Source organism: Nipponia nippon, unplaced genomic scaffold (assembly GCF_047370975.1).
Source record: "Nipponia nippon isolate SJK-2023a ecotype South Korea unplaced genomic scaffold, ASM4737097v1 scaffold_11, whole genome shotgun sequence".
Classification (NCBI taxonomy): Eukaryota; Metazoa; Chordata; class Aves; order Pelecaniformes; family Threskiornithidae; genus Nipponia; species Nipponia nippon.
Genome location: NW_028262302.1, coordinates 29,116,586 through 29,232,265, shown reverse-complemented (window position 1 = coordinate 29,232,265; position 115,680 = coordinate 29,116,586). Strand labels below are relative to the sequence as shown.

The 115,680-nt window shown below is 46.2% G+C and overlaps 4 protein-coding genes across 12 annotated transcripts; 1 reads left to right on the top strand and 3 right to left on the bottom strand.

Annotated features, from left to right (window-relative positions):
- Positions 1 to 891: 891 nt before the first annotated feature.
- L2HGDH (L-2-hydroxyglutarate dehydrogenase) lies at positions 892 to 17,416 on the bottom strand. Of its 3 annotated transcripts, none has more exons than XR_015702134.1 (11): positions 17,302 to 17,416; positions 17,003 to 17,118; positions 14,987 to 15,138; positions 11,962 to 12,093; positions 9,616 to 9,778; positions 9,043 to 9,077; positions 7,337 to 7,504; positions 5,288 to 5,445; positions 3,893 to 4,024; positions 2,283 to 2,939; positions 892 to 1,186 (listed from the first exon to the last, which is right to left on the bottom strand). XR_015702134.1 is itself a non-coding variant. In XM_087746897.1 (10 exons), the coding sequence occupies exons 1-10, from the start codon at positions 17,397 to 17,399 to the stop codon at positions 2,744 to 2,746; spliced, it is 1,350 nt and encodes a 449-aa protein (XP_087603023.1). In that variant the 5' UTR covers positions 17,400 to 17,416; the 3' UTR covers positions 892 to 2,743. The 3 variants fall into 3 exon arrangements, 1 of the variants encoding a protein (XP_087603023.1); XR_015702135.1 differs by having other exon boundaries at positions 2,465 to 2,939; XM_087746897.1 differs by having other exon boundaries at positions 892 to 2,939.
- On the top strand, positions 17,416 to 21,622 carry DMAC2L (distal membrane arm assembly component 2 like). Of its 3 annotated transcripts, XM_087746899.1 has the most exons (6): positions 17,454 to 17,517; positions 17,732 to 17,844; positions 17,949 to 18,041; positions 19,370 to 19,578; positions 20,438 to 20,609; positions 21,488 to 21,622. In XM_087746899.1, the coding sequence occupies exons 2-6, from the start codon at positions 17,738 to 17,740 to the stop codon at positions 21,600 to 21,602; spliced, it is 696 nt and encodes a 231-aa protein (XP_087603025.1). In that variant the 5' UTR covers positions 17,454 to 17,517; positions 17,732 to 17,737; the 3' UTR covers positions 21,603 to 21,622. The 3 variants fall into 3 exon arrangements, with proteins under 3 accessions (XP_087603027.1, XP_087603025.1, XP_087603026.1); XM_087746901.1 differs by lacking the exon at positions 17,949 to 18,041 and having other exon boundaries at positions 17,416 to 17,459; XM_087746900.1 differs by lacking the exon at positions 17,949 to 18,041 and having other exon boundaries at positions 17,468 to 17,517.
- Positions 21,623 to 22,964: 1,342 nt separating this feature from the next.
- Positions 22,965 to 41,173, bottom strand: CDKL1 (cyclin dependent kinase like 1). The gene is made up of 9 exons (XM_087746898.1): positions 40,935 to 41,173; positions 34,819 to 34,940; positions 32,423 to 32,495; positions 30,038 to 30,128; positions 29,085 to 29,285; positions 26,372 to 26,454; positions 25,786 to 25,842; positions 24,985 to 25,140; positions 22,965 to 24,042 (listed from the first exon to the last, which is right to left on the bottom strand). Exons 1-9 carry the CDS (start codon positions 41,100 to 41,102, stop codon positions 23,935 to 23,937), a joined length of 1,059 nt encoding a protein of 352 aa, XP_087603024.1. The 5' UTR covers positions 41,103 to 41,173; the 3' UTR covers positions 22,965 to 23,934.
- Positions 41,174 to 42,265: 1,092 nt separating this feature from the next.
- On the bottom strand, positions 42,266 to 114,812 carry MAP4K5 (mitogen-activated protein kinase kinase kinase kinase 5). 5 transcript variants are annotated; one of them, XM_087746892.1, is made up of 33 exons: positions 114,633 to 114,735; positions 114,138 to 114,313; positions 92,101 to 92,158; positions 78,525 to 78,615; positions 77,279 to 77,343; positions 76,045 to 76,100; positions 74,795 to 74,842; positions 74,658 to 74,700; positions 73,172 to 73,244; positions 72,110 to 72,241; positions 71,497 to 71,559; positions 70,104 to 70,185; positions 69,348 to 69,464; positions 68,910 to 68,988; positions 67,811 to 67,869; positions 66,708 to 66,772; positions 63,853 to 63,897; positions 63,098 to 63,140; positions 62,434 to 62,644; positions 61,573 to 61,670; positions 61,430 to 61,471; positions 60,703 to 60,787; positions 60,533 to 60,612; positions 56,102 to 56,162; positions 54,927 to 55,041; positions 54,733 to 54,791; positions 53,279 to 53,382; positions 52,708 to 52,885; positions 51,620 to 51,688; positions 50,811 to 50,903; positions 48,861 to 48,931; positions 48,051 to 48,106; positions 42,266 to 45,558 (listed from the first exon to the last, which is right to left on the bottom strand). In XM_087746892.1, the coding sequence occupies exons 2-33, from the start codon at positions 114,243 to 114,245 to the stop codon at positions 45,471 to 45,473; spliced, it is 2,637 nt and encodes an 878-aa protein (XP_087603018.1). In that variant the 5' UTR covers positions 114,246 to 114,313; positions 114,633 to 114,735; the 3' UTR covers positions 42,266 to 45,470. The 5 variants fall into 5 exon arrangements, with proteins under 5 accessions (XP_087603018.1, XP_087603021.1, XP_087603022.1 ...); XM_087746895.1 differs by lacking the exon at positions 92,101 to 92,158 and having other exon boundaries at positions 114,138 to 114,372; positions 114,633 to 114,812; XM_087746896.1 differs by lacking the exon at positions 92,101 to 92,158 and having other exon boundaries at positions 114,633 to 114,812.
- Positions 114,813 to 115,680: the final 868 nt, after the last annotated feature.

Below are 115,680 nucleotides of genomic sequence, written 5' to 3'. Positions count from 1 at the left end.
TCCTTCAGGATGCGACATTCCTCTGCTCTCCAGCCAGCCTGAACCGCCCCGAGGTGTGGCGGCGGTGACCGGACACAGGGAAGTGCCCTGAAGGAGCTCGTTTTCCCACGAGCAGCCATCCAGTAAGCCGTGACATGCGGCGCTACATCATTCCTTTGCAGCGTTTTGAAAAAGATCCAATATGCCGTACTCTTCCCAGAGTTTAGGGCTGACCTTACGGGACGCTTTGAGGGAATAAACTGTGTTTGTCCAAAACTGTCCTAATGCATTTCTTCAGAATTTCAGGAATTACCATTCCACATGCCGTTACAGGTCCAGATCAGGCTTCGCACTAGTTCTGTCCACTGCACGCATACCTGTGCGAGAAAAAGCTGCGAAGTGGGATAAGCGTAGATAAAACACAGGTACTTTAGGAAGACAAGTTTGGTCATGTGTCCTCCCCCCTAAGTAAAGTAATTCCTATTATATAGAGCTATATGCTGCCTAACTCAGAATTAGCAAATAGCAGTGAAACTTTTCCGTGAGTCAGGAGAAATACACAGACCTTCCAGCAATTAAAAACCACCACGCTATTTTAATCATCATAGAGAAAGGCACAGTTATTAAGCCATCCAAGTGCATCAGACCCTTTCAGAAAATACACATTTCCACGCTTCGTGGCAACAAGATTTACGTATGAAACGCCATTGCTGTAATTCTCTGAAGTGATTCCTTTAAAAAAGGTTTATAACTTTAAAAATATAAATATTTCACAGAATGCTACATAAAGATTCATCATTTAAAAGCTTCAGTTAAACTCTGCCCCAAAGTAATCACTTCCCGAGAATAAAAAGCACAGCAGGCCGCACAGTTAAATGTGCTGACTTCAGATTCAGCAGAGCAGATGACTGCTTTACATTTTAATGCTCTTTATTCTGTTAATACATGTTAGGGCCACACCTCGTGTGGGAGGAAGTTGCTTTTGCAATCCTTTTGTAGTATTTACTGTTGACAGGCAACAAGTGGGGAGTGAAGATACGATTGTTCCATTGTGAAGATCGAACTTACACAGCCGCACGGCATTTTAGCGTTTGGAACATCTGAGTCTCTGTCTAGTGTTATTGCGGCTAAGAATAACGACGACAGGTTTTCTTCGAAGAGCTAATTATTTGAATTTCCAGGTTGCCCTTATATGGGAGTCACTTTTCTGGTAAAATAGATGTCACCAGGGAAAAAAGAAAAAGAATAAAAAAAGACAGGTTAAGCCCTTTCTCTCTCAAAAGTGGCTCAGCTCTGTACAGTAAAACCATCAGCTAGCACACCTGACCTCCTGTGCCAACACACTCCCTCACGCATGTCAGAGGAGTACAGAAAGTAACTTTGAAAAAAAAGAAGAGTATGGCAAATTGCCTGGTAGCAAACTACCCACAATTACCTGTATTACCCAACATCCTGTGAACATCTGCTTTAAAAGTATTCTCAAGTACTTTGTCCCTGGGGCCACATAATTCTTTTTTGTAGCAATTATGCAGAACACACCAAGAGACTCGGTTAGCTTGGTACCAAGCTTGTTTAACATCTCTCTCTAGTTTAAAGCACGTTCTCCGCACAGACTCCCTTCCAGGTGCACCTTTGATAAAACTTCAAATATCAGTAAGGGTTGAGAGGAGGACCCAGCACTTTCTAAGCCGTGTGGGAAACGCAGCCTTCCTGACTGGTTGCTGCTTGGGCTCCAAGGGAAGCAGCGTGCGGCATGACTCAATTGGGACAGGTTTCTGTAGCTTCCCTCCCTTCGCATTTGCTTTTACAAAGACCATTTCCACTGGATTGCTCAACATGCCGCACAGAGATAAGCTCCTTTTGCATTACCAGGATTCAAAGGAAAAGAAAACCAAAACCCACAACCACTGAAGTAGTTTCTGATCGGCGCTGACTTCCCAGATTTAATTTAAATGAAAAATGACTGTTCATGTATACATTTTCATTTCAGCTCTATAAGAAAAAAATAGAGACAGCTATCAGCGTATCTGAATTGCGTATCTAAATTGACTTGGATTTGGTAATCCCTTGTTAGGCTTATTTTTTTCTGAAATACTCTACACTCATGTAGAAGGCTCTGAATATTGTTTTCAGTCTCTGATAAAGCCCTTAATTCCGTATCAGCAGAACCCTTAAGCAGGGCTTATCCTTCTATCTCCATTACTTTAATGTAAGCTAGGGGACTGTAGGCTCCAATTTAAACGGAGCCGGAGAGAAAGCACACAGAGAGCCACCCCGTGCTTGTGGTTTTTCAGAGGACTGACCTCTTCTCCAGAGCGCGAGGAGGAGGCAATGTTTAGACCAGAGGCGTGGGAAGTCCGCGCGAGCAAGCCCGCCGCAGAGGCTCTTCCCGCTCCACCTCACGGCCCACTGCGGTCCCGGGAGACCCTCACGTTGTGCCTGGCACCAGCCCTTCCACAGGCTCCTCCTGCTCAGGGGAACAAACCTTTACTGCGAACGGGGCTCTTTGCTTCTTTCTTGCAGATGGCTGTCCCGCACCACATCCCACCAGGCACCGTAACTCCTTTATTCGCGAGGCTGAGAAGTTGTGGGCTGGCAAACATTTCAAATGCTGGTTTTGCACTGCACAGCTATACCAGCGCTGGTCTTGCAAGCAACACGTTGCCTGTTTTATCTTAGTCATTAAAGGCTGCAGAGTTCATTCAACGCAGACAAGCTGCTACACACACACGAGGGGTAAAACCGCACTACACCCGTCATTCATTCACAATTCAAATCTTCGCTTCACTTCATCTGCAATCATTTTTGCGATGGCAAGGGAGGAGGTAGCAGCAGGAGAAGGGGCATTTCTGACATGAAGAATTCTGCTTCCGATATCTCCGCTGCCTCCATCGAATACAAAGTCATCTACCAAATTTCCGTCACTGTCCAATGCTTGAGCTCTCACTCCAGAGGGACCCCTGCAAAATAAAGGAGGAGCTCACCATTAGAAGGAAAACGTTTTCTGAAGTCAGAAAATCAATTCTGTTCTGCCCTTGTGAAGGCACCCAGGGAAACAGTAAGGAAGGCAGACTGTGGAGTCAAAGCCCAGTCAGGCTTTTGGGGGAGCACAGGGAAGTGAACACTCGTGAGGCAGAGCGGGAGGTGTCTCGCAGTCGTTCCCGTAAAACAAGGGCAGGTAGCCAAGCAGAGGGGCAGGTAGCCAAGCAGAGGATCTTCTTTCCTGGTTGTGAAGTTACTCTCCTCCCCCCCCCCCCCCCCCAAACATGCCCCATCTTTTCAAAACGGAAACCCTTTGTTTTGAAATAGCCTTGTCAAACATGAATTTCATGCCAACGGTATACTGCCTGAGCTGGATAACTCCCTTTTACCATGCTCGAGCTTTTCATATTCTGGATTTTCTCCCCGCAAATGTCTGGACAGTTAAACCCACCTCCATGTACTTAAATGCCTCATCTTTCCTGACAAGTCTCTCCAGTTCCTTAGCGTTTCTAAACTCCTTTGAATTAGCTTCTCTCTCCACACAGTAAGAAGCTGAATACAATTTTAGTGAGACAATTAAACTAAGTCAATATTCACTCGGTAGCAACTCACAGTCTGGCTTCCCCTCTGGATTTCATTAGTGTTTTGCTTTCTTTGTGAACTCGGATTATGTTCAGGCTACTGAATGTGTCACCAGGATAAAGAAACCTTTTCTTTTTAGTGAATATGTCACAACTGTGAATTTCAGCCTATGGAGAGTGAAGAAAGTCACACAAATATTCATCAAACTTGCCTATATGCAAGGAAACACAATATAAAATGCCTTGGTAGCATATTGTGGTGGAGGAAGGGAGTGTGCTAATGCTACCTTTGTTACTGTTACAAATGATTTAACAAGCCACTGGGTGTTACTAACAGAAGTTTTCTTTACCTGAGTACATCATTGATGGTGACCTCAGGGATGAACTTCTGCAGTTGCTTCACCTGCGCGCTAAGGAAGCACGCTCTGTACATTTCGCTCAGTCCGTAGGACAAGTTTCTCAGCACGAGCTTCCATAACCCGCTGCAGAGAGAAAAAAAGAACTGCAGTAAGAACACATCTTCCATCATAAATGCAGCCATGTCAAACTAACGCTGCCTAAGAAGGCCGCAAATGCAACCGCATGGGGCAAAAGTTCCCATCCCCAACATCAGTAATCCAAGCGTGCTTTCCGCTTGAGAAATATTATGTTCGTCCTTCCCTGCTTCAGCCAACCTTGTTTACAGAGCTGTGTAACGTTGCATTTACATTCTTTCTCTGAGAATTAACTCTGAACTCCAGTCCTTCCTATGTCCAGGATTTTTCTCTGGCCCAGTCAAAGGGCAAGAGACTGAAAACCCGCATGCGCAAGGGCAGACAGACATGCCGCTTGAGACTTTTTTCCACAGTCATTCTGAAAAGATCCGTCACACTCCTAAAACCCTCAGCTTTCAGTCAACGGATCTTGCTGTGTCTTTGCAAACCTTGTTTGCTTGCTTTGCTTTCCTCAGGTCTTCCAGTACAGAAGCCTATAGGTAATGATCAAGATGCTTTCAAATCTTTACTTTAATAAACTGCATGAAGTTGAGGTGTTTGCCAGAAAGCTATTTTCCCGTTCCCTGACCTGTTTTTCAGTCTCTCCTTGGATCCTCCCCAATATTTTCACATTCTTTTTCAAGTCTAATTCCTAAAATTGAGCACTTGGTAATGGTCTGTCCAGCCCCTCATAGAGAAGCAAGATTTCTCTCGACTTCTACAGATCCGCTGTTCATTTGTGTTTGCAATTTTAGCAATGATTCCCAATTCCTCTGACACGCTTTCTACGACAGCTTCCCAGCCTGCGTTCGTGGCCCTTAACGTATTTCCTTGCACTTGGACATTTTTAAATGTATATTGATGTCTTATAAAGTTTCACAGGGCAATTCAGACCACTCTGTGTCCTCTCTTCCAAGCATCCTCTGCAGGTATTTTAATCACACTGTCTAGGCTGATTAAAATCTTACACTGCCTGGGACTAAAACCAGCCCTGGAAGAGCTCCGCTAGTAGCAACACGGCTCACCAGTGCCTTCCGATGAGCAGCCACATTCCCAGACCAGCTGAGACATGTCTTGGTAGTTTATGAAAATTCAAATATTAGATCACACGAAGTCAAGTGTTTTGGAGAAGTCCACCCTTATCAGCACAACTGTCTTTAAACACAGCAAAAACTTGGCAAAAGCAGGCTTTTTGACAAGAACTAGCTTCCATGACAGAACTAGCTGACATTGAAATAACTGCGTTCAGCAGACAAAAAGACAAGATATTACCTGTACATTACAGCATCTAAAAAGTCTCCAGTGCTGAAGTCAAACAATTTGTAGCCCTCTCGCTTAAAGGCCAGCACTGCATTAGGACCAAGCCAAACGCTGCCATCCATTCTTGGTGTGAAATGAAATCCCAGAAAAGGGAACCGAGGGTTGGGAACCTAAAGCGGGATACAACCGTTATTACAGCTGTTACAAACCAGGTCAGAGAAACAGCCGTGCAACCGCTCAAGTCACCAAACTCATCCAGGAAAGATGGAAAACACTTGCGAGGAGGAAAGTACAGACATTTACAGTTCATTGTGTGAGAGACTGAATAAACCAAACCGAAACACAGCAAAGGAGTTGTCCTCCCAATAAATGGAAATAACTATTCTTAAATAAAATAACTATTCTTAAATGAAAAAAGGAAGTAAATTTGCCATTTTATTTCCAATCTGTACAACAAAAGTGGAGCAATACGACCATACAACTGGCTCCTGCGCTGTTTTTTCTGCTTGTTAATTGTGCAGTTGCAGCACGTGAATAATTTAAAGCACTGAAGAAGAGAGCGGGGCCAAGACAGACTGCACCTCAGGTAAAAGCAAAACAAACAACAGGAAAAAAAAGTACGCATGGTTTCTCAGGATATAAATCAACCCACAACAAAACCAACGACGCACTAATGCTATTCACCAGTAGTAATTATACTGCAATAAAACAGGTTATAAAATATTAGGAAAACCTCACCATTCCTGTATTGCTCAAAACAACATGCAGTTAGCAAGCCTGATTAACGCTAATAATAAGTATCTGCAGTGTCTTTTTTGTTTGCGAATGGAATACAGTCTAATTGTGTGCGAAGGCTGCAACAGAAATAAGCTGTCTATATGCACACACAAGCATTAAACAAGCACAGAGCTGGCACTTCGAGATCTTCAGCTGTTTAGAAAAGGTGACTACAGAGGTGACTCTTATAGTCTGAAAATAAGCAAGCGTTGGGTATTTCTCAAAACCCAGTGTTGTTATGACTAGGAATTGCTTCAAGATGCGTTCCTTTCCTGTACTCAGCGCACTGTTTTTCCTGTTAAAAATATGCTTTTAATACTTTCAAAGCTTAGTGCAACCACTCCACAAACTACATTACATTTCTGGTAGTATATCACTGAGAATCATGCAATTTTCTAATCTTATTACCACATTTGGCCATAACAAAAATTCTCCAAGAGTACAGGCTGTCCTCACACAGCCGTGAAATGAGGCTGAAAGGTACCCTCCCACCCCAGCCAGTTCCTCCCTCCCATCCCAAGACAGGATCCTGAATCGTTCCCAGGTGAGAAGCGGTCAGACCGACATCCAGAGCCCAGGGTTCCACAGCTTCCCCAGGGCGACCTGCTCCAGCGTTTAGCAGGCAAATCGAAGCTCATATTCAGAAGGGTGGTATTTCAACGTACTGTGTGAATTAACTACCATCCTGCCCCAGGAATTCTCTCTTCTTGCTTGCTGTCGTCGCTTTCTGTACGGAATTGCTCCTCTTCATCACGCTATTTGTCTATATTAGATGGTAGAAAGCTTGTTCTTTTCCTCCCATGTCTATTTTTTGTCATACAAAGTAAAGCTAATTCAAAGATGAGGTTGGGAGGCAAATATCTAAATCCGAGCTTTGGGTATTAGCACACAAGATGAAACCCTACGTCTAAGTCAGTTATTATTTACTGTTGCCCCTCGCTGACTTCTGAATCCCGCCTACAGATTTATTTTATAACATGATGAAAGAAGCCAGGCTTTTGTGGCCATGTGGCTATCATGCTAAATGTTTCATTCTTTCCCTATTAAAAAAACAAGAACAAATAAAAAAAAAGACTCGCAATAATTTCCCACGTGGTACTTCTACCTGTTCCTCAAGAATTAGCCAAAACAAGCTGTCCTCTCAGAAAGCAACTGAATGTAGGTCCACATGTTGTGCATCGCTGTCTGGAGTCTAACAGAAACAACCACGTAATACTGCCCTTATTTCTGTAGCTTCAGCAGCTCTTAGAGTACACTGTGAAAGACAAACAAGAGAGTACGTACCGGATAAATATTTCCTTTAACCATATAGCACTTTTCTGGTTTTAGCACCAAATAATCGCCACGGAAGGGCACAATACGAGGTTCAGGGCTGCAGCCACTGATCTCGGACAGGCGGTCTGAGTAAAGTCCTGCACAGGTCACAATGTGCCGACAGTAGATTTCCTCACCCTGTGGGGAAAAAAAAACCAAACCAAACCAAAACACACAAAAATTCAACGTATCTACTAAAACCCACCCATCACCTACAAGCCTTGGAAAAAAATGAGTCAAGAGCAGCAGAAAGAAAACCAACCATATTTTCAAGAGGAGGCAGAAACATTTAATTGTTTCATTTAATTCTTTATAATATTCTCCTTTATTCCCTGGAGGAGAACTACCCTAACAAGGCAATTCATTGGGCAGGTAGGACTGGAAGAATCTTTATAGAAAAGGGGCAAGGAAGGGAAGAAAAAGCCAGAATAAAAAAGGAAACGTGTCATCAATTCTCAGACCACGTCCAGGTTCAATTCCCAGAACGCAGAGCCTCGTGCCTTACACGAGCACGCTTACCGTACAGGGCAGAGGCCCAGCGCTTCAGCGTCAAAGGCTCTGCTCCGCCAGCAAACCAAACCTCTCCCCCGGCACTCCCTCGCCGCCGCATCCTACAGAGCCCTGACGCCAGGCCAGCCCGCAGCTCCCGGGCCGGGTCTGCATGGCCAGCGGGTGCGCGATAGGTGGGGCAGCCAAGGAACCGCAAGACGTTCGGTGAAATACGGCTGTTACCAGATTTCACCCCACGCGCCAGGAGCGGTCACGCTACTGAACCGTAGGTTATCCAGAAAGCTACACAAGTTCATAGCACACAGTTACGGAGAGCTGTTAAATATCTAAACACCTTACCATCTAAACAAAATCGCAAACTATTATCCATCTAGCTAGCTAGCTCACAGTATTTGTTTTCAAATGCTATGGGGTTTTTCTCCAACTAAACATGTTTCCATAAAAATAATAAAATAATTTTTAAAATATCAGTATTTGGTGAGAGCATCTGACAGATTTTGGAAGCTACTCTTTAATGGAAGAGCAGGAACAGAACAAGAAAACAGCAGCACTAACTTTAAAAACTATTGGGGGGGGGGTGAGGTTGGTTTTTTTTGTTTGTCTTCCCCCTCCCCCCCCCCAAAGAAGAGCCCAGATCTTCTCTCCTGGAGATAAAGAGGTTACAACTACATTTCCTGTGCAGCATTAACTGACTTGCACCTATTTTACTAAATTAGCTTGTGGCTTTCTGATGATAAAACGATTCTAAATGCCTCCTTATCACTTTTATAGATGCTGAAGACCAAAAGCAAACATGAAAATAGGTGTTTCTCACCAAATGAATGTCATAAAAGGAGTCCTTGGAAACAACAAGCATAAGAACGTGCAAATAAAGAAGATGGTTGTCTGTATATGTCCCTTATAAGTCAGGCAGTAGAAAGAGAAAGTTATACTTCCATTATTATTCCCAGTACACAGTAAAATCTGAACACGCTCATATGCTTTGTCAAGAATTGATTGCAGTTGCTTTATAAAAGCAGTCCTAGATGACAGTGATCATGTTACTGAACAGCAGCTTTTAAACTTTTCTTAGAGAGCTGATTAATCCACCAGGACTCAACAAAAATTCTGAAGAAAAGGAGGAATAGCTTCCTGTTAAGCAATTTAATCTTCAACTTAGTTCTTACCTTTGAGTTCCTAACAATGACTGGGTATTTCAGCCCTGCAACAGAATTAGACAAGAGGAGGAATTAATGGAACATGTAACAGAAAACTGACTGAACAAGCAACTTGTCACGATTAAGGGTTCTTCCACTGGAAGATCTCCAAGCTATGGAGCAACTACTGTGAACATAACTGATATTGCTGGACATAACTGTATTTATGAATTAATAGCAGGGGGGGTTATTCTTCCATATGTGTACCAGCACCGATCCAACCCCCCTTCCAGGATAAACAAAAAGCACTATCACAAGAATACACATGCAATATTCAGCTAAATCTGATTTTCATAGGAGAGAATGACCTACTTCCTCTCTTTTACTGTGATTTTCTTGCATCGGCATTAAATGTTTCAGCTGAAGGGTGACCTGCCTGAGGAAAAAAAGTGAGCTTGCTCCATACTCTAACGTAATTTTGCCTTTTGTCTCTTCCCTATGAGACAGAAAGGTTCAGAAACGTCATTTCAGTTAAAGCAAATGTGTTTTGAACAAAATCTGCGGCAGGACTGGAGTAAATGGAGGGCAAAAAACCTGCCTTACCGTCTTCACTTTCTGAAGAACTTTCTTTAGCCATTTCCATGTTTGTAACTTCAAAATCAGTCAAGATCGTCCCGCCTGCTTCCTGGAAGTCTTCGGCATAGGACTGGGCCACTTGTTTATAATTCACAATGCCGGTATATGGCGAATCAAGGGCCATCAGACCCTGGAAGAGCATTAAGACACAGCAGGACAGTGAAGGCTGTATGTGGACTGTGGTCTTCAATGCAGCGAATATTTCATCTGGAATCGTGTGCATTGCCACTGAGAAGGGAGTACCGCTGTCTCCCCATCCCCGCCTGCTTGTTCCTACTCTCTCCGTGTGCCAGCTCCAGTGTTCGTGTTTGCTGACAACTAATATGGCGAAAACTACTTACGGTGGATTAAGTAAGCATAAACAAGTCTTCTTGACAGAGCGCTTAATGATAAAACAGGTTACCTAACCTTGGCTTCAGCTAATATATACTTGTTTTTCACCACACACTATGCAATTCCACCTTCAAACGGTCACTTGGGAGTTTTATCTGGTGCACGGCTGCTGCCAATGCCTCCTGCGAGGCTACAAGAGATCATCTCAACACCTCCTGCATTGCACATCACAGCGAAAAGTCTCTTCTGAATTAGACAACAGCCTATACTTCTCCTAGCAGAAAGCAAGGTTCAAGTCCAGTGTGTAGCTAGAATTTTTAATGTTTCCCAGAGATGTTTTACTATCTTTATACCAAAAAGGCTGTTTCTCACATAATTTTTATCATGCTAGATGGCATCACACTATTTTCCTAGTTTCAGCTATAAAAGAAGGATAGTAGGACTGCTTTATCTCAGAGGGATGCTGCAAGTGTAACTACACTAAAAGAATGTCACCCACTCCGATATTGCAAGAGCAGGGGCCGTTTACATGCCCAAGACAAGCAGAATGGTTGGTAAAACTGTATCTTACACAAAACTTCCCTCTCCACTTGATATATAGCGCAACGTTTTATGACACCACTCAAGTTCCCCTTGCTTACAAGGAAAGGACTCAGCTCAGGAAACCAAAGCAAATGAAGTAAAACCCATCTGAATCTACTCATTTGCAGAAGTAAATGCTCAGCTGGATCTTGAACATGCAAAGAATGCTTTAAGGAGCAGATATAAAATGTTTACAAGAAAAAAAGATTCCTCTCCAGAACATTTTTGCCTGTACCTACAACCACTCACGAGCAGTCAGTCATGCAGCTACACCAACAGCAAGCTGCCAGATGAAACGGTATGGGGAATTGACGTCCAGGTTTTCCTCTCACTCAAAGATACACTAAACACCAACAAACCTGTATTCCATAAACTACCCACGTTTCTCCTGCTGTGAAAATAAACACAGTGCTACCTACGTGCTACCTACGTGCTAGCTAACAATCACATGTGTAGGAAGCAACTGGATTGAAATTGGCTCGATCCAAATCCACGCTTACAGACGGGAAGGAATTTTCATTGCTGCACTATCAAGCTTTACTGTAAGTTAAATAATTTTAGTGGGAAGGAGCAGAATCACCTCGGCATAAACTCAGATATAGCAGCTCTAACCTGGGCAAAGGAGAATCTGCCTAGCAACCACAAAAGCACACAAGTAAGCACCTGCAAGGAGGAGGGGAAAAAAATTAAATAGAAAAAAAAAATAAAAATCAATCACTCCTTGTCATTGGTGGGACAACTGGTTTTTGTTCCTGAGCGCATACATCAGGGAGGGCACCTCTGTGTAAAGCTGGGAAAAGAATGAAGTCTGAACAACTCGTAGGCTCTGTCCATTTGCCTATCGAGTCCTGCACAGGGACTAAGGGACTAGAGAGTCTCCTACTTTGACTCAAATAATTCTGATTCCTTTTGTAGGCAGCAAGTGAAACGGATTACCTGCTCTCTAATTTGTGAACGCGGCCCTTACGAAACAGCCAGCACATCGTTTGCAACTAGTGCAGCAGCAGCTCTTCATGACTTCAGCACACGGAGAACTGAGGAACTATGAACTGACGAGCAAGAGAACGAGAACGGGCGGGCAGGAGAAACCTCAGGTGAAAGTACGCGTCACCAAGGAAGATTCTGCAGGCTCACCTTACGTTGTGCTGGACCTGGTCTGAGGTGTATGTAATGCAAATGCATACGAAGGACTGGGCTTAGCTAAAATGTTCCAGAAATAAATGGATACTTTTTTTTTTTTTTGGCAATTATATTTCTTCTGGGTTTTCAGGCTCTTTTCAACTTGTCACCCATGCAAATTACCTCAAGGCCAGAAACATATTTGTGTTAAATTAAAAAATAATGTCACTTGAGAAACAGAGGTCTTATACGCCAAATAAAAATAAGCAAATCCCTTACCCTGCAGAAGGGTTCTTTTGCTTGTATTTCTTTTGCTCCAATCAGTTTCAGCCCTCGGACGTTGTTCTGCAGCCCTCTTTCGTATAGAGCTTTGAGTCTTGGAATTTCATCTTGTTCAACGGCTACAATTAGCTTCAGAAAAAGATAACAAGGCACACCAGTGAGCAAAATATACAAAGCCAGTTCAGGTTTGGCATCAAGCCCAAGCTAACAAGCAAGCAATAGTGAAAAAGTGAACAGTGAAATATAATTCAAGGGGGGAAAAATGTGGTTTGTGCCATTAGTTGCACAGGATTCTATACATTCTGGAGGAGAGAAGGCTGGGGGAGGCCTTATAGCAGCCTTCCAGTACCTGGAGGGGGCCTACAGGAAAGCTGGAGAGGGACTTTTTACAAGGGCACGTAGTGACAGGACAAGGGGTAACGGCTTTAAACGGAAAGAGGGGAGATTTAGATTAGATCTAAGGAAGAAATTCTTCACCACGAGGGTGGTGAGGCCCTGGCACAGGTTGCCCGGCGAAGCTGTGGATGCCCCCTCCCTGGCAGCGCTCAAGGCCAGGCTGGATGGGGCTTTGGGCAGCCTGGCCTGGTGGAAGGTGTCCCTGCCCGTGGGACATGGAGGCTGGAACCAGATGAGCTTTAAGGTCCCCTCCAACCCAAGCCATTCTGTGACTCTATGAAATACCTATTATTACTGAGAAAGCACTAATAAATTAAAGAAAGTGAAAAGCAAACGTTAAACTGTAGTTTAAGTTACTATCAATGGATAATATTTGCTAAAAGTACCATAAGACTACAAATCTGGACGTGAGAGAATATGATTTTAAAGAGCCACTAGGACGCTTCCAAAAATAAAACTGCACTTAACCCAAGATGTACAAATCTCAGTCTCGATAAGAGAATAAGAACATGTTCTGACGTGTCATCTAAACTGAATTGTACCAGCTTCCCTTCATTTAACCACGTAGTGAGGTCATAACAAGAGATTTATGCAGACTACAAATTATCTGTGCCAGGTTTGCACAGACCATACTACTTCCAGGCCTAGCTCAGGTCTGGCAACACAGGCACCTTGGCATTGAGAAGGCACTAAGTTCTCCAAGTCTGGGGCTGCCTCATGTAAAACCAGCTGCAAAGCCTCAACGTCATCTTCCCTGGAATAACAGAAGGGAAGATGGCGCAGAAGTACACAAATTCAGTGCCAGCAAAGGACCAACGATGCTGCTGGGTCAGGGCTAGCCCAGCCCAAGCCCAAATCGACTCCTACAGAGCCCATCACCCGTCTTGGGGCTTTGAGTTGAGAGCAGGCTTGTAACTGCAGGTGAATTGCTGCACAAATCCACAGTGCCATCTTGTGACCAGCGCTACAGCGCAGGGAGCACAGCCGGAGCACAGCCGGGCCAGGGCAACCACCACCCGCATTGATGCAGGGTCCATCCACGCTGCCACATTCAGGGGATCTCTGCCCTGCACCCCAGAGCTGGGAGAGATCTGCACCCAGCTCTCAGTGGGTGCTGAGCGAGGAGGCCTCGAAGCGACGCTTGTCACATCAGAGAGGGTCTGCAGCGCACTTTTAAGGGAAAGGCTCATGTTATCCAAGACGTTTATGAGCAGCCTGGAAAGGGGCAGGGAGGCGATAAAGTCAGATGGTGGTTTAGAGTGACTCAAGGTGGTTCAGACAAGAGCTGACTGTAAAGAACTGCTGAGGGACCTTCCGAGGTGAACGAGAAACTAACAAAATGGGAGATGAAATTCAATGCTGATAAATGTGAAGCAATGACCGTAGAAGTCTTAGCCTCGCGTACAAAATGATGGAATCCTCGTTCAAAGTTATCACTCAGGACTGAGATCTTGGGGCTAGGACAGACAATCCTGTGGAAACATCAGCTCAATGCCTAGTGACAACAGAAGAGCCCTAAATTGAATGTTAGGAATAACTAGGAAAAGAATACAGGATAACACAGAGAACTCTACGATTTCATTGCGAAAATCCAGAGTCTGACCACACCTCGAAGGCTGTGCACAGATGCCGTCCTCATCTTGTATCAAAGATGCATTAAACCAGAAACGGTTCAGAGAACAAAGACAGGGTGGGGAGAGCCCAGAAAAAGCTTCTCTGAGAGGAGTGACTGAGCAGACTGAGAGTCACCAGCCAGCAGGGACGACTTTGGGGGTGGAGGGGATATAAAATTATGCGCAACTTGGACAGCGTGAGCACAGATCAACTGCTCGCCACCTCTCCCCACACAAGGGTTAGGGGCCGTCAGATGAAGCTTGTAGGAGCCAGGTTCAAAATGACGTAACTCTTCACGCAGTGGGTTGTTGATCTCTGGAACTGCTCGTCAAAGCGTGCTCTGATGCAAAGCTTTGAATTGAAAAGCACTTGGAAGAGAAATCCATTGAGAGTCACTACAGACAAAACAGATCGGGCTCAGAAAATAACCAGAGCTGAAAATAGTTGGAAGCTGGGTGAATTAATAATTTGCTTGTCCTGTTCTCATTCCTTCCTGGGTTTCTGTTTATAGACGCTTCCAGAAACAGGACACAGGGCTGGGCAGACCTGAAGCTGAATCAGTCTTCTGCCCTCAGCATTTCAGGCTCTGTCAGCTGGATGTAACATGGCATAACTGCACAGAGCTGGGTCACATCTGGAGCTGTTTTCAAGTCACCGTGTCTTTTCAGAGCCCGATATGCCAAGAAGCATGGCATGCACATACTGAGAGCCTTTGTGTTCCTTGGAGCTAGTGGCTCGACACGGGTGCCCCTCCTGGCTTCCGCTGTTACCTGGGCTATCTCAGCTCAGCCCCCAGATAAGGAGAATTATTATTTTGGCCCAGAAAAGGAACTGATTTGAGTTACTGGAAAGAAGAACACAAAAAGGCACATTCATCCTGAAGGCAGTAAGTGTTGCAGAAACTCACCTCTTGGGAGAAAGACCACAACCAGGCCTATGCTATACACCGTAACATACATTATACAGTCTCAGTTTCCAAAGGTAAAGTAAGAACACGCAGCAGTTCCTATACCTTCCCACACTGTTTGTATGGTATGCCCTTCTGGTCACAGTACTCGTAGCAGAGGGCTGCACCCTGCACACACAGCTTAGCTTTCAGAGATCCGGGTTTGTAGTAAATTCCACTGTGAATCACACCGCTGTTATGTCCACTCTGGTGATGAGCTAAATAGAAAGAAAAAGGCATTAGTAAAATACACGTTCCCATGATTGGTCCATACCTTAATTACTTCAGCTGTCAGAAGAGCGAGCAATTTGAGGTACTGCCCTCAATCAGCGTTACAACAAGAGATGCTCAAATAAGGTAACTGCGCAGCAAACACAATTCGTCCCTTGGTCTCAAAATGCTAGAAAAATACTGACACAGCAAGACCTAGTTAATAATGAACATCACAGCTTGCAATGTGTTGAATAAACAGGGGAAAGAAAAAAAAGAAAAAAAAAACCACACAAGTTTTTCCTCCAAGAGCCACAACTGCAGGCCAATTAATCAAAATTTTCTACATGTTAAAATTAATTTTAAGAAACTCAATTTTTAAAATGAAAGGCATTCTCAAAGGCCTCATCTAACATAATGCCTGTGCAATCCTCAATTTCTTTGGACGTGCTGGCAGGCCTGGGAGGCTTTTCAAGTATTTGTGAACCAGATTAGGTTGCTATCTCCTCTTTGTAACTAAGTAAAATAGAGGTGAAAAATATAAACATTTTCGTTGAAGTAATTTGGGCAGGTTCTCCCTCTTAACATATTGACTCCCAAAGGTCATTCCTGCTTCGCACTCACACAACTGTTTAAGGACTTCATGTTTGTCCTGTCTTGGGGATAAAAAGCCACTTCATATCACACGTGTAACATCTCAAGAGCAACGTAGAGCCTGGCTGATGGAGCTATTAGAAGCGAGAGCTTGGGCTCACAGGTCTTATTCTGAGTTAGCCACCAACGTGATCCCTTGGGGCTGCTCCTGCCTACCCTGAGTGACTGGGTATCTGCACAAGCACTTGGTGTGAAAAGACTGCTACGATGAACCTGTGCTCGTACTTGAGCGAGCCCGAAAAGCTTTCAAGGAAGCAACAGGGCTCGTTCTTCCTTATTTCAAAGCCAGGACAGATGCCCAAGTGCAGAGTGCCTCAAGATTTCCTGCGTAAGCAAGCAACTCTGGGAGCTGTGCCATTTTACTCCGGCTAACGCTGGGTCGGTAACGAGCAATATCTTCCCAGTTATCCCTGTGTTAGTTCGTTACCTTCGACCTGCCACGCAAATGACAGCACCTTGCAGGGCACGTACAGGGATATCCAGAAACGCGGGGCAAATGACTGTGGTTTACAGTTCTGGCCATTAACAGACAGGTGTAGACTTTGCCCAGCAGCTCCCAGACATTTTTAGGCAGCTCTGCTTCCTGACCTTCCCTCTCCACCCACCAACCATCGCTGTTTGCTGTTCAGTCTCCCCCTCACACCCCACCAAAAAGCCATCCCGGCACCGTTTCTCAGCTCGCCCTCCCTGCCTCCTGCTCCGTGCAGCACTACGCCAGACCTGCCCTCCTCCCTTTGCGATCTGCGCTGCTCCTCACTCCAGTCGTTCACCCTCCTCCTCCTTTTCCCCGACCCCCCTGCTGCTGCTGGAGCCCCAGACCAGTAAGACCTGCCGCTTCCAAACCGTGAAGCGGCAACGTTCAGTCTTTTCTTAACTTGAAGTCCTAACTTGAAGTCCCAGCAGCGAAGCACAGGCTGGTGACAGCTCTGCTTCCCCACTGAAGGACGCGTCCCTGGGCGAAGGGAGAAGGAGATCCCCCACGGGGGCAAAGCCGGCGGCGCCCGGGAACGGAGATGCTCTTCCCGGATGGGGGGAATCCATCGCCCGCTTCAGCGACAGGGGCAGATGCTCTCCCAGGGCTGCTCGCCCACCCGAAAGCAGAGCTTCCCTTCGTGAAACACCGAGGTTTTGGTGAGTGCGTGCTTCAGTGAAGATTTCCGACAGACGGACGCCAGGTAACCCGAACACACGGCCGAGGCAGACACAGCGGCACCGTACCCAGCTCCGTCTCCTTCTCCAGCACGGCGAAGGCGAGTGAGGGGTGCCGCCGGACGAGCTCCCGGGCGGAGGCCAGCCCCACGATTCCCGCGCCCACCACCGCCACGTCGAAAGTGCTGCACGGAGACAGACACGGCCGTGAGCTCGCCCCGGCGGCCGTCCCGGGGGGCAGCCCGCCTCCCGCCCCGACCCCGACGGGAGGGCGACGGCCCGGCCCCGTCCCGCCGCGGCCGCTCTCCCGCCGTGAGGGGAGGGCTGCGGGGGCGCGGGCAGGGCCCGCTCCCGCCCCGCGGCCTCACCTTCGCTGGCGGCGCTGGGCTCGCCACAGCGCCGCGGCCCCGCCGCCGCCGCCCGCCCGCCGCCGGAGCAGCCCCGCTGCCGCCGCCGCCGCCGCCATCTTGGGGGCGGTGATCCCCAGCGGGCCGGGCTCCTCCTCCGCGCCCGCTCCGCGGCGGCGGTGAGGGTCGGGACGGGACGGGTCGGGTCGGGTCGGGTCGAGTCGGCCTCCGCGTACGGTTCGTCTGCTTGGCGCCTTGGGAGGGGACCCCGGGAGGGCGGCGGTGGGGCCTCCCCTCAGGGCGCTGACTCCCCCTGCAGCCGTCGTTCCCGCTGGGCTGACAGACCCGGTTAGGCCTTGCGGGGAAGGCGGGGGCGGGCCGGCCGTCCTGCTGCTCCGGGAGCTGGCGCTGCGAGTGACACCTCCCGCTCCCCTCTCTCCTCTTCTTCAAGAACACGATGCTGTGGGGAAAACTCGGGCAGCCGGTGCGCGGCCTCGGCAAGCTGCTGCCGCCGCCGGGCGCCTGCAGAGGCTTCTGGGGATGGCTGAATGCCGTGTTCAACAAGTAAGAGCGAGCGGGTGTGCACCGGTCGGTTAACGGGGCTCGCTGCAGGCTGCGTGAAGCAGGGAGCTAAGTCCAGGACTGGAGACAACGTCTTCTGTTATCAGCGCTCTTCGCTTCCCCCGGATTGCGTGCGGATGCTTGGCAGGGGTCGTTCCGTACCTGTTCCCCGTTGCAAAGCTGTGGCCTTGCGGAGGAAGGTGTGTGCTCTGCTCCCCTCGCCGCCTGGCCGAGGCACCATGGCCAGGAGGGTTCTCGCCCTAAACGCCGGCCTGCCTTTGCCCCCGGCTGCGTTTAAGCCAGCAGCACAACCATGGCCCCTTTACTTTAGAGCACAAGGCTGGGGAGGAGCGGCTGGGGGAGCTGGGGGGGCTCAGCCTGGAGAAGAGGAGGCTGAGGGGAGCCCTCATCGCTCTCTGCAACTGCCTGAAAGGAGGCTGGAGCCGGGGGGGGTCGGTCTCTTCTCCCCAGGAACAAGCGATGGGACGAGAGGGAACGGCCTCAAGCTGCGCCAGGGCAGGGTTAGGTTGGATATTAGGAAAAAATTCCTCCCGAAAAGGGCTGTCAGGCCCTGGCCCAGGCTGCCCAGGGCAGGGGCTGAGTCCCCATCCCTGGGGGTATTTAAAAGCCGGGGAGATGTGGTGCTGAGGGCCATGGTTTAGTGGTGGCCTTGGCAGTGCTGGGGTAACGGTTGGACTTGATGATCTTAAAGGTCTGTTACAACCTTAACGATTCCATGATTCTACTTATTCCAAAAAGCATCTAACCAACCCATTGTTTACAATGTGATTCAGCCACACAAGGGTTTCACATTTACTTTTAGAAAGATAAAGCCTTTCTCTGTGAAACTCCCTCTGCCCATAACTTTTGCCAGTAGCTAATAGCGTTGCCTTACCTCTTCTAGTTCTGTGGAAAGGGTTGCGTGGTGTAGCTGCTTGCTGTAACGGGGCGGGAAGCTCAGCCAGGCAGGAGTCTTCCACGTCTCCGCTTCTGTCTGCGGCATTGCTCACCAAAGATGTCCTTTAACTGAATGGGTCCAGGGATTTTAACTAATTAATTGCTGAAGTGTCTCTTTTTGAAATATTGTAATTGTTGAGAAGGCGGCTTCAGGAATGACAGACATGTGACAGGCAATGTCCAGTTTTTATATAATCAAAATACGTTTGAGGGATGAATTTGCAATTGTTGTAAAGCCTTACTTTGGGTAGAGAAAGACATTTTTTATCTCTCCTTAGAGACATGGAACGAAACAATCTATTCGAAGGGTTAACACATGCCAAGTCAAATTGCATTTGTATTCTTTCTTTTTTTTACCAAAAGTAACTGCCATTTAAAACAAGTTTAAAAAAACCTTATGCCAGACAATCCAAATAATTATACGCAAACCAATTCCAGTAAATCGTATTCTTACTTTTCTGACATCTTGTCGCACACCCCCCCAAATATTTGTTGTGCAGTATTATTATCGTAAAGCCAATAAATCTGCCGCGTTCCAGAAACCGTGCGAATGCTCTTTCTGTCTTGGCAGAGTGGACTACGAACGCATACAAGCCGTCGGCCCTGACAGGGCAGCTTCAGAATGGCTGTTGCGATGTGGTGCCCTGGTGCGCTACCGAGGCTACCAGAAATGGCAGCAGGACTACAACGGCCTCCCAACGGGGCCCCTGGGGAAATACAAGATAGAGGCAATTAATGCCACGGACTCGTGCATCATGTACAGAGGATTTGACTATTTGGGTAATGTAGACGCAGCTGTGCAAAGATCATACTGATCGGTCTTTGTTCTTCCAGTTGCATCAAAACATGAATAACTGGGTCATTTTCTCATTCCTTAGTAAGACAGAGAGAAATGTTTTGCAATTTTTTTTTTTCTTTTTTTTTTTTTCTCCTTAAAACGGCTCTACAAATATTCAGCAGCACTTAAGATTTTGCTGGAGGTGTGGTGTGGAGCAGAAAGAGATTGGGAACTTCACCAGCCCTTCCCTGAAGTGACAGCCGCACTAAGGAGGCGCGACACAGATTTGCTAGTTCATTGAGTTCATAGTTAAGTCGCTGGCAGCAAAAAGCACTACTTCAAATATTCTTTTTCTTCTAAGCCAAGTGATGTTTTTGGTGTCTGTGAAGTCATAATACAGCCTGTGAAGGCATTTATGATGTCTTCAAAGACAAAAAAAAAGCAGAACGCTCTCAGTTTCTTACAAAATAAAAAAGAGATTGTTTCAGGTCTCCTCTAAATAACAAAAACCAAAATGGGGAACAGACCGTTTTATTTTTTTATTGGCAGGGGACCTTGAATTTCCTGCATTATTATGTTCCTATTTCAGAGTCATTGTTTATCTCCCAGACTTGCAGAGGGTTTTTTTTGTTACTTGCCCACGTCAAAGCTCTTAGAGTCTTACCATAAGGATACAAACCCTGGGGTTTTCATATGTTTGAAGTCCCATAAAGGGGCTTTGGAGCGTCAGCGTGCATCACTGTACAGGGGAGCATGTTGCCGTGTGGTTTTGGAGGTAGCTACTAAATTGGCGAGTGAGAACCTAACGGGCAGGGGTTGTTCCTGGGGTTCTGAAGCGAGTACTCGTTTTGGTTTTTCCAGATGGTCTTGAACACGTTACAGAAATCACACTGCAGAAGTGTATTTACATACAGGACGAGTGCCTGCAGCGGCTCAGCGAGACGAAGAATCTCCAGAAGAGTCTCCTCCAGCTGAAGATCATTTCCTGCGGGAACGTCACAGATAAAGGCATCATTGCGCTTCACAAGCTGACGTACGTGAACTGCCGAGGTCTTCTTGCTCCCTCGCTCTTCCCAGCCCGCGGTTTGGGGGTTGTGTTGACCAAAGGGCTGGAGTCCGAGCGTTCCTGGGCTGCTCCAGACGTGCGCGGGGCTGGGGGGTGGCTGGGCTGGGGACTGACCTGAACGACAGCCCCGGGGGGACCGCACTGCCGCTGCAGGGAACGGTTCTTCAAGCGTGGTTGCAGACGGTGTCGTGGATAGCTCTGAAATGACGCGCGGCTTAACGTACGCGTGTTAGTCAGCCCTTTAAGGCTGGTGCCGGGGAGCTGCCTAGCGCTGAGGCCTGCAGCTGAGAACGCCAGAAGCGTCCGCTGCGGCACGTGAACCCGTAGTCGCGCTGCTGCCTTCAGAGTGGAGCACGGCATCTCCCGCTGCCTCCTGAAGGGACTTGGGCAATGTTGATTGCCGCACAAATGAGAGCAGGACACGTGCTCTCTGCCGACACCACCTCTGCCAGAGCAGTGAATGCGTGCGGCTGCCTTTCACGTTAGCCCACGAGCTGGGTTTTGCTTGAGAAGAAGTCATTAACGACCACCTTGGTTTCTACTCCTGACCCCGCTGCTGCAGTTCCTCTCCAGGGCAGGCTTTGACGGCGTCCTGTAACTTTTATTGCCTTCCTACGCCTCACGCTGCCGCTGTGGGGGGTCCAGGATCTCTTTTTAAGCTGTGTAGAAGGACTGAAATTCCAGTGAGCTAAAAACTTTTAAGCACCCACTTCAGAAAGAACCTTCCATTAGAAGCAGTAACCTTTTGAAATACTCAAAATAACGATGGTAGAGTAATCCTTTGTCTGATTTCTGTGTCAACAGTTAAATAGCAGTTGCTGACTTTTCTTTTTAAATATTTATAGGAACCTTGAATATTTGTATCTGAGTGACCTTCCCGGAATAAGAGAGAAAGAAACTACTGTTCGCATCCTTCAGCAGGCACTGCCAAACCTGGAGCTGGAGCTGGATTTGGAATAAACACAATTGCACAGAATTGAGACGTATTTGATGTCCTAGTATTTATCGTATGTCACATAAATTAAGGTGTAGGCTCTACTGTATTTCCAGGTATGGAGATAAGCCCAGATCTCCCAATCCAGCCTTAAAAGCTGTAGGCAATCTTTTACGCAATTAAGTTTTATTAAGCTTAAACCATATGGTGAATCGGCAACAGAGAAGGCAGGCTTCTGGGCGTAGTCATTTTTTCCTGGTTTTATAGGAAGCTGTCAATACATCAAGTAGAAGTTTTCAAATATTTTATTGCACAGAAATTCTTGTGCAAAGCGACAGCGGGAAGACCGTCAGCGTTGTGGAACAGCAGCGCCGTACGCTTTTATTGCGTGTTACTGATGCCGTGGGAACGAGAGCCGCTCACTCTCCGGGAATCTCTCCCCGCCAGCGGGCGACGATTTCATAAAACAGCTTCTGGGCCTTTTTTCTGTTCTTCGCTCTTTGACTCACGTAGCCCTGGTTTGTTTTAAACGGAGTGATCCGCAGGCAGGCAGCCTAACTGCAGAAACACGGTGCCGAGGAACCGAGCGTCGCTGTGTTCGTGGAGAGGCAGGGTCTCTCAGATACGCCCTCGCGCACGTTTTTGCCGTACCCCGACACGGACTGAATTACTTCTGCGTACCTCTTCACTTGCCTCCATATCACTCCTGCTGAGTAAGAGAACGGTTCCTCCTCAGGAAGAAAATAGCATTTTTAGTCAAATTCCTGGCTTTGGTGGGAGGGGAAAGGCGGTGGGCAGCGACTCCGAGAAAGCCGATTCCATAGTGATGTCTCAGGCGTGGCTGCCTCTGCAGAACCGAGTCTCCGTCCTTGTCCCCAGCTGTCACCTTGTCCTCTGAAGGAGATGACGCCAGGCACCAGAGAGGAGAACCTGCTGCACCAGCTGCATCCTGGGGCTGGTTCTTCTTGGCACCTCCTGGCGCGGAGCGGGCAGGAGCGGTGTCCGGAAGTGAAGTTCCCGCAGCCCGCGCGGCCCAGGGCCGTGTGCGGGCTATCGCCTGCCTACAGACAGCGCGTGCCTTGCGCCGGTGCAGGATGAGATGGCTGGAAGTCCACACGGAAAATACCGGAACACCAAAACTCTCCAGGAAAACCAAAACTACCTACGGACACAACGTACAAGATGAAAATATATTAAATTATAGTATGAAATAAAAGGTAGGCGGGCACAGTCTGTGAGGATATGGCAGCTGTCCCACTGAAATTGCTTTTACTGTTGGTGAACACAGAACAGTACTGGGAAAGGGAAACGTTTTTGCTCTAGGTTTCAAGGAGAAAGGGGCTATTCCTTGCCCAGTAGTAAAACTTCGTACAGGAAAACACATCCAGTAAATTGGAAAAACAAGCTCCATTTATTCAAAATCAACAGTGTTACATCCGGAGATTACACAAAACCCAAGAATCATTCTAATACGTAGGCTTAGGTAGAATTCCCGCCTGTGTCTGGCCCGTGTTATAAATGATATTCATGAATTATTGTTGATAAAAACTTCTGTGACGCTACAGGCAAGCGACTTCACTATTGACAGAAACAGCAAATAAAAACAACCTCGTAAAGCAAGGAAGAAAGAGGCAGGAGAAGCTCTGAAAAGACTAAGGGAACAAGAGGTTCTGTCGTTTCTGTTCCCCTCCTGGAGACGGCGCCTGCTGAGCTTCCATCAAGTCCCAGTCAGTACCAGGACTTTTAAGCCTTTGTGCTCGATAAACGCAGTACGTAGGACGGCTGTACCGCTGCAGCGGTGCTACCGCAGCCGGCTCCTAACCGGCGCCGTCGGGCAGCCTCTCTTCGCAAACACACACACGTCTGTCCTCCGCTCGCACCGGCCACGGGTTTACAGTTCCCTGCGGGACCAGTGCCAGCCCCAGTTAACGCAGAATTGCTGCTCTGACACAGTGGGACTCCAATGTATTTGGCAAGGCTGCGGTTCTTCTGCCAGGTCTGAAATACAGGCGATGGATAGGCAATGGAGTCTTTAAATTCACGCTGTAAACACCGGGTTGCAGTAATCCTGAACCAGTATACCATCACAAACCAGTATACAATCACAAACCAGTAAACAGTCACGAATTAAAGCAAAACAAATGCGTTTTCCTACACAGACCACTGCTCAACGTGAGCCTGGAGCTCGCTCTGTGCATCACTTGCCTTCCATTAGTGACCCAGAGTACGTTACCTTGCAGACCGCTTTTGTAGATGTCCTAAGATGTATTCATTTAGTTTTCCACCACGTAGCCTCCTTTTATAAATTCTAAATGACTTGAACTTTGAACAATAAATAGTTTTTAATCTGCCCTCCGGTTAGATGTTAGGGAAGTGGTAGTCCGATCTCCTGGTTTTGCAGCAGTGCTTCTTGCTGTCCAACGCTGGCAGAACGTTGCCACTGGTTAACTGAGGCAGGAGCTGCAACTGAAGGAAAAGTCACATCGTGTATTTGTTTGAAAGGAGAACAAAGCATGCACTGCATGTTTCAAAAAGGAATGTAAGCTATAGAACTATTCATACTCTACTCCTGCACTTTTCAAACTGAGAGTCATGGATCTGGTGTTCTACAACTGGACTGCAACCAGAACAGCTCGTTAGAGGTATTTCTTCCAGTCACCCAGGGCAAGAAAACTATTACTGTTATACCCTCTGTCATAGACACGGAAGAGGCGAATCAGTTTGATCCAGGAATTTATACGCTGTAGCAGTTCCCCAGCCTTCACCGCCAACTTCCCTGCACGCTACCAGTTCAGCGTTAGAGCTGTCACGGGGAAGGCGGCGGAGAGGAAGAAGGAACCATGGACTGATGCTGGTCCTGGGGCTGGATTCGGAGGCGTGGGCGGGAGGCTGGGAAGACTGAAGCAGCAGGGAGAGACCTGCTTGGCAGCTCCAGCTCCAGAAACTCCCAGCGCGTTGGGTAACGCCTGGAAGCGAGTGAGGGCTCACAGCCCATCGGCAGTTACAAACGGAACTGGGCATTTGTGCCATCTCCATAATTTGGGAATCAAAAGCAGCAAAGAGATCCCAGGGAACTCCAGACTGAACCAGCCACACAAGCCCGTCCAGTTTGTCCAGCTATCCCGCTGTACTCTGTCAGGAGTGCACATTCCTGGATAAACCCGATTTTTCACATCGCCGTGCTACTTATCCCCAGTGCCTCAATGGAGCTGCGCTGCAGAACTCGGTCTGTACCGAGTTACTCTCTAGCCAGGAGGTTCCTTTTCTCCTCGGGCTAAAATTACGACCGGTCAATGCAGCGGCTCTCTCTCACCGTCAGCTGCCAGCGTGAGCCCACCTCCTGGGAGGCAAAGAGAACCAGTCCCCTCCTTAGGCACAGCACATGAAGTCCTACTATGAAAATGTTACCCTTGGCACGTGCTTCCGAGGCAGCCTGGCTGGTTTCCGAGCCGTTTTGTCATGTTCTTTCCCCAGATCCGCTGCCTCCCTAATGCTGTCAAAATAGGGATGCTGCAGCAGCTGCTCACACGTCTGCCTCTCCGCAGGTTCCATACGAAGACAACCCTTGGAAAAGATGAAGTAAAGGATCACACAGAACACTCGTTAAACAGGTCCACGCAATTCCAGCTGCTCCCCGCAGCCAGCGAGTATTCGCACAGACACACGTGTTAATCTTTTATTTTTAATGGATTCTAAGAGCGGCTTTTCAGAGTCAGCATGAAGCTGGCGAAGCAGCTAATACTGAACAACTGCCACAAGGCAGAAACAGAAATTGCAGCTAGAGGGACAGTTACAACTGGATGGTGTAGCAAACCATCAAGCCTCAAAAAACAGTTAAGCCGGTAACTTGCATTTGGAAAGAACAACTTTATTGAACAGGGGAATCCGCTACGGCACGAGCTGTCTGGTTCCAGCGTTTGGCGCAGCCAGCGCTATCCACAGCTGCACCTTCTCTGCGATGTCTCCAGCCTCCCAGTTTCCATTCCCTGCATCTTAGTAAGGGAATAATGTTTTCCACCTCCGTGGTAAAGATGAGTGGATTAGAGAGGAGTGGATTAAAAGTCCTCTCCAAATCCCCTCCAGCTCTGTTTTTCAATCAGTCTCTGATAATTCAGTAGCCAACTCAAACCGTTTAGGAGCTGATAAGCAAAACAGACTGCAGTTGCTAAGGCTCAGTGCAGTGCTCCTCCACCGGCTGTCATTTCTTACCTTCATGAGAGCTAAAGCAGAGTACGAAATATTAGGGAATTTCATTTCCAACGGCTCCTGGAGGGGAAAAAAAAAAAAGTGTATTCATATTAGCAAGACTTTCATTCATCAGGACACAGAGAACCAGCTTTCCATAGCAACGTGCCCTGTACCTCACACAATGCATCGGTCGCTTCACGTGCTTAGAGGGGAGCTGCCTGGCGTTACTGGGGATGGGGAGGCTGGCTGCCGTCCCGCCAGGAGCAGGGAGAAGGGGTGGAGAGTAAGCATTTGTTTGACTGCTTTTACACAGGGCATCAGTTAAAGCGTCAGGAGGGGGGTTCAGCCACCTCCAAATACTAGTCTAGTGCACGTCGGCAAGTAGAGGGCAAAGCTCTTGGGTAGGGAAAAAATTCTGCGCGGCAAAGGGCTGGTCAGGCTGAGCAAGCGAGGCTTTGCCTGCCGTACTTCCAAAGCGGACAGCGCGTGTACTCTGGGTAAAAAGAAGCAGGAACATTTCTCTGTCCGCATCTCCTTAGCGCTGCAGATAGATAGATCGGTGGTTAGCGCCAGGCTCAGGGGAAGCGCGTCTGGAGGGGACTCTTACCACACTCTCCGGGTCTGGAATTCTCACCCCGCTGAAGAACTGGTTGGTGCTGAACACTTGCTGGTGCCTGGGAATAAGATCCCCTTTCACCAAGAATAAAAAAAGCAAAGATTAATTTGCTGTTTTCACAGTGCCTGCACTGAACTAGCTTATATCCTCTAACAAGGCTGACACCATCGGAGAGAGCGTCTAAAGAGACGGAGTACCATCAAGCGAGCCGATGACGTGTTCTTTTGTGAAAACTAACGTCCACCTAGGACATCAGCGATCCCCCAGCCGTGGGACTGCGCTGGATGAGAGGCAGGGCCACGCAGCGCCGGCTGCCCGCACGCACAACCGCCCCGGGCCTCGTGCTGTACATAGCTCCAAGAAATTCAGCTGGTGGGAGCAGTTTTTGGAGCAGGAGTACTCAGCTGCTGTGCCTCTTCTGGGCTCTGAAGTCCTCTGCTGTGCAGCAGAGGGGCTTTTATGAACTGTGGCCACTATAGCCGGGGGCCTGGAAAAATACATCTTCCTATATATCCCCCCCTGCCAAATGCCTGGATCCTGTCACTGCGTGATTTGGGTAACTGCAGACTTGGATTTCCACTAGCAAAAAGACGCCTGGTAGAACAGCAGGAATGAGGTGGGCAAGGCACTAAGTTGCACAAACACGTCTGCTCTGTGCCAGCACCTGTACCTCCACCGCGCGCCGGCCGAACTCGCGATTTGTGTGCCGGTGAGCGGGGGAACGCGTCTCAGATCATAGCTAGAGGGTGCTGTGCAAACACCTACCAGGATCTGAAACTCCAGGCATGCCACAGCACTGAGCTTCAGCCAGGGATCCTTCCCAAAGTGTTAAGCAAGAGCAGGTCAGCAGCTCGCTCCCCTGCTCAGCTCAGAGGCGACGGGCCAGCCCAGGGCTCTGAGGAGTAACTGGCAGGAGCCGCTGTTTGGTTTGGAGGTGGCCGCAGGGCAGCGTGGGCACGCTCTGGTGGTGCGCTGTGTCGGAGGGAGGGCGAGCAGGGCTCTGCTGGCCTGCTCTCCGCACCAGTGCTGTGTTTCAGCATTTTCCAAGGACAAGGGTTCCCAAGAGGCAGCCTGTCTGCAAAAACAGTCGTGTCGTCTCCGACTGCTGGAAGGGGACAGGCTAACCACAAGTGTTCCAGCTTCATTAAAACTTAACTCATATTGGGTGAAATTCTTTTTGTACGCTCCTAGGGATGGTGTATAGAAAAGAGCTGAAATGCAGCACCAACAGGAACGTGCTGTAGCTTTTCCCCACTGCAGCTTCACGGCCCTTTTTTGAAGCTCAGAGCGGCTCAGGACAAGCAAAATGTTAAAATCAAATCCGTAACACAAGAGCCAGTACCACAGGCAAACCACCATAATTACACAGCTTGGCCCAAGGAGCTTCTCTCTAAACACTGCCTCAGCCCATCACCTGGATCAAAAGGGAATTTCTTCTGGCTGATACCCTATCACTAAAAATAAATGATAACTTACCAAACGCTGGCCTAAATGTATTCTGGAGGCTGAAGCAATTGACGTTGAACTATTTTTCTAGCTAAGGAGCTTATCTGTTTAAAGCCGTCAGTCACCTTTATAGTTTTATAAACTACTCAGTAAAAATTACAATTCTCAGTTCATTCCAACAGAGTTCCATTAAAAGTGGGGGTTTGTTCCTTTCCACTCAAGAAATCAGATGTTACCCACCAACATCAAATAGAACCAATGAGACTGGATTAATTGAAGTGTTACATGGATAATGGCTCTTTTATGTAACCTCTTTTCCAAATCCAGAGTGGCTCCTAAAATTCCTTGGTGGATAAAGACAAACAGGTGGAACGGTCAAACTTCAACGTTCGCACTCTCTTTCCCCAGCACACAGCCATCAACAGGCACCTGCAATGTTTGCGAGCCCTCCAAAGCTGTGATGAACTAAAGCCAACTATTCGTTATCTAGAAGCAAGGACCAACAGCTGGTACCAAACCCTGAAAAATACCTGGATCTTTCAAACCTTTATGCAAAACATTCCTGGCCCTTTCTGACACGGGCATCTCATTTTTCTGTCTGTGTGGCGACAGCTGAAAACGTGGAAAGGACGGCAGCAGAGGCAGGTGATTCTCTGCCTCCTGCGGGGCTGGCCCTGTGCTCGCCACACCCCGGTAGTCACTGAGCCACCCCAAAGGGCCAGGAGGGGCATCCGGTGGTCACCTAACACATCCCGCACCTTTCTTAAACTGCCCAGCACCAGACCCAGCTTGCCAGAGGTCACCACTGCTAAAGAGAGTGGAAGAACCGTTTCGGGCGGTTTGCAGGCAATGCTCCTGCCTCTGCAGCCCTGTCCATTGTCAGCCTCTTAGCCGCAGCCTGGCACTGCTGGCTCACACAGGCTGAAACCAACTCCATCCCACGGACCTTTTTCTGAAGAACAGCCACCACCCACGTGGACGCCAACTTCATTTCCCCAAATCCTGCCAGGATGCGAAGCAGCATCTGTTACTCCAACTCCACAATCTCCTACAAGATGTGCCTGTGTAAGTCACGCCAGGAAAACCCAGCTCCCTTTCAAAGACAGTAACACCTCAAATAAAGCCAGCGCCTACCAAAGGCAGAGATCCACTGGGTAAATTCACCTCCTGGTTAATCCCGATTCCCTCCACAGAGGAAACTTCTCCTGGGCAAGCTCTAGCCCTGCCAAAGGCATCGGGAAGACGGGGGCTCGCTTACCCAGGGTTCTGCGGATCAGGTACAGCTGGTCGACGTCGGACTTGCCAGGCCACAGGGGGACCCCGGAGAGCAGCTCTGCGAAGACGCAGCCTATCGCCCACACGTCCACGGGAGGGCCGTACTGGGTGTCTCCCACCAGTAACTCCGGAGAGCGGTACCACCTGGTAGCCACGTAGTCTGTGTAATAATCACTGGGGCCAGCTAGGTGGGGGTCAGGAAGGAGAGAAACAAACGGGAACGTGGGATCAGAACGCTGCAGATGAGCCGCCATCAGTTGTTACACATGTTGGGGCACCTCCTGGGCAGGGAATAGCTACAGAACAGGATGAGTCACTGGCCACTAGCAGAACCCAACTTTGGAAACACTTAAGATTTGGCAAAAATCAAGACCATATTTTTCTCCAGATGAAAATATACAGAGCTCCACAGCAGGGCCCTGCACCAGCCAGTGGTCAGTTCTCAAAGCCCACGTGATTTGTCTGAACGAGAGCTAAAAAAAAACAGATTAGGGGGTTTATTTACAAAGGAAAATGTGAAGCCATCGTTTGCAGAGACAGTGCCTTCTGCCAGAGGGGCTCCTCCTGCCAGGGAACTCCAGCTGTGCCTCCAGCATTACACAAGCAACGGCTGGGCAGCTCCAAGATGCCCACGGCCGACTTCCATCTACCAGCACCAGCACCACCAGCAGTTCAGCTGCACCAGCAGGGAGCTCAGACCCAGTTTGTTTACAGAGGCACTTGGCATCGCGGTGTCTGGGCTAGCTCCCTTTCAGCTGGTTTGGGGATCTCTACCCAGCCTTTAGCAGAGCTTCCCTGTGAAAACACGCCAGCCTTTATACAGAATGCATCAGACAAAGACAACTGAGTCTTTACTGGTGGCTGGAAGCCTGATCCTACACTTCATTTGAGCTTTCATGTGTTAACGATCCGTCTAAGTAGCAAGGCGGCACTCACTCAGTATGCGAGCAAATCCAAAGTCACAAAGTTTGATGACCGCGTGCTTTGTTATCAGGATGTTTTCTGGCTTTACATCTCGGTGGATGCACTGGAAACAGAAAAAAACAAAGTCAGAAGCAAGTATTTAACCTGTCCTTCAGATAAAGAACCTCTTAATTCAGCCACATGCCCCTCGCACATTGTGCCAGGCAATCATTCCTGCTGAAAGGAAGATGAAAGGATTTCTTAGCAGCTAAAGCCAGGTCCTGCTGGGCAGGACAATCACCCCGCCTATACCCCACCTTTGGGATGAGACACTGGGCAGGCTCCCAGCTTCAGCAGCATAGCTCTGCATCACTTGGACAACCCTGAGTCAGCTCCCAGCAGCAGCTGGGAATCTGCTAGCAGGAGGAGCGAGGTTTGCAGAGCAAGGATTGTTAACCTGGCTCTCTGCAAATGCAACTCACTTGACACAGCTGTGTGTAACACCCTCCTACTAAGGGACTTGGTTTTACAAACATGTGGGGAGATCCTAATGAGAGGTGCGTAGGCCCTCTGGGATCAGTTCTTGGACAAAGTCCACGAACTGTATTTACTGATAATCTGATAGAGAAGCAAATGATTTTGCTGGCAAAGCTCACAGATGAGAGGAAGGCTGTGGTTTAGATGTGGGACTTTATCTATCCTTGTAGATGCCAGAGCACGCCTGGTATTCCCTCTGCTCAGCACAGGTGAGACACATCCAGAGTTCTGTGTCCAGCTTTGGGATCCTCAGTAGAAGGAAGATGTGGGCATACTGGAGTGACTCCAGTGAAGGGCCACTGACACGATTAAGGGATTGGGGTATCTGACATCCGAGGAGAGGATGAGGGAGCTGGGACCATCATCCAGCCTGGAGAAGAGAAGGCTCAGGGGGGATCTTACCAATGTGTATAAATACCTGACGGGAAGAAGTAAAGACCACAGAGCCAGGCTTTCCTCAGTGGTGTCCAGTGAAAGGACAAGAGGCAACAGGCACAAATTGAACACACAGGAAATTCCATTTAAACGTAAGCAATTTTTTTTTTTTTTTTTACTGTGAGGGTGGCCAAACACCTGAACAGGTTGCCCAGAGAGTCTGTGGAACCTCCATCCTTGGAGATACTCAAACCCTGACTGGAAAAGTTTCTGAGCAGCCTGGTCTAGCTGACCCAGCCCGAGTGGGAGGGCTGGACTAGATGATCTCGAGAGGTCTCTTCCAACATCAGCAGTTCTCTGATTCTTGAGAAGTCACCTTGCCTGCTGAAGGTTCACAACAATTGAATTTGGGCTTGAGAGTTTCCGCTGATCAAACTAGCAGGGACCTTCATTTCTTCTGCCTGTGTGTGAATCGTGTGCTCTACTGAAACCACCAGGGTCTACCTCACGTTGTCCCTCCCCTACCATCACCTCAGCACAAACACCTCGGACTTTTCCTAGCTAAGCTGGTGGTAAATTATCGTCTGTCCTCCTGAGGACTGAAATGCTGCTTGTTAAACCAGTGTCATGGAGTTCCAAAAAGGGCAGTTCCATGAAACCTCATTACCTGTGACCTACAGCAGGTCAGACTGCAGCATCTCATTGTTCCCTCGGCTTTAAAACTCCATTAAATCTTTCAGATTGAGTGGGGGAACAGAAAAAAAGAAGAAAAACAACAAACCCTGGAAGCAGGACAGACCTACGGCCAAGTTCCTGTGGCTCAACTGGACATAATTCTCCCAGCAAAGACAAAACACCCATTCCAGAGCGATCGCCTGCCTGACTCTTAAATCTCAAATATTGGCAGATAAACAAAAACAAAGACAATTACAGCTAAGTTTGCCTAAAGAACTTCTCCAAAAGGCTCCTTTCCTTCCCTGCTTCTTAAAGTGTCCCCACTGCTTTCTACAAAATATTTGCCATGCACATTTCCCTCCAGAAAGCAGAGGAGGGGTTGTAAAACCGGTTTACTGTGTCTAATTTTTGAAACCTTTTAACTGGTAACATGATTCAATGCCTACGACTGTCATCAGAAGGACTTTCTGGGAAATCAGTAGCAGTTTGCTCTGGTCTCAGCTGATTAGATGTTAAGCCAGTTTTCTAAACATCAGTTCCACTGCACGGCGCAGGGAACATACGAAGATATATTCCCGTTTAGCCCGGAAGCTTGTCTAAGGTCATTTGTGCAAATCGTTCCTTGACAGCAAACGCAAGGGACCTATGTGACAGTAAATGCAACTGTTGCGGGTATACACTAATATTTTAGATATATGTTTCCTGTTGAAAACTGGAAATTTCATCTGGCTTCATCCCATGAAAGCTCTGTAATCAGGAAAATGGCAACAGAATCTCCTTCTCCTCCAGAGCCATGTTACGGCAAGCGTTAGTGCTGTTCAGGGGACTTACATTGTGTTTATGGCAGAAGTTCACGGCTTGGAGGGTCTGCCAGGTTATGCTCTTCACTAGATGCTCCGGCACCCTGTTTTAAAAAAGCACATTTTTATTTTGGCCATTAAAAATAACTTAGCTATTACAGGAAAAAGGAAGAGGAGGCCTTTGAGTGCTAACGTTGTACAGGGATCTCTGAGCAAAACCACCAGGCACCAAGTCAGAAAACTCAAAGAAAAAACACTAGGTGCATTTTCTTGCTATAAATAAGTTACAAGAAATACCTAATAACCCTCAGTTCGTTGATCTTCCACTGCAGGGACCCAGTCAGGCTGGGCTGCTGATGGTGGAGACTGTACCCCTTTGTTTCAGAGCTGAGGCTGAGCTCTGCTGGCACCTCCCTGCAGAAAGCAATGCTCTCCCGCAAGGTTAGCATTCAAGCATCGCAGGAGCATCAAAGGGAACATCAACACCACTTCCAAATCCAGTCAGTGCAACAAGATACAAGGATTTATGGCAGCTATGAGCACGCCAGAGGGTCTGGTACCACTCAGTCACCGCCCGCATGAGGCCTGCCAGCTGGTGACCACACATCAGTGCATGCAAGTCCATGTCAAATCCTGTTTTGTGGCTGTGCTTAGTATCCACGCTTCCTGGCAATGCCTCCTTGCAGGCATTTCTGCCTCTGCAACTGCTCAGGGAGTTGGAGGTGGTGGAGTATCCGTGGTACAGATGCATGCTCTGACTTGCAATGCTGTCATGTCATTGATTGTCCAGAGTAGAGAGGTGACCAAAATGGGACGGGGAAGGATGGTCCCACAAGAGTATAAAGCTCTACTTTGGTTTGCATCTCCTCTCCTTCCCTCCAACGGCTGGCAAACACTTCAGAGAAAGAAAACCTCTGTTAAAGATCCAGCCTCCTCTCCTCTCTTTCGGTTACTGAGGAACAGTTCTTCAACTTCCGTGGCTGTCAGCCAAGGCCTTGTGCTGACACTGCTGCTGCAGTGCTGGAGTCTCCTTGCAGAAACATCCTAGAATGATGAGAGTGCTGCACTGACAGCCTGACAAGGGGATGAGGCTGGTCAAATGACCTGGAAACATGGTGCAAAGAGGCGTGTGCCCACCCATCGTAATCCTGACCACAAAAGACTTGACCATCTGCCATAGCAAAGATCAAAAGCAAAGTATGCAACCAGGCGTTACATGTCCCTTCACACTGGAGTTGTTCTGATGAATAGAAAGCAAATGTGAAGTATTTTCTTCAAAGAGGGTTATCCATCCTCTCTTCAGATTCCAGGTGAACAGGTTCAAACTGGGGTGAAAGCTGCTCACCAGCTCACAAAGCCGTTTGCTATCAGCGTGCTCCATTCTCCTTCTAGAGCTCCACATCAGGGAGAAAGAGAATAACAGGCTCCTGTTTACTCAACCCCCAATTAGTCTCCCGCAGGCAATTCATTTAGCTCCAGGCCTGTAAAATGATTTATGAACTTTTGCTTAGCATGTCCACAGCACCGAGTCACTGTGAATAATTAGGGACAATGTATTTAGTGGGAGTGCCATTTATAATGTGTCAAAAGAACAAACCCTGTCCTGGAGAACGTTCCTTCTGCCCGTGTAGCTCACGCTTTGTGCAAGCGCCTGTTTAAAGAAGAGGGTATCTGACGTGGGAGCTCATGGAGGCTGTGCAGAGAGGTGCAGGCACAGCTCCTGGTAACTCCTGCCAACCAACACACCCCTTAGCGCAGCAGCACGGCTAGAAGTCACTGGTCTGCCATGCAGGTCATCAGTGACATCGTTACGGACTGTATATTTGGGTGCTCAGCGACACTGCCCCGGTGCCCACAGCCTGGGTTTGCACAGCCTCCCACAGTGGTGTGCGACACACCTGGGGAGCAGCAGGGAGGGCGGCATAGAATCACAGAATCACAGAATTGTTTAGGTTGGAAAAGACCCTTAAGATCATCGAGTCCAGCCGTTACCCCAGCACTGCCAAGCCCACCACTAAACCATGGCCCTAAGCACCACATCTCCCTGGCTTTTAAATACCTCCAGGGATGGGGACTCCACCACTGCCCTGCATGCCCCCAGCAGCCCTAACCTCTTCGCAGCGAGACACCACATGCTCCCAGGCCACTCGGGTTTGCCACTGCCGAGCCAGCCAAAATCACCCAAACGCTCAGGCTCAGCGCTCCGGTCTCCTTGGTGAGCAGCACTGTGCAGGAGCGCACCCAGGCTCACACGCAATTCTTGTGGACGTCATTGCTAAACCACAGTAACAGAGCAAGTCCTGGGCACTGGGCTGAGAAACCTCTCCGGTAATTAATGAAATTCCTCTGAAAACTGCAGAGCAGCAACAACATAGACACCCCCTGACTCCTCTGCTCAAAGCTCCCAGTGAGAGACAGGCCACTCACCCCCGGGGGTGCTTGTCCAGCTCGTGGAGAACTGTGTGGTCGCAGTATTCGAAGACGAGATGCAGCTTCCGCTTCCTCCGGAACACTTCCAGCAGGTTCACCAGGTTGGGGTGTTTCAGTTGCTGTAACACACGGTGGATGGACTGGTTAGGTACTGCAGGGGGGAGTGAGGTAAAGGTGGGGGGACTGCTTTTGTCCACAAGGGTCTCAATTCCTTAAGCTGAAACCTTTTATACAAGCACAACACAACGTGAAGAAGCAGCTCAGCTACAGCTCAGCCTGTGGTGTAGTTATTTTAGGAAATGACCGTGGGCCGCAAGTCAGCCTGGCTTCAGTGAATCCCTCTTAGAAAAGATGCTCATAGATAAAGAATTCATCACGGTGCCCACAGCTATTCCGGCAGCGCTTTTCATTGTACGCATCCGGCCCCTGACTGCACCACAATGAAAAGCAGCTCTCCCTGGAGAACAGCTTGGGAAATCACACACGGTAAGAGCCTGTAGCAGGCAAATACACATTTAGGAGAAACCAAGACCTCCTCCGATAAACAGGAGTAAAGGACACGGTCTCAGCTTCACCAGCTTATTGTCAGAATCTGGACGGGTTAATTAGGAGAATTTTTATTGCTGCTTCTTCCTCATCCTCTCAATCCACTTCACGCGCTCGTACCAGGGCTTCCTCTCCTGGGGAGCTCAGACAGCTTCTTACCACACGTGAAGCCTGAGCACAGCAGGGTTATTCGAATGCACCTTGCACGAGGTGAGGCTGGACACCACTGGAGCTTCTCATTTCCTATTCTTTTGCCCACATTTTGGGGGAGGGCCGGGAGAGGGCTTGAGCCAAGGGGCACAACACAGTGTTCAGAAAAGAAAACAAAGAAAAGCCAGACCCAACTCAGGAATGCTATTTCTTTTCAGATGACTCATGGCACCATCCCCTCTGCGTGCAGGGCCCGTATCCACGAGGGCTTTGCCTGACCGAGGCTTTAGAACAAACACATTTCTAAGCAAGGAGGCTGGAAAGGGCATTGCCTAGGAGTTACGCTAACTCCATCTTCTAATGTGCCTCTAAGCCTCCTGGAAAAGCCTGCAAAGGAGAAGGAAGCGGAGAGTCAAGACCAGAGAAAACTGTAAGGGGCCTCAACTGAGGAATGCAGCTGTGTGGGGAAGCAGCCAGTGAACCCCAAGGTGAAGGATCACTGAAATCCAGGACTTGAACCCTGGGGTTAACCAGTGAGCTTGAATAAAGGAGCAGGTCAGTAGAAGACCCCTACCATACCTCATTGCCAGCCCGTCACGAGTGGGAGGGACATGGCAGGGGCCATTTCGGTGCTCCAACGGGCACACTGTGGGCCCCTTTGCAAAATGCAACTTTATTCAAGCATGTCACTGTAAAAGCTCCTTGTAAAGAGAGACCTTCCAGGGAGTCACTGCCTCTGGGGGACATTACACCGAACCCAAACTATACTGAGCCCATCTGCCAACACACAGGGTCCCCGTTAGTGTGCGTTGTGGCTATTCCAGCCCTGCAAACTGGCAGCAAGGAGCTGATCTTTCTAAAGAGCATCTCTCACCACATACGTGTCTTGTTCCTTCAATCCTGCCCACGCCATGTAAACCATCTGCCAGCATCAAAGACCTTCGTACTCGTCTGGATCAAGCTTAGGTTACAACCAAGATCTTCTGACCACCTCCTCAGTCCTGCACGGTGAGTACCTGTACGCCAAGCACCCTCCCTGCCTAGCACAAGGCACCCGACAGTGTCAGCAGGGGCTAACTGTCAGCGTAACCCTCTCTGCCCTGGCCATGTCTCCTGACCTCGTATAACGGACAGATTTTCTCTGCACACCCTCAGTTCCCATGGCAGGGCTGCTAATGAAAAGTATTAAACCACAAAGGAAGAGGCCTGTAACACCTCTCAAGCTTGGTATTTATCTAGTAGCATCTCCATTCTCGTCATTTCCTTATCCACTTTGCAAAAGATGATTAGAAACAGAGAACAGCCTGCAAGACTGCTAAAATCCCAGCAGTGACAGCGATTCTCCCAGGAATTGTGTGCATACCATGCCACCCATCCCGTTAAGCATATCCACATCGAGCAAAGTACCTACTTGCCCTGTGCACATTAGGCAAAGCCCAGTCTACCAGTTCAGACGCCACCACAAAATCCAGACAGCTGCCGTGGCTCTGGTACGGCCCCTTCCCTCACCAGTCAAGCAGCTCCCGCTAGACTGCGCAAAGTGGATCCTTCCCTTTCCATGCACTCGGTGTGTCGGCGTATTATGTTCTGGGAGATCAGCGATAACAGAGATACCTGAGAGCAAGCTGCGCCTCCGGCAACTATGCTGGGTAACAGGCGCCCGACTTCTCTGCTGCTCTTAGCAGACCTGCCTGCCAGCATGGACAAACTGCTGGGCACGGCCGAGGCTGCCAGCGGGAAGGAGGCAGATGAGACAATCTCTGCAGTGCTTAGATTCCACTTTCAGAGACGGGTAAGGACGAAATAACTGCCAACTGACTGTAAAGCAAGAAGAAAGTTAAAATCGACTAAAATCGATTGAGATCTCTGGAAAAGCTCTGGCAGTGGCAGGCTGGTTGTACCAGTCAGCCTTCAGGAGCGACTTTCACAGGAGAGGCCGTGCCCGGCAGTCTGTCCTGGCCATCCTCGCGGGTGCATGGAGCCGGGGCTTCTGGAGAGAGTGAGCTGGGGCTTGGAAGCACGAGGTCTAGCTGAGTCAGGGACGCTGCGAGGGGACACAGCTGTGTGAACAAGCTCTTGCACACACAAGAATGGGTTAACCTGCCCGTGCGAGGCCTGGAGAGGGTCCCCTGGGAGCAGTCCTGCCATGGCATCTCCCCGCCCCTTGCTCACAGCCATTCTCCACGGTCGGGGGCGCTCCAGGCGGTCAGGTTCACTGGGCCAACGTCTCTTGTGCACACAGACGTGCACACAAAGCCACCGTAAATCTGCCAGCGACCCTAACGACGTCCCAGTCTGGCGGCGCGGCGTTTCAGAGGGCAGTTTCTAAGGCTATCAATGCTGCCGGTGGCCAGCTGGTGTGGGATGGGCTTCCCCTCCCTGCCCCCTGCTTGGGTGACAAGGCCACGCGTCGCCTTCTGCGTACAGGCCAGATGTCCTGCATGGGCTTTCCCCCAGAGTTATAAATGCTCCCGTGCTGAGATGATAGCGAGTATTTTCTGTTTTGTATATGAACACAGCCTTGCGTTGCGTTTTTCTCTCATCTTTGCAATGTCAGAGCTAAGAACTGTGCCAGCCTCCACACGAAGGTTGGGGAGACACCACCCTTCTGGAAACAGCAGGCCTGGGGTTTCCACAGCCACGGGTGGGCTTCACACAGAGACTCGCTCTGTTTCCATCTATTGCCAGCCTTTCCTATGGAATCGGGATCACGCAGAGTGTTTCAAGGCTCTGCATACCGCCCCGCTCTCCCATCCCACCTCCCATGGCTCCTGGCCATATAAAGCCCTTTGTCTACAAGGTATTTACTCTGCAGAATAATAATTTATCAGGCCCTACGTTTTTTACTGATGAAACACAACCCCACTACATCTTCGACAAACACTTAGTTCTTGCCTAAGCCAGGAAATACCTCAACAAACAAACAAACTGTTACTATTTACAGAGAAAAAGTTGAAAAGAGAGTCAAGCAGGTCTGCACTTGCTAAAATCAACAGCGCCCTGACACAGACCCCGCCGTGGCTAGCTGCAGTGGTGTCGGCTTTGCACCCCTAAGGGCGATGCTTTTACCACCTGCGTTACAAGTGACTTCTGCAATGATTATTTTCCTTTTCAGATCTTTAATACCCTTTAAATCTTAATGCATCTCCAGCATCGTTTACTAAAATGATACAGCTACATGTCATCTGCGTCAGACAGGAGAAAAACTTAGGCTGCTTCTCCCCAAAATCTAACTGAAAAATAAATGTTTTTTCCCTAGATGATGGCTCTTCTAGGATGGCATCCAGGCTTATTCTGCCTCTTTCTGCAGCGGGGAGAGAATCAGGCTTTCCTATTCCTTTGCCAATAACATTTACAACACTTATTTATACATAAATACTCAATAAAAGACAAGCTGATAGCACAAAAGAGATTTGGGGAAAGGAAGTATCAGAAATACCACAACCTGCTGAAATTTTGCACAGAATTGCAAATCTGAAAGTTATTTGGTTCCCAGCAAGCAAACGAAGGCAGGTTCACGGGAAGGAAGGCTGAGCACAATGAGGCTCGACTGCTGCTACACAAACACCGACAGGCAGCGAAGCCCGTGAACAATAAGAGACCGAGGGACTATGAACTTGGGGAAAGAAGCTTTAAATAAAATGGAACATCTTTCTCTGCAGATTTCTGTAGGGTTTTGCTAACTCCAAAGTCCTAAACCACGGATTGTCTACAAGAATGCGTCGCGTCTGGTCTGAATGGCACGTTTCTTGTAAAAAGGAGTCCTATTGGAAGTCATTATTTTAAAATTTATAATAAGCCAATATGCTGTTAATACGGTTCTTTAATCGGTTCAATGTTTTAAAGCTATGGCTCTTCTGCACGGAAAAGAGAAAGCTGACGATGGGGAGATGATGGAGGTGTATAAAATCATGAGTACCCCGGAGAGAGTGAAAAGGGAGCAACTCTCCCGCTTCTTGTTAACACACAACTGCGGGTGGCGTACGCCATCACCCAGCAGCAAGTTTATAACAAATAAAAGGAAATATTTTTCACACAACGCATTGCTAAAGTCGTGGCACTCACTGCCTCAGGATACTATGGAGACCAAATGGATACACTGGTTCGAAAAGAGATGGGACAAACTCCCAACAGTCTGTGGGTGTCTGCTAAGCATGAAGCACTGGGTACAACCTCTGGCTCGAGAAACTTTGCCCAGAAGCTGTGTGAAAGGAAACCTTATCCCATCCCCTCCCTCTTTCTCCCGGGTTTCTCCTCATTTCTGCATGCTTGATGGACCTGGGGCGCGACTATTCCTATTTTTATCAAGGAAATAAACACAGAGGCTGAATGAGCGACCCGCTTCTATGCGAGGATGAGCTCTCACACAGCAGTCAAGAAAGAACCAGCAAAGACAAGGTGCTGCCGTGGTTCACAGGTGCCGGCTCTGCGGTCGCTTCCACGTGCGAATGCCCCTGAGCCTACGCAGCCCCCGGCACTCGGTGCACGGCTCAGTCCCGCCTGCACATCAGGCTCTGACGGCGTGGATCCCCGGGGCTCGGAAAGGGCGTCTGAAGGAGGAGCTGGGGCAGGTTATAAAGCAGGGAGCCAGGAGAGCTGCGTCCCGTGGCTGTCCCCCACCTTGTGCCGTCTAGGAGCGCTTTTGGCTCACGTGCTTTACACCAGCTCCAGCGGTCCTTGGCTCTGGGGGAACCTCCTGGACGCAGAGGGGGCTGCTGCCAGCCGGCCCGTTACACATGGTGCCAGCCCCCTCTCTAAAGGGCCCAGCCATGACTTTGTTGATGCTCCTCCACCACCAATGCAGGGGGAACCTACAGGCGCCCCGCAGCTTGCTCTTTGCCAGGTCTCAGCTCCCACCTACACCAGCTTTGATGTGTGACAGCCTGTGCTGCGGAGGATCGCCTCCATCCCAAGGCCTGTCCATCCCTGCCCAAAGGGACTTCTTCCACCCGCTCCGGCTTTCTCCCAGGGAAACTGACTGAACCGGTCACTTTTCATACCGCTGCCTCACACCCCATCGCCTCCATTCTCCTCTCCTGACGCCCTGTCTCCCCGCGACGCCCCATCTCCTCGCTTCTCCCCTCACGACACGCCATCTCCCCACGGCTCCCCTCACGCCCCATCTCCTCACGACACCCCGTCTCCTCGCTTCTCCCCTCACGACGCCCCATCTCCTCACGACGCCCGTCTCCTCCCGCCCCTTCCCCTGGCAGCTCCCTCAGGGCTCCCCAGGCTCCCTGCCCGCGGCACCGGGCTCGCCATGGCGGGGCACAGCCCGCCGGCGCCCCACAGCAGCCGGGCCGGGAGGGAGCGGCGCCGGTGGAGCCCACCCGCCCCTGGCGCCCCCGAGGCGGCGGGCGGAGGGCGGGGAGCGGAGAGCCAGCGGGGCCGGGGCCCGCCCGCCGCCCACCGCCCACCTTCAGCATGCGGATCTCCCGCAGGGCGATCTTCCTGATCACCGGGTCCTCCTCGGACTCCAGGAACTTCTTAATGGCCACGATCTGACCCGTGTCCTTGTTGCGGCACTTGAAGACGACGCCGTAGGAGCCCTCCCCGACCTTGCCCAGCTTTTCGTACCGCTCCATGGCGCCGGGCCGGCCGGCGGCGGGGCCGCCCCGCCGCTGCTCCCTCGCCTCGGAGCGCCGCGGCTGCGGCGGGGCCGGGGCGGGCCCTCGGGGCGGGGGGGGTCTCCCCGGCGGGGGACGGCCTTTGCCAGGCGTCCGTCGCCGGGGCGGCGGAGGAGGAGCCGCCCCCGGGGACCCCAGAAGCAGCCGGGGCGGCCCCCGGTGAAGGACGGGCTCCCCACGGCCGCCGACGGGGCCACACGCACCCCGGGGGCGCCGAGCCGCCCGCCCCCACCCGCGCCTCCCCCCGGGCTTCGTTTTGTCTTTCCCCCTCTCCAGCGCTCCGCTTTGCCGCGGGGGTCCCTGGTTTTCCCTCCGTTTCCCCGCAGGGTGGGAGGGAGAGGGCACGGCCTCCCCCGAGCTCGGCAGGCTCCCACCGGCACCCACAGCCCTTTCCTCCGGCGCCCGGGGCCCTCTGCAGCCGGCAGCGGCGGGGAGCAAGGGAGGCCGTTCCCGGGGCCTGGAGGCCTCGGTGCCTGCTCGGGGTGAGGGGGCTGTGTACTGGGGAGAACCGGGCGCGGGCATCGCTTCCAGTGCTGGCACGGACACAGAGGGTGATGCTGAGATTCACCCACAGCGGGAACAACCTTCCGCGGAGGAGGAGCGTTTACCTGTATCGGTTTGTTTACTGGCGATGGCGTTGTCCGAAGGCACATTCACAAACCCCCCTTTCTCTCTGCCTCAGCACGCCCCTGGAGATCCAGCGTCCAGACGGACCGAGGGCTGAACCACTTGCAGCACGCAGACGGCCAACGTGCGAGAGCAAGGCTTGTATAAACCGCTCCAGATCCTGCTGTGTCCCGGGTGGAGCGTCCAGTGCACGTTCTCTTTTTCTAAGCAACCCTCCTTTAGAGCCCACCGGCCACCTTCCTCTCTGGTGCTGGGTGGCACAAAGCTAGAAAGCAGTTGCCACTGCTATTCCGATTTCCCTTTCCCCCGTCGATCCGCCGTACGCGGGAGGCGTCCTGTGGCTCCCAGGCAGGCCGCAGGACGGAGAAGAGCGGCCAACCCTGGATCAGGCCCTTCCCACCGACTGCCGTAAAACCCGGAGCCCAGCGTGCTCCCTTCAAGCTACGTCCGATAACGTATTGTTCCCGGCAAGTCCACCACACCACATCCAGGTATCAAATAAAGCACAGTTTATTTGGCATAGGCTGAAATGAACTGCAACAGAAATTTAGGTCGAACAAAGCCTAGTTACACCAACTGGAAGGAGTGCAGTTAGAGCCTCGGTTACAATCTAATGACTAAACAAGGTAAAAAGTACATTTCAGAAAGCCCCCCAGTCTTGTCCTTTTCATTCAGAGAGACAGCGGCTCACCGATGCATTGTACCTCTCCCTTCTAAAGAGCCGTCATCACAATTACAGCTTTTTCAGTCGCAATGGATTTGGTTAGGAAATCAAAAGAGACTGATCTACAGGCTGCTCTTCGAACACGGTACTTCAAAGAGCACTGGGAGCCTGTTTTAAGGCTTTCAAGTCGAATACATGAACCTTGTGCATCAAATAACTAATACTTTGATACCTGTCAAAAGAGCAATGAGGACGTGAGCAAGCTTTTGCTTCATAAACTCCAAACCCACACGCTAGGCCTTCTCAACCCTGGTTGAAATGTCACAAAACCACAGAGATACCGACAATACCGGACGAACTGGAACAGGCTACCAAATGCAAACTGTACCCGTCAGTCGCCGAGACTATGAATCACGCAAACCCGCTGTGCTCTACCCCGCTCAGAGTAACCAGGGAGGGTTTTACACGAGGAAACAGCATCTTGCAGATCATGCCAAAAATGCCACTGTCTATAGAACCAGACCGGACAAAGCATTTCAGAATACGCCCTTAGAAATGCTTTAACAGCTAAAAAAGGTTTGGTTAAACGAGGACTTTCCTAGGATCGTTTTTTATGATTCAGCAAATCACCAGTCATCCATGTCATCCAAAGAAAAATACTTTCAGTTCATTATGGTTGCATGACATTGCCATGACCTAACAGGTATTTACTCCAGTTATTCTCCATAAATATTCATGTTTTATTTACAGATTTCTCTAGTCTTTTAGAGATCTTCTTTAAGTGTTTTCAAAGATGAAGCCAAAGCTACCTTCTGCAGCGAGTGCGGTAAATTAAGTGAAAGCCTTTGCTCTACAACAGCTACACCTGGTGCTTCACTTTGCCTGCATTTTCGTTTTAAGGCCTGTGCAGACTAGGAGTTACACCATCTGAGGGGTAATCACCACTCGCTGTTACCTACGGAGAAGTAACTTCAGTTCTAGAGAACTCGGCTTCTTTAAAACACAAAAATTACGCGTCCCTCGTTTAATACTGCTGACCCAATTACAGCCGATGCGAACCGATTTTTAAGTTTTCTCTGTACACTCACTGTTTATTAAACTTCGATACAGTTTCAGAACTGAAAAGCTTGACTTGGTTTAAATATCAAGTCAGTAACGAGAATTAGTTTTGAATGACAACGCTAAGTGGATAAAATGCTAAATTACGTGCAAGTCTATTTTTCCTTCCAGACCTTCCGAACAACGTAAAACTCCGGCTGTACCTAGTAACGACCAGGCGTTACCGGGTCACCGCGTGTGCCGGGTTAATTCCGTCAACGTTAAATTATGAATCGCGTAGCCTGATGCCTCGGCGGACAACCCGGCGCCCCGCTCCTCAGGTTGCGAGTTAAAGATCGAACCCCCCCGGCCCCGCAGAGCCGGCGGGCAGGCCGAGCCCGGGTAACACACTTACCTTTACCGCGTTAGCAAAACGACGCCTGAAGCGTCTAACCTGTCTGTCCTGGGGTAGCAGATCGCAGAAATCGAGCAGGCAGCAGCATGCTGTAGCATTTCATTCAACGACCCCTCAATTCAGATGTTTATGAACTGCTACTGCATCTGCCTCTGGACTGTGTACCGAGATCAAAGCTAGCAGGTTAACGTGAGGTAGTAAAACCAGATGCTATCCTGTCGTCAGTCTATATTTGTATTTAACGGTACCTCGAGAATTGCAATTAATGAGGAAGACAAAAGGAACCGATGTGACTCTTTAATGGAGGAATAAAAAGAAAAGAAAAATGCAGGTGACAAAACAGGGAAAGGGAAAAGGTGATCGAAAGCTTTACTCTAGAATACTGGTTCTTATCATGTTTATTTATACCACACAGCTGGGGAAAGAGCCCTTTGCAAACGGCTGGCTGGCTGACAACAGCCGGATGGCTGTACCAACCGCAACGCTCCTAAGCTCCGCTATCGCCATAGGCTCCCCTCCGGAACAGTATAAATAAACTATACGTCACGGGCAGTTTGATACATGATACTTTCATTCATTAAGGATGATGACCAGGTACGATTTCCATTTCACGCCACAAGGCTTATCCCTAATTTATGAAAATAAAGCATATATATTTTGTACATTTTTATATATATATAAATATATATATATAAAAAATACACACTGCCGGTCAACTTAACACACATGCGCACATGCACGCACACACACGCGTATATTGTACACACCCACCCAGTAGCAACATGTCCGATATCAATATTATATTTTGTGTACACACACCCTACATCTAGTAGTAAATAAGAAAATCCCTTTTATGGCAATTCTGCAGGCAAAAAAATCAATACAAAATACTTTGTTGTACAAAACTGCATTTTTACGAGATCAACCGACATCGTAACATACCCCTCAATAATGCACTACATCCCTACAGGAAAAAAGAATAATCAAATCTTTATACAATTGTAAAAAAAAATTGTAAGCTGCTCTGCAACCTTCCTTTGCTAAAAGTTAGACACATTACACCATTCTAGCAGCAGATTAATAAATAAGGATTAAATAGTCTATTATACAGAGCCATACTGAATGGCAGATTTAAAACCAAAAAGCTTTGCAGATACTTTCACTTCCTACACAAATCTTTTTTATTAAGAATAAGACTCAGTATAAAACAGGGAAACAGCCAGCACTATGTCTATATCTACAGAATATGAGGAAAATCCAAGGGAAGTAAAATATTTAACCGTTTATGGCACCTTTACTGCAAAACGGTTTTTAAAGGCTCTGTTTCCCTATAACTAATGAGTAAAGGGCTACTTATCTCAGCTTTTATTAAGCAAACTCGATATAACCAACCACACAGTGGCAAGAGACAGAACCAGCTGTTCCCAGCTGCAAAAATGTATTGATTTCCACTCTAAAACAACATCATTGAAGTGTCAAGAAAAGAAACAGTAAGTCACAGTCCCGCTTGCACTGAGTTTCCTCATGCTTCTTCATTCCTCGTCTGGCAAATTCACTGTTATTTGCGTTAGGTTACTGTTGCTTAGTAACTATTTTCGTGTCCAGCCAAGATGTAGAGATTGCTGTGTGCGGTCGGGTTTTCCGTCGGCCTGCTCTCTAACACTACCACTCTGCAATCAAACACAGACAGAGTCCAAAATGGTTAGTGGCAAAACACGAAGCACGCGGTGTAACTACCGAGGAGGAACAAACGTGTTGCTCGCAGGTTTCTACAGATTGGAGGGATATAGGTTCTCCAAAATATCTTGGGTATTTTATTCTTTAAATCGGTTACCTCATTTTCCAGCATCGCTTCTGATAAACACACTGAAGCGGACTATACGAGGAACAGAGGACTAGAAGCGGCTTCTTGAACCAGAATCTGCCCCTCTCGACCACAGGCACGTGCAACGCGTTACAAACCTCTTGCGAACCGGCATCTTCCACCTCGGAATCAGCTATGTCCTCTGCTTCTGTCGGGAGGTTCTCTCAGAGCCAGAGCGTTGCGAGGAGGCGCGACCCTCCTGTCATCTGCAGCCCTACATCTGCTCCTACATCTTGCGATAAGCATCGGCCACTAACCTAAACAGTTCTCCTCCCTTCTGAATATTTATCGGCTGACGGGTTCACAGGGAACACTCAACCCCATCTCAGCCTTTGTCCTGCTGGATCATGTTCCTGTAGGCTCCTCTGGAAAACCTGTCTCTCCCTGTCTTGGACCGCTGTCTTCTACCCATCTGTCCCATGCTGAACCTCAACAATCATCGCAGCAGCTGATACGGTTGGGCCTTTGACCTCCCCTCTCCCTTCCAACTGCTTAGCTCCTGCATTTCTCTGCAGGGAGAAATGGGACAATATCCTGTCATGTTTAACATTAAACTTCTCCCTGCTTTTTGTGTTCTACCTGTGTATCAAATAAGCCAAATGTGCCACTTGAACTGTGCGTTAAGATTCCTCAAAGGGAGCCTGTCTCAGGCGAGCACTGCCCACACTCCCCTCCCGGGCCACATTCCTCAAGGAGTTTTCAAATGAAGTCTCACTCTTAACAGCCGCTGTCCCTGGCCTTCACTGCTGCAACGCGTAGTTCTGAAGCGACCCAAGCCAAAAAGGTGCTTCCACATCTCATTCGCCTGAATGGCAGAAAAGACTCCTGCACCATTTGTAGAGATGGAAAAATACAAAACAAAGGATTTGGCAGTTCAGTGAGATCAGAATGGAAGAAAATGGCTTCTCTGCAAAACTGCATGCAGCAGAAGGACCTAATCTCCAACCCCCCCAAAGTGCTTTGTACTAAGTTGTTACTCAGATATGCACGTCTTCTATAAAAGCGCAAGCTGAACCAGATGAGACGCTGCTTCCCATCCCTCTGTGTGTTTAGGATGCGGCTGTGCTCACCAGCCCAACACAGAAATACGACCCACTTAAAGGTACCACTTCCAGTACGCAAGAAAGATTCGCTGATGGTGGCACAGCACGGAGCTGGACGAATACGTACGGCATCTGTACCGCGGCGGACCTCAGCAAAAGCTCATTCCTGCAATAAAATGCCCCCTGCTCTGCTGGGAGTACCAGGGAAGGAAATTACCACTGCCTGTCTGCACAAGGGGGATAGCAGACAGAAAAGGCCGAGTATGCGTTGTCAGAGGTTGCACTGTGCTTATATTTTTGAGATCTCAGAGTCAGCAGCGGCAAGGATCCTCAATTCCAGCCGCAGGGATCGAGGACAGGGGGTGATGCAGGTGCAAAGCAAAGACTTCAGCTGGTTCTTGTTCAGGCTACCCCTCCTCTTCAAAAGAGCGAGCATGCACTCACTCTCTTTCTGGACTGGGGATCCAGGAACGTGAGTGCATGAAATTATAGATTACTCACAGAAAGCGAGTCAGAGCCAGGCTTCCCAAAGGCCAAAGGAGGGAGCAGAAGATCAGGGATTAGAACTGATTTCTTGACTCATTACTGTCTACTTCTACATTTAGCGCTCTGGCTACCTGAGAAACCACAAGTACACATGTCCAAATCCGGAGACTGGGGCGGCTTCTGCTAAGGTTTCAAACCTGGAGGCAGCTGCACCTCTTCCCAGCCTCCGTAGCTGAAAGGAAGCATCTGGGTGTTATGGGTAAGGGGTGAATTGAGACAACTGTGCATTAAAACCTGTACGCGATCTAGTTTGCTCTGCTATTTCCAGACCTCAAGGTCCAGAGCAGTGAAGATTATTTTTAAGTAACTAGCTGCCAAGATAATGCACCAGTTCACCAGGAAAATCCCAGCCAGAAGCCAGCTTTTCCAGAAGTGCGCTGGGCACCCTGCTTACCCCATGCCAAAGGCGGCCCTCATCTCTCCCTGCGGCTTATCTCCTCACGCTGTATTTCTACACGCTTGCGTTTGTGTTCACACCTCTGTCTCTGCAGGGGAAAGTGGGGGAGGTCACAGGGGCTCTTAGTAATAATTTTGGACGCAGATGCAATCACTAATTAAATTTTTGGCTATTGCAGGCAGAAACAGCGTTACTGCCTCCCCCAGGACTGCCTACAGATAGATCTGTGGTGGGCTGGAAGCCAGTTCCAGCTGGAAGCTAGAAAGCTGGTTTAAATAAAATAAAAGGTTTATGTTTCTTCAAGGTGATTACCTGTCTGATCCCAGTAAGCGGAAAACCCTGGTTTCATCTGATATCTCTTGGGTAACCTGTAGAAAAATGGAGACATTTAGATCCATTTCAGTGGCAAAATGGAATTTATTGGTCTGAGTTGGAAGGAAAAAAAAAAGAGATCAGTCTCTTCAAAAATTCAAATACAATTTAGTGCAAATTACAGAACTGAGTCAGATGAACTGAGTCAGATAAACTGATGCTAAGCAAAAAAGTTTCAAATTTCATAAAATACAACTTATTTTAAATAATTTTTGTGTTGTAGACTGTTATCAGTCTAGATAACTTAGTGGCAGAGATGGAGTATGTTGATCAAATCTTTGTCAGCAGAGCCTGACTAGGTTTCCCTGGATTTTCACCATCAAAAAGGACAGGGTTTTTTTATGGAAAAAAGGAGACTTTTTTAAAGGGACACTTTAAAAAAAAGAAAAAAAAAAGAAAAAAGAAAGAGTGTCTTGTTTTTTTTTTTAAAAAAGGGATGCTGGCAACTCAAGCTTTTCATCCAAGAAACCCAAATGGTGCTTACACCAGATCTGTACTGGCTCTGTGCAGAACCAGCTCAGGAGTCTCTGGCTGATACTCTTGGAAACAGAGCTGGCTAAAGCATGTGTGCGAGCTTTACCATGGGCAACATATGCAGGCAAGTCAGAGAAAGCAACCAGCAAGCTGAAGCAATGACAACATGGAGCACGAGCGCTATCACTAGGGAAGCAGCTAGAGTGGCCAAAAGATCAAGTGGTTAAATAAGGAACAGGAAGAACTTAAACCTGAAGAGACTGGGAGATTACTTACTTCATCTGACTTAAAGCTCTTGCCCTGCATGCCATGTTTCCAGAAGGCCAGCACACTGTCTTGAAGGCACACTGCAAAGGAGAAACACAAAATCAGACCCAAGCATGGCTTATCGGAACCAGAGAAACCTGGGTTTCCCACCAGCAGCGATAGTGGGAAGCGTGTGGAGGAAGTACGTGGTGAGACTTGGACTCCTGGTAGAAGAACCAAACTCCAAAATCGCTGTAGAAAAACTGGATTGAAATGACTCTTTGGATCCGAGACACACATTACTTTTTAAAGTGCAATTCAACAATTCAAAACATACCACTCAGACATTCCCTGTTTGCCAGGACAAGATAGGCATCTCTGGTTTTTCCTTTTCTCCCTTTCATTTCTGTTCTCTGGATCTTTGTTTTCCTAATGATTCTGGAGAAAGCACCAGGAAGCGTACAAACATGCTGCCAACCAAAACACTGTGGGTTGCTGGAAATGACAGATCACTTGAGTTATTGTATTTACTTCAAAATAGATGCGAGTATGAAAAATGGGAGGAGTCTTCCATTCAGGGCCACAGAGAGAACACAGAAAGCTACCAGCTCTGAATGATTTAATTACCAGACTGCTGAAAATAATGGATGAAGAGCGTGGTGTTCTTTAAGCAGTGTGACAGAAACATATTTTACACCGTGTTTTATTTTCCTAAATCCTACTTGTTTTCCTTTACTATTCCTTCGAGTCACATTTTCTATCTGCTCAGTATTAGCCATGTCCTAAATACAGAGAACAAAGGCATTCAGCAGAATCCTGAGAGCAATGTTTGTCACAACAGCCTCAGACTAATCTCCACCTGCTACTCCCCACTCCACCCTGCAATCAGGGAAGGAGGAGTTGTTTCATACCCTGAATTCCCAAGAGACCACTTGGAGCGTAAAGAACCGCTCACGTTATTTAATGTCAGCTGGTGAGAGCAAGACTTTGGGATAAATGCTTCTGTCTATGAATTCCTTCAGAGTTCAAGGAAAAGGCAATGGTCGAGTCACGTTATGCATGCGTCAGCGGGAGATACCGTATGATACAAGTACAGCATTTAATTAGAACATGTCCGAATTTAGGGAAGAATCACAGGCTTGATTAAAAATATCTTCCTTCAGGACAGGTCTGACATGTCTCAATAGAGATGCTGTACCGAAGAATGTGCACGGCTTTACCGACTGCTATTAAAATACAAAATACCTATGTCAAGAATCTTCTTCTAAAGGGAAGGTGCCTGAGGAACCCAGAAACACAAGTTGTAAAGAACTGCCAACAAAAACAAGTTGTGTCTTTACTGATTTTGATTCCAGAAAGAAGTTCAGTTTCTGAGATACGGAATTATTAAACTTACATTAACGAGATACTTCTGAGAGCTTACTACAGCAGAAATACTTGCTTGACAATTACAACTGAAGTTTTAGAAGCAAGGCTGCTGTCCTCCAGTAGTCTAAAGACAGCAGCCTGTCCTCTAAGAATTAGATTCAAATACTATTACCCTGCCTGTTAAAAAATGGATGTGCTATCACTTTAAATAAAATCTTAGCTTTTAGAAGACTAACACAAATTTATGCATTACTAAAACAGTTTTTCCTGCCCAAACGTTTTTCTCGGTGCTATGGAAATGACCAGAAACTAGTCAGCCTTCCCCCCCCCCCCCCCCCAACCAAATCATGATACATCTTAGTTATAAAACAGAAATGACACCAGATGGAATCACGCAAAGATTTGACGTGCTATCGGGCAACTGCCTTACCCTTACCTTCTTCAGCGTGTCAGCGGAGACAAAGAGACAGGTCACAATATCCTGACACGTGTACTTTTTAGTGTCAGACCTCACTGGGTGCACTAGACCAGCCTAGATTATTAAAAACCCTTCAACACTCATCCCTCTAAGGCCTTAGTCCTTGAGAGACAATAGTGAAGCAAATCACTTACCCACTGACTCAATGCAGAAATCAAAGCTCAGCTCGGAGGCCAATTTCTTGCTTGACTTCAATTTCCCTTGTAAATTCACAATTTTCACAAATTCTCAAGAAAAACAGAAAAACAAGTATTAAAACCCACTGCCGAAAAGGGTTACTGATGTCTTTAAGCATGAAATACTCATTTCTTCTTTCAGGCATAAAAAAGCTCTCGAAGCTAACAGCTACAGTATTTGTCTAAAATGAATCCAAGAGCATCCTTCTCTCAAAATAAATATGGAAAACCACCTTATACACTTTGTATGTCTTTAGACTCTACTAACAGCCTTCCTGCAAATAACAAACAGTGCAGAAATGTGAATTCAACATACAGGCTGGAAATTTGGGCAGACTAAGTCATTGCAAAGTTCCCACTGAGGCATTAACCTCTGACGCATGAGAGTTACGGTTATCATGACTGTGTACGATGGATTGTGAGCTATTTGTCCTGCTAGCACATGCAACAGGCAAATGTCACTTTTTCCAAGTAAATTTTGAAAATTTCCAGTCGGCATATATTTGAATTCTGATCTGTGATGCTGCATTACATTTCATTTTGAAAAGAAACAAGAATGATATACACACATGAAGAGGGAAAGCGGAATCACAAGAGTCAAAATAAAACATCACTTATCTGAACTCTATCTGTTAGGAAATATTACAACACAAATCAGTAATGAAGGGAGAAAAATTAACTTGTGGTAGAGCTAAAATCAACAACTGTGGCAAAGCGGGTTTTGCAGGAGGTGTAAATAAGTTGCCCAACAGAGGCATGTTACTTACTGTCCAGGCAGACTAGGACAGTGTCTCTTTCCAGCTGTGTGACATGAATGGCATCTAACTGCTGATTGCCTTGTGAAAACAAACAAACAAACAAACAAACAAACAAACCCAAACCAACAGATTATTTTATATCGCATCATAAGACCGATCTCAGCCTCCCCTCCCCTCAACCCCTCACCGATTGCTACAGCCTTTTCAGTATGCTACAAGCCTTTTGCAACCTACAATATTTGTTACTCTCTTAAATTCTTTTAAGGTTATATGATCCCAGAATGTTCTGGGACAAGTATAGGGCCTAAGGACAAACCCATCATTTCAAAGCATGTATTTAATATGAAAGCAGTACTGTTTACTGGCATAAAATACATTTTATGTTACTGTTCAGCACAGCAAGTCAGCTTCCTTCATGAAGAGGCACGATAATGAACAAAAGGAATCATCAAGGGAATCTTTGCTCCTAAAAAAATGCTCTTTTCCCATAAATCCACATCTGGAAAGATGATTGTGCTGATATTAAGCTAGATTTAATAGTTTTTCTAGTTTTTATTAATGAAGTTCTTGGTACGGCTGCTAAAAAGCAGTATTTAAATGTAAAAAAAAGTATATCCAACAGAGCCAGCAGAGAAAAGCATCTGCAAGATATCAACTAGCTTTTGAAGATAAAACAAAATCTTCTGCTTTATTAATAGCCAGCTGAAGATGACAGGCCTCCCCCGAGGGCTGGAGGACAGACAAGAACGCATTTATGTGAGTCTTTACACAGGAAAGAAGGGGAAAGAGGAGCAAGCCCGACCCCAGGAAAAAGCATGCAACCACAAACGAGAACCCAGTCAGCAGGGTCTGCATTACTATTTAAGGAAATTTATAAAATAAAAGACGTGTCTAAAAATGAAGTCGTTTAAGAAAGACAGTCTATACTGAAGTTGGCGGGTCATCGCAAGAAGAACCTCGGATCAGCTCAATATGCTTTAGGCAGAGAAGCTGCATCATTTTGCCTAGCCTAAAGGGTTTCCAAATGACTTCTGAAGAAGGGATAGCCAACAGTTTCCAGACAATAAAATGGCTGCAAGACGGACCAACAGTCTTACCTGCACCAATTTCTGTAAACCACGAAGAAGCAGAGTTCAAGTTGATTGTCTCAAACTGAACTACCTGATTTGGTTCAGTACCCTTACTGATAGCCACGCAGACCATCGGGTACTCCTGCTCTGGTATCACCAGCATTTCAAACACATTCAAAGGGCTTGGCAAGGGAAAATCAAAGTGCTGGAAAAAACATAATAAGGCATTTGTAAAGTCTCCTTTTACCTTGGAAATAAGAAGCCTAAAATAACATGCACAAAGTATAAAAGATATAGAAGAATTTTTCGCTGCTCCTAGGAGTGCTTTTTTAAGACAGGATGAGCTGTGACCAACATCATGTTGCGCAGAGGTATATGCTAGTCTGTTATTGCTAGTACTGGGCTTGATCCAACGCTTGACTGACTTCAGTCACAAGATTTTCTTAGTCAAAATGTGTCAAGCCAGATTTTCAAGTGCTCAGAACCCACAAATGGGACTTGCCTGGGATGTACTTTCCATTACAAATTCTGGAAAGGTTATTTCAACAAATGTGTAATGATTAAGCTTACATGTTCTAAACTAAAGTGCAATACTTACCTTTATTAACATGAATTTCTGCATTGGCTCATACCACTGTAGTAAAACAATTCCAGACTGCAATGCACCACACAGGTATTTATGTCCCGTGTATGGATTTCGTACTATATAAACAAAAAAAAAAAAAAAAACCCAAACCAAAACATTTTAAGTCCAAGAAGTTCAATGCTTACTTGAAAAAAAACTCTGCAGCTACCTTTACAAATACTTTAAGAAACAGTATCACTTTTCTACTGATAATGGCCTTCTGGCTTGCCATTCAAATATCCCCAGTGACTAATATTGTGCTACATTCCAGACAATTCCAATTATACATATAATTAATAACCACTAGCATTCCTTGAGTCCCAGTACAAAGGCCACATGCTGAGTGGCCACAAAAGCCTGAACACCTTCTTCCCGGGGCTGTGTGAGCAGGGGGAGTGAAAGGTCCAGGGCAAGTTGTGATTTAAATTAAAAAAATATCCCAAGCAGTGAAGATACCCCATAACTTCTCATGAGCTTTGACAGCCCATGCAATAATATGATGAAGGGCTTGGGGTTTGGTTTTTTTAAGCTCAGTTGGATACAAGACCAGCCTGACTTCAGGACTCATTTGTAAATACGCCTACTGTAGACACTTTATATGAGCTAAATAGGATATCCAAGTTTGAAACTAGGTACTTTATACTCTGCTTAAGCATTTTTAAGAGCGTAAAGGTAAAATTTCACACAGCACTAGGGCCAGTTTTCAAAAGGACATGTATTTTGTAGAAAGACCAAGTCTTTCTGAAAGTCAGCAAAGCCAAAGACAAATCTGTAATTCCACAAGCTTTAACTCTTTTCTGGGCACTCAGAACCTGAGCGATGGCTTCACTCCTCCCCAGGCTAACATGATTTTTATTCATGTCCAGCCTGTTCTTTGTGGAAAATATTCTTTCCAAGTCAGCATAGCGAAAAGTTGGACCTGGGTCAAAGCTTGAGCCAAACTGACAGAGCAGAAAGGGTATTTGTGCATGTGCAACAAGTCTGGGATTCTGGAGCAAGTGTTACGCTCGCAGGCAGTCAGCAGGTCCCAGTAACCAGCTGGCTCGGGTGGCAGCCTGAAGCCAGTGATCCCAAACGTCAACTTGTTCCCCAGGAGCTTCAGCAGCTCTCAGAGTGTGCAACACTCGGCAGCTGTGTGCCACTGGCGTTCTCCAGGGCTTCCCTTGGGATTTTGCTCTAGACAGCAACACTTCTAGGTTAAGAGCTGATATGAAAACCGCCTTTGCACTGAAGAGCATAAAGACCCCCACGTTAATTAAAAGGAAAGCTACACACCAGCTAGGCACAGCATTAAGAAATAATGTAGTCGTACTGTTTTCTGAACAATGAACTAACTATAAGTTTATTAAAAAGAAATGAGTTTAAGGCATGCCATGCCCAACGACAAAGGCCAGGAAAAAAAACTGCAAAACTGAAGGCCTACTCACCTATACAGCATTTGTGGCATCCTTTTGTATCGGGGATCTTTGTCGTTAAGGCGAACTTCCTGGAATAACAATTATGAAAAAAGGCATCAACAAGAGATGCCGAAGGCCCTTCATGCTACCAAATTCAACAGCACCAATGGTGTTTATGCGAATTTTCACTTGTTAATAATTGGTTGTAAGTGAAAGATTTGTACCTTGGTAATATTTTGTCAGGAAACCTATGGGTTTGAATATGAGCAGCTAATCCTGTTTTTTTGGCTTGTTCGAACAAAGCTATTAAATTATGGGAGTAGAGCTGGAATGTTTTCCCTGTAAGAGAGAAAAGCACAACTGATATCGCACCCATGCCTCCAGCAGAGAACTGCACATTTTAGAAAAACGTATGTATAGAAAATTACCTTCTAGAGAAACGGAGCACGTGCGTCAGATATTTCGAGTCCAGTTATGAAGAAAAATAAAACAAGACAACAATAATAATGCATATAGAGAAGACACGGCATTCAACTCAAAGTTCATTTCAGTAACACTAAAGCAGCCCTGAAAGTTTTATGCACACATTTTTAGAAGGCTGTAATTATACACCAACAATTAAGTATATCATGATATCTTCTTTATCTATAAATCAATAAAAGTGGTGTTACACAAAACCCTGCATGTTTTAAAGCACAGTCCTACAATTAGTCTGCATGCCACAGTGCCTCTGTTTCCTATCTAGAATGTCCTATTCCAGGACAACTGCTGAAAAATATATTTTTTGCAAGAATCAATCTGCTGGATTAGTAATATTTCACAGCCACCTCCTCATCCTTTAAATTGAGACTGGTTTTCTTTTAGGGTGGATTTATTCTCTGAATCTGTTTCATACCAAAGATGCTGCCAGGCTACAATACACTGAGAATGATCAAACACTGCATCTACGTTTTGGTAATGCACCTACGTTAATCCTCTCCTAATTTTGTTCAGACGCACGAAAGCCAGCTTTATTCCGACCCTCCTAGCTCAGGGACCAAAGAAGAGGACACTCTTTAGATTCTCCAGGCACTTCCAGTCACATTGCAGCCTTGGCAGAGGCAGCTCTTGTTTGACAAATACCAAGTGCCCAGCTTCTCCAAACTAACTAAAAATAAATAAAGAAAGAAACCACGGTGGGACACTGCAGCCAACTGGCTTTACTACTTGTGAATGTCCAGTTTTAGCTCTGAAAGTATTTCACATTAAAACACTCTTGAAGCAAAGCTTCCTATACAAACACAAGAAACAATGCAAAGTTTTCTACTTCAGTACAATCAAAATACATGATACTGAATTATGACTTTAAGGGTTTCTCTTTATTTATAATTTTATTAATTTTCCCTCTATTTATACATACCTGACAAGGACATTAAGGTGTTATTGATAACATACAGCCAGGTGCACTTTCGGGGAAACAACTGAAGAAAGAAAACATCTCCATTAATAGAAACACATAGGAATTTCCAACTGTGGTTTTCTCTGCCTGCTCCACCTCTGCCACCATTCCTGCAGGGATCGACACTGGAGAAAGTCCCAGACGCAACTACAGTTTCCCCTTTAATTCACTCTTTGGACCCTTGCTTAGCCCTTTTACCTGTCTGAAATAGCTTTCGTTCCTTCCCTCTTCATTCCTTCCCTGAAACTTCCAAAATGCAATTTTTCTTTACGTTTTAATTAGCAGCACAGAGCCAAAAGTGGGACAACTGGCAAGACCGGAATACCATACATAGAAAGATCTAGCTTGCTCAGGAATGACAGCCAGAGAAAGGAAGATAACATTATTACAGAGAGCCACTAAACCCCACAAAAGTCAGAAGAGGGGGGAAAAAAGGCATTCGTATTTTCTAAGCAACTTGAATTACCACAAAATCCTGAATTTTGTGGGACTTACCTGCCTGGCTATTTGAGTTAGCATGCTGCTTTGTAAACAGCTCATGGAAGGCATTGAGACTTTTGTTTCAGAGGGAAGAAGTTACTCATGGGGCAGCTAGTCTAGATTTGAGGAGATTTCAAAGTTAAGAACCTCTTGACAACCTGAAGGGAATTTTGATAAAAGTGCTGGCAAATGACAGCATTCGGGAGTCTCAAAAAAAGAAGGAGTAAGGACAACAGAATAAGGACAAGGATTTTGTTTAAAAAAAAAGACAAGATTAAATTTATTGAACGGTATTCACAGGTAAGGTCCTCCCTCAAGAAAAAATTTCCAATAAAAGAAGGAGTTCAAAGCATTAAGCTGTTTCTAAAGGAGACTATTAAAAAAAGACAACAGCAGACTGGTCCACTGAGGGAAGCTGTTGCAAAACACAGCAGAAGACGCTTGAATCAAGGCTCTACAAAAGAATGGTTGTACTGATTCATGCAAATGTCCATCTCACCTAATATCTGTTTCCAACAGTCACCATAAAGTGACATAATTTCCCCTAAAAATGGTGAAAACATGGGAAAAATGTATATATAGTACTGCACCTAATACCCTGCCAGGCACCAAGTTTTTCAGCTCAGAAACCTGCTGAATCAGATACGAGCTTTATGCATTTAGTGAGCTTCAATGGATTTATCCTCCATAAATTTGTCCAGTCTCCCCTCTGAACTCAGGTAACTCCTAGCATTTGCAACTCCCCACAGCAAGAAGGCCCAGGCCGGTTACCCACTGTCTGTTTTTAATTTGGCTCCACGAGCTTCATTTAATGGCCCCACTGGAAGAGGAGGAGAATAGTTGTTCCCTACGAACCCTCTCCAAGCCACCCCAAGAGGGATGAACATGAGCCAGCAGTGTGCTCAGGTGGCCAAGAGGGCCAATGGCATCCTGGCTTGTATCAGGAATAGTGTGGCCAGCAGGAGCAGGGAGGTGATGGTGCCCCTGTACTGGGCACTGGTGAGGCCGCACCTCGAGTACTGTGTTCAGTTTTGGGCCCCTCACTACAAGAAGGACATTGAGGGGCTGGAGCGTGTCCAAAGAAGGGCAACGAAGCTGGTGAAGAGTCTGGAGCACAAGTCTTATGAGGAGCGGCTGGGGGAGCTGGGGTTGTTTAATCCGGAGAAGAGGAGGCCGAGGGGTGACCTTATTGCTCTCTACAACTGCCTGAAAGGAGGCTGTAGCGAGGTGGGGGTCGGTCTCTTCTCCCTAGTAACGAGTGATAGGGCGAGAGGAAACGGCCTCAAGCTGCACCAGGGCAGGTTTAGGTTGGATATTAGGAAAAACTTCTACACCGAAAGGGTGGTCAAGCATTGGAACAGGCTGCCCAGGGAAGTGGTTGAGTCTCCATCCCTGGAGGTATTTAAAGAACAGATAGACGCAGTGCTCGAGGACATGGTTTAGTGATGGACTTGGCAGTGCTGAGTTAATGGTTGGACTCGATGATCTTAAGGGTCTTTTCCAACCTTGACGATTCTGTGATTCTGTGATTCTATTTCTTATTTCCCACCCCATTGGCTTAAGTATCACAAATACACAATACAGAAGACTGAAACAAGGACACAATGCTAAGGACGAAGAGGCAATCACAAGATAAGCCTGAAGGAAGAAATATAAGAAAGGTTAAATGCAAATCAAGTTACCAACATAAGAGAAGCCGATAAATGTGGTAACTGGGAAAACAAAAGGCTCAGCCCACTGCTTGACAGGAAAGAAAGACTACATGATTAACACAGTTAATAGCACTGGGGTAGAAACTTGTGCTAGAAGCAGAAAAAGAACATATCACACACTATTTCAACTAGATATACTCATGTCAGCAGGTCCCAAATAAAGTTTACTTTACAGTACTTAAGAACTGGCTCAAAGCCCAAGGTCTCAGTAGTGATTATCTTCAAGAACCGATGGAGGACGAACAAGGACCTCAGGAAGCACAAACACAGCACCTATGCCAAATAAAAAGGGCGGTGGGAATTGCAAAACAGTCTGACTGACTGTATATCCAGAGTAGCACAGGAACAAGCCACATACTTTTTAATTACCAAGGGATAACAAGAGCAGCTAGTGCAGACCAGGCTGTATTTGAACATCTGAATTTCCTTCTTTAACTGCCCTGCTGGGGGCAGCGAAACAGTAAGATGAGACACATATGTGAAGGACCTTGTCCTGCGTGCCATTTCCATGTGCAAAATAAGAAAATATGGGGTAAAAGAAATCGCAGAAAGAAAACATACAACTGGTTGGACATAAAAACAGAGTCTCTATCAGCAATTTGGTATTTAATAGAAGGAAAAAGCAGTGTGTAGATATATAGTGTTTTCTCTGGGTCTGGTTCTATTCAGTATTTTCACTGAAAAACTAACAATGGAATAAAAGTATACTTCTGAAATTGGGAGATGCTAGCCTCGGAGAGACACCAAGCACTTCGGAAGATGCGATCAGAATTAGAAGTTGGAGAAACAGTTAAAAATGGTCATGTGGTGGGGAGAAATCATTAAATGAATAAACGCAAATAAGGAAACAAGTGGCACGGCAGAAGCGGAGTTGTTAAGCCTCTGGGGTTAGTAGTGGATCACACTTGACCTCTCCAAAATGAGGATGCTCTCACAGAAAAGGAAACTTTCATTCTGGGATGCACTGGGTGTCATCAGTAGACACTAGTAAGTTCTCTCTGCCTACCACTGGCATATCTAACCTTTCAATAGGATAAAAAAAGCAAGTGGAAGAGTCCAGAGAAGACTGTTACATGAAATAATTCAGGAAAGTGTACAAGGAAAGGGATTGCTTTGACTAACAGAGTAAAGAGAAAATTGAGGTAAGAAGGCCAGGGGGTCTCCAACAGCTGCCACCACAACTGTTAGAAATTAAATTATTAATTATTGAATTAAAAGTAAGTAGTTGTTCCCCGTGTCTACTGAGGCTACAAAAAGATAAGCAACTTCATGTTCAACTCTATCCTACTGCATTCAGGTGCACCCTCAGCTCTCTTAACTTGAAAGGATCTTCTAATTGTGTTGAATTCAAATTCCCAATTCTCACCATCAAGCCCTTTATAAGCTTCTTTTGCTTTTGTCTGGGCCAAACTACCCCGACATGACCTTGCTGAACCACTTCCCCTTTTCTTTCGCCCCTCTCGAGTTTTGGCCCCTAGCACGATGCTCCCAGAAACAGAGGACTTTCTCTTGAGCACAGACCTCCGTGCAGTGCCCTTTCTGTGAAATCATCTTTCTCTCGCTATTACTCACAGATACACCCACCCTGCCACCTCTGCTTTCTGACCCGTGCCATGTCTCAACTGAATTTAACGCTCTTTAGAGGCCTGAAGTGCCTTTGTGAACTGCTTTAGAAACCTGCAGGTATAAACCTCATTATGAGCATCTGCCAACACTTCCCTTCCAAGAATACTCTGCTATTCCTGATTCTAATAAAGCAAATGTAACAATACCATGATTGCATGAAGTGGCTTTGGAAAGGGTTAAGAGAGCCCAAGAAAACAGAAGCAAACGTGTATTTATTGGTGATAGCAATGCCAGCTAAATTAAATGGTTGAGGGCTTTGGTGGCATCCAGTGGAGAAGCAATATGCCATCTAGTGGAGATAAAATGGAGAGAGAAAGGGCAGCTAATCAGTTGTCTCCAAGGAGAAGAAAGATGTTTTAGTAGAGAACTCCTCTGAACGCACTGTCACATAAGCAGCAACAAAAAATTCAGGTAGGCAGGGGAACTATTAATTTTAGGACTTCCATTGCTTGCTTTGATGTGAATCACTTTATGCCACAAAGCCTGGCATCCCATCTACCCCCTCTAATACCAAACTTTCTCACTTCGTAATATCCCCAAATCTATTCTGTGTGTTCAGTACACCAAAAATCACCTGTTCCATTGTTGCTTCGTGAAGTTCATTCAAATTCAAAGTATAGATACCTTCTTCTGTGCCAAAGATAATGTACTGATCTAAAAATTTAAGAGAAATTTATTATTTCAGAAGCTCATTACTACTGTGGCAACAGGCAGGTTTAAAGTGCAAACCTAAAATAACTTTACCTTTAGTATCTGGATGTATCCATGATGTTGCACAATTGATCTTCAAAGGACATCCATCAAAGACTTTGGAAAAACACGCTCCCATCTGAAAGACACCAGAACTGAAACCTGAAACAAGTTTACAGTATGAAGTGTTTATCTTCTGGCACTTGGCCACTTAGCACGCACCTGTATGCACTGCTGCTGTCTTTTTTCACACATAAACTTACTCTAATATGCTTTGATGCAAAACATTTTTACCTTCCCCAAGAGCCACAATGCAGCTTTCCAAACCTTTTCATCGACCTCGTATACACAAAGAAACGCTTAGAGGGATCGGAATAATATGAACAATTTTAAGTACCTACTGGGTAAGAACAATATTGAGTGCTTATATAAACAGCATGGGAAGGGAAAACAAGCAGAAGCATTGAAGTAATAACACGCTCTCGCATCACTACCACCTCTCTCCCTTGCTCTTTACTAAGCGGAGACTGCCCCTGGAGATCACAACCCACAGAGCCAGAGAAGTCTCCAACCCTTCGCATCCAGACTGAATGGTGAAAGGAAGCTTTTAAAAAAAGGAAACAAATGTTGTGGATTCAGTACATGCACAGTAACTGACTATGCGATGCAGGGAATCACCCCTGGTGAGCTGGTGGCTTATTCTAGCATAAACCTTCTCACACTAGAGAGATGCCATGACACCAGGCTTCCGAAAACTCCTACTGCAAATGGGATTTCTTACCAGCACCTTCGGTGTTGGTGGTAAACCATTGATCGCTGGCTTCTGTGGGAAGAAAGAAAGATCATAAAATACCTCCCACGCACTGATATAAAACTAGCTAGCTAACATGACAGTGAAATCAGACTGAGAGTCACAATACTTACAGGAAAATCTCTTTTCTCTTTTTTACGTGGCAGTTGAGGGATTTGTCCAGACCCTTCTGCGTTTTCTTCAATGAGTTTCAGCATGCCATCCCCATTTCCTGAAAAGAAGCCCAGACACATTTTGTAGCTAACTTGACACAGTGAAATAGAAAATATTTTGTTGCCCTATTCTCTCTTCTCCCCTGTGTCTATCAGGAGTGGAGAAGTGAGCTCTGACACTTCCATATACGCATCCCAGGTAGCTGAACCCTTCCAAGGACAGCTGGCCACTCTTCTGCACGCTAAGCTACACAGTAATAAAGGCTTTCCATTATCCAAACAGTCCCCGGGCCAAACACAACTGAGAATAAAGCTGTGGCAAGGCCCTCGCAGATGAACCTCCCTGCACATTCGTTGTTTTTCTGCTATTCCTGCAGGCAACACAGGAATGGTATTGACTGGCTGCGTGTCCGTGTTTTGGGAAGAACATTTCCACCATGGATCATGGCTCTAATCACAGAATCATTTAGGTTGGAAGAGACCCTTAAGATCATCAAGTCCAACCGTTACCCCAGCACTGCCAAGCCCACCACTAAACCATGGCCCTCAGCGCCACATCTACACGTCTTCTGAATACCTCCAGGGATGGGGACTCCACCACTTCTCTGCATGCCCAGTTGATAAATGCTTTCAGTGAAGAAATTTTTCCTAATATTCAACCTAAACCTCCCCTTCTAATAAGAACCAGCACACATGTAAAAAGGAAAGCTGCACCTCGTGATCAGCTTGTATTAAAAAAATTATCTACTGAAAATGGCTGACTCTAGAACTGATCTCCTTTCACAGGACGCAAGTCACCTTTAGGAAATGTAATGTATTTACCTAAGTCGCTGTATCTAGCTGTGAGCAATCCAGGGCTACTGATGCTGCTGGTCATACCAACGGGGGAAGAATCGGTCTGAGGCCCACAAACAGGGATACTCTGTCTCCTGTGAGCTGGTGGGGCTCTGTTCTGTGAGTCTGGGAAATGTTTTATTGTCTGACATTTCTCATCGTCTGGAAGGTTTTCCTCAGGATAACTGTTTATTCTTGGCTGCAACAAACCAAAGAGGTGAAGGTTACCTGGGAAATGGCACTTGGAAGCATAAACTTCAGACAAGTTTAATTCAAGTCAGACTGCTTCTACACAAAAAATAATATCAGCCTTTGAAAAAAGACATTTGACAGCAGAATAATCTAATTCCTTCTCCGATGGAAAATCACAGCAGCAGGCAGAATGCTGAACAAGAGGACATCCCACGCAGCACGCTCTCTTCAGAGGGAAAATACCTACAAGTCACTGTGTCTAGGGCAGCGAAAAAGGCCAGGAGTCCCCCAAGGCTGAGACCGTACAGACTGCAAGTCAGCATAAAATATGAAGCTGCACAAAGTTCTGCTAGCAAATGGTATTTAACAGAATTTGCCACCTACTGAGAGCATCAGATAGAAGCGCTGCAGAGGCTGCACAAGTGGGGTTTGCTGCCTAAAACTCTTAAAAACCTCTTACCTTAGGAGGCAGCGGAGGTGGCCCTGCTCGCTTTAGTGTTGATCTGCAATGATAAGGTGCAGTAGTCTTAGTCAAACCAACAACATGAACAGAATTACTTGAGAACACAGACCGTAAATAAGACGAGCTAGACGCATAGAAAAGACGGATCACAGCTTTGCACGAACAGGGTTAAACTAGAAGACCAAGAGTGGGGGAAAAAAGCACGTTAATCTTGTTAGAAGTGTTGTTTTCTGATAAACTCATGTTCTTTCATAAATGCCAATGTTATAGAGCGTTCTGAGGTGAAGGGTGTTTGAAATTAGCAAATAAATCTACGGTCAGGGACTCGTTCGGTGCAGTTTGCAGCTTTCGCTCTGAATCAGACAAACGTTTGGGCACCAGAGGAGCTGCCCATACCCCACCAGAGCTCTGCAGGAACACCTGCATGTCCTGTCACTACCGGGCCTGGCTCCTGAAGGGTGGATTAATCGACACAAAATATGCTCTAAAGTATTAGGCACTTCCATATGCACTCTAAGATAACCTCAGGAAGGAGAGCAAGGGAAGAAAGCGTTGCTTTGCGGACGTTCTCCTGACGATCAGGTGAACAGTCAAGCGTGCGTTAGGCCTTGGAGTGCAACCAGCCCTCACTTATTTATGAGTGGCAAAGCTGCCTGCAGCATTGTAAGGAAAGAGGTTTTGCCAGAACGCTGCCTGCTTTAGCGAGAGCCGCACGGAGTAAACACAACTGTACGCGAAAGAGGTCCACTCACTCTTCAACATCTTCGCTCCCATCGCCAAATTTTGTAAGCAGTCCCCTAGGTAAAATGTTTATAAAATTAAGAGCTCTGCTCTAAGGTCAACACGTGCAACGAAACCGATCGGTGATGTCATTTAGTTTCATTACAAGCATCTCCCAGCCCTTTTCAAAATAAAGTATTTCTCTCTTATCCACTGCGCTAAGCTCTTTTTCATTTAGTACGGTCCTTTCCTTTCCTTCCCCTCACCCCCCAATAATCATTGAAGCTCTCTTCCACACCAGATACCATCAACTCATCTTTCATTTCCCTACCTGGTATTTTAAGTATCGTTGAAATGCCTAATAACAGTACAATATAAAAGAAGAAAAAAAAATAAGATGAGAACAGAGGGAGTTACTGGGAGACAAATGGAGAAAAGCCTTTACAAAGGGAAGTTTCCTCCTTTAGTGTTATACGCTAAAGACACAGACTGTTTCTCATTACAGTGGGAATTTTTGTTTCAAAGTTACCCCAGGGTCAAAAAATAAATTGTGACTAGAGGATCAAAGCAGCACTGAAAATATAATCCCGAAACAAACAAAAACTGATAAAAATTTGCAAAATGGCAACTTTCAAGCTGTGTCTTCAAAAAAAAAAAATCATTCAAACTGCATTAAATCTAAAAATATCTAAACCATAGATCTAAACCCAATAAAAAGCATTCCTTAGCGCGCTGTTGTGATGCTGCGAAGCCCAGGCTTCTGCATTGAGCGGTTGTGAGGTGGAAGAGGCCGTTCAGAAGCTGGTGTCCCCGTTCAGCCAGGGACAGGCTTCTCCAGGCTGCGGCAGCCTGCTGCGGGCCAGCTCTCTGCCTGCAGCGCAGGCACCCCCCTGCCCCCCCGGCTCACGCGTCCTTCCACGATCCACACCACGTCACCCACCGAGGAATGACCTCAGGGGTAACGAACAGGAAGACAAAGGCATATTATATACAAAAACTAACCCAGCCAAATTTGGATTCACGTCAAATTTCCCTGAAAGTTACTTCTGAAGGGAAAGCAGCAGACAGTTGCCAACAGGAACGAGTAAAAAATTTAAAAGAGGAAAAAGTCCAGCTGTCAACAAAAACCAACTCCATAATACAGAACATTTTTTAAAAAGTAATTTTAAAATGAGGATAAGGATGAGAATAAGGATGAGAAAAAACACAAGATAAGGATAAGGATGAGAAAAAACAAGAAATAAGTTCAATCATCAGATACACATTCTGGTATTCCCCTTTCCAGTCAATAATGCCCGAGCCGAAGACATCAACCACCGTTGGCTCTGATAAAAGCCAAGGGGCATGAGAAGCAAGGACCCCCCAGCACACGTCCCCCTGTACGTCCCTGGTGTTACTGGGTTGCTGGGACGGAGCAGCTATGCGTTTCCTGTTTATCTTTTTAAACTGGAAGTGGTTTCCAAGTAAGCAGCACGGATTCACCACCCAGAAACTTTATGCCTGTCCTCCTTTCAATATTAAATCTGTATCTATTTACTGATTTATAGCCCTAGCAACCTTTGCTACGGCTGCATTCATCCTGCTTTTAACACAGCCTGGTACAGACAGTCTTAATAACGCTACGGGAACAGAATCGAATCGATAAGTCACTTGGCCAGGAGGAGCTTCCCTCCCTCCCTGCTCCTCAACCCTGTGGATTCCAGCTGTCTGCAGAAAAGCCGGCACTCACGAGAAAGGCTTTCAATCTGCAGCTCATCAGGGTCACGCAAACAAACCGAGAGAGGAAGGAAAGCAGCCGCTGTCCTGACCGGGCAGGGAGAGCCAGGGCCTAGAAAGCCACCCCAAACCTTTACTACAATGAGAGCGAGAACAGAAAAGCAGGTTGAACTTAAAAAGACCCAAACACTGGCAATCTCCGTGACACGGCCAGCCTTCCAGGGGGCTGCAGTGTCAGCTGACAGCTTACGCAAGACTTTATCTGCAAAAAAGCCAAAGAAATTCACTGTCTGCTGCTCAGTTCCAAATAAAGATGGGAACCAGGCTCTTTTAGCTGAGCAATTACTTCAACCAAAATACCATCTTTCCCTACGTATGGGCATCAATCAGTATTACCGAACTTCCATATTCTTCTTCACTGCAAATTCAAAGATTGCCTTTAAAGGCAGAATCCAGTATTTTGCAGCAAAAGCAAGCCACATACCTAATAAATTCAGCCCTAACTCGGACAGAGTTGCTCTCCCTTACTTCAGGCCTGCTTTATCCCAGGGGAAATCAGTCCTAGCATATCTTTACCTCAAACACTTCACCCAGAACACTACATGACTGTACCGCAGATTACACCGGGCAGGCACCCGCAGCAGCAGCAGTTGTGCTGTCGTAATGAACTCGGTACAGCCAAAACTTCAGAACTGGTTTCTCCTTCCCTTTCTTGTAAGGGCCCGGCCTCAGGGCTGCGAGCGTGCTTTGCCACGGGATGTCTCAACCACAGCCGCGGCTCAGAAGAGAAGCGCAAGGCCAGCGCGGGATCCTTAACTCAGCCCTTGCAACGTTACCGGCTTTGCTTCGGAAAATTGACTCTGGCTGCGTGATTTCAGTGTGCTGGCCATACGTTTACACTTCACTTTCCATCTACAACCGGGGAGTTACAACAAATTTAAAACAAACTACTGTTCAGGGTTAAAAGAGATTAAAACCCATTCCCCAAGAGAACGACCAACCAACTGCAGGAAGAGGACTGCACACTGGGTAAAATCTCCTTTAACTTTATGAATATTAAAGTGGATTAGGGCTTACGGTTTGATTTTCCACCGTCGCTCAATTTTTATTTCAGAGTGTATTTTCATATTAAGTCACAGAAATGAAAGACGTTTTTAAACTCTGTACTTACTTGCTGCTTCCACCATCAACAAAAGGATTCCAATGCGAAGCAAAGTCAGTGCCAGCTGCCACAACCTGAAGATGCAGAAATTTTCAATTTTTTTTTCCCCCCTGTCAAACTCAAGTACCTTATCCACAGCACATGAAGAGGCCTGGAAGATTCCCAAGCCCTGCAGAATGACCCATAAGCAGTAAAATAAAATTCCAAAGTGAAATAATGTTTTACAATCTAATTATAAAGCAACTACTGAAAAGCTAACTTGTTTTTAGACTCAGACTTAAAAGCAGCACCTGGAAATGGTATAGCACCAGTATCAAGTGGCAATAAGTAACATGAAAGCAAAAATTTATGGTGAAAACTCATATTTTCCACTCAGGGCACTTCCAAGACCCTCTTCCAGCAAGAGAACATACTGTAGCCACCTCCAAACTCATATGAGATGCCATCACCAGAGGCTGGGAGCATTCCTGTCACTAGACACAGCACTGAGGGCACCTCACCAGTAACAACATGTATGGATCTAAACAGTCACATTCAGAAAAGTATGATCTCGAACCTACCTGGTGAACTGGAGTACAGCTCTGAAAAACAGGAATGGGATTTTCTGGAGTGCTGAGCACTGATGTCTCCGAATCAAAATTAACGGCAGCTGTTGCTATTCACAACACTTATTACAAAATGGAGCCCTTGTGTACCCAGGCACATACTAATCCCAAAGAACGTTAATTAGCTGATCTGCAGGGAACTGCTGAGGGCTGGAACAACAGCAGCAGCTCACAGGGGGCAAAACCGGCTGCATGCGGGCTGGCGGCCTTCCAAGAAACAAGCAGCAAATAAACCCCGATGATGGGAAGATCAGGGATTCAAATGCAGAAAGGCCTCTTCACATTATCAAATTAATAGGCACATGTCATTTTTTTCACCTGAGCATGACTCTCCACACAAAGCATGGAGGGCAATTCATTTTCTTAAAAATGTGGCAATTGTCTGGGGACCAAGAGCGGCCTTCTCATGACTTTATACTTCAGAGACATATTACTTAGAGTTGCACCACAAAACAATGAAGACGCTATGATTTTAATAAATGAAGGAAGAAACAAACTTGTCCTTACCATTTCATCCCTAGCTTCTGTTTCTTTCCGTAGAGGGGGCTCAAACTGCAGCTTATCAACTACAAAACATTACATTTTCAAATTTAATACACACATTATGCTAGTGACTTTTCAACACTTACTACAGTGAAACGCATGTTGTAACATTACGTACACAACACTTAATTTGCCTACAAAATATGACCATCACTTAAATATCAGTGTTATTGTCTAAACGCTTGCATTTGCAAATATGAAACCCACAAGAAAGAAACAGACGGAAAGCAAAGACCAAGTTGTTTAATTAAAGTACAATAAAACATAACTACTTAACCACATGTTACTTTTAACGCATGTGAAAGAGAAGAAAGAGGCTTGTTAACAGCAAGCTTCCTAAAAGTGTGATCTACATGATGCAGAGGAGCGGATAGCATTTACACTACGAGAGACACTTGTCCGAACCTGAAGAAAGATCGTTTCTACCCTCAAAATTTCAACTTAGACCCAACTGAGTAGTATATTGTTTTTAAAGAAAAGAAAAGGTTCTATTAAAAAAAAAAAAGCATTATGTTAACATGCAGCCTAGTCAGGACAGCTATTGCAATCACAAGCGCTCCATCAGGGTCAAGAGAAGGTTTCACTTGTGAACTTGAAAACATATGCACGCAAACACAAAACGCTACATTTTTTCCGTATTTTCTCATCACACCATGACACCCAATGTACTCATATGAAAAGATGCCCTCCTAATTATCAACTCACTCTAATTTTTAGATGTTTGCACGTTGTTAGTGTGTTTGCTGTTTTAAGTAAGGCTGCATGGTCTGACAGAAATCCCAGAGCTGAAAGGCTATGCTGGTCATGCAAGGTTTCCACATAAACATTACGATGCAGCAATGAGATAGAATGAAACAGCAGAAAAATATGCAAGTTTTAATTTTGGGTTTGGAAAAATATTATTGAAGATTCATAGGCACGTGCTGTTTCTTCTGGTTTTGTTTCTCAAATGTGCGAACAGGGGAAGAGACTTTCCAGAGTACACAACGAAAGAATGACACCGACCTCCTCCATCGGTAAAAGCAAACCAACACAAAATGGGCAAAGCCCATCAGGAACTTACAGTTTATCTCCGATGCCGTTCTTTCTGCCCTAATGTTCCTGTTCGTAGAACGAATTGTATGGCGGATAACGGAGTGAGGCTGCAAGGGTTACAAACGGAAAAGCTGAGAAAAGTTGCGTGGCTTTCTGTTGGGTCTCAATCAACAATCAAACCAACAAGGAGCAAGAATAGCTGTTGCAGTCACACACTGCAACATGCCCCCCTTTTGCCCTAGCCTTGCCCAGCCCGGGCACAGGATCCTTCCGTACACCCACAGCATCAGCGTGACAAGCGCTGTGGCAGTATTTCCTGGCTTCTCCTGCATGGTAACTCTAAAAACAAAGCTCTAAAAATGTCGGGGCAGCACCCCCATCAAGCTGCAATTTTACATTCCCAAAGTAAAGCAGGGTATTTAAACTGTAGTTTTACCTAAAGACAGAAAATAAAAGATGTTCTCACCTCAAAATCATCATCATCAACTTCACCGTAGTGTGTATGGTTGTCAGGATTATTAACTTTGTCCAACAGCTCAACTGCTAAAGATCTGGAAAGACCAGGCTGCCCTACAAAGCTATGCTAGAACCGCAGAAAAGAACAAGTTATAATATGCAATTGATATGTAACTTTCATTAATAAACATCCAATATAGAACGTTACTGAATTTTGCAAGCTTTCTGGGGCCTTGAGTATTTCTTTAATGACTCCTTAATGGCTTGACTTTCTAACCCCTCCATAAGCACAGAAACACCGCACTTTAGGCCACTTGTAAATTGGAAATTAAACTCCGAGTCAAACAAACAATTACACCTTAACTTCACTTCTCACATGAGTAGTTCAGTCGAGTTTAGGAAGGCAGAAATAGATACGTGAACAACTGCTAAATACATCCATTTTCCGTTTGGGTGACAGGAAGGGTCAACGTCTACGCAGCTCTATCTAAGATGCTGAGACACCCACTCGCAGAAAGGATAAGGCTGAAGACAGAACGTTAAGCAAATTTCTGTAATCGTTCCTACCAAAAACTGTATAAAAATCTTGATATTGAACAAACTCTTGCTACTTCCTACAGCTGACCAATGTCTCCTTCAGATTTCGCCACCCGCGTTGTAAGACCAGAGAAAGAAAATTGTTCTAGTTTGGTTTCCTATTGATCTCTTGCTCGCTTTGAAGCAAGAGATCTCTTATGGATGCCACTACATGTTCCAAGTCACTTACAGAAAGGAGTCTGTCTGCTGTCGGTCTCTTCTTTGGATTTTTTGTGAGTGCTATTTTGACAAAATTATGGAATGTTGATGACCTTAAAGAAAAATGAGGTTTTATGTTTATTTTTGATTTTAACGCAGTTGCTAAACAGATTATAAAAGGGTGTGCTAAATTAGAATGTCGTCCAGGTACCTCATCTCAGGCTTGAATAATTACATTTCCAAGTTAACAAGATAGGAAAAAACCCATTCAATTCATGGAGCTTGCATGGAAAACATTTTGGTGCAGAAAATAAACCAAACACATACGGTGCTATTTCAACTTTTTCCAGTTTCAATTCTTACGGAATTAGGTATCAGAAAAAAATATTGTGAATTATGTACCCAGTAAACCCTCCAAATCTAGGCAAACCTACAAATTTCACTGTTCTTGACTACAGGTAGGAGAATAAAATACAAAGTTCTAGATAGAAACTCAACTTACTGTTTAAAACGCTTTGTTGCTATTTTCAGAACAACTTAGGTGACCGTGTGATACCACCTCGTTTTACATCTGCATTATGACTTGATGTTATGACTGGACCTACAATTTTTCAAGCATTTTTCTCGCGATTGCATTTGTGTCAGTATGCCTCTCTGGGGACAACATTAGCCCAAGTCTGCTTGCTTTCAAATCACGTTACAAAAGACATTTCCTCTTCTAGTCTTAGCGTCTGAGAGGCGGCACGGGAGAAGTCAAGTGTGTTGGCTGGGGTTACCCTGAGCCGCTTTGATACAGGAAACAAGCACTAAAAGTGTTTTCTCCCCTCCTCTAGCACACATCTGCCCACCCAAACCCCTTGAGGCAAAAAGATTGTACAGCAGCATGACGAGCAAAAAACCCTGCATACCAGAATTGTTTTGAGTCTCATAAATAAAACGTTAGTAAGCGTGGTACAAAATCCTGCAGGCACTAGAAAGGTATCACAGGTTAAAGAAATCGTGACAGGATTAAATGATTACCTGACCCATTGACAGTGGCAAATGCCCTATAATAGGAATTACGGGGAAAGGATAAAAGTAATTTTTTCTTCCTGGAACATACAAAGAGGACTGAAGAAGGGAGATTTCGTTCCCCTCTGGATCACTGGCAGGGATCAATTTACAGAGGTAGGGCTGTCCTGTCCCCTACTGCGGGTTTTCTGTCATGTCAGAAAATGTCTGCTGCTGGACCTTAACCCTCTCGTTTGCTTTCGGACACCTATGAAAATTTCACAGTGGAAATTCCTGGAAGTGAAATCACCTCTCAGGTTCCTCAGTTACAAACTAGCACACGCTATTTTTCACTGCCTCCCCTCTTTGATAATGACAAATCATTTTTTCACATTATCTACAAAATACTGAACAAAGGAAAGCGTTTAACCTACCATTTTGCTTTTTCCTTTAGCTTTGGCGGTTGAAAATTACTTTTTGACATTAAAAACAAAGCCCTAAAGGTAAAGGAAGAATAATGTTATTACATGGTAAAAAAATAATTAATTTCATTCCCATATCTAAACACTTTAAATTAATACTTTACGGTAAGAATCATACCGGTGAAACTGGATTATACAGTTAACAGTCTATACTGTGTTAGGGGACAGACACAGTAAAGCTGTTGATTTTTCTTATCTGTAAATAAAATCTTTTTATCGCCATGCATGAACCTTGTAAACATAAGGCTACAGCTTCTCTAGTGATTTACTATCACTAGGTAGTAAATCCGTACTTGTTCTTAATCAGATTGTTGATGACACTACAAAGTATTTTTTTTAAAAGTCAAAAATTTTGGTTGTAATTTCAATCCTAAATTTAAGTCTTTAGCTTCAGACTGATGCCTTAAAAACAGACACAGCTCACGCAGAAAGTAGATGTTTGATGAAGGAACCCTAGTGTGAGTTTCTAGGTCTGAGCTACAGAGAAGGTTAGGCTATATCGTAACAAGTCCCTGCTGGGACTGAAGCGGGTCCCGGAGATAAGCAAGCTCCCCAGCCAGCAGACCTCATCGGGTGAAGATCGAACATGGGCGGCTGAAGCTCTGCAAGTTCAATCGCCGTTATGCCAACCGCCCAGATATCGCAGAGCTGGTTATATCCACCGTTCTTTTCCACCGCTGCAACTTCTGGGGCCATCCTTTAAAAGCAAAGGCATCGTTCATCGAGAGCACCAGCTGCTTCTGAACAGCGCCCGCGCACGGGAGGCACAAAGCGAATCACATAACCCCAGAGCAGAACCCCCCGCCAAGAGCCTAGGTCAGGGAAAGCCTGGGGTCCCCCTCCCCTCACCCGGCATTCGGGGAGCAGAGAAGCACGCAGAGGTGACGTGCTCTGCCCGGGGTCACGGGCTGAACAGCAGTGCTAGGAATAGAACCAGTCTCATGATTCCTGGTGAAATGCTTTAATGACCAGATAATCTTCCTGCCCTCAGTCCTCCTTCTCCAACAGGATAAAGAGGGCAGCAAACAATTAAAAGCCATTGTCTGGATTAAGCTGTACGTAAGCGTTCAGTCTATACCAAGAATACCGCCCTAGGCATCCCAACTGCATCACAGTAATGCCAGAAACCAACAGCAGTTAAATTTGCATATATAATCCAGCTCAAGGTTTACAAGGATATATTTGCGTATTAAATGCTGTCTTGTACAGACATTAATCAGTAGAGATGACTAAAAGATAGTTTAAAACCTGTTTTTCTTCACAATTCTTTCTGCACAGAAATTGAAGACATTGTTTAGTTTATTCACTAAAAGTGTAAGAAGCTACTGAGAAACTGAGTGACCATTAGGTATCCAGAAAAAGGGGAGAAGGCTCTGTATTAACAAACCTGTGAGAAACAGCAATCCTGCCTCAAATATTGGGTAGCTTGTGTTACAGCAACAGCTACAATCAGTGCTTCCCAGACATTTACCCTTTGGGCATTTTACTTGGAAGAAAGGGAATTTCTCCAATTGCTATATATATTTGAAAATATGTGTGCATACTTCAGTGTGTGTACTTTAGAATTCTTGGCATAAATACAGACTTAGCTTCGCATAGAATCATAGCAATCCAAGTAGTTTATTACCAGTAAGGAGTACCAATAAATGATTTCCTCTTCGCAATGGTGGCTGTTATTTTTGCTGCTACACCGAAGTCAGCTGGAAAATAAAATTATCATAGACTTAGAAATCTCATTTTAAGACCTCAATTCTGCTCTAGGAAGTATCATATTATGAAAGAACAACCACGTTTCTCATCCGAAGTAAAAATTCATTAAGCTCCAACAGTTAACGATTAATAACGAGATCAGCTAATGTCTTCACTGACATGACTTCAAATTGAAAAGTTTAGTTTCTCCATACAGCTCACTCGTGACCCTGTTCCTCTCCTAGCTATTTTTCCATCTCACAATACAGCAACCAAGCAACCTTACAAAATTTAGTGGATATTCAATTTAATATTCAAGAGGAAAAATAGCATCATGCTTTGGAAACGGTACTATTTCGGGGTTACTTATGGAGGAACTGCGGGGGGCCATCTGTTCTCATTTCTGGAGACTCTGTCTAGGGGACAATAATCCCTTGCTCTCAGAGCTGCAGATAATCAGGCGGTCTTGCAGAGCCAAGAATCATTTAAGTCCTTTTTATTTTTATTGCATTTGTAGTATGATAGCTGGAGGATAATTGTGGGCAAATCTAACTAGCTTAGCAGGCAAAAGGAAGGTATCGGTGCGTAACTCAAGTTTAATGCAGTTAGTGGAATCTGCCATCAGTTTCAAGGTTTTACTCTTTTTTTTTTTTCTCCCCCTTCTTCTTTAAAAAGCTGTACTTTCCTAGCACAGCACTCCTGGTTCACCACAGGGGAGTAAACGTGTTGAACCACACAGCTTTTCTGAAGAGCAACCACGTAGCGAACGCACAACCGCCCTGATTCCCACACGGGACGCAGTAAGATGGTGAGCATCCCATTCCTTCTCCCACACAGCGGATCCTTGGAGGCTCCAAGGGAGAACTGCCATTCTGGCGAGGAACAAACACGTTGATATCCAGGTAACCGCAACCTGGCAAATTCCAGGGAAACTTGGGAGGCTGCAAGCCTTGGTAGTTGAAAAAAGAAATGACCTGTAACTTCTTGATAGAATGCAAAACTTCTCATCTCATACATACGCAAGCCCATGGGTGCACACTTTCTGTCGTCAACTATTGCCCCAAATAAGAATAAGAACATCCTACAGTGCAGCACCAAAAGGCTCATGCCACCGAGACCAGCATCTACTAAAATTGACTAAAACGATACAGGAGATCTGCTGTGTTATGCTTTATCATTTGTAGCAGGCTCAACCTTTGCTGTGCATGTGCTGTTCAACACAAAACAAAGCCTTACAAAAGCTGAATATTCTTCTTGGCAGGCACGGTCTCTACATTCTGGTTATTTTTTTGTCTTAATGGAATGATAAAAGTAAAAGGCAACTTGCTAAAACAAAGTGTCCCAGCTGGTACTGTAGCTTTTGATTGATTGAATTAAAACATCCTATTTGCTTTCTGTCTTATTATTAAATACAGGCAACTTACCTAATTTGACATCTCCATGGTCTGTTAGTAGAATATTTGCACCCTAAACCGTAATAAATACAAAGTTAAAAATCTTTATCGGGAGTATTTTTCCGCACTAGAAAGTTTAAGATAAGTTTCTCAAAGTTCCAAGTTACCTTTATATCTCTATGCATTTTGCCCTTCATATGCAAATACGCAAGGCCCTGGAAATGAAAGAGAGACAACGCGTCATTTTGCCATTTGTTAACATACTACAACGTCAGTCCCATTTAATAAATTTAAATTACTCAACGTATTTTATTTGAAAGTGGAGAAATTTGAAATTTGCAGATAGGAGGTATGCTGGTATTCCTCCTCTCTCCCAGCTCCAGCCAATACACGTGAAGACTTGTTTAAACCAGTCGTGGTGTAACACTTGACACAGATACGTGTGTATTTTCAAAACAAACCTCAAGATACATCACCTTTCCCCTTTACTAAAATTAACTATATTTTTGAAGTCCTGAAGGTTTCAACAAGCAGGTGTCGAGCCTTTAAGCTGAGTCCCTGCAGTAAGAAGAGATCAGGAACAGCGCCAGATTAGTTCCCGGGTCTGCACCCCTGCCTCTGGCAGGGACCAGCTCAGCCACCGCTTCAGGGAAAGGTGTGCATCCCCGTGATTCCTCACGGAATTATTCATGGATACACAGAGCAGGGAAAGAAAAGTTCCTTTAAGAAACAAATGGCTTGCATCATTTTATCTTGTTTTCTACAGTTATTAGGAACCACAAAATGAAAGAGGATCTTAGTCATCTGGTTGCAGTATTTTTCCTCTACAAATTATTAGAATTTACTGCTACAGATCCAGCAGGCAGTTTAAAATGTGCCTTTTTTTTTCCTTCCCCCTCCATTACTCAGCTACTTACCCTCGCTTACTAGGTATTAGCTGTTTTCTGCAACGAGATTCAAAAATTTGTCCTCATCAACTGCTGCGCTGACTCACTGTGTTAGAGCAATGGATGACAACAGCCCCGACAACACTGTGGTCACAACCTGCGCGGATCTGCCTTCCAGTTTCCCCGAAACCAACAGGCTCACCGAAGGAACGAGCAAGACTGGGGCTCAGTGGTTTGCTCCTGCGGTGGCATCCACAGAGGTGTCTACTCTTGTGCAAACTCCTTTGCAAATTACAGCACAGAAGCAGCACTGCTCTGACGAATGATTTTAAGCAAATATTTGCACTACGTTACTGGAGTTCCTTGCTAATTTACAATACGGAAACTCACTGATTAACCCTGGTTGATTGGTTTCAGCTAGATTCCCAACGCTTACAAACGTAAGTGATGGTACTGCAGCGCTTTCTGAAATCATCTACTCTCTCTAGATGGAGCAAACACTTGATGGCATACCTGCAGAAGTACAGTACCTGTAAAGTTTCTCTGCATACATATGCAATTTGTAACTCCGACAGAGGTCCTGTTACTGAAAACAAAGATTAAAAAAATGTGTAAGTCTGCAATATACAACACATAAATAACATTGTGAAGCAGCCAGAAAGTGGTATCTCCACGCAAAAGTTAAAGAGCGATTTTACACAAACTGTATTTGACATTGAGCTGCAAAGCGGGTTTTGTTTGCTTGTTTTACAGAAAGGCTTTCTGTAAAAAAACCAGCACAATAACAGAAGACAATACCCACAGCGAGAAGAAAACCGGTTTTGACAGAAATCTAATTTCCATTTTGCAAGTGACTTCGTAGTAATGTAATGTCCTGTATTCCGAGGAAGGTAAAAAGCAATAAAAGGGACTTCTGCTTATTTTTTAATATTAGAAATGGCAATGTTCTATACTAGGGGCCTATGAGACTTTGAATTGTTTTAAAGCTATTTGTACTAACTGGCTGAAAAATAAAGCAGAAAGAGCTTTGGCATTCGAAAACTCCACGTTATCATTTAAAGGCAGAGCAAGTCCCCGGACTGCTTTCCCAACAACTCCATTAACTCCTTCCACAGAATCAACAACTCTAGATGAAACCTCAGAGAGGAAAACAGTAATAAAAGAGTGGTACAGTACTGCACAGGAGCAAGAGTAACAAGTCATTTCTACCCTTTAAAGATCAAATATAGAGATTTCCCAGTAAAAACTGCTTCCCCACACCACGTACAGTCTCCATATCCAATTAGCGTGATTTCTGGTTGTCAACTTTTTTAAAGGTCTTTTTTCCACCCCTTCAGAAAGCAGATAGCCTGCTTCTGCGTACGGCATTCAGAGCCACGGGCTGAGAGAAGCCAAGACACAGGCGAGCTCCCAGCGTACAGCAACGGCAGCTACTGAAGAGCTCTCCACTGGAATAACTCAAGCTCTTTGGGTCAGTCCCCTAAGCATCGTGGGGAAAAATAAACAGCGTGAGGACTGAAAAATAAAGCACGTTCCACCCTAGAATGACAGGGTATTAGCCCAAAATGATGGTCACCATATGTGAGAAGCGCTCTCAACAAAATCGCCTGACTGTAGCTAAAAACCACTGTTCGTGCCCTAAGGAAAAACGCGCGCAGTGCCTGGCCAGTACCAACCGTTCCCCGTTAGTTTGCTTATTATTTGTTTTCCTTCTTTGCAGAAAGCTTCCAAAAGGTACAAATGTTAAAATAAGTTTCAAAGTACCATGGTAAATATCTTGGAGGGATCCCCCACCGCAGTATTCCATGCATATCCACAGCTTTTCACGGCTATCAAAAGAAAATTAAAACACAGGCATCAGAAGCTGATTGATCTGTATACAGAACAGAGTTAATAATGATTATTTAAAGTATTTTCTATTGGTCTTGATCACTCTTTGTTAAAAAAACACATTCTGGTACATGACGAGCAGTTACATGTTTTACATGTTATTAACAATCTCAATATAAATTCTCACCTACCAAAATGAAAATTTTATACCGAAGTCACCGAGAAGTCTTTAAACGTTATCAGACCTAAAAGGTGTTGCTTTAACTCTGACCTCCTAACTGCAATAAAGAACACGCAGAAGAAACACCTGAGGTTTATCTGCTATCAGCAAGATTACATTAGATAAGATTGAAACGGCGAGTTTAGTGTGTTAAATTGAAATTCCCTAATTTATACCTGAACAACTCTTCATGGCCTCCAAAAAGGGTACTGGGGATTTAGAAATTTAGCCATTTTGTCCCAGTTGAAGTCCATTTGGGCTGTACAGATTACTTAAAAAATGCAGCCCTCCAAGAAACCTAAAGATGAAGCCTCGTAGAAAAAGACCGAACAGGCGAAGCGGTGATATATATTCCCACAGAGCCAACTGATAAATGGCAGAGTTCCACAGAAATGGAAAATATTCCCCAGCTTTCTGTATAACATTTAACGTGTGCACTTGAAGATGCAGCCAGCTGGCATCACCTTGTTTCTGCCTCTCAGTACGTCGCATCTGTTACACCAGAATTATGAAAAATGTAATGACCAGCAGCTCAGATTTAATGCTTTGCTCTTACAACTCACTGGCTATAGTTCCACAGCACACAAGACTACCATTAAATAAAATATCTAAAAGCAATTCTGCTCTAGATAAATAATGAGCTAGTTTTATATTAGAAGTCGTAACTGTTTAAAATCTGCCCCTCAAGTGAGTAGGGTTGGATATGTTGCAAGAGTCTCTCGGGGAAAAGTTTCTTTCTGTTCCTAGTGATAAAAATATTCCAGCCTTTTGGCCAGCAGAGAAAACAAAGTATTAGTCACTTTTCTTTCTTTCTTTTTTTTTTTTTTTTAAAGCCAACCGGGAACCAACGGGAATTCAACCTAGAGAAGAACACTGAGAGAGGATATAAGTACTAAACCAGACTGAGCATTGTCTTAGGAAAGAACCAGGAAAAACGCAGGTATAAAAAGTGGGGTTTACCTGAGATAGCTCCCAAAATAGGCGACTATGTTGCAATGTTTGCATTCTTTAACCATATATATTTCTTGCTGTATCAATGAAAAGTCATCTCCTGAAAAACAGGAAGCAGCCACAGTTATATCACGTACCACTCAACGTTCAAAGAGACCTGAAGGTATGCACACAACCCATAAAAACAAGCCACGGACCTGGATAATTGCTAAGCCCTTCACGAGGGCTTCCCAGCACGCCAGCCTGTTCAGCAAGAGTTACCCACACACGCCGTCCTTTCAGTTCCCGTTCTTTATGACATGCTTTGCGTGAGACACCGATATTTCTTGAAGACCGACAGAGAAGGGCTGGCCTGGTGGCCTGAACGTGATCCATCATTTAAGACAGCTCAGCACGCACCGAGAGCGCTTTGAAAAGGAGGCAAAGGGATCCCGCGGTAGGATGGGAGCACATGAGAAAGCTGGGGAGCAGCCCCTCCGTAGCTGTCAGGTAGCCCCAGCAGGAGCTGATCTGGCTTTACAGGGACACGGTTCTCCAGCACAAGGGTCCCAGCGACAGGAGGAAAAATCGCTGCAAACTAATTCCAGAGTCCCCTGCCTGAAACCAGAAGAGATCACACACCACAGGCTCTTTATTAAAAGTATTTCATTTCAAAACGACTCTGATAGAGCATATGGCCTGCACGCCCACTCAGCTGCCACTGACTCAGAAGAGAAGCAGAGTCCTCAACACGGACTGCCTTGTTAGGAGTGTGTTTTTGGATGAGGACAGCTACATAAGCACATTTGCACATCCTGAATATCCTTTGCAAAAAAAAAAAAAAATTCTACTGAAAAATATGTTATGGCCAGAGCAATAGCCTAGCATGTTTCTGCCTCTTTAATTTAAAAGGATGAAAGCTGTCAGAAATAAAAAAAAAAATAATTTTATAGATGCAGTGAAGCAAACTAAAATATCTGAGAGCTAGGAAAAACCCTGGTACACTTTCATTAAACCCCATTGAGAGGACTGCCAAGCAGAGGATGCTCTGCCCAGAACCTGGAGCTCAGACACCGCAGCTCTGCCTCCCTGAAGCTCGGGGCAGGCTCGCACCCAGCCCGGCGCCGGGGCTCCTACGGAGGCACGCACCCGCTGGCTTCGGAGGGCCAGCCTGAACAGCAGCGACAGCAAATAACATCAGCACAGCCCGACAACCTCCCTCTGAACACCAACGCCGCAAAAATCAGCCTGTTAGGCCATCCTGGATGTGTGCCTGCTTTGTGATCATGCATATATACGCATTCCTACCTTTATTCTTCCTTTGGCACGAACAAAACGTCTGTAACAGCTTGCAAGACACGAAAGACTAGGATTTAGACAAAGGTTTTAGGTTTTAGATAAAGTGCTGCTCTGGACGGTATGGTAGCTACCATGTTCTCTCAAGGAAAAAATTGCTTTGTATGTTTATTTTTGTTTAAAGTTTCACTAGTAAAAGTTATCTCCTACTATCAACGTCAGGGATGTGCAACCCAGAAATGATCACCCGAATGATCACAACCTTTACGTCTCAACGATTACCAGACTTTTACTTAAGAAAATACCTATGGAGTACAAAGGCAGAAGGGAACACACTCGTATGAATACATCCCTGACTGATTTCAGTACATCCTCAAGGGCTGCTCGCAGTTGAATCGTACGGAGAAACATTTCACCGGGGCAGGAAAACATGAGTAGAAGAGTTTCAAATGTCAAGAGTCTTTTTTTAAACATAAGTAGTATTTTTTTAATAATGAAAAAAAGAAAAGGCAACACGGTTTCCATAAATTTAGCACAGATTTCACACCGCGCTTGCTTTATGGGTTACCTTTCAGCTACAGCTTCGCTTGAGTTCATGCGCTCTGCCTATAAATGATTACTATCAGCAAAGGATTTCTGAGTTTGAATCAGACGGATTCATTCCCCCCATTTCTCTGACAAACCTTCTAAGGGAAATGGTTGAATGCTCACAGATAATTAACTGGAACATTCTAAAACTACAGAAGTTTTTCAAGAAAGTCAAATCTAAGCAAGTTTGAAGGCAAAAGCCTCCCACCCCACACCAAAGGAGGCACTGTCTGTCTCTAACCTTACTAGCTGTCCATGACTTCAGAGTACCAAATGCCAAATACCCACGCTTTCTTCTTAAACTGCCACCTTCAACTCAAGCGGTCTTTGATAACGTCCGAAGCGGCATTTCACAACAGACAGATACTGCCACACGTGAAAATCGTGATCAAGAAGCTTTCCCGGAACAGCAAAAACTTGTAGGCGGCAGCTGGAGTTGCCCATCGATAGCACATTGATGGGCTGCCTAGTGCGGAGCAAGAGGAATGTCAGTCATAGGGACTGTGGCTAATGGGGAAAAATGGAAAGAAATACAGTGGTTTGGGCTAGAAAGAGACTGAGAATAGAAAAGATAACAACCTTCATGCACATAAAAGATATCAGGGAAGGGGGGAGAAAGGATAATCCGTTCTCCAGTTTTCTGATAGGACAATTAATAATGGGCTTAAATTGCCTTAATGTACATTCCCTGCACAGATGAAAAGCTTTTCCTACCAGAGTAACATCACAGCACCGAACCTGATGGGATGGGAAGCTGTGAAATTGCCCAGCAGTGAAAAAAAATGGAGAAAACACTGAATGAGCACCCGTCAGGAGCGACTTAGGCTGATCCTGCCTGTAGCAGAGGGAGATAGAAAAGATGCCCTCTTGATTTGCAATTAATAAATGAAGAATCTATGCAAGAAAGGGGGTTACCTACAGAAAAAGGGAAAAAAAAAAGGATTTGGAAGAGGAAAGGGGGGTGCAGGCTGACTACAGACAGGGAGGTGATAGAAAAGTACCAAACAGATGGAAAGAGGAGGAGAAATATCCATGAGAAAAGTTTGGCTAAAATATGTAGAGAATGATTCTGAAAGATCAGACACAGAGATAGAAGAGAAGATGTATAGTCGTTCAAAGACGACAAGAATGAATTCAAAAGAAAGGAATTCAGAGTTTCCAGGCAGCTGGAGTATTAATCTTGGCAAGAGACACTGGAATAGGGCAAAAATTAAATATCCTTGGATAGCATGAAAAAAAAAATAAGACAGTAAGACAAAGAATTTGTAGAAAATACTTCATTGAGAGGGAGACGGCAAGATAAAAAGAACTAGATCAAAGGTGACAATATGTCCATACAAAGTGATTTGCATCTGTTTTAGCCGTCAGAGATGGCTTGCTGCTAACTAACACGGAATTGGAAAAATGTACTTTTTGTCTACTCACATGTTTGCAATTATGGGTTATGTGGCATGCTGAGCAGAAACGCCGTTTAGGGAGCTGCTGTAAATCACACGAGCGGCGCGGTGAGTCACTGCAGCTTGCTACTATTATGTAATTTTACCTCTGCAGCAAGACACACAGGACACAATCGAGCGTTACAATGGGATATTCTCCTCCGATCCCAGCCCGCGGTCGAGTCTGCTCTGCTTGGCACAACCAGCTGCTTGTTCTCCAGCACAGCTGGCAGGGAGGGGGCTTGCAGCCATATCATCGTGTGATGCGACTGGAGCAGATTTCAGAAGCTAGGCAAGGTAAGGCCTGGTAAATTCATGATAAATCCATATTTAAATGGGAGATCAGTGAGAAAAATGATGGCCCATTAACACTAGTGAATTATTCTACTTGCAGACACTGCTTCTCACCTACGTGGAACTGGCACATATAGATGTCCTGCCAACCCGATCTAGTTGTAGATGTCCCTGCTCATCGCAGGGGGGGATGGACTAGATGGCCTTTAAAGGCCCCTTCCATCCCAAAGCATTCTACGGTTCTATGAATTTGTCCTAGGTGGAGAGCACGTGTATGCTGGATCCCCATACCCCACTCTGCAGCACGGGAAGGCTCTGACGGCTCTAGCGCCCATCGCACAGCGCTATTAGGTCTTCTGAGCATGCCTCATCTTGATGGCTTTTAAGCAAGTTTACTCCTGGTCATGTTTTCATGTGCTCCACTGGCTGCTTTGAGTGGTCCCATCTGCAAAAAGACCCAGGGCCACTTCTCACAACTCCTCCTGGGTCAGCTGTGAATCACTTTATTGTCCAAAAGGCTCCTCAGGGGAGAAATTCATAGTTACTGGTTTTAATTGGTTTACTCTGCATTACTTCAGTGCTGCATCACAGGACTGATGCTGTGCGGGAACAGAGGGAGGGACGGACGGGCAGCGTCCAGGGCTCGCACACAACTGGGAGGAGGGAACTGACGGCATTCGGAGACATTCACGGTGTCACCAAAGGGTGGGACAGAAGCACTGATTAAGAGGCCAGATCTTCAAGGTGCCAGCCAGCCTGCCAGCACTCCTGCCCCGAGCTAGCGCCCTCAACACGCAGTGCTCACGGGCCCCAACACGCCAGACGGACGCGCCAGGCTGCCTGGCAGGAGCTGCGACGTGCCCTCCAAAGCCTACCCGCCAAGCCTCTCTGGGGAGCTTGACGGGAGAGACTTTGCAGACCTGTGATTTTTTAACACTGTAATTACCATTTGTTATTCAAAAGTGAGATGCAATTTAGCAACAGGACCGGATGGACACCGAAGGACGAAAAGCGGGGTCACACCATCGCTCATCAGAACCCAAATGCTCTCGCTGTATTCGTACAACTCACCCGACAGACGCTCGCCTCCTGAGTTAGCAGGAGCAACTATTGCCTCTGCTGGGACCATTCCTCAAATGTTTTTTACTTCAACAACCTGAACAAGGAGAAAAAGCCCCACAGGAGTGACAACTTTGCAGAAACCATTCGCCCCACTATACAAACTCCACAGCCAAGCAATATCCACAGGTCATCAGCTCCTCTGCGCTGAGTTCCAGACATCCCCACGCTCCCCGGTTCTCAATCGCTCACTCCAAACCACTTTCCTGAACCTCGTGAGGGTTCAGTCTCTGCTGATGAAAGGGATGGCTTTCCCAAAACATGGGTTTTTCCTTAGATTGGAGTTTTGCTGCCAGTCTTTCCCCTCTATCCTCATTAAGTTTAACTCCCGAGACATTTTCCAATCGCCACTTAGCTTGACGCACAATACAACTGAACAACAGCCCCAAAATATTTTTGGGGAGGTGGAGAGGATGCAAGGCATGACTGTAGAATCCCATCCCGTAGCTCTGACGCATATAAAACTCCTGCTTTCTTCACCACCCTGCAGACCTGCGTTGCTCTTTACCAACCATTTTGAAAACTGAGAACAATCCTTTTAAAAAGTTTCACATCTTTAAGAAGGGGAATAATTTAAACTGCACTCAAGCATCCGAGCTGTTTTATCCATACCTCTTTTCTCAGGATTCAAGGAAACCTGCAGTCTGACAGAAAGAATTTAAATTCCCCAAACTTGAAGCTCAGAAACTTGATCCCAAGCAGGAAACAGCTATTTGGAAACAATGATGTTTCCACCAGCAAATTTTATTGCCAGGCAGCTAGCTGCCAACTGCTAACCACTGATGGTACTGATTATCTCTCGATTGATATAAAATATTACCGATGGCGACGCACTGCCACAGCAGCACGGGCTCTGCAGCAAGTAGCACACAAGTGTTCGGAGTGACTGGTCTAGCACCAGAAATAATTTCCCCGTTTATGTTCTCTTCTGCCCTGCTCGGATCCTATTTATGAGCAGCCATGTCAACATATCATCTATATTCCTATTCCTTAACTCTTTCCTCTCTTTTCCTCTCTCCTTGACTTATCTACTTACTGTTGTACAACTCGGCCTTCCATGATCCCACGTTTACTCTCCCTTCTCACCACTGCTATCTCACTATCGCAATTTTCTTCATGTATTTTGTCAAATGATGTGCCCTCCTAATTCACCCTTTCGCAACCTGCCTTCACCCCAAGTGTCACACTCTGCATTACCTCCCAACTAAAACGTGTGATCTTTCAGCTTCTTTCCTGCTCATAACGCCTCCTTCTCCCCCCCAACCCCTTCTGCTGGCCGCCTTCATCCAAGAAACTCTGTGTTTTAAGTGAGAGCTTACACTACGTGAAGCTGTGCCAGGGGAAGTTTAGGTTGGATATTACAAAAAACTTCTTCACCGAAAGGGCTGTCAGGCCCCGGCCCAGGCTGCCCAGGGCAGGGGCTGAGTCCCCATCCCTGGGGGTATTTAAAAGCCGGGGAGATGTGGTGCTGAGGGCCATGGTTTAGTGGTGGGCTTGGCAGTGCTGGGGTAACGGTTGGACTCGATGATCTTAAGGGTCTTTTCCAACCTTGACGATTCTGTGATTCTATGAAACATGAGCTCGCCCACTCTGGATACATACATTTCTGAAAGAAGAATAGCAGATTATAAATGCTTTATAAGTATGCAAAGTAAAATTAGACCAGATTTCATGAAGTTAAATTTAATTAAAATGCTGGGCACTCTACATCAGAAGACCACGTTGTCTCTGTTTTGCTTTGTGTACGCTCCACAGGCAGGCTGAGCAGCTGTGCGAGTCTGCGGCAGTACCACTCGGGACACGGCACGGCACGAGGCCATGCCCGGGCTTTAACAGCGCCGGCACCCTTGGAAGCTCAGGCGTTCAGCCCTGGGTAACTGCTAGACAGATGCAGCAGCAGTGTAACAAGCTGCACACCCAGCTCTCCCAACAAAACGGTGTTGGTGTCACCCAGGCTGTGGCGATGCCAGCCCGATGCCACGGGAGGTGGCAGCCAGCAAAGGAGCACAGGACTCGGAAGCAAGGGCTTCCAGCAGCGTCTGACCAGCCGCTGCTCGGTGCATAAAACCTGTGTCTATTTAAACCACCAGGCACAAAGGACACGATCCCAAGCCTGACAAGGTTACACAGCACAAGGCAGTGAAGGTGTACGCAGGACTGAGAAGTTATTGTCATATTTCTTCAACCCCGGGCGCTGCCAACAACAGTTCAACCCCTGCAGGCTCAGTTGAAATAAGCCTCAGGCTTGTTCTTCTCCATAGCTCAAAGCATCTCTAGGGAATTTATTATACAAAGTAGAAGGCTGCATTGCTGCAGTACCCTTCTTCAGTCCCCGAAACGCCCTGGACTGACCGTGCAGCTCCGCTGTGCTGCAGTCGTGGTCCGGAGAGGACAAACCCCCATCGCAGCCTGACTCGGCCCCGTGGCTGTGTCCCTGTGTGGAATACCAACCTCCGCATCTGAACCATGAGATACAAAACACACGTAACGAACCAGACCTGCTTTCGATGTACCGAGCGCAGCACTACAGCCCTTGGGGTGACTATTTTCCCTTGTACGAAATCCCTTGAACAGTTCTACCTCCAGTTTAAGAGCCAGCCTGAAACAGGTAACTGGCTACTTCTGGCCTTTACAGGGATCTCACACGGAAAACACAAACATCGGGTCAAATAAAAACCAGCAATGAGATTCCTCTGCAACCTGGCAAAAGGTACAGAGCACGACAGATTACTGCCAGCCTGCAGAGTGTCAAGGTCTCCGAGGGCACTAATTATCATTACAGCATTATTTACAATAGACATGAGTAACTTTTAAAATATTTTGGTTATTACATTTTCCCAGGGAGAAAGTTCTGTGGCAGAAAACTACACTGGCAAATAGTTACCTCTTTGTATTGACTCCCCTCTCGATTCATCTGCTAAACCCATAGAAGGAAGTGGCTTTAGCGTTTCAGATGGTTTTGGCTTCTACGCTGCTGAGTACAGTTGGATTAGTTTCTGAAATAGAATTGGCTCCCAAATTATTTGAAGCATTTGTACTCAGTGAATGCTGGGAAATGTCATTAGCGTGCCATAATACTTTTGCCTAATGCTCTCCAAAGTCTGTGCCAAAAAAAAGTGAAAAACACTGTCTATTTTGATTTTAGCAGCACAGCTTAAGTAACGGTGGTAGCGGGTCTAGCGTACTGCCCAAAAATTGAAATAAATTAGTGACAGCAACCTTCTAAGTAGAGAGTTTATTTCCTTTGTCTGGAGAACAGACGAAGGTAATAACAGATGAAATAAAACACATATTCATGTTGGGATCTCGCTGCAAGTCGGAGCCTCCTTGCCTACCAGCTCACTCGCTACCTGCAGCAGAGGAGGGAGGAACACAGACAAACCACGGGTCATCCCCGCCCGCCATCTCAGCAGTTTTGCTAGGCCTCCCCAAACGCTGCCATCTTATTGCGCGCAGTTACTTGCCGCTTTAATTCAACGCATTCCTCGCCTCCTCTGGGGCTCCCTGCTTCAGAAGCTTTTGTCTTCTGCTCCCAATTCCCCCGTCTATGTATTAATCAAGTGTTGAGTTTGGAGCTCTTATTTTTACATCTGCTAATTAATTCCTATCTATGAGCCACCTCCTCCTCCTCTCTAGAAGATGCTGTATGTAACTCACAAGCCTATTTCTCTGCTGACTAACTTACGGAATTCATTACTAATCTTTTTCTAGTTGTGGCCTACGGTCTGGCAGGAGCTCGTGCTGGTGCTCAGAGGGGCTGCGCTCCCCACTAGCTGCAACAGCTTCCGACACTGGCCTGCTCCAGGAATTGATGGTGCTCTGCAAGTACAGTCCCACAAAGCTATTCAAACCCCTTAAAATTAGTCAGAAAATTGAAGTGGGGAGCAGCTGATTTTTTTTTTTTTTTTTTTTTAATTGGGAAGATTTTGAACAGCCGTGCCTTCCTGCAAAGACAGTAAGCTGCTGCCAGTAAGTCCAGCCACCCCGCAGAGGCAGCAGACAACCCAGAGAACTAAAAATAAATAAATAAGTAAACAAATGCTGTGAAGCCTCCTTAAAAACAAAACAAACCCTCTGCCAAGAGGCTGTGGGTGTACATGCAATGGATGGAGATCAGGTTGGCAACGTTTAAAAGATGATGTATTAAAAAAAAAAACAAAACAAACCCAAAAAACTAGGAGAAATCACTTCCCTGTGGCAAGTCACACCAACAACGTAATGAAACATATAAGACATGGTCATCAGTGCTAATTAAAGCGGGGTTCTCGATAGCGGCGACTTTGGGCCAGAGCCTTGCATTTTTCACCGCAGTGCTTAAGCAGCACCAAGCAAGGGCAGGGGCTGCTCGGCCTCCGATGGTTCCTGCTCTTCCCTCGGCTCCGACGGCAGAGGATTCGGCCTCAGCTTCAGTTCCATTTTGAAAGCAGTTCTTCAAATTCACAGTAAAAACAGACCTACTTCATTTGGACCAGGTGCAGCGACACGAACGCCCGAGGAAGCCTCTCACTACATTAGCAATAGGTTAATACTGTCCTTTTTCTCTCATTAAAGCATTGCTCCACCCCATCGCAGACCTGATGGGAGATAAACCCAGCGGCAATGCTCTCCCCGGCACCACTGCCCCGAACACTGCCCACAGCATTTCACATGCTGCCCAGCAGGGGCTGAGGGATCCCCGCTGTGGTTTCCACTGCATTTAATATTGCCTAATGAGTCCTATTGCTGCAATCCACGTACATAAAACCAGCCCTGGTTTGCTAAGGAAAGGTTAGTCACAGTCACCCAAAGGCAGTGGCATTAGCTTCTCCCCTGAGCCTCCCCACACTTCTACCTTCAGCCTTCGCAAACATTTTTTTGGCTGCACGGTGAAGTGGATTGCGGAACCAACCAGCATTAAAAATTAACCCTGCAGCGAGGCACCCTTCAGTCCTGCACCCCGTCTCCAACAGAGGATGCCAAGGAAGCATTTAAAAACAGACCACAGAGACATGCTTCCCCCAAACACCCTCCCACCTCCAGAGATTTACGGCTCAGAAAAACCTCTCAGTCATAGATGGGATCTTTAACAGTCTTTCATGTATTTTTCTCTCACATAAATTTGCACGGCTGCTTTTTGCACCTACGTAAACACAACACAATACAATGAGGAGTTTCACAGGTCTTGCAGAGAAAACCACATTTCCTTGTTGCTCGGAGCCTGCCATCCGTTCGCTGCGCTTGCTGCCAGCTCAGTCCCCTCATCTGCTTTCACCTAAATAAACACCCTGGTACGAGGGACACGGTAGCACGGGGATGGGATGAAGCACGTAGGACCAAGAGAACCATGCTGCCCGTTGCTGCGTACTGCCTTTCAGTTCCTAAAAGCAATCCCCAAACAAGAGGAAAACCCACGCTGTGCACCGCGTCAAATAATCACAGGGCAACCCGCAGGTCTGCTCCGAAGAGGTTGCGACCGAACGAGATCAAACAGCTGAGGACTGAAAGGACTGCTGAAGGAGTCAAAATGGCTTGTAGAAGTCACGCTGGTGGGAGTTAAGGCCATGCCCGAGGTTTTGCCCACTGACCACCGCTCTCTAGGTCATACGATCATTAATTCTGGTGTGAGCAGGCAGGTTCAGAAATTGAGGACATTTACGGAATAGGGACTGAGCCACAGCCACTGACATCTGAACTGTGTTGTGTGCATGAAGCTGGATTTGCAGAAGGCCTTGCTGGCTCTAGAAGACAAGAGCTGCAATGGAAGCACCAGCACGGCCTGGCTGCTCTCTGCTTGTTAAGCTGCGCCGGTACACTTCAGGGGAAACTTCAGGAAAGAAGGAAAAGAAAAGCTAAAGAATTAAAGCCTTTCTTTTCATTTATTCACTGGAATTTTTCAAATTTTTCCAACTGTAAAAAATGTTCAAATTTCAGGAACTTTTAACTATTAAAAAAAAAAATCACTTGGAAATGAACGGCTAGGCTCACAGCAAATCTTACATCAAGCAGTCTGGAGGATAACATATTTTCCTTAGATGCTGGAAACGCCAAATTAATTTTTCTCCGATCATTTTACAAAAGAGACTAGCCATCAGCCTGAAGACCAGGCAACAGAGTCGCTCTTGTGTGCTGTCTAAATCACCTCATGTTTAATTTATACCAAAAGCAAAACGTATATTAAAAGTTTCAGCAGAAATCCTTAAAGCCATCTTGGAATGCCTTACAGGTCAGTAGGGAAAGCAACAACCCATGAGGGGGGAAGACGCAACCATCAGTCTTCACTGTAAATAAGAGAAAGATGGACCTGGATGCCTCTTCCCCTGTATTCTCTAACCATGAGATAGATGGGGACTGCCGCTGCCTTCCTCTCCCACTTCATCACCGGCACTGCAGTCTCCCTGATAACCTAGCTTGAAAGGAAGAAAACAAGGCACGGGGTGAAGCCACCAAAGCACTCCATTTTAGAAATGTCCCCAGCCCTTTTCTCCCGCACCCCAATTTTATTTCGGTAAAAACGACTTTGGTGAGTTAACCCAAATTCATGCATAGTTGCTTGACCATTTCAAAATGGCTGAAATAGCAAAAAAAAAAAATATATTTGAGAGATTCCATGCGAGATTGTTATCTTTTAACAAACATTAAGGAATTTTTGGAAGACAAAAAAACCCAACTGTAAAGACACTATCACTCCTCCCTCAAAGTTTTGATCTGGGACTTCACAACCAAGAAATATGGGGTGAGGCACAGGCATTAAGCACTGATCCTCCTGTCAAAGGTTTGAAAATTATTATTCAAGGGTTACAGACATGTCGGAAAAATTTAGCTAGTCTAGAAGTCAGCTGGACAATAAACTTTTACGAAAAATGAACATACTGCTATTTAAAAACAGTCTTCTCTGAAACTTTATTCATATGGCTAAAAGAAAAATTTTAAAACATTTTGTTTCTAAGACTGACTCTCCGATTATTATATATACCACTGGTCAGAGTCCTCAACGGGAGAGGTACAGGTGCTCAAGCTGGTCAGGTGTCTTGGGTAAGCACCGTAGATTTGAAAAAGTACTGCTAGCCCAGATTTAATATAAAGCTGGAGGAACTACAAAATACAGCAGCAGGATGGGCTGAGCCATCTCTCAGGGCTCAGTTCCTGAGGGATGCACATTTGGAGAGGCCGGGAGAAGAGAGGGCAGCCTTTCCACTTGTCAAGGGCCTACAGACATTAGCAAACCCTTCGTGTTTAAGAACCCATGATGCCTCTTGACCCAAGTGACTGAACAGAACCAAGCAATGACAAGCAAACTTTCTTAAGCCCGAAAGAGGAAGATAGCACATCCACCTCACTTGCTAGCATACGCTGACACTGTGAGCTCCTCATCAGAATGACAGTCTCTTAACCCATCCAGTCACGAACAGATGCTGGTGTTCAGGGACCAAGGACATTTCAGTGCCGGTCATCAAAACCTCTCATCACAGGGGACAGGTTGGCAGGGACCTCCAGAGGTCTCTGCTCCAGCCTTCTGCTCCAAGCAGGGCTAACTGCAGAGTTGGGTCGTGCTGCTCAGGGCCTTGCCCAGTCAACTTCAGAAAATCTTCAAGGACAGAGATCCCACCACCTCCCTGGGCCCTGCCCCAGAGCACAAACTCTCCTAGCGAAGAATTTTCCCCACGTCCAGCTGGACTCTCCCTTGGTGCAGCCTGTGCCGGCTGGCTCTCACCCCTTCGCTGGGCACTCTTAATGAGAGTCTGGCTCCAGCTCCTCTGCCAGTCCATCGTGCAGGATGGTAGCTAGATGATCCCTCTTCAGCCTTCTGACCTCCAGACTAAAAAACACTTGGTTCTGTCAGCCTCTCCTATGTTATGTGTGCTTCCAGATTTTCCTCCATTTTTCCTGCCTTAAAGACTCCCTATGTCATTCCCTGCAGCACTCCATGGAAGCTCTCTCATCGTGTCTCCATAAATCCTACTACTTCCTAGCTCTGTGACTGTACACTAATGGACAGTATCCCTTAATTGCTTCATATGCTGCATGCATTACTCCACGAGCACTGGATGAGCACACATTCACAGGAGGAGCCTCCCTCGTCCCCTGTCCCAGAGAGCCAGGACCCTGAACCTGCACAGCACAGGAGTTCAGGCAAACCCCAGCCATGGAGGCTAATGTGGCAAAGAGATACAGAAGAGGACAACGCTAAAGAGGGATTGAAATGTGTGCCAGTGACCAAATGATGAGAGGTTACTCCTTCAAACAAATACAAGATCCTTAGGTGGGACTGAGTTATGACTGAGAAGATAAAAAACTCCTCTCCTCATTTCCACTCAGGACACAATTTCTGATTTCGGCTCTCTATGCAGGACTCTGATCAGGCTTCAGGTCAGCAAATCTCCTGGGCAGCAAGGGAGCTTCTCCTGCATCTCCTGCTGTTAGGAGGAGTGGCAGAAAAGGCATGGGGAAACGATGGTAGGAGCCATCCTCCTCCCTCAGCACGGGTTAGAAAAAAGACGACATATTAAAAAGCACAGGGCTCTGTTTTTCCCAGCGCATCTTTGGTGGGAATCAGCATCGCTGCCTGGTCCCTTCCCCCTGTCAACTCACACAGCCTACCAGAGCTCACAATTTACCATCTGTCCTTAATCTTCTCTTTGTACTAACAACGCGCTGTAACCGCAACATCTTTTTATGCCACAATCGATAAGGCAGATAAGAACAAACACGGAAATAGTGAGCAGGCCATAGCCAAAAGTAATGGTACATCCTGTAGTGCTTCCTGTCATCTAACTGCTGAAACTACAAAAAAACCAAACACTTCTTTTGTCTGGAGCTTCACAGCCGTGTGAAAACAAACATATGGAAGAAATGAAAATGCAATCCAAAAATACAGAAAAGAATGTAAAACTTACCAGGCTCTAACTTGATTATTTTTACAGCAGCCAGTTCTCCCGTATGAAGATTTCTAGCCTGAAATAAGAGAGTTAAGACGTATTTAATTATACTGCAACGGCATCTCACACAGTCTTACAAACTGAAAAGATACGCTACGACGTCATGTGTTACCAATATGGCACAGCGCAATTAGCTGAGACCAACCTGGGTGAGGATTATCTGGTTTTGGTATTAGCACAGCATCAACCTAGTCGGAGTTGTGAAGCGCTACTGGCAGTTCCTTTCGAGACTTTAAAAACCCCCAGCTATCTGCTGGCAAATGAGCATTCGTGCCTCTCAAACACCCTTTTTAAGGGTTGTTGAAAGGGAGAAGTTTACACCATCCGTGCTCGCTGGGGTGGTACAAAAGTGCTCCGCTGCAACACAAGCTGTGGGAGCGTGCAGTGCTCAAGCACCCGTCTCCGGGTGCTAACCTCCGTGTGCTCCGGCGGTGGAACGGAGAGGTGGAGGGGCGGATACTGCACGGATGAGTGGCAGCTCCCTGCGAACAACCTAACTCTGAAAACAAACTCCTTCCAGCAGATCCTGGCAGAGGCGAGCGGTCCCCACCACCCTCGAGAAGACAACGGGGTGGGGAGCTCCAATTAAGCCTTTACAGAACTGCCCTCTCCAGGTCATTAAACTTCACACCAAGAATTCGGTGCTGGAGGAAAACGTTACAGGAACATCAGATATAGAAAGTTTTAAGAGGAGATTTCATTAACACTGTTAACTCCAGTAAAATGAGCTCTAAATGACTCGGGCACCATCACCAGAGCTAAGCTATATTATTTTTGACAGACAACTTGATCCAATTAGGCACTGCGGCATTCCCCTTTTGCTGATCATCCAAACGTTACAGGAATCTAAACCCGACTGTTTCAGTCTTACCCTAACACACGTGCAGAGTCTCCTGAACATATGACATCTGCTTAAGAGGTAGATCATAGAAAATGGAGAGAAAACTGGGTTAGGTGAAATCGATTTGGGCAGTTACTTAAGATGAGGATGCAAAATAAATTTGCCCCTCTGGACTGAACTGAAGGAAGCCACTACAGAACAAAACACTCCTCTTGTGTACGGACAAGAAGTAGTCTTAATTTAACAACAGGTAAAGCAAGAACTTGAAAGGTGAACCCCTCAGTTTTGTCAACACTTAGTCAAGCTTCCAAACTGGGAAAGGCTTTCCAGCCAGGGGGGAAAAAAACCCACAACCAACAATAATTGGCCGTTCAAAGTCCTATAGTGCTCAGCCAAGAGATGGGTGTCAAAACGCACGCCAAGGATACGAATATGACTCAAGTCAAAGAGAATCCAAACAACTGTACAACAGAACCAAACATCAGAAGCCGACAGACCAAATCACTGAACACAAACAGTTATCTGCTAACCACAAAGGAAACCTTTACCACTTAAAGTACCTTTTTACCTAAGGTGTTTTTAGACCACAGTAAAATCACTGGTATCCTTCAACATCCAGAAGAAGCACGCATCCAAGCACGGACAAAGGATTAGGACCTCTCTGGTACTGTTACACCTACCAATACCACTATGAGACACAGGTGTTCCCATAAGAGACCAAGCACACCATCTTGGTGAAGCCAGGGAACCTCCGCTATCCACGCTTCTATCCACAAGCAGCTAAGCTGTTCAGAGAAAGGAGATTGCACGGTATCCAGAAGATCAGCTTCATTTCCGAAGCACAAAAAAGATCGTATTCCTTACAGAAACTCCTTTTCCATATAAGCAATAACCGCCACTGCTACTGTTATGCTGAAGCCTGAAGGAATAGATGCAGTCTGCAAAAGGTCTTTGGTATGCAGACTTTGGCAGGGACTCGAAGGTTCAGGCCGAGGAGATCACTGCAATTACTGGCTTCCAGCTCTCACACACGATAGGCCACAGAGCTTCACCAAATTGTGTCCTGCTGCTATCCAATATTACCATTAAGTTTTTGCATATAATCTATAGCCTGCACGTGGACCATTTCGGGTTTCAACCATCCAACTTTGTCTGCTGGAACAGAAGGCTCTCCACCAGGTTGGTATTTATGAACTAAACACATCAAGTTATCTGAGCCACTCGCCCTAAGACCGGTTTTCTGGTCCTACAGTTTAATCTTCCAACCGAACACATTCTTGAGTTGATGACACCAGGACCACACACGCTACTTAACCCCTATCGTGCCTGCACCAAAGGCAAAAATGCTGAGTATTCCCTGATCGTCAGTATCCTTGTTTGGATACTCACAGATACAGGAACCATATTAGATCTTCAGTCTAGACAGTCGTACTGCAAGCATGCAGCAAATGACCCAAACTGCTTCCCAAGAGACGTCACCCGCCCGCAAACGCGACTGATGGCTTTTGTTCCTTCATCTTGGATTGCACCAGCTTTACACGGGTACACACATCTCCCTCTGCTGTCACTCCTGGTTTTAAAACTTTCCTGATCCATACCCTTCTGTCAGCTGAAAATTTGATCAATAATGAATTACTGCTATCTTTCACATAATTAAAAATGTAAGAAGGCGAGGGCTGAAAACTGGTTCTCCATGGTACACATCTAGCTATGAAAACTGTCAAATAAGGATTCCTCAAATAATTTCGAGGCATGTTAGTTAAAGAAATTCTCAACTCATTTGCTATGGGTGACTACAGTTTGCCTTGTTCTACTTTTTAAAAAAGGATTGTGTAACATCGAGGAAGTCGCAGACAGGAATGCGCTGCATCAACATTGCTGGCTTTGGGAATCAAACCTGAAATTTTACTACAAATGATATTTGACAAAAATACAACTTCTCTGTAATTTCCCTGATGTGAAGAATTAGTTAATGATCTATCAATCTGTCTTATTGATACACTTCTTCACTAGGGCGGGGGGGGGGGACACACACCGAAGTAAAGCTAAGAAATTATAGTTCTCCTAGTCATCTTATTTACATTTTAAAGCCCAACAGCAAAATATCTGCCTCCTTCCTGGCCCCTGAAACTTCCTCATTATTTCAAGTGTTAATTCAAAACCAGCTGAAACCAAGCAGAGGCCAGGGGAGCTGTTTTCCCCCGCACACCAGGTAACCCAGAGCTGCCGATTAACAAGTATAGCTGCTGTTCAGCATCTCCTGAGCTATTAATGACAGAGCAGGTTACCATTTATATGCCTTTATCACGTAACGATGACATACGTATCATGAACTTTGATGATCTCTTCGGAATTCTAATATTTCAAGTCTAATGAAAGATAAAACCTGTTCAATTTCTTATTGTCTTTAATTCTGCTGGCCTTGATTTCTTCAATATGTAAGGAAGTCTGCTAAGAACTCACCTCGACGCTAAAGGCTAAAAGACAAAGCTCAGCGTTGGCACAGCTCCCTCCTGCGCTGGAGCCCACGTCCCCATCAGCAACGTAGCCCAGTTTCCATGCGGCAGAAGCGGAGCCCCGCTTCCCCGACAGATCAGGGGACTTGCTGCAAGACTTTCCCTGAGAGGAAGACAGAGCTTTTGCTATCTCTTAGTATTGATCTTAATTTTATTTAATGAGACTCAAAACTGAAAATCATGTTCCGCATTACTCAGAATGAAGATTAAAACTATAGGATTTTGGCAGAAGGATTGCAAAGCTCCAACGGAAAACTTGACCCACACAAGAATGGGACCAGAACAAGGGTATATTTGAACGAGGTGAGCCACGCAGTCAAATTTATTTTGCTCAATGTCATATACAGATTGTATTTACTGAGAAAGAAGAGTTTAAGTAATAGCCTTTTGGTCACCTCTTCTTCAGCTGTCCTACAGCCTGCTATAGGAGGAGTGACGGCATCCCACCGAGCACAGCTCTTCCAGAATATTTTAGCAGCTAAATACTAATACTACAGAACATCACACGGGGTCTGCGTTCAAAATAAAACAAAACACAATTACTCCTCTTTTTTTGAATATCCCATTGCAGAGTTGTAGCGACCTAGGAAATTACATGTCACTAATTTAACGTGACAGCACAATAATCATTACACTTTTTTCCCCAGCATGTCAGCACCCGCCAACGCAACCCAGACTCCCTCAAGCATACACACAAGCTGTACCAGAGCAGATTAAAAGTTCCTTTAAACCCATGGTCCTGTCTCAAACAGCAGATGCTTCAGAAAGTGGCTAAGAGCTGAGCAAGCAAATGGTGACACTTTCCTGATGCACCCTCCCAGCAACTGAACCGGGATCTGCACGGTGCCTTCTGCAACAAGGACTAGCTGCAGACAGAGCCCGCGTTAGGCTGTCAGCCCAGGAGCAACACACGTTCTTCCAACCTAGGCGCAACGTCAGTGGCGTGTCCCAACGCCACGCTCAAAAATGAGAGGTGCGCTATCAGTAGGACTGGGGGTTTGGGGAGTTGGGAAGAGTTTTACGATATTACACGCAAAAAATCACTGGGTTTTCCCACCGAGACCTAACTTTCTCCTCAGAACTGCATCAAAAAGCTGTCGTGGGGCGGCAGAACCCAGCCTGACACCCGTGGCAATCCCTGTGTACCCACCACACACCCAAACAACACGCACGAGAAACCACGTTTTGGGTAGGACGCTTTCTGTAGCTAATGACCAGAAATAGCACAGAAAACTGGTTTCAGAACCAGTTACGCACCCTGCAGGGTTTTTTTATTTATTTTTAAGAGTGCAAGCCAGACAATTCCACCCCAGGGGGACCACAGTACTAAGCTGTGTGAGATGGACAAAAATTGGAGGATCATTTCACTTGGACATCTGAATGCAAGTTTATGTGCTAACCCTCCTTGTCCAGCCACTTTCTCCTTCAACAGTGAGGAAGAGAAGGGGAAGATTCAGACAGCAATATCGCTCTCACAGCCTCCAAATTAGTATTTTCAATTTCCGTGGTGAAATCCCCTCCTCGCCCTGAGGTAGTCGTCTGATCTCCAGCCTTGGATCAACAGCCCAATTCACCAGAAGAGCCATTTGTTCGACTATGTCTTCATTTAATCTAATTATAATTGCAGCTCCTGTGGCAACCCTCCCATGCATCCCCATCTTATTCATTCCTTGCCAAGCTTCACTCATCAGTGACCATGATGTTTCGCTGTCTCAAGTGCTGCCTGCTTCTCCTCAGTTACTGTATATAACTTGAAAAGGTACCCTGACCTCCTGCCCAGCGACTGAAATATTAGTTTCTCATCTGCTTTCTAGTTTCTGACCTCTCACACTTCATAACTCTTAACCTGCTCCATGCGGTTTTGAAATTCCCATTGTGCTGCATCGTTCTTTCCGTATCTCATGGTATCATCAGACCCTTGAATTCACCTGTGTACATCTCTGAATTCACATCTACCACTACCTAGAGCTCTCAGTCAACTCAGATGAGCCAAAAAAGTGTCTCTCACCTGGGCTGCTCTAAATCCATGAAAACAGATTCCTTCCTTACGCGCAGGAAGTACAGTAAGGATTTTATTTGCGATTAAAAAAGAGAATCCAAACCATTATGGGCATCAGGGGAATAAAAAAGAAGACGATACCCGAACAAACCAAGACTACTGCAGATATACGCACCAGAAGGCAGGAGCACAGAGACCTTGGAACAGAAGACGGGATCTTGAAGATGCCACCACAACCAGCCCATCTGCGGAGTAAAACTTCAGCGAGCAGCTGCCACAGCTTGGCACAGCCACCGCACCTTTCAGCGGCACTTCAGCCGTGAGCTTTTCGACATGACGATTCGGGTTTCACTACTCGGTGTGGTATCCCTCTCCCATACGATCCAAACGCTCCCATGAACGTGCCACATTCATGTATGTAACCCCATTCCAGCTTTTTTATCTTACGCTCAAACTGGTCACACAGAGAGATGAGACATTTCTGCAAAGGAAGGACTTATTTCTCAGGACGAGACCCGTAATTCCTCACTGCTGTTCCCGGCACGCAGGGAGAAGCCCTCAAGAGCAACTCCAGGATCCTGAGGCCTTGCGCTATGCTGCAGCCTCAGAGAGACCCGCCATGAAGGACAGCAAGTCCTCAGGGGCCCTCGGTAACTCTAACACAACAACAACTTTGGGGGGTTTCACCATTTACTTGGGGTTTTTTATGAACACACAAACAAACATCCATAAAAATCGGTACCCAAGATGCAATATTAAGAAATCTGACAGGAACTGCCAGACTGGATTAGGTTTCTGATCTGCTGGTTTACCCTTTATCCCTCAAATAAGCAGCAACTGATGTGTTAGAGAAGAATTTGATCTTGGTGGATGGCAACCTGCTGGTCTGTAACAGAATTTGAATTACATCCTAATGCAGAAGTTCAAATAAGCGTTCCTAGTGTTTATCACCATTTACTATACAGTTTTGCTTACTCTTACGATTTACATAAATCAGTCTGTCAGTTTTAAAAAATGCTCTGCAAACAGAGCTGGAAGACTATCAGGCAGCTAAAGCAAAGAACAGCAACGCTGGACATAGTCTTAATGAATGGCAAAGAGAGGCTTGTACTTCAGAAACACCATCTCCACCAGCTGAGCTTAACGCCCAGACTGTAGAGCTGGGTATTCATTAAAAGTCAATACATAACTGGGAGGCTTCTCAGAAAACCCAGCTTAAAAGCAACAAGAGTTAATCCCCAGTGTGTGAGCCTAGAATTGCTATCCTTCACAAGGATACGGCAACCTTTTGCAGACCTGTACAACACTGGGAAAGCACTTTTGTAAAAGAAATCAAACTCTCTGAAAGCTCCGAGAAGAAAAATCCTTGGAAATTTGGACGACGTAAAGGTTAATCCAAGCAGAGAGGCCACTTCTGAACGCGATCTCCTGAAACGCTCACCTGAGCAGCACCCTGCAAAGAAGGGAAAAGGCTGCCGTTTGCTGAGAGCAGACGCAGACCTGGCGCCAGGACGGTGCCCAAGTGGGAGAATCGCCCGTACAGGCCACAGAGCAGCTGCAGAGCTCCTCCGCCTGGGCTCCAGCCAAAACCAGCAGCTCCCGCTGTTGCTTTCCAGTTTGAGACTTGAGCAGAGAGCATGCTGGTTCCTGTCCCCGCACCAGGCAGCACACCCCACAAGCGGCCGCAGAAGACTCGCAGAAATGACGTACGGCCCGTGTATTTTTTTCCTGCATTCCCCTCTATCTTACCTTCTGATGGATGCACGTACCAAACCCACACAGGTGCGATTACTGCAGAGTTTTGTGGGTTTTTTTTCTTTTCTATAAAACAAAATAAGCAAAACGTCCCCAAAATTCCCCACAGCCCCATCCTGAGAAAACCTAAACAGAGTACTGGACTGAATAAAGGTCCCCCTGCTCAGTGCTGAGAGCATCTCCGTAACAGATGCTGGACACGTTTTTCTCCTTCATGCGGGAAGGCCTATGGATGGATTAAAAATGAAGGAGAAGGAACAAAACAGGATAGCTTAAAAAAAAAAAAAATAGTAGGACAACTCTTGTCAAATATTAGTGGAAATCTTCCTGAGATTTGTGCCAGACAGAAACAAGTGCCTCTCCCACCTCGAGTCCTCACAACGCTCCGCTCATCACCCAAGGTGTGCCAGGGCAGCCCACATGTGGAGCACGTGTCCAGCTACTCTTTGCTGCTGGAAAAGGAGACCTAACAGCAATTTCTAATTTTCAGGGCTCTTGTTCTTTTAGGAGGCAGAAACACCCGGAGGCAATTGTTCACTCCGCAACCTTCCAGCTGGATTTCAGAGATGGAGAGCAGTACCAGGCTCCTTTATAGCGAAGGGCACAGAGGCTTTCAGAAACCATTTCCCTAACAGAGACTTTATAGATTCAATACACTAAAAAAGAACCGTCTCTTACAACCATCACTGTTACTATTTTTGGGGATAAACCAAAAGTAAAGATTCACATGCTAATTTTACTTTTTATATGTATTTCTGAATTTCTTGTGCCAGCTAGTTTATACCGCAGCGGCAGGCGCTACTAAGAGAGCCATCGCTCTGTACAATATTCAGCTCTGATATCCAAAGGCAAATATTGATTTTGTGGGTGCTCTCCAGATGGATACTGCCACTCCTCGTCCTTCAGACGAGGAACACGCATCAGTACAAAGCGGGAGGCAAACTTCACAGCTGTCGCTCCCTATTGCCACATGTACAGAACTTGCAGTTTCCCTTACTGACGGAGCAGAACCCAGAATACCCAAAAGTACCAGGGTTTAAATAAATTCCACGTGAAAACCTGAAACCCAGCGCAGTAAGATCTGCGACTGGCACTCCTAAGCACAGCTATAATGCAAATAAGGCTTGAATGTATTTACTTCTACTGGCAGATAGTGAAATTTAGATAGTGTTATCTCTTGCAGGGAAAAGTAGGAGGAGGGAAACCTACCTTTCACTCACAGACTTCAGACACTTTCTTACTCAAGGTCAACTAGCTCAAGCAATAAGGGATTAAAAGCTCATTAATGATGTTAGCCCAACTCCTTTTATTCCAGCACAGGAAACGAGACTAAGGATTTGTATAAGCAAACTGGCTTTACAGTTCTGCTACAGATCTCAGCAGCCACTAAAACATTTAATTCTCATTCCTAGCAATAACTACTGAAGGACAAAGACCTATAGCAATAAGGAAAACAATAATAAAGCGAAGATCAATGCACATCCTCACAACATTTACTTAGGAAAAAACAGTAACAAAAGAAGTCAGCGATATCCTTCCAAGTAGAGGCTGGTTATTCTTCTATGAAATTTTCTTGGCGGGTCATCATTTGCAAAATACTTGGCATGATCCTTCCGAAATTGAAAAGTTAAAGCTAGAAACAGACCCTGACCACAAAAGTACTATTTAGCAACTAACACAGCACAAAAGATACAAACAAAGACCACATGAGGAAAAAAAAAAGAGCCCAATTTTGACTCAGTTGGAGCAGACTGCTGGCAAGAACCACAACAAAAAAGTACCTTTTCAAGTTACAGCTATGTGCATTAGATTGTTTTGAAAGGCTACTAGAAATAGCTTACTTTCCTGAGGAATAATATAGATTTTTTTAATGCAAGATCACACAAATCAAAGAATGCCCATGAAGCTGCTAGTATACTTGAAATTGAGCAGATGTCTAACAGCTTTACTGGCCAGGGTATAAAACTGGGGAAAGAAAGAAAGGCAGAAAGAAAGAAAGAAAGGCAGAAAGAAAGAAAGAAAGGCAGAAAGAAAGAAAGAAAGAAAGGCAGAAAGAAAGAAAGAAAGAAAGGCAGAAATCTTCAAACATATTATTAAACTACAAATGAGATGGATTTTAAAGGGGTTTATTCACCAGAAGATAGGAAGAATAAATGTGAGACAATTTTATTCCTACATTGAATGCATGGACCACAACACAGGAAAAAACTCACAGTATTATGGAGTACAAATTAAAGTAACATCAAAAGATTACACATTTTATCAGCTGCAGGGGAATTTATTTATGCCTTAGAGATGAAAGAACTAAGAGATGTGTCAACCGAAATATTTGAAGCAAAGCATCTACGTCTCTTCTTTCCGCTGAAAAGAAAAATCAGTGAGTTGATCAGACACAGCACTCGGCCTCCTAACATCCCCACCAAGCCAAGACAGCACTATTAACCCCGCTTCATGCATAAGGAACTCGCGTGGCAGACACCAACGTTTTTCATTTCAGGGAAGCTACGAAGAACTTACGATTATTTGTACGTAACAAGGATAAAACCACTAAGCAACATCTCATAGTCACGCAGGAAACCCGTGGCTGGGCTCCAAAGCGCAGGACCGCGCTCTCCCATCACAACAAGGCATCCGGCTTTCTAGGCAGGGAGGAAAAAGAAGCTCCTGAAGGAAAAGGCAATGGCTTGCCTTTTTTTTTTTTTAAATTAAGCCACTTTTGTTGCATTAAAGACTTTTAAGACCATCGTTTTACTTTTTTGACACCAACAAAAAAGAAATTTTTTACTGCCTTGCTCTGTAACCGTGAGCTAACTAAGGCTGAACTGAGGAACCGCTGTTGGCACTCCAAAGAGGAGAATAAACTGCAATTCAGAGACTGCAACTCTTACACCATCGCTATCTGCATGCAACTTCCTAAAACATCAGAAATACTTTTGGACATACTTCCAGATTAGTCAGAACAAAATATTCAAATGTATGCATTTTGCTGGGGTTTTTGTTTGTTTTATTGAAGCTGTTTTGCCTAGAACTGCAGTACTTCATGCTGCAACTGAGCGGTGTGTGCAAGCTCATTTTTAACCACAGCGTGTTTGGACAAACCCCTCTAGCTTTTCACATCACACACAGGCTCTTCTGCAGCACCAAGCCTTCCAAACACAGGGTACAAGCCTATATCAATGCCTTTTCCTTACTGTAATTTATTTGAGAGAATCTAGAGAGGTGCAGGTGAAAAAGGTAGACTTAAGTAGAAAAAACTAACCAACAAAGCTGTTCAGTAATTGCCTCCTTAAATTTCAATGCCTCAGAGATGAGCTAAGAGTTACAAAACTAAAAGGAGCAAACCATAAAGTTGTTTTCATGAAGAAAATAGGTCTGGGTGATTTGTTCTTTGTTGTTGCTATTGTTAAATAAAACAGCGACCAGAATAGAAAGAACAAATAAAAAAGCAGCTGTGTAAATCAAAGAAGTTAAAAGAAAATTAATTCAAAATAGGAGGAGCGAGATGATTCTTCTGTCCTAAGATCGAGCTGCGGTTTGCACCTGTATTGTATCAATTGTCCCCTTCCTGGGGTGGAAGATGGGTAAGACGTAACGATTTCCCCTCGGTTTCGTTTGCGTACATGGGTATACATCCTCCAGAGTGCCTGCTTCCTTCTGACGACTGGGAGGGTACCGCTCTTCAGCTGTTTCTACTAGGATGAAACCCAACGTTTATTTACAATCTTAATTTTATAGCTTATGGTGATGAAATAGTGATCAGTAATATTTGTAATTCAGTAGGCAATTCAAAATCACAGCCTGGAATTCTGTTGAAATAAACAGAAATTACATTTTAGTAGGTGTTTTAATGAGGAAAATTAGAACTTTTAAATGTGCTAGACACATGAGAAAGGTTAAGTATAAAGTATGTTTTGCACTCACGCTGATTAAGTAAAGGGAGGAAATATGCTGCTATTTCATTACAGATTATATCTTTCACGATTTTACAGCTATCTTATCCTCTCACACTTTATTTTTAGCCAGAAAGGAGAAGAGCAAAGAAAGGTTTTTTTATTTTGTTTGGGTTTTTTTTTAATCGTTTTCTCAATTTTGACTGATCTACTTATTTAAATGATGTAACTTGAAAAGAAGAAACTACAGGTTTTCGACAGGTTAATCGACAGATGTCAAACACCAGTTTCACTTCAGTAGCCTGGTTTCAAGCACTTGGCCAGTGACTTCCCAACTTCACTGGTTCAACTTTCCTTAAAACGTGGACCAAAACCATGCTGCTCGCATAATATGCATGCTACAGAAGTTATAATATTACAGTGAATTAGGCCTGATGGTTTAACTGGAATTTTAAAGAAATATTTTTTTTTTTCGTTTCAATTTTAATATACCAGAGGACATCTTCCATCTTGCCTTGCTCCCCTGTGCCTGCCTGTCCTCCTCCTCCTTTCAAATTCCACCCCTACGGCAGCTAACTTTGCTGCTCAAGTCAGCACAGTCAGTCCGCACTTGAGACATCCCGGCGTAGGATTGAGACAAACCTCAACACCCACAGAATGAGAAAAAGGAAAAATTTATGTTCACGTACCCTAAACAGGCGGTCAGCCGTGACTGCTGAAGCGACGGCAGATCATAAAACGTCCTCAAGATCTCCCTACCCATCCTTATAACTCCCTTTGTCCCCAGGTTGATATTGTGAGCCAAATTTAAAAAACAGACTCTCTAGACAGGAACTGTTTGGCAAAGTTTTAAAGGCACTATGTTAATCACAACATTAGTCATGCCTCTTCACAATTAACCAAGGAGCAGAGGATTAGAACTCAAACAGTGCTTTAAATTTAAACGCAGACGTGCCTGCCAAAACGAAACAGCATTATCAGAAACCGCTTATCCTGTCCAATTACTGATCCAGACTCCTCCTGAAGAGCTGGTGGAGGTGTTCTGACTACGCAGATACGTTCCGACCAGCCTCAGAAACCCCCACCCCTCGTGAGCTGCTAACGCTACAGAAGCGATGTCCACCGACCCGAGCCCATTCAGTCGCCTCCCTCCGTGTATCGTATCATTATCCCCTCCCCTGCAATGGAAATCGTCCTCTTAAGGCAGGGGGCGTTTAAAATCGCAACGCCTCTTTCACAAGAACAGTTTTAAATGAAAGGGGATCTCAGCTGTTTAAAAGAATCTATCATTATACTTAAATTAACAACCCGCCTCTGACAGACGATACAACTGTGAATACCTGCAAGTGATACATCAAATACTCTGCCCTCACCCCACCGTAGGCCAAGCGCATCAAAACAAAAAATTTCAGCTGCTGCTGTTGTCAGCCCCCTCGTAAATACAACACAAATACCTGAAGCTGTTAATCGCTGGAGAGCCATGAACACCCATCAGGCATTGCTTCCTGTCAAATTTTAATTCTTTAAGTTTTACCAAGACAAAGTACATCTATAAAAGATGGTATGGCCGCACCTTTAGTTTTTCTGCCTCCCATGTTTACGTTTCCATGCCTGTGCAAGAGACTTTACCACTTATCTTCCCTTAAGATTAATGACTAAATTTCCCAAACATCTTTGGGAGTCTAATGATTATAATCCAACTATTATCTTGCATGTCTGTACATTAAACAGCGAGTTAAGGCAAAGGCAACGCAATTCTATACTGCTTCAATAGCAATGACCAGCAAACGCATACACACAGCTGAGAACAGAAGAACACAGCTTCTTGGGGCGGACCATCACATTAAATGTAAGAAGAAATGATGCTTTAATGCTGCACAGTAAAGAACTACACAAAGACAGCTCAAGAACAGTTTCTTACAGAGCCAACAGAGTCCCCCTGCAATGACCTCTTCATTCTCTGAGGATAAACAGCACCTGCCTTTCTGGAATGTCTCAAAATTCACATTTCAACAGGCTACAAATCCAGCTGTTTGCACTAACCTGAAAATATGTTTCCTTCAGCTTTCTGGAAACGTCCAGCCAAATCTTCCTCATCTCTATGAAAACATGAACCTTCTATACGCTATATTCATGCGGAAGACACAAAAATAGACTTGGGAGAAGAGTAATTCCAACATGCCGAAATAGCAAACGTGGCATGAAAGATGCCGTTTTGACGGATCGGTTCAGTAAATGCAGCCGTTCCGGCCACCAGGACTGTGGGTCAGCTCCAAGCTCTGAGGGATATCCCTGACGGCATTTTGCATGATCTTTTTACTGTCTTCAGGAGCAGAGAAGTCAGCAGAAACACACACAGAGCAACACACAGGATAACAGACTAGGGAAAAGTACTGGAAGAGGATAAGGTTTCGGAACAAAAGCCTTGGCACTTCTTATTCTCCCTCTGCTGCAACACACTTCAGATTTTCTACTGCCTGCTCTTGACGTACTGACCGGCGCCTGCTCAAACCATATCTTAGCATCCCGCAGACTCAAAAGGGAGCAACTTCACGAGATCTGTCATGCTAAACGCATTAATCCCATAATTCGACTACCTCTTGACACAGTGGAGAGGAACACGCCGTCCTGTGTCCGACGGCTCTGTTAGTGGTCACTGACTCAGAGATAAGATGTTAGCCCTTTCCCTAACCCCCCCACCTTCCTAACGTTTCCATGTAAGCAAGTCCCTCCTTGAATCCTTTTCCTTGGGATGTGATGGGGCAGGATGGAAATGGCACCCACAAAACAGATTTGCCCCTGACCTCCAGTCCGGGCTGAAGGAGAAGCCGGGAAGCAATTCCTCTGCTCACCCTCCCGTGCACTCCTTGCGCCAAGAGAGCGTGAGAGCTCCAGAGACACAGTGAAGCTGCGGCTTCTTGGCACAGCGTTGTCCATCTGCCACAGGGGACGGTAAGCTTTGGCTCTTTCAGCGGCTGAGAAGGACCGCGCTGGATAAAATTAATTACTCCAACACTTGGGTGAAGGAATTTAGAAAGCTGAAGAGCAGAATGGAAATCTCTCTGTACCAAACCGTGAAATTTTCCCCCAAACGATCTAGGAATCTATCCAGCCTCCGTACGCGAGGAGCTCCCGACAGCTCAGACCTTCACGTGATGGGACGCTTCCTGCAGGCCAGCTGCGGGGGAACACATGAGCAGGCAGGTCTGGGTCTCAAAATTATCCAGCAGATGAAGACACTGATTTTGCAGAGCTGGTTAGGTTGGGAACAGAGTTAAAAGGCGTTTCACTCTCAGTGGAGCTGCTCTGCTATTTTGTTAAACAGAAGGGACTCCAGTTTTTCAGATAAGCCACTCGAACAGATTCCCTAAACGAGACAAGGGAAGGGGGGTGGGAGATGCACAATAAATAATGCTATATGGTGCTGCCTGTGTAAACACGTTCTCAAGTCTAGCAAACCACAGCTTGGAGAAAAATGTGGTGATACATAATATAGAACCCCCTTCACTATAATTAGACAGATTGAGTAGCCTGTCAGAAAGCTTACTCTACCTGGTGAGGCCAAATGGGAAGTTCAGATAAATGATCTTCTGCAGTATCTCTTCCATAGGCACGCTCTGCAAGGAGATTTGGGGAAGGCCTGGTGGAATAAATTGTCTTTTGCTATTTTTCAACTACTGTCAGCGTCAGATCTGCCCTATTTGCCTACTCCCATTAAAAGCAAGGCAGCATCTGGTTTTATAGATCACAAATACAAAACCTTGAACAAAATACCCTGCCCTTCTCGTTGACATTTTATGGGAATCCCAGAATGCACTCGGGACTACCACAGCTGCCATAAACCACAAATCAAAGGCTGCTGCATCCACCAAACCTTGCAGAGTGCTCTTATTGCTAGGAATCCTTCAGAAATTGGGAAATAACTATTCTAACTTCTTGAAGAACTAAAAAATCTGAAATCCTAACAAAATGGCAAAGTGTGGGAAAGTCTTGGCAATCTAAAATGCAAGACGTTGAGGTTGCCTTGAGTTGATGAACGACTTCTATGAAGATGGAGACCTACCCATTTTGCGTTGTTCTCAAATGGAATCACCTTGGGTCGACGCTGCCTCTTCATTCACAGTCATAACCAAGAAGCCAGGTGCCAAACATGAATAAAGGTAGCAAGCATATTTGTTTTTCCAGCTGCAGAGCGGATGGACAGTTGCTGGTGTCAGCGAAATACGCTGGCAAACTCTGTTACGGCCTTGCTAACAGGAAGAGCTATTTTCTCTGACACGGATGATCTGCGTACTTCTACCACGCACCTCTGCTGATGGAACTGGGAATCACTCAGACACCTCATGCTATAAATCTGGGACGCATTCAAAGTTATCTAAATGCGTTAGCAATGAAAATGACCACTGCATCTTCTGGAGACAAAGATGAAGCAGATATTGGTACGCAAATGTTTTGATCTTTGATCTGTTCTTCCTTCTCAGAGATTTCCTCTGCTGTTGGCAGGGTGGGTAGCGTGCGTGTTTCAAAGGGGATGCATGAACTGCACTATTCACTTCCTCCAAATGGATATTTTGCATTGAAACGGAGCTCTGGGGTGGAAGGCAGAAAAGGCACAGCTCATATAAAGCACCTCTCATGTTTGAGACTGGTCTCCAAAAATGTGTGCAACATGCAGGGAACAAAAGAACGTGCTCTGGTTAACTTCTTCCTGGGCAAGTCCGCAGGACACCTCAGCCTCCCTCGCTGATTGTACCAGGAATAAGTGAGGAATAACAAAATCATCTACCCAGCGGAATGTCTCCTGAAGGATGAGTACTGGACAGTAATACTGCAACTGAAGACTATATCAGAGACGAGGCTGGTACCAACAAGACATTAAACTCAACAGAACAGACTCACAGTTCCTCCTTGGCTTAGGAGACGTTGGGTGCAGCCTTGGTACTAGCTGATGGCAGCACACTGAAAAGTTGCTAACACTCTTTCTTTGGCTCCTCTGAGGACCTAACCTGGGAGGACAACTCTCTTCAAAAGAGCTGGAAAAGAAATCAGACCTTATTTTTAAGATTTTGGAGACTACCTGCTTTTGAATGTAAGAGACGAAGAAATAGACACAGGGAGAAACACTCTATTCCCACCACATAACCTACCGTTTACAGAAAACATGAGCAACAGGAGGTAGCATTTAAAGCCAAACAGCTTTGAATATTCCACGACAAAGACCAAATGCTTAATAAGAAAAAAACCTTACAAATGGAAAAGCAAGGGCTTCCCCTCAACTCCTGACTATCCTAACAGAGGTGTCAATAAGCCACTGGTCATCTTAGTTCTCAGCAATATATATTATCCTACTGACTGCATCCTAAAAGAAAAGCGTGCAATTTCCCAGAAGACAAACTCCACAGCAACAAGAAGAAACTCAACAGCGCTGGTTCGATGCCATTCTAAACACCCTTCGTATGGAAAAACTAGAGTACGCAGAGTTCAGGCATGGCTACAGCAAACACTGCTAACCAGAAGGCTTTGATCTGGAGAGGAAGAGTGGAATCCCCCGATGTGGCAGATGTTTTATGGTAACTTATATGTGTAAGCGATGTATATTCACCAGGGACAGAAGTGCTGAATCAGGGATGGCCAATCCAATTGGTCTGCAGCTGCCAAAACATATTCCTATAAAGCTGGGAGTATGTGATTAAAAACTATCATAGCTGTAACTGTACTCTGGTATTAAAACAAAGCCTTAATACCCCATTCTTAACCTGTTGACTTTTAGTAGTAGAATACTTTAACCGGTAAGTTCTCGTGATCTGTGAAATTAGGCTGACATTAAGAATTATTTCCAAAACATCAAATACAGGTTCTCAGCAGCCTTTGACTGCACCAGGAATTATACTCCAGAGCTCCGAGAATACGGCACTGACCACACAAGCAGGGCTGAAACCTGACTCAAACTGGACCGAGTCCCACTTTTATGGCAACCTTTAAAAAAAAATTTTGTTTTAAACTGTATTTAAGCAAAAGAGTCTCTGTCTGCCGCGATCCAACTTCATTGCTCACTATTTTCCTGCAGCAGCGATCAGTGGCAAACCAGGACAGGTTTCTTCTAAGTTAATGCCTTTACTTGGGGCGGGAGATTAAAAAAACAAAACAAAACCAAGAAAGTAAGAGAGACTGAGCAGGTGACTCAAGAAGGAATGAAATTTCCATGATATTTAATAAAATTGCATCTCTTGTTTACAGATAGTTTCTGATACTAATTTGGTACATTTCTCTCCCCCTGTGCTTACTTTTAAAGAAAGCTACTGTAGCACTGTTCACAATCCTGCCTGGAAAAAACAAAACAAGACAGCTTTGGGATTGCTGCACAAGATCATATTTGATCATCGCCTCTCAGTGAGGACAGACATCCAGTGAGGACAGACATCCAGCTATTCATCCCGCAAAAGCAGCCTGCAGAGGGTGCTGGGCTGAGCAAATACGTGATCTTTCAGCTCAGCTGCCAAACAAGAGCAGTCAAAAAGACAGTCCACATAAACCACCCTTTTGTTCCCCTTCTCCAAAATCGAAGATTCGTTAAAACTCTGTTTGGGGCATTTGCATTAAAAACCACAAAAAGCCAAGCCCTGTGTGGCTGGGGGAGAAGACGACAGAGGAGGTAGTAGTGAGTGGAAGTCTTTTGTTCCCCAGCAGAGTCACGGTGAAGGCACTCACGCATGTAGAAGGCTTTAAATGCCTTTTTATGTGCAAGGGGTGGTGACCCCGCATCTCTCACCACGACACAGGGCATTCTTTCCCCTAAACCTCTCCACCAAACCTATTCTGAGTCATTAATAAATAGTCAAATAAAAACTCCGTGCAGGAAATCTCAGTAAGATACAGCTAAAGTAAATCATCACCCTAATACAGTGCTTTTTTTTCTAAATCCCTTCAGGACACCAACATCTACAACTACATCTAAGCCAATGACTTGATCATAGAATCGTTAAGGTTGGAAAAGACCCTTAAGATCATTGAGTCCAACCGTTACCCCAGCACTGCCAAGTCCACCACTAAACCATGTCCTCGAGCACCGTATCTATCCGTTCTTTAAATACCTCCAGGGATGGAGACTCAACCACTTCCCTGGGCAGCCTGTGCCAATGCTTGACCACCCTTTCGGTGAAGAAGTTTTTCCTAATATCCAACCTAAACCTGCCCTGGCGCAGCTTGAGGCCGTTTCCTCTCGTCCTGTCACTTGTTCCTGGGGAGAAGAGACCGACCCCCCCGGCTCCAGCCTCCTTTCAGGCAGTTGTAGAGAGCGATGAGGGCTCCCCTCAGCCTCCTCTTCTCCAGATTAAACCCCAGTTCCCTCAGCCGCTCCTCATAAGACTTGTGCTCTAGAGCCTGTTCTGATGCAACCAAATCCCGCACGCTAACCAAAACAGGCCAGTCTTACACTATTGCAAGTAGTCCCAGAAAGTATCACGGACTGCAGAAACACGTGCTTATAGAGCTGATGATGCGAGCTTGTTATCACAACTGGCCTTATACAAATTAGACTACAAGGCCCTACTGAAGAGCTGCAGGTTCGCTGACAGGTCACGCTGGCACCCATAAAATCTCATCAAGGCCTGGGATCTAACCGCACTACGGGAGTTTACCTGGGATAGGATCTGACGGACCATTTCCTCGTCCGGGAGATTAAATTCCATTTACAGTTTCTAGCGGCTTTTTAAATTTTCTGCCCTAAGACACTGGTCAGCTGGATGTTTCTGCACTAACCACACACACACAAAGTCTACTGCAGCACAACCGTGCAGATACATGAACAAACTTACATTATTTTTAAATACTGCTTTGAGACTTTCGTGCATATGACCAAGGAGGGAAAACAGAAATCCTGCCAGGAAAGCCAAATTAAAACCTCACTCTTGTAGACCTCACCTTTGCAGTGTTAAGGGATACAATGCTGAGGATGCTAACCATTTGACAAAGAGTGGGGACAAAAAAAATACTGTCAGCGTATTATTAAGTTCCAGTGAGTACCCAATCTTTGTTATTACAGCCTCTTTCAGAAGTCAGCAATTTAAGATAGCTTGATACAATGCTTTGAGAGACAAATTATTCCAATGGATTAGAACTTGCTTAACAGTAATATGCTCTATTAAAAAGAAAAAAAAGCTTTCCCAACATGGATGAGACAACTAACACGTTAGGACTGTAATGGAAAGCATACTTCCAAGACTGGTAGACTCAAACTTGGATCTACGTACACATGCTGCGAACAGATAAGAAAATAGTTTATTTACAGATGGTTTCTCCCCCACCCTGAAATGCATTTTGGGGGGAAAAAAAATATTAAAACAACATCAGCAATCCAGTACTTATAAGCAACCCTACAATCAACCATTGTGTGCCATGTGACAGATGAGGGAAAAAAAAAAAACAAACCACAAACACTAAGAAAACACGTTTCAGTTTTAAGCTTCCATAGTAGTAATGAAAAGCAAAGTGGGTCGATTTTTAAAAAGGTCTTAAATATTCTTCTGTAACCTAATAGTGAAGATAAATATTTGCTTAACCTCTGCCTTCAACATCCAAAAAAGAAATAATTACTCTAAAAGCTACCAAATGCCCCAAGAAGAATTTGAGGCATGAACCACCACCACCAAAAAGCATCTGAGGAAGAGGCAGATCTCCCACAATCAGAAAGGCTGTCTCATTTAGACATCCTAAGAACAACTGTGCTGGAGACGCTGGTGACTCAGTAGTAGCGATGGAGCAGAGAAACCACTTGAAGAGGTGAGAGGAAAATTCCATTTTAATTTAAGTGCGCTCTCTAGCAAACCTTGCCCGAGCTCTGCAACATAACAACAATTGGATATTCACTCAGAAATGCATCTTATAAACACTACTGACAGCCCTCAGCAAGCACAAGATGTGCCATCTGTGCTAAGGAAAGACTTACCATGGACTAAGAAAAATAAAAGTACCATGTTTATACGTTAGAGTCCTTTCAAGAAAAAAAGTTTACCTTAGTTACTTTTAAAGCTAACATAACATCAATGACTTTAAAAAATAAGTTTGCTTTGCATATTTGTCATAACAGCCAGTGCCATCCGCTTCAGTATTCCTTTGATACAGTTCCTCCCTGCTACAGGGCTTTATAAAAACAAAGAGCAAACCAATGACCTAGAAACAAACGTAGGCTCTCAAACTACTTTAAACTCATTAACTTTATACTTGTTTTAGACTCATAACAACGTCTAAAAAGACTGCCAAAGACTTTGACTGAAATTTGCCAGGTTGCACTATGAGAAGGTTTGGGTTTATTCCTATCTGGAACTGTTTCAGGAATAGAAGGCACATTCTTCATAACCCAAAAGGATGAAGGGGGGGGGGGAGGGTTGTGTTCTTTTTTTTTTAAAGGGGATATGTTTACATGGCACAGAGCAGAGCCATGCATTCAAACCAGCTCCGGAACCGGAAGCTGCATGACATGTCAGCACAGCTCTCCACTAATTACCAGGATAATGAGAAGCAGAATATTTCTTTTTCCACAAAGAGATGACACAAAAGTACTTCTCTGCAACGCAACTAGTTATTTCTCGTCATGCTGCTCTGTACCATGCAGGCATACCCAAACCAAGCAGCTCAAGGTGTGCTGAGTTTCAGATTTATGAAACCTGAAATGTCCTTTTAGGAGGATTTAGGAGAGGGACATTTTACAAGGGCACGTAGTGACAGGACAAGGGGTAACGGCTTTAAATGGAAAGAGGGGAGATTTAGATTAGATCTAAGGAAGAAATTCTTCACCACCAGGGTGGTGAGGCCCTGGCACAGGTTGCCCGGCGAAGCTGTGGATGCCCCCTCCCTGGCAGCGCTCAAGGCCAGGCAGGATGGGGCTTTGGGCAGCCTGGCCTGGTGGAAGGTGTCCCTGCCCGTGGGACATGGAGGCTGGAACCAGATGAGCTTTAAGGTCCCCTCCAACCCAAGCCATTCTGAAGAAGTTGACTGATATGTGCACATCACTCAGGGGGGAGCGGGGAGAAAGAAAAAAGGATGGTAAATATGCACCATGAAAAGTTTTAAAAATAACTCCCCGAGGCCATAAGTAACCATTTCAAAGGGGTGGTGGGAACAAGATCCATCTATAAAACTCCAATTTGAACAGCAGCCAGGAGCCCTCCCCCAGCATGAGCAATTACCACCGCCTTTCATGTGGCAGAGTAACACACCTTTTCTTGTACAGTTGGTTGCATCAGGTCTATTTTAAACGCACTCAACAGCATTACAAAGTAAAACATCACAGCCACTCTTCCCATGCAGCTGAAAACGCTGATTGCCAAACACAGGCCGAAAACTTTAAGGCTTTCCTTATGAGCAACCCATCCTTAGAGCTGCTGAGCGTCCCTGACGTTCGGGGAAGGGGCTCGTACCTCCCAGCGAGGCACAGCGAGAGGAACGCGCCTTGCCTATACCCTCTGATTCCCGCGGCCGTGGTTCTGGCGATGCGAGCACCAGTACGCAGCGTTTCAAGAGCATCTGCTGGATTCGCAGCGCTACCTCTACCAGAGCTGTAACTCCGTTCCACCTTCTGAAGAGCCTTAATCTGCTTCTGCCTTTTGCATGCTATTATTAACCTCAGGGATAAACTTGCACCCTGTTAATCAGGTGCTTTAACCGCTGCGTTCTGGAAACAGGTACAGCAAATAGATATCCTCTGCCTTTTTTAGCAGCAATGTGGAAGGTATCACCCGCAATATTCAGACCTCTAAGGTATCAGTGAGGGGACCGGTAAGACAGACCCCTCTCCAACGCTGCAAGCAGAAGTCAACCCTTTTAAATAAAAGTGTTAGAGGGGGAGGGAAGGAAACCTCAGGCTTTGTCAGAGATGCCCCGAGCCCACCGGTCTTTCGGGAGCCGCTCTGTTCCAGCCGGTCCCTGGACGCCCTGAGCCCGGCCACGCCGTGAGGAGAAGCCCCGGGGCCCGGGCCGGGGCCCTGCCCGCCGCTCACCTTGTAGACATCGCCGTAGGTGCCGCTGCCCACCCGCTGGATCAGCTCGTAGTCCTGCTGCGGGTTCCGCCTCAGGATATCCCCGCTCGGCCGCGCCGCCGGCTCCATCTCCAAGCCCCGCGTTCCTCCTCGCCCCTCCGGCCGGGGATGCTCCTAGCGCGGCAGCCGGCCCATGGCTCCCGCGGCGGAAAGCGCCCGCTTGAGGGGGGCTCCCGGGGCGGGCCCTGGGCCGCGGCTGCCGAGACAAAGGCAGAGCAGCCGGCGGTTGCCGCGGCCCTTGGCGGCCCGGCGGCGGCTGCCGGGGCTCCCCGGGGCAACGGGGAAGCGCCGAACCCGGCGGGCAGCAACCGCCCCGGCCGCTGTGGGGAGGGAGGGGAGGGAGGTCCCGTCCCGCCGGCGCTGAGGAGGCGCCGCGGCCCGCCCGCCGCCGGCCGGGGCAGCCGCCAGCCCGCCCGCCCGCAGCCAGGCCCGCAGCAAGGCCGGGCCGGCTCCTACCTGCGCGCCCACAGCCCTTTGTCCCGCCGAAGAGGGAGCGCCGCCGCCGCCGCCTCTTCCTCCTCCTCCCCGGCCGCGGCCCCGCTGCCCGCCGCGGCCCCGGCCCCCACGCACGCACCGCCCGGCCGAGCCGAGCCGAGCCGGGACGGGTCGGGTCGGGTCGGGACGGCAGCGGGCCTCCGCGACGCCGCAGCGCCACGGCGCGGCCGACGGCACCGCCGCGGCCCTTCCTTCCCTTCCTTCCCTCCCTCCTGGCCGCCCGCCTTCCTCCCCCGCCCCGGGCCGCCCCTCGGCGTTAGCAAACCCTCTGTCACGATGGCTGCCGGCAGCGGGCCGCCCGCCGCCCCTCAGCCCTTGGCGGCCCAGGCCGGGCCCCAAGGCCGCGCTGCCCCGGGGGTCCCGCGGCTCCGCCCGTCGGCGGGGGGGTCTCTGTGGCCGGCAGAGGCAGAGCCGGGGTGCAGGTGGGCCCGGCGGGGCTGAAGGGCACATTGCCTGCCCTGGAGGTGGCCGCCGCCACCCTCCACTGACAGGGGTGAGCCTGGGGCTGCCATGTCACAGAGCTCAGAGAATCACCGAAGGGTTTGGGTGGGAAGGGACCTCTAAAGCCCATCCAGTCCCACCCCCTGCCATGGGCAGGGACATCTTCAGCCAGGCCAGGTTGCTCAGAGCCCCGTCCAGCCTGGCCTTGAATGGTTCCAGGGATGGGGCATCTCCCACCTCTCTGGGCGACCTGGGCCAGTGCCTCACCACCCTCAGCGTAAACAATTTCTTCCTTAAATCTGGTCTGAATCTTCCCTCTTTTAGTTTAAAACCGTTCCCCCTTGTCCTATTGCTACAGGCCCTGCTACAAAGTCTGTCCCCATCTTTCTCATAAGCCCCCTTTAAGTGCTGAAAGGCCGCAATAAGGTCTCCCCGCAGCCTTCTCTCCTCCAGGCTGAACAACCCCAGCTCTCTCAGCCTCTCTCCATAGCAGAGCTGTTCCACCCTCTGGTCATTTCTGCGGCCTCCTCTGGACCCGCTCCAACAGGTCCATGTCCTCGCCGTGGAG

Bases quoted from the DNA above. Each gene is read 5' to 3' on its own strand.
- L2HGDH (XM_087746897.1), bottom strand. From the start codon at position 17,399: ATGGCGGCGGCGGCGGCGGCAGCGGGGCTGCTCCGGCGGCGGGCGGGC. The intron at 9,779-11,961 runs GTAAGGGATTTG...ATGCTCTTCCAG, and splicing joins CAAAAGAACCCTTCTGCAGG to GGTCTGATGGCCCTTGATTC. The intron at 5,446-7,336 runs GTACGTACTCTC...ATCCCGCTTTAG, and splicing joins TTAAAGGAAATATTTATCCG to GTTCCCAACCCTCGGTTCCC.
- DMAC2L (XM_087746899.1), top strand. From the start codon at position 17,738: ATGCTGTGGGGAAAACTCGGGCAGCCGGTGCGCGGCCTCGGCAAGCTG. The intron at 18,042-19,369 runs GTGTGTGCTCTG...CTGTCTTGGCAG, and splicing joins CTGTGGCCTTGCGGAGGAAG to AGTGGACTACGAACGCATAC. The intron at 20,610-21,487 runs GTACGTGAACTG...AAATATTTATAG, and splicing joins ATTGCGCTTCACAAGCTGAC to GAACCTTGAATATTTGTATC.
- CDKL1 (XM_087746898.1), bottom strand. From the start codon at position 41,102: ATGGAGCGGTACGAAAAGCTGGGCAAGGTCGGGGAGGGCTCCTACGGC. The intron at 26,455-29,084 runs GTAAGCGAGCCC...TCTTGGTGAAAG, and splicing joins CCTGATCCGCAGAACCCTGG to GGGATCTTATTCCCAGGCAC. The intron at 24,043-24,984 runs GTAACATTTTCA...CTTTTCCTTCAG, and splicing joins CTCGGAAGCACGTGCCAAGG to TTGCAGCTCCTGCCTCAGTT.
- MAP4K5 (XM_087746892.1), bottom strand. From the start codon at position 114,245: ATGGAGCCGGCGGCGCGGCCGAGCGGGGATATCCTGAGGCGGAACCCG. The intron at 70,186-71,496 runs GTAGGTTAAACG...TTTTTCTTTAAG, and splicing joins CTAAAGGAAAAAGCAAAATG to GTCATCAACATTCCATAATT. The intron at 63,141-63,852 runs GTGAGTGGACCT...TTATCATTGCAG, and splicing joins GGGAGCGAAGATGTTGAAGA to ATCAACACTAAAGCGAGCAG.